Source organism: Phasianus colchicus, chromosome 1 (genome assembly GCF_987193195.1).
Source record: "Phasianus colchicus chromosome 1, bPhaCol1.hap1.1, whole genome shotgun sequence".
In the NCBI taxonomy this organism is placed as follows: Eukaryota; Metazoa; Chordata; class Aves; order Galliformes; family Phasianidae; genus Phasianus; species Phasianus colchicus.
In genome coordinates this window covers 195,866,283-195,988,178 of record NC_143436.1, presented here as the reverse complement: position 1 = coordinate 195,988,178, position 121,896 = coordinate 195,866,283, and the positions used below count along the sequence as shown (strand labels likewise).

The 121,896-nt window shown below is 54.7% G+C and overlaps 4 protein-coding genes, 1 long non-coding RNA gene and 2 pseudogenes across 12 annotated transcripts in view; 4 read left to right on the top strand and 3 right to left on the bottom strand.

Annotated features, from left to right (window-relative positions):
* Positions 1-1,115: 1,115 nt before the first annotated feature.
* On the top strand, positions 1,116-4,411 carry LOC149920363 (uncharacterized). The gene is made up of 3 exons (XR_016472011.1): positions 1,116-1,270; positions 2,699-2,886; positions 3,620-4,411. It is a non-coding gene; the product is annotated as an uncharacterized LOC149920363 (long non-coding RNA).
* Positions 4,412-7,895: 3,484 nt separating this feature from the next.
* On the top strand, positions 7,896-28,002 carry LOC116236476 (disintegrin and metalloproteinase domain-containing protein 9-like). 6 transcript variants are annotated; one of them, XM_090134205.1, is made up of 22 exons: positions 7,896-7,929; positions 8,968-9,065; positions 9,406-9,488; positions 9,652-9,716; positions 9,801-9,879; positions 10,005-10,081; positions 10,935-11,121; positions 12,344-12,418; positions 13,209-13,280; positions 14,021-14,190; positions 14,893-14,968; positions 15,662-15,816; positions 16,517-16,685; positions 18,226-18,315; positions 18,721-18,913; positions 20,575-20,680; positions 21,691-21,874; positions 22,891-22,968; positions 24,134-24,245; positions 25,709-25,811; positions 26,433-26,490; positions 27,799-28,002. In XM_090134205.1, exons 2-22 carry the CDS (start codon positions 8,996-8,998, stop codon positions 27,817-27,819), a joined length of 2,223 nt encoding a protein of 740 aa, XP_089990331.1. In that variant the 5' UTR covers positions 7,896-7,929; positions 8,968-8,995; the 3' UTR covers positions 27,820-28,002. The 6 variants fall into 6 exon arrangements, with proteins under 6 accessions (XP_089990331.1, XP_089990332.1, XP_031460983.2 ...); XM_090134206.1 differs by having other exon boundaries at positions 7,908-7,935; XM_031605123.2 differs by having other exon boundaries at positions 7,920-7,968.
* Positions 28,003-30,280: 2,278 nt separating this feature from the next.
* Positions 30,281-39,264, top strand: WDR73 (WD repeat domain 73). 2 transcript variants are annotated; one of them, XM_090134203.1, is made up of 8 exons: positions 30,281-30,425; positions 30,503-30,570; positions 31,462-31,550; positions 31,885-31,973; positions 34,023-34,090; positions 34,401-34,565; positions 35,238-35,693; positions 37,083-39,264. In XM_090134203.1, exons 1-8 carry the CDS (start codon positions 30,331-30,333, stop codon positions 37,295-37,297), a joined length of 1,245 nt encoding a protein of 414 aa, XP_089990329.1. In that variant the 5' UTR covers positions 30,281-30,330; the 3' UTR covers positions 37,298-39,264. The 2 variants fall into 2 exon arrangements, with proteins under 2 accessions (XP_089990329.1, XP_031460984.2); XM_031605124.2 differs by having other exon boundaries at positions 30,287-30,425; positions 35,322-35,693.
* A 110-nt stretch (positions 39,265-39,374) lies between these two features.
* LOC149920362 (uncharacterized) lies at positions 39,375-40,369 on the bottom strand (annotated as a pseudogene).
* On the bottom strand, positions 39,375-64,768 carry ARRB1 (arrestin beta 1). The gene is made up of 16 exons (XM_090134202.1): positions 64,666-64,768; positions 50,298-50,328; positions 50,147-50,207; positions 48,641-48,685; positions 47,699-47,895; positions 46,223-46,282; positions 46,013-46,080; positions 44,928-45,063; positions 44,415-44,499; positions 44,255-44,327; positions 44,029-44,166; positions 43,847-43,930; positions 43,117-43,140; positions 42,611-42,681; positions 42,439-42,490; positions 39,375-41,266 (listed from the first exon to the last, which is right to left on the bottom strand). Exons 1-16 carry the CDS (start codon positions 64,683-64,685, stop codon positions 41,155-41,157), a joined length of 1,257 nt encoding a protein of 418 aa, XP_089990328.1. The 5' UTR covers positions 64,686-64,768; the 3' UTR covers positions 39,375-41,154.
* A 4,390-nt stretch (positions 64,769-69,158) lies between these two features.
* On the top strand, positions 69,159-70,280 carry LOC149920361 (uncharacterized; annotated as a pseudogene).
* A 2,164-nt stretch (positions 70,281-72,444) lies between these two features.
* Positions 72,445-121,896, bottom strand: part of PDE2A (phosphodiesterase 2A) — a 73,010-nt gene continuing 23,558 nt past the window's right edge. For both annotated transcript variants that reach the window (XM_090134200.1, XM_090134201.1), the window contains exons 3-31: positions 104,458-104,547; positions 103,597-103,685; positions 103,285-103,394; positions 100,619-100,674; positions 100,457-100,516; positions 100,197-100,365; positions 98,485-98,537; positions 96,534-96,608; positions 96,410-96,451; positions 96,228-96,296; positions 93,587-93,717; positions 91,286-91,397; positions 91,106-91,145; positions 90,394-90,457; positions 88,330-88,408; positions 88,052-88,229; positions 85,477-85,589; positions 83,516-83,593; positions 81,175-81,297; positions 81,001-81,071; positions 79,204-79,326; positions 79,013-79,100; positions 77,563-77,610; positions 77,361-77,435; positions 77,164-77,263; positions 76,022-76,134; positions 75,777-75,815; positions 75,563-75,669; positions 72,445-74,118 (exon numbers count right to left, since the gene is read on the bottom strand). In XM_090134200.1, the coding sequence (XP_089990326.1) occupies positions 73,899-74,118; positions 75,563-75,669; positions 75,777-75,815; positions 76,022-76,134; positions 77,164-77,263; positions 77,361-77,435; positions 77,563-77,610; positions 79,013-79,100; positions 79,204-79,326; positions 81,001-81,071; positions 81,175-81,297; positions 83,516-83,593; positions 85,477-85,589; positions 88,052-88,229; positions 88,330-88,408; positions 90,394-90,457; positions 91,106-91,145; positions 91,286-91,397; positions 93,587-93,717; positions 96,228-96,296; positions 96,410-96,451; positions 96,534-96,608; positions 98,485-98,537; positions 100,197-100,365; positions 100,457-100,516; positions 100,619-100,674; positions 103,285-103,394; positions 103,597-103,685; positions 104,458-104,547 (2,715 nt within the window). In that variant the 3' untranslated portion in view covers positions 72,445-73,898. The remainder of the gene's footprint in view (positions 74,119-75,562; positions 75,670-75,776; positions 75,816-76,021; positions 76,135-77,163; positions 77,264-77,360; positions 77,436-77,562; positions 77,611-79,012; positions 79,101-79,203; positions 79,327-81,000; positions 81,072-81,174; positions 81,298-83,515; positions 83,594-85,476; positions 85,590-88,051; positions 88,230-88,329; positions 88,409-90,393; positions 90,458-91,105; positions 91,146-91,285; positions 91,398-93,586; positions 93,718-96,227; positions 96,297-96,409; positions 96,452-96,533; positions 96,609-98,484; positions 98,538-100,196; positions 100,366-100,456; positions 100,517-100,618; positions 100,675-103,284; positions 103,395-103,596; positions 103,686-104,457; positions 104,548-121,896) is intronic.

Sequence of the window (121,896 nt, the reverse complement as noted above, 5' to 3'; positions counted from 1 at the left end):
TCGGGGTTCAGCCATAGGATGCTATAGGCCCCAACTATACTCTAGTTCGAGTTACTCTTCCCAGAGCAGAATGCCTTTGGGAACAACCTGCAGGGGCACCACCAGAACCTGAATGGCCAACGCAGGGCAGAAGGACGTTTGTCACTGGGAAGACTTCAATTCAGGAATTGCCCCTCTGTGTGAATTTCCCCCTCCGTTGCTACAGAGCCAGTGGGAAGGTCTTCTCCTGCCCCACGCCTGCATTTCCCAGCCCACATGGCTCCCAACAACACTTGGCCTCGGTTGGTTCCCAACTCTTTAAGAGATGCAAAGGATTTTTCTGCAGTGCCCTCAACCAACATCTCCTTCCCGCTGTACCTTTCAGCACTGCAGACCTTGCTTTTGCTATAACAGTGATTTGTGTCTCGGGGCACATTTTGAAAGAAATCCAGAAAGACTTGAGGATTCCCTGCTGGTGTTGCTGGGAGGATCTGGATCTCAGGATCCGTGCTCAAAAAAGGTTTGCCACAGCTTAACCTGGTGAGAAATGCGAGCTTCAGGCTCTGACAGAGCCTGAGACAGAAGATGCTGTGAGATGCAGAGGTGCTCATCCATGCAGAGCATGGCATGCTGGCCAATGCACCTGGACATCCCTGCACACACAGCACTGTCCTGTGCTCCCGTCCAATGAAGAAGCAGAGGCTGCCCTATAGGGACGGCACCCATGGGCTCGGAGATGCATGCACCATCCTTCCTTTGTCCTTCAAATGCTGGAGAGCAGAACTGGAGCCAGAAGAGATGCAGGTTGGGATGCTGTGTGGTTGCGCCTTGCATCGGGTCGTGCAGCTGCTGGCTGCTCCTATGCACATCCCTGGCCATGCCCTGCATCCTCACTTGGGTCGTGCATCACAGAACTGTAGACCCATTCAGGTTGGAAAAGACCTCAAAGACCCCCAGGTCCAACCGTCAGCCCACCCCCACCATGCACACTTAATCACACAGCCACGCAGGTTGAGGTTGGAGAGGACCTCCAAGGTCCCCAGACCCAACCCCAAGAGCAGCGTTTCCCTGTGCAGCCATGGAGGAGCCCCAGAATCTGGCAGAACGTGGCCCGGTGCCGTGGAAACACAAATTCCACGCAGCAAGAAGGGGTCAATCAGAAGGGGTCCATCAGGAGGATCACCGCGTGGGAGCTCCACATCCTTCCACTGAGATTTCCTGCAGGTTTTCACTGATCCCTGGGGAGGACATGAAGAAGAAGGGAAGACCGTGTTCCAACTCCAAAGCCCCGGTGAGTTATTGTGGGCATTATTCTGTTAACGCAATCATAATATATATATATATTTTTTTCAGCCTAATTAAGTGCTTCACCTTGATTTACTTTTTTTCCTCGCGGAGTCCGGGATGGAAAAAATACGACTGTGATTTATGTCCACGGTCTCAGAAAGATGAGAATTTGATATACGGCGTCTGAACAACAGCTTCAAATCAATGCTAATTTTAAGGACGTTACCCGCGGGCGACTTTAATTCAATACAATACATTATAGGGTTTGGTCGTTGTTGTTTTGTTTTTTTTTTAATGGCACAGCGCTGCTTGACCAAATTACATCCTCAAAGGTTGCCAGTTTGGAACAACAAAAACCAACAAAAAAAATAATAATAATAATGAGGAAGAGAAATGGGAAAAAAAAAGCAGATCAGGTGGGGGGAGAGAGGGCGCAAATATCAATTGTATTTAAATCTCAGCGGGGCAGAACGTCTATTTGTTTGTGATATTAAATGGATCTCCTCTATACGGCTATGGAGATGGCTTTCTGGGTGAAAGGTAAAACGATCTGAAAATTAGGAGAGATTTAATAACGTTAGGAAATTGCAGGAGGCCAACCATCATTCAGCTCCTTGAGGTAAAGCACAGCGCGCTTCCAACAGAGCTTCATTCCTGTCCTCTTAAATTGGGATGAAGAAACCAAGAAAAGGCACAGAAACCAAATTAACCTTCGCTGCTCCTCTCTTTAGTACCAGACTAATGAAAACAAGGGCGGCTGTTGGCTTCTTTTTTTTTCTTTTTCTTCTGAGCAGAATTTTGGTTTTGATTTTCCTGCTATTAGAGAACAGATAAATTCTAAAGGAATGCTGTGCCTCTGAAGGAGAAATCTGTGGCTCAAATGGGAGGCGATGGAAGCTCCCAAAATGTTTGGTTTTGCTGTAGAAATAAAGCATATTGAGTAGGGATTGGGCAAAGCAGTGCTTCCTATTCTGCATCTTCACGAGCCACCGAGGAGCATTTATATGGAGAGGAAAAGAAGCCCTTCCATCTCAGAAATCCTAAGAGCCGGTGATGGAGATGTGAAATGAATGGCAAACCGTGGCACACACCTTCTTATCCTCCTTGGAAAATACAAAAGGCATTGCGAGTCAATGTGGGTGATGTAAGCACAGAGCTGCGTTGCGTGGAACAGCAACGTCAGGGCTGAAAGCTGTCACCTAGAGGAGATCCATTTAATATCACAAACAAATAGACGTTCTGCCCCGCTGAGATTTAAATACAATTGATATTTGCGCCCTCTCTGCCCCCACCTGATCTGCTTTTTTTTTCCATTTCTCTTCCTCATTATGTGGGCCAATGCAGATGGAGTGAAGTCAGTGATGGACCCTTGGTCCTGGTTGGGTTTCTTCTTTTTGAACTTCTTCAATCTCTAAAACATTTCTTGCTGCAGTATGAGACGCCGTGCTGACCTAGATCAGCCAAAAACAAAGGCTTGAAAACTGCTTTGTGTTTACGTCCCAAGAAACAACCTGGAAGCTGGGAGGAATTTGATCTTTTCGTCTGAATTTCAGCAACAGCACCAGGAACCCAGCACTGCTGTGGTGAGGAATGCAATGAGCTGCAAGGAGACGACCAGAGGTAACAAAGGCGTGGAGAGCAGAGAGGAGGATGGCTTTTGGCAGCAAAGCTGGCAATATCCCAGCAAAGGAGAGCCCGGTGCTTTCCTGTTTTATAGCAAAGTCCTCGAAACGTTGGTTTTTCCCTGAGAAAAATGGGCATTTCCATAGCACAGTTCATCTCCCACTGGACAAGGAGGTTCTCATGGGTCCCTTCCAACTTGGGGTCGCCTGTGATTCAATGAATGGGGCTGAGGAGTGGTGACCCAGCACATCCCTTTTTCCCCATGGACCAGAAAGGGACCCTAAAAGATTCAGGCTTTGCGTGGAGAGGTGTTCAAGGCCAGGTTGGATGGGGCCCTGGGCAGCCTGGGCTGCTATGAAATGTGGAGGTTGGTGGCCCTGCCTGTTCTGGGGGGGTTGGAGCTTCATCATCCTTGAGTTCTCCTCCAACCCAAGCCATTCTGTGATTCTGTGATCCTATGGAGAGCACCCAGAGCTGGGTGAGACGTCTCCTGCCCTTTGTGTCCAAACCTGGAGACTGCACTGTCTATAGATTCAGGCACAATAATCATCATCACCGTCATCATCCCGTAATTCAAATCACCTTAATTGCAGGCTGGAAGCGATCAGGGCTGAGCTGTGTGCTGCAAAGAGCTCAGCTTTTCCCCTGCATGCATTTTCCATGCAAAGCTCCTCAGCGAAACGCAGAGTGTTGCCCACCTCTTCCCCTTTCATCCTCTTTATCCTCGCAGATGTTTTGACCGTGGAGAGATGCAGGAACAGTGCATCCACTAAAGACTTTTTCCCGGTGGGAATTCCAGCCTGGGGATCCTGGAGATCTTCTCTAACCTTGCTGAGTCAATGATCCTATGATTTCAATGCCTCCCATCTGCTCCTGGTGTGCAGCTCCTACTCCATCACCGTGCTGTGCATCTCCTGCAGGACAGACATTCCCTTCCATGCCCTCAACACTGTCATCCCTATTTCGACCCCCTTGTTAAGCATAACATTTGCATAAAATTTACAGCACTGCGGACACCTGATGCTGGTCACTATGTCATTGCTCTGGTTAATTAAGGAATCGTTGCCTTTACAGCCCCGTTTGGGTCCCATGAACTGTGGCATATCTTATGTTGATATATTGCAGCCTATTTCTGTCAAGTTTCCAGAAGAGTTGCATGCAATATTTATAATTTCCTGCTTTGGTTTGTATCGCCCAGCAACTAAACCACTGGTGCACTAAATAAAGTGGAACCTCCTCCCTCACCCCCCCCCCAAAAAAAAAGTTGGACATTGCCTCTGGGCAGAATCACCGAATCATGGAATGGTTTGGGTTGGAAGAGACCCCAAGGGGCTGAGACAGGGGAGGTTTAGGCTGGATGTGAGGAGGAAGTTCTTGAGCCAGAGGGTGGTGAGGCAGTGGAACAGGTTGCCCAAGGAGGCTGTGGATGCCCCATCCCTGCAGGCATTCAAGGCCAGGCTGGATGTGGCTCTGGGCAGCCTGGGCTGCTGGTTGGCGACCTGCACACAGCAGGGGGTTGGAACAAGCTGATCATTGTGCTCCTCTGCAACCCAGGCCATTCTATCATTCTATGATATGATTCTACGATCCTCAAGCTCCAACCCCCCCGCCACAGGCAGGGCCACCAACCTCCAGACCTGCTATCAGACCAGGTTGCCAGAAGACCCTTCACAGCACCCAACCAGTTGACCTTTCTGTGGCTGTCACTGCAGAGAACCAATGCCCAACTTCCTCTCTGCTGTCACTCATTTCCCAGTCATAAGATCACGTTTCCCATTTTTTTTTGGTCTGGCACCAAACCCCTTTTGCCCACATAAACTCACATACCAGAGATCAGACTGATTAGAGGATGCTCAGGGGCTCTCACTGCAATACATATTCTCCAGATCTTTAACTGCTCTCATGATTCTTCACAGAATCACAGAATCACTACGGTCAGAAAAGACCTCTCAGATCCCCAGGTCCAACCCCAACCCATCCCACCACGTCCCCAAGTGCCACCAATCTCTATGGTTTTCACACACCTCCAGGGACGGGCACTCCCTGGGTAGTTGGTGCCAATACTCTTCTCCCAGCTCTCTTTGCATTTTAATATTCTTCAAGGATGATCATAAAAACAAAACAACCGTGGTATAATCGCCCTCTGCTCCATCACCACACTGGATATTACCGTGGCCTAACGCACCAGCTCTTCTCTCTTCTCTGCTATCTACAAGGTTGCTCTGCTCCCCTGAAGTCATTTTTGCAGATCCCAACACTGTGGGGATGCTCAGCCCAGAGGGAATCCTCACCTCATCTTGGCTGGAAAGCTTCTTCTTCTCCCCAATGGCTCAGAGCCCTCCTGGCAGCCACTGAGCACCGCATGCACTCCAGGGATAAATGAGGGCAGGCAGCAGAGAGAGGCGAGCATTCAGAAGAACATTATGGAAAATAACTGCGCAGATAGGATGCTAAAGCCTTCCCCGCTTCCCTCATTCATCACACTTGACAATATAATCATTTTGCCTAACAGCTAGAAACCACTTCCAGCTAATATTGTTTGTTCTCTGCAGCGATGGCATTATAGCAGCATCCAGAGGGTCGTGCAGCGGCGTTTTTACAAGATGTTGTATTCACATCCTACATTTTCTGCTCCAAACCTTTCTCTCAGCTCCGTGTGAAAAAAAAAACAAAGCAAAGCCAAGCAAAAAGAATAAGTAGGAATTACATCGAGCACAAGGGCGTAAAGCCTCGAGGTGCAGCAAAGCATTTCTGAGCCACGGGGTTTCAAAAATTACCCCCAGATCCTTCCACGCCCATTTGTGTGGCAGTGCAAAGTCACAATGCTTTCCCAAAAGGGACGCCCAAAATCCTCCTTTCCCCATGCGCACGGAAGAGGAAAGCGGTTACGGTGCGAACCCTAAATAATGCAGCTTCTAAATAATGCTTCCCAAATGGATGTAGAACTGAGGCTGCCACGAGGAGCTGCAGGACCACGAGGGAGATGTAGGGCCATGAGGAGATGTAGGGTTATGAGGGGCTGTAGGGTTATGAGGGGCTGTAGGGTCGTGTGGAGCTGTAAGAACACGAAGGGCCATAAGGCCATGAGGAGATGTAGGGCCATGAGGAGCTGTAGGGCCATGAGCAGATGTAGGGCCACGAGGAGCTATAGGGCCATGAGGAGATGTAGGGTCGTGAGGAGATGTAGGGACATGAGGAGATGTAGGGTCATGAGGAGCTATAGGGCCATGAGGAGATGTAGGGCCATGAGGAGATGTAGGGTCATAAGGAGCTACAGGGCCATGAGAAGATGTAGGGCCATGATGAGATGTAGTGCCATGAGGAGCTATAGGGTCATGAGTAGCTTTAGGACCATAAGGAGCTATAGGGCCATGAGGAGATGTAGGGCCATGAGGAGCTATAGGGCCATGAGGAGATGTAGGGTCATAAGGAGCTATAGGGCCATGAGGAGCTATAGGGCCATGAGGAGCTATAGGGCCATGAGGAGATGTAGGGTCATAAGGAGCTATAGGGCCATGAGGAGCTATAGGGCCATGAGGAGCTATAGGGCCATGAGGAGATGTAGGGTCATAAGGAGTTATAGGGCCATGAGCAGTTGTAGGGCCATGAGGAGATGTAGGGCCGTGAGGAGATGTAGGGCCACGAGGAGCTATAGGGCCATGAGCAGATGTAGGGCCATGAGCAGATGTAGGGCCGTGAGGAGATGTAGGGTCATAAGGAGCTATAGGGCCATGAGCAGATGTAGGGCCATGAGGAGATGTAGGGTCATAAGGAGCTATAGGGCCATGAGGAGCTATAGGGCCATGAGGAGATGTAGGGTCATAAGGAGCTATAGGGTCATGAGCAGATGTAGGGCCATGAGCAGATGTAGGGCCACGAGGAGCTGTAGGGCCATGAGGAGCTATAGGGCCATGAGGAGATGTAGGATCATGAGGAGATGTAGGGTCATAAGGAGCTATAGGGCCATGAGGAGCTGTAGGGTCATGAGGAGATGTAGGGTCATAAGGAGCTATAGGGCCATGAGGAGCTGTAGGGTCATGAGGAGATGTAGGATCATGAGGAGCAATAGGGCCATGATGGGGTGTAGAACCATGAGGAGCTTTAGGGCCATGAGGAACTGTAGGGTTGTGAGGGGCTGCAGGGACACGAGGAGATGTAGTGTCATGAGGAGCTATAGGGTCACAAGGGGACATAGGGCCATGAGGAGCTGTAGGGCCACAGGGGGCCATAGGGTCATGAGGGGCTGTTGGGCCACAAGGAGCTGCAGGACATGAGAGGCTGTAGGGCCATGAGGGGCTGTAGGGCCATGAGGGGCTGTAGGGCCATGAGGTCTCCCTGCTGCCTCCTCTTGCTCCTGTTGAGCTTCCCGCAGCCTCCTATTGCTCAGCCCTGTGGTGTGTTGAGATCTCCCTGCACAGCCCTGATGAGGTCAATCACTTCTCCCACTTCAGTGTCCCCCACAAATTTGTTGAATATGACCTCAGACCCCACATCCAGGTCGTGGATGAAAACATTAAGGAACTGGCCCTGAAATGGATCCTGCAGAACCTCGCTCGTGAGTGGCCCCCAGCATGATGGAACCCATTGGCCATCACCCTCCGAGCCCAATCCATCAGCCAACCACCCACCCATCACCTCCTGGTTTTGCCAACCTTTTAACCCAAAGAACAATGAGAGGAACGGTACTGAAAGCTTCATGAAACCCCAGAAGGATCACATCATCCATCTTCCCATTTGTGCTGTAATCCATCCTCCCCATGGGCAGCAGAGGGGCTGCACCCCATCCAGCAGTGCCCCCCCCCCCCCCGGTCCCCTCTCTGGGAGGACAGAGGGATGGGAGATGAGGATGAACGCATAAAATGCATCATTTCCTGCATCAGCAGTCACAATTTGGGCATTAACAGCCCCAGGAATTCAGGAGGTTGTGGGCTGCAGGGAGAAGGAAAGAGCTGTGTGGGGCAGAGGTGGGTGGGACAGGGTGAGGAGGGAGGGAGGGTGGCAGTTGGAGGTGGGAACGGACAGCGGGGGGTGGCAGAAGGGGTACAGGTGGCAGTTGGAGGAGGGGTGAAATGGGGAGAGGTGTGGGGAGGGGATGGGGTGGTGTGGGGTGGGGTGAGATGGAGTGGGATGGGGTGGGGTGGGATGGCGGGTGGAAGAGGGATGGTGACAGTTGGAGGTAAGAAGGGAGAAGGGGGAGGCGCTGGAACGGGACAAGGTGACAGTTGGAAGAGTGACAGGGATGGGATGGAGGTGGGATGGAGGTGGGATGGGATGGGATGGGATGGGATGGGATGGGATGGGATGGGATGGGATGGGATGGGGTGGGGTGGGGTGGGATGGGATGGGATGGGATGGGATGGGATGGGGTGGGATGGGATGGGGTGGGATGGGGTGGGGTGGGATGGGATGGGATGGGATGGGATGGGATGGGATGGGATGGGATGGGATGGGATGGGATGGGGTGGGGTGGGGTGGGGTGGGATGGGATGGGATGGGATGGGATGGGATGGGATGGGATGGGATGGGGTGGGATGGGATGGGATGGGATGGGGTGGGATGGGATGGGGTGGGATGGGGTGGGGTGGGATGGGATGGGATGGGATGGGATGGGATGGGATGGGATGGGATGGGATGGGATGGGGTGGGGTGGGGTGGGATGGGGTGGGGTGGGATGGGGTGGGATGGGATGGGATGGGATGGGATGGGGTGGGGTGGGATGGGGTGGGGTGGGGTGGGATGGGGTGGGATGGGGTGGAGGTGGGATGGGATGGGGTGGAGGTGGGATGGGATGGAATGGAATGGAGATGGGGATGGGATCAGGAGGCAGGTGGAGGGGCTCCAGGTCATTGGAAGGTGATGGATGGAGCCCAGATGGCAGTTGGAGGGTGGTAGGGAAAGGCTGTGAGGCAATGGGGTAAGAGTGGAACAGGTCCAGATGGGCAGGAAGTAGAGATACCTCACTGGGCTGCTGGTGGGGTGTGGGGCTGGATGTGGGTGATGGCGACAGTGGGGGCTTGGAGCCAGCAGGGAGCTGGGGGCACTGGGGAGAGCGTCTGGCTGACACTGCATCCCCAACAGGGCTCACCAGGCTGCCAGGGTCACAGAGATGGGGATGAGGCAATGCCCAACCCTGGGGGGCACAGGGGTCATGGCACTGACCCTGATCCTCTGCTCAGGTAGGACAGGGGTGTGGGAGGGGGATGTGGCAGGGGGATACAAGCAGGAGTTGTGCACACAGGGCTCAGCATCTTGAAATTCTGTCAATTGCCCCAGTTTAAAAAAGGAGATACCTATGTGGGGATTCTCCTATCTTACACTTCATTAGAAGTCGGTTTCAGCAGCGAAGAGAGATGCTGAACCCATCTCCTCCACACCTCTCACAGAAAAATCTGTAAATTTTAATATGACATTGATACATATCTTGAAATCCCCTCAAAATCCTTCTCCTGCATGGAAAGAGAGGGGGGAGTAGCGGGATGCTTCCCACCCTGGTCCCCAATGCAGAACCTCTTCCAGGCTTTAGTGGAGCATCGAGGGTCATGTACTCCGAAGTGATGGTGCCAAGGCAGCTGGAGCTGAGGCACGGGGCAGCAGCGCAGGTCAGGAGCTTTGGGGAATGATGTTGGGAAGCCTATTTCAGAGCTGGGATGCCCCCAGCTCCAAAGAGAGGGGCAGCTCCAAACCGACCTCCAGATGGGGTTTCCCCAAGGGGAGATGGTTGGAATGAAGTGATTTGATCACGCCACGCTTTGGGTGTTTCAGGATGATGTGGCCTATTTAATCACGGCAGAGGGAAGCTACCATGTCGTCCATCTGACTCGGGCAAAGTAAGGCTCTGCCTCAGTTCCTCCCCTGCCACCTCCAAGTCGGTCCCTTATGGGGTCAGCCTGAATTTCTGCTTTGCTTTACAGAAATCTGGTAGCCAAGGACCTCCCTGTTTACACGTACGGTGCCAAGGGAGAGCTGATCACCGAATTCCCCTACATCCAGGTGCAGGAAAATTGAGGAACCCCACAAATATCCTCCCCCCAGTTCATCGTTATCCAAAGACTCCGCACTGTGATTTTCACCTCTCCCTTTATGGATGCGTTTCTCAGCTGGCTTGTACCTTGCAGGATGACTGCTTCTATGAGGGCTTTGTGGAAGGGTCGCCAGGCTCCATCGTGGCCCTCAGCACCTGCTATGGGATCAGGTAGGGCCATGCACTGAGCAACGCATCGTGGATTTTTAGGATGCAGATGTATCTGCAGAAAGATCCTGCTTAGCCACATCACGGTATTGGTGTGGAAATTAGCAGCCTAAAGATGGATCCTCCCTAGGAGATGTGCAGCACGGAGCTTCTATTGCCTTCTCCCTATCATTTAATATTTAGGATTTGGATTTGATGATCCTTATGGGCCCCTTCCAAGTCAGGAGATTCCACGATTCTGTGATTCTCTGAGCAATGTATAGCATTCATCTGCAATTTTTTAACTCTTCTTCTTTCTTTGATTGCTCTTTCAAGGGCATCTCATATCCCCCAAACGCTGGGCATGACACTCCTCGTATCTTCTCACTGCATCCCTGCCTACAGGTTCATAGAACCATTGAATCACGGAATCTTTCAGGTTGGAGAAGACCTCCAAGATCCCCAACCCCAACCCATCACCACCAATGACCACATCCCTCAATTCCACATCCCCATGGTGCTGAACACCCCCAGGGATGGTGACCCCCCGACTCCCTGTGCAGCTGTGTCAATGCATCACCACCCTTTGGAGAAGAAATTATCCCTCATACCCAACCTGACCATCACCTCTCACCCTATTGCTGTCACCTGGGAGCAGAGCCTGACCTCCCCCTCACTACAGCCTCCTTTCAGTGCTGCAGAAGGACATTTTTCTCATCCCACCCTTCCCAAACATATAGAGGATGGACTGCTGGGATTTCCGTTTGATGGCCCAAGCCCTTGGGTCAGCCCACCCTTCCACCACTTGGTTTCTTCTTCCCTTTACTAACCGATTTCAGAAGCCAAACTTCTCACCTCTCTCTGTCTGAACACCCAGAGGAATTCTGCAGATGGGGGACCTGCAGTACGAGGTGCAGCCGGTGCAGAACTCCTCCACGTTCCAGCACCTCATCTATCGCACAGAGCCAGCAGAGGGCTGGGTCCCACCGTGCCAACTGCCTGTGGGACACCCAGCCAAGGATGGAGACCACACCAACGGGAGCAGGGAAATCCTCAGCATAGAGGTACGGCCGCTCTGTCTGCTTGGCTCAGCATCGCACCGTGTTCAGTGCACGTGGGTTACGTTCAAGGTTGGGTTTTATGAGCATCAGGGAGTGCTGCACTGCCATGCTTCGCTCACATTACAGCTCCAGTGCTGTTAGCATAAATGCATCTGCCACTCCTCTGCCGGTCAGAAACATCCACCCCAGGTTTCTCAGAGCAAATCAGTTCGTTCTACATCTTCTGATATGGGATATTGCTCAAGTGCTCGTTTTCAGAAGAAGAAAGAGCAATGATTTGCTTTGTCAGCGCTTCTGGGGCTGGTGAGGACGTTTGTTATCTCTGCCCCTTGTGTCAGGAGAGCTGAGTCTCATTCCTGTGCCCGTGAGCAGGGACTGTTGACAGCTCCAGCCTGGCCAATGCCAGCACGTTGTGATTGCATTTGTGGCAAGAAATCAGGAGTGAAACTGTCCAGTGCTTTGATTGCATTCGAGCCCTGCAGACCACACTGCAGCATTCCGGAACACCTACAAGGACTTTCCATCTCCCAAAAGCAAAGCTTTGAACCCAAAGATGCCATCCTGGGCTTAGGACGTCCCCGTGGTGAGGTGACACTTTGCGGAGGTGAGATGCTGCTGCCATCAAGGCTGATGTTTGGACTGGATGGCATTGAAGGTCTTTTGCAGCATGGATGATGCGTGGAAGATCATGCATTAACCAATTGCTGACAGCAATCAATGTACAAAGTGCAGAAGCCCAAGGCTGAGCACCTGCCATCGGTGGGCTCCCACTGCTGTGATATGTTGATGCTCTGAGGACATCAAAGCCAAACAGAACGAAGCAAGAGCCATTCCAGTGCCTTCCCAGTGGCTGGAGCTTCAGTCCAGGAGCACTTGGAGTCTCACAGCAAGGAGCTGCTGGCCTCCTGCTGTTTGATGGGCAGAGCAGAGCTCGGGTGCAGAACAGCTTTTTGGTGCTGCATTTCATGGTCTGAGCAATAGGAAAATCATGCGAAAGTTGAAGATGGGCAATGATACCCAATCTATAACCATATTCTGTCTCTGAATCTCTCTGTTCTGTCCCTGATGGCTCATTGCACTCATTAACGTTTCTCCTTCTCTATCACGTAGTCCCTGTGTTCTTGTGCTCTGATCACCAGGGAAATCCTGCACCTCGTGTCTGCGAAGCTCCAGAGCCCTGTGCAGCCCCTGGTATCTGATTTGTGTCATTTGTTCCCTCTTGCAGGAGGTGTTCGATCTCGAGATCCTGTCCATGTCCACCAGATACCTGGAATTAGCTCTGATCACCAACAAGGAGCTGGTGAGCGCCAGCTGCCATCGCCGTGGTACTTTGCTACGGCCGTTGTGTTGTGTTGGAGGCACCGAACGCCTCCTCTGCAAACAGGGCACAGCAATGCCCCACTGTCTTTAGAGAAGAACCCACCATTCACGTGCAGCAAATCCAAGCACTTCTTTAGGCAGCGTGCAATGCAGGCACTGCTGTAATCAGAGGCTGAGAAAGAAGAAACGGTTTTAAAAGGAGTGTTGGGGACTGACTGCTGTGCTCAGGGACTGATCTGAGCATTTGAGAATGACACTCATATTCATTTGAACAGAATGATGTGTCAAACAGTCCTATGGGAATGCAGGTCCTGGAAAGGGCTTTGTACAACAGAGGCTGTTGCAAGCAAGCACACCTTTCCCTGCATCATTTCATTGAATGAGCAGGCTCCTGTCCACGCCAAAAGCCATCTTCCCAAAACAACAGAGCCTCAGTGGGGTGGCAAACCCCACCCTGAGGGTCATAGGATCACAAAGACTGGAAAAGACCTCCAAGATCCCCAAGCCCAACCCATCCCATCACATCCCTCAGTGGCACATCCCCATGGTTCTGGAACTCCCCCAGTGACCTCCACCTCCCTGGGCAGCTGTGCAGTGTGCCATCAGCTCACATCCTTCCCGTGTGGTTACTTTCTGATCCAGGTCTGCGTCCCTTCGTGCCGTATTTAATGCATCTTTGCACATCTGCACAGCTGGGAAGCAGCTGAGGGGATCTGTGGGGCTTCCTGTTTGCACCCTGAGGTCGTAATTCGTCCCTTCTCCCTTTCCAGTTCAAAGCCAACAGACACAATGAGACCCTGATGCTGCACCTCTTCGTTTCCATCAGCAACATCCTGAACACGGTGAGCTCCCATGGGACGATGCCAGCAGCGCTCGGTGCCAAGCCGGGAGCCTGGGGAGGGGATGGCTGCTGTGTCTGCAAACCCTGCCAGGCAGCAACGAGCTCCTGAATGATGTAAAACCCAATTCCACGGCTAAAAAAAAAATTGCTTCAAGTGTGAGTGAAGCCAATTGAGAAATAATTTTGAAATTATCCCCTTCAAGCTGCTTGATGGAATACGCATTATCAGTGCTAAATGCTTCCTGGTAGCTCATTATATTCTCCCTCTCTCTTCATTATCTTGCTTTGAACCTTTGGAAAGAACATTGATGGGGCACTGGGGCGGCAGCCACAAGCTCAGTCACTCCCAGCTCGGCAGAAAGCCCTCTTGCATTACCATAATGCAGGAAAACAAACACGGCGCTCGGCCACCAGCACTTGGCTCTGGAGCTTGGCTCCTGAGTGAGTCCCAGAGAGAGGCAGGACGACGGGATCGCAGAGGCACTGAGGTTGGAATAGGAAGCACAGAGCTGTCTAGGTTGGCCAAGACCTCCCACATCAAATGCCAGCACCAAACCACGTCCCTTGGTGCCACATCCCAAACACCTCCAGAGGTGGGGATGCCCCCACCTCCCCGAGCAGCCCATTCCAGTGCTCAGTGGCCCTCACTACGGCGAACTTCTTCCAAACCTCCACCCTCCCCTGGTGCAACTCCAGGCCATTTCCTACCAGCATACCAACCCAAGCCCTTGCCACCCGCAGGTCTACAGGAGCATGAAGCTGCAGGTCGTCCTCAGCGCGGTGGAGATGTGGACCACAAAGGACCAGGTTGTGGCCAGGCAGAGCCTGTCCCAGACACTGCAGTTCTTCAGCAGCTGGTGCCAGCAGGATGCTGCAGATCGCCTCGGCTACGACCACGTGGAGCTGCTGCTGTAAGGATGGCTTCCTCCCCAGCCTTCCTAATTCCTGCCTCTTCATGCTCATCGGCCTTTTGTCCTGGTGGTATCTTACAGGAGAAGATTTTCCAGCTTAGCCCGTGTTATTAATCAGCACGCATTTGTCACGTAAATTGGTACACAGAGGATTTTAATTACGTTGCCCCTCCTTTTCCTTGTCCTCTTTTATGGCTTCCCACAGATACGTACACATAGCGTACATCTTTCTTCCAATTTCAATACAGTTGCCCGTAACTGAATTATTATAATCTCATAGGTGGACCGGCCATTCATTTCTTAGACTCACTAACCCATTCTCAGGTGGTTTACAACCCAATATTTGAATTAAAGCTTTGGATGGGGGAGTCAGAGCTCAGCCTGCAAGCTGTTTAAACACTTACTTTGTTTGCTTTCTTTAAGACCTTTTACTTTGCTCCTGTTCTGACTTCTTTTTGCAAGGAAAGAAATCATATTAAGACACGTGTTGTGCATGTGTCCGTGCTCATTCAGCAGGGAAGGGAAGCCACACAGCCAGCCCAAGGGGTTGGCATGAAGCTGAAAGGATGCCCACGGATTTTGCTTTCAGAAAGAAGATCCTTGCTACCTGCAGCTGTTATTTTCCAGCTGTAGCCCCAGCAATGCGTCCTGTCGCTGTGATGAATTTATAGTTTCTCTAATGCCCAAACCTCTCTGCTGCAGTGGTGAGCACTACAAGGAGTGGGGCTTTACCTGGAAGGGGACGATGTGCCAGCCCAACTCCGTTGGCGTCGTCTCGGTAAGGAGAGACCTCACAGACCATAATATTCCCCCCGTAAACCATACTCCTATGTAGTACTTACAATTTCACAGAATGATCAAATCGTGGAATCATTCAGGTTGGAAAAGACCTCCAAGATCCCCATCCTCAACCCCAACCCATCACTGCCACTAAATCATGTTCATCAGTGCCACATCTCCGCGATCCACAGTCCCTCAGTGCCACATCTCCATGGTGCACAGTCCCTCAGTGCCACATCTCCGTGATCCACAGTCCCTCAGTGCCACATCTCCATGGTGCACAGTCCCTCAGTGCCACATCTCCGTGATCCACAGTCCCTCAGTGCCACATCTCCGTGATCCACAGTCCCTCAGTGCCACATCTCTGTGATCCACAGTCCCTCAGTGCCCCATCATCTCCATGGTCCACAGTCCCTCAGTGCCACATCTCCGTGGTGCACAGTCCCTCAGTGCCACATCTTTGTGGTCCACAGTCCCTCAGTGCCACATCTCCATGGTCCACAGCCCCTCAGTGCCACATCTCCAGGGAAGATGCCCCCACCACCTCCTGGGCCGTCTGTGCCAATGCCCAACCCCTCATTTGGAGAAGAGCTCCCAGTTGGCACAAATTTCACATTGCTGGAAGCCTGGCTCTGAGCATCTCCGCACCCCCTGCTCAAGAAGGCACGGACTTGTGTTTGTTCTCCTGCAGTTCTCTGGCCAAGACACTGTCCAAAATGCGATGACCCTGGCGCACATGATCGGCCACAGCTTGGGCTTCAACCACGACGACAGGAAACAATTTCAGTACAAATCCTGTGACTGCAACTGCACCCAGAGGGGATGCATCATGGGATCATACCCAGGGTGAGTGAAGCCTGGCTTTCCCTCCCTCGCTTTGGGTGGGATCTGGGTGCTTGCCTTCTGCTGCCCACCTTCGAGTGCCTGCTGGGGTTCTGCAGGCGCGTGTGGCTGCTGTAGATAAGACAGGAGATCCCAGCTCTCCCTGGGACACACAGCCACAGCAAACTCCTCTTCTTGGCTCCCGTTGGTGGTGCATTAACTGTCTGTTCATTTTCCACCTGCTTTCTCCAAGTGCCGCTTGCTGCTGGCTCGCAGTTGGGTGAGTATCTTAGAACCACAGAATCACCAAGGGTGGAAAACATCTCCAAGATCATCCAGTCCAACCATCCAGCCACCACCAATATAACCCCCCCAAGCCACGGCCCTTAGTACTACATCTACACGTTTACACCTTCCAGAAAGTCACCTTGCACGTGGCAGGAGATGCTGCTCCCACCCTCTCTCTTGTTCCAGGACCATAATGAAGAAAAATCATTCCACTAATTAACTAAAATTACCTGAAATGCATTTCAGAGGGAGTCATCAGCAGTCCTGCTTCTGCTTATGATGGGCTAAAGACCTCAGCAAGCTGGGGAACTGCATTTCATGGCCCTCTGCTCCTTCAGCTTTCGCCATCATCCATTGGAACAGCAACCTCTTTGAGTCCACCAAGTATATGTATGTGGTATGGTTATACAGACATAATCATTTTTTTTTCTTGCAGATCTTGCTTGGCATTCAGTAACTGCACTCTGAAGGAATATTACGAGGAAGTAATAAGAAAAAACAAACCTTGCCTGCTCAACATACCGCCTTTAAAACCATCCCTTTTCGAACTCTGTGGCAACGGCGTCCTGGAAAGAGGAGAAGAATGTGACTGTGGCAGTGACAAGGTGAGCAATTCAGTGTTCCACCACAGTCTGCATGGCAGAATGGCGCTGGTGAAACTGCAGTGCCCTCGCAATGGTAAAAGCTGCACCAATGATCATCAAAGTGAGGGTTTTCAGACAGGCTTTCTGGGGGGCTCTGCGGAAAGGACACGTCCTTGCATCCAAGCTGCTCTGTGTACAGGCAGATTATTACCACTCGCCATCTTCCTGCCTACAAAATAAGAGCTTTTCTGTTCCTGTTCTATTTTTTCTATTGTATTTATGCACGTTGGTGTATCTCCACTGCTATAACCCGTGCAGTTGCAACACTCCAGCAAGGCTGAATTTTCCAGCAAAAAACTCACATACAATCCGTGAAACTGTCATTCCTGCCACTTAATCAAAATGCAGCCTTCACCCTGACGTGTCCCCATAGAGTGGTTTACATGTGCACTAGATACAGGCATAGGCAGAACACCCTGCACTTCACTGCTAAGGGGTCCACTTCAGGAAAAGCCAACTCCTACCCCCAGAGCCCTGATAGCTGCTCCCAGAGCTCCTCTCCTCCATCAGACATGGGGTCAAGCATACCAACCCGGAGCTTTCTTCCATTACAGTTCCTTTTACCACTCTCTTTTCCACCTCTCACGTTTATTCCACCTTAATTCACCTTCACTTCTCTCCTCCTTTGGTCTTTTCCCTGAGCCACCCCTTCAGAATCCCCCTAAAACAACCCAGAAAAAGTTTTAACAGCATCTTACCTTCCCTCTAAAATAACACATTACACGTCTGGTCTCTCCAGGTGACCCAAAGTCTTGCTCTCTGCCAGCAATGTGGGAGCTGTGGTCTTTGCAAAAGCCCCATTGTTCCATCCTCCTCTTGGTTTGTGTACCTGTGTAATAACCCATCACAGTTTCTGAATCCCCTCCTTAAGCTCAAAAGCCATTGCTATGTAAGGAGAGCTTAAGAGAAGATCTCTCTTTTTTAAGGATACACCAGGTATCTTTAAAATCAACTCATTAACTTTGTTTATGGGACAAAGTTCAGGGCACAGAATCATAGAGCCATGAAGGTTGGAAAAGGCCACTAAGATAACGGAGTCCATCAGCTCTGACATCAAGAAGGATTTGGAGAGTTTGGAATTTTGAGGTGAATTATAGCTGAAAGAGTTGAAAAAGGGAAGGAAGGAAAGGGCAAAAGAAGGGAAAAGTGACAGAAAGGGAAAATGAGCTCTCCTGTCTGCTCAGAGGGGTTTCCAAGCACCCTGGAAGCACCAACAAACCTATTCTTAGAGCATCCCTGTGCAGTGTGCAGGTTGGCTGATGAGCAGAGATGAGATGGAAGTGTTCATCTCGAGAGAAAAATGGGAATTGTTTCAGAAGTGTTGACATGAGGTGTCCTTCCCTGTGCCAGAGAACTCCAGAAAGCCAAGTGCTTGCAGAGCAGCAGAAAAGAGCAGGCTTCTCCTTCCCATAAATTCCTTTGATTATATGATCCTTTATGCTGGAGAAGGTGTCCTGACAAGAAACTAATGCCACAGTCTTCTGCTGTGGTTTACTTCCAGGCATGCCTCAAGGAAGGATGCTGCTTCTCCAACTGCATGCTCGCCCCAGGAGCTTCCTGCTACAGGGGAGAATGCTGCCGCAAGTGTCGGGTGAGCCACGGCGTGAGCACTGCTGCTGCACTCACAGTGCAGGGGAACCAATGTTTGCCTCTTTTCTTTTCTTTTCTTTTCTTTTCTTTTCTTTTCTTTTCTTTTCTTTTCTTTTCTTTTCTTTTCTTTTCTTTTCTTTTCTTTTCTTTTCTTTTCTTTTCTTTTCTTTTCTTTTCTTTTCTCCTCTCCTCTCCTCTCCTCTCCTCTCCTCTCCTCTCCTCTCCTCTCCTCTCCTCTCCTCTCCTCTCCTCTCCTCTCCTCTCCTCTCCTCTCCTCTCCTCTCCTCTCCTCTCCTCTCCTCTCCTCTCCTCTCCTCTCCTCTCCTCTCCTCTCCTCTCCTCTCCTCTCCTCTCCTCTCCTCTCCTCTCCTCTCCTCTCCTCTCCTCTCCTCTCCTCTCCTCATAGTTTCAACCAGCAGGAAAAATCTGCAGAGCGTACCAGAGCGAATGTGATCTGCCAGAGTACTGCAATGGCAAGTCAGCCAGCTGCCCTGTGGATGTTTTTAAGCAAGACGGAACTCCATGTGGCAACAACGACCGCTGCTACGAAGGGCAGTGCCACAGCCACGAGGCGCAGTGCAAGGCTTTATTTGGCAAAGGCAAGATCACTCACATAAGGAATCAGCGAATCATCCCACGTGGAATTAGCTCTCGCCTTAGAAATGCTTAATCATCTAGGCATCAGTATGGGCTTGGGCTGATCTGCTAGAAAGGAGCTCTGTGGAGAGGGACCTGGGGGTCCTGGTGATCAGCAGGGTGATCATGAGCCAGTTGGCCAATGGTTGGCCAACAGTTGACCATAAGGCAGCAGTGTGCTCTGGTGGCCAAAAAGGCCAGTGGTTGATCAACAGTTGGCTGCAGGCTGATCACAGACTTTCAGTGTGCCCTAGTGGCCAAGAAGACCAGCTGAGATGCACAGAGTGTGGGCAGCAGGACGGGGAGGTGCTCCTTCCCTCTGCTCTGTCCTGGGGGAGCCACATCAGAAGCACTGCACCCAGTGCTGGGCTCCCCAGCTCCAGGCAGGAAGGGAACTGCTGTGGAGAGTTCAGTGAGGGTGCAGAGATGGTGGGGGCCTGGAGCAGATCCTGGTGGGGTCAGGCTGAGCGCCCTGGGGGCTGAGCACCTGGGGGAGAGGAGGATAAGAGGGAATTATTACAGAATACTTTTGAAATGCCCCAGGATTTTATAGTAGTAGCTACACAACTATATAGGTGAAGCAACATGTATTTAAAGGCAGTAGAAAATATTTATTTACAATAGTTAGGGCAGCAGAAATGTGGTTTCCTCAGGCATTACCTGTTGCAGGTGCATCTCACACTCAGTGGGACAAGGGAATGGCACTTCTCAGTAGAGAAGAACCAGAAATAAATGTGTGACGAAAACAGCCATTGAAACCCCTCTTATGCAGCGTTGAAAACAGCAGCACTCTCAATTTGTGCATCTACATTTCCCCCAGTTCTAACTTGAAGTGTAACGCATGCCCACATCCTCTTTGAGGCTATCTCAGTTCTGTAGGAAGTACCAAATTTCCCCAAACCACGTCCCAAGGCTGTGGCACAGCAGATGTACTCTGCACTTCCTCCTCACTGACAGCAGCAGTGACCACCAGGACTCGAGCTGTAGGTTTCATTATGAGCACACGCAAGTCTTCTGCAAATAAAACCACATTCCTCCGTGCTCGACCACATCTATAAGAAGCTTGGAGTCTGCAGAGCTGTAACCCTTGCAAATGAAGGCAGTAGTGTTTGTCACGCTGTAGGCAACACTTGGTGAATATGAGGATGTTCTGAAAAAAACAAGGGGTCCCTGGGTTGGAAGTCGTTCTGTCTTGCTGAAACCCAACTCTAGGAGTTGTTTCTGACGTCTGACAAGAATCCTTACTGTTAATACAGAGCATAACGGTAGGGATTCTGGTTTCAGGGTAAATCTAAGATACACTGGCACATTTGTTATAATGAAAAAAAAAAAAAAAAAGGAAGGAAAAAAGAAAAGAAGTAGGCTTTGGAGAGATTTACAGTCTTTATTCCAATCTTCTACTCTGGATTATTCCAGACAAATGAGCATGGTCCATTCTCTGACCACTGATTGTTCTCTTGCAGCAAATCTCTCCACGTAGCCACTTCATTACAGTCAAAACAAGGAGGAAAACAAGACAAAGAAAAAAAAAATCCATAAAATACATCAGGCCATTTAGTACACCCACAAAAACCATCAGGAGTTGCCTCACCACAACAATCTCCTCCTTTCTCCCACTCTGCAGCCGCCCACCGTGCCCCACTGAGCTGCTTCAGGGATGTGAACCTCCGAGGGGACCGCAGTGGGAACTGTGGCTGGAACGGCACGCACTACACCAAGTGCCTGGAGGGGTGAGCAGTGTGGTAACAGAGCATGGGCACCACCCCAGTGTGTGCCACCAGAGGCACTCAGACCCTCTTTCTGAGAGATATTCAGCCTGATTTGTTGTTGGGATTTGGGCACAACAGGTTCCCAGCTTTCCTTCTCCAAGGGGTCATCCCGTCAATTGGCCGTGTTTTCCTTTTCTGTTTGAGAAGTTGTTCTCCAACTCCCTTTTTCTTTCTTCCACCTTTAGTGCTATTTCCTTTCAGCACTGCTACCATTTGCAGCTGTCATCAGTCGGTATGTCCTGAAAGCACATCTGGAAGGACACCTCTAGAGAGGACACTGTCGTACACAGCGCTGTCCTCCGCCTTTCAGCATATCACTCTCCAGACTTTCCTTCCCATCCCTGTCCTGTAGGATTTGATCAGGATAATGGTTTGAGACAAAGGAGATTTGTTTACCTTGGGGATTTTCCCTATGCACAGTTACTGGGTGGTACCTCTGTCCACAGCAGGGGGTTGGAACTAGATGATCTTCAAGGTCCTTCCAACTCAAGCCATTTGATGATTCTCTGCCTACCCTGCCTTTCTTCATGCTTGCACTTTGGTGTTTCACCAGCAATTGGCACACTGCTGCCCTTGGAGCAGACACCAGAATGAAAATTCATAATTCAGCTTACCTCCACTTTTCACGCTGAGCACTGCACAAGCAGAACTTGAGCTTCACTCTTGCCACCTTTGGCCACAGAGATGAGCTTTGGAAGAACGATACCTAAATCCTCCCAGCATAAATATCATTATTTCTCTTGCTTTATGAAAAATAGGCGAAAGGTATGAAAAGCAAAGCTCAAAACAACAAGTGGAAGCATCTCTGCAACTTCTTTAAAGGTCCCAAAAGGCTGTGCCTGTCTGTCCCAAGGCACCAGCACCAGCTGGAAGGAGGGTCCGTGTCAATACGGACAGCAGCATGGATCACTGCGCCTTCTCACATCCCTGCAGACCTTGCAGCAGTCTGTCTGTCTGTCTGTCCATCTCAGGAACATTCTGTGTGGCAGAGTGCAGTGCACTAACATCAAAAGAGTTCCAGTCCGGCAAGATGGCGAGACCGTTGTCCAGACCTTCCTGAGCAACCAGCTCTGCTGGGGGCTCGAGTTCCACCTGCCTTTCGACACGCCTGACGATGGCTCGGTGAAGGACGGCACGTCGTGTGGTACAAACAAGGTACACACAGATAGCTAGAATAGAACACAACAGGGATAAAAGGGAAGGATTTTCTTCCTAAAGAAAACACTCATGACCTCTGATGTCAGCCCCTTTCTGTTGAAGCCTCCCTTAGCAGCTGAAAAACAGCACTATATCGTCGTAGCTTTTGTTGTTGGCAGCACACAGCTGTCTTTCCATTAGAAGAGGGAAGTAAAAGATTCTCCGCTTCTTTGGAAGCAACCAATCAAAGTCAACCTTTATTTGTTGTGCACACAAAAGCATTTCAAATGTTCTTCCAAGAATAGGACTCATTTCTTCCCTGTGAGGCACTCAGAATGCCAAAGTCCTGTCAAGGCTGTGACGTACTGAAGGAGCATTTCTTGCTACCATATGGCAGAGAAGGTTTCTGAGAAAAACACACATGCTGAGTTCCACCGAAGGGAAGGAGCTCTTGGTAGAGTTCCCCTTTTAGAAGAGCTGGGTCCCATACCTCTCACCACAGTCATTGCAAAACCAATTAATTTGCAAGGCCAAAGGCTGAAAATAAATCTCCTCCTGCCCAGAGGAGACATCTGTGTGCCTCATAAAGGCACGAGGATGCTCCACGTTATTCACTGAGCGCACATCTATGAAGACCAGGGTGGTTGTGAGGGGTCCATCCAAAACCCATCCATCCTCCCTGGCCTTGGGCAGGTATTGAAGGAGAGGTGTGAGCAGAGCAGAGGCACATGGGGTACTTCGTACAGGTTTTTGCAGCAAATGAATGACTCCTGAAGTAGAACTGGTTTCTGTGCACGTTGTGATGCTCAGTTGGATTTCTTCAGCCTCCCCTTTGGTTTGTCTCGGACTTGAAACACAAGATCTTCCTTTTTTTGCTCCTATTCCTTCCCCTGTTGCTTCTTTAGAGAGAGGGAATGGAAAGCCCTGAACAAAAGGAACTGACTCCATGATTTCATCCCACTTCACCAGTCAGTGCCCTCCCCAATACCTGTCGTTTTACCTTGTCACTAACAACAATCTGCCTCTTCCTGCAGATATGCATCAACAGGACGTGTGTCAGCGCAGCTTTTCTCAGCAGCATTTGTACAGCGAAAAAATGTCATGGCAGAGGGGTAGGTAGAAAACCTCTAACTGTCCTTTGAAGGGTAGAGTATGTGAAATGTAAATTTGCCTTTCAAAGCAATGTAGAGGTCCAGAATGGTTCCTGGCTCAGCAGCACAAACATTATTTTGGTTTCCACACATGACTTCCCTCCGGATCCTGCTCTGACAGCTTGCAGCCCTCCATCGCAGTGTTCATTGCCTTCCTCTGCCATTTTTCTTCTTCGTTCCCACAAAGATTGCAAAAAGTGACTTCTACATTGTAATGTTTCATCCTTCAGTGCAGCTGTCAGTGCTGCTGAATCTAAATCAGCCAGAGTTGGAGAGATCTTCTGAAAAATGCATGCTCGATTCGGTAACACTGTTCTCCTTGCAAATGCCACAGAAATGGCAGATTTTGTACAACGTTTCGATGTAGTAGGGTTTTATCCATGTTTCAGGCAGTAACACTGGCAGAATTTCTTCACACAGGGGTTTATTTATGATGCCACCCGTACCTGTCCCTCTTTTCAGACAGATATCCCTGCAGAGGAGCAGATCTGTCTGGATGTCAGCGTGGATGTTAAAGGAGAGTTCTGCCATCACCTCTGTCTGTCTTTATCTTCATTTTGAATCACACGAAGGTGACAAATTCATTTGGGACACATTTGTGAAATGCTGCGTTGTCATGGCAGAAACAGTTACAGCATCACAAAAGGAGGGCAGGTCTGCAAGCAGCAACGGCTGCAAAAGTGCTTTCTGACGTCGAGATGAAAACAGACACAGACACACAGAAAGCACTCCTGCTAAGCTGGAGAAAGGCGAACGCAGCCATCTCTCACCCTCTGTGCGCTGTCAGCTCTTCCTGCTGTGTTTGCAGCCTCTCTCTGCAGGACCATCATCACAGCGAGAGGGTGCAGGGATGGATGGGGAGCTCCTGCTGCTTTCACGTCACCAACAGAGCAAACACACAGCTTGTGACAGCTGTGTCCGGGGCACCCGTCTGCCACCTGCACACAACAGAGGTTAAACATTTCCACGGTGGCTGCCAAAGGAGAGTGACAAATTTGCCTCAGGGTGTGGATTCCATCTTGCCTTCTTCTGCTGGTCCTGAGATGAAATGCTGGAGGCCAATCCCCTGGGGTCACCAAATGACTGCTGCATTTTTCATGCTGTAAAAACATTCATTTTCTTTCAGGTCTGCAACAACAAGAACAACTGTCACTGTGATTCGGGATGGGCCCCTCCAGACTGCAGGGCAGAAGGGTTTGGAGGCAGCGTTGACAGCGGACCACCTCCTTCTTACTATGGTGAGCAAAGTGCAGGGTGTGGTGCAACCACTCTGCACATCACACCGCCTCTCAGCATGGTTTTCTCTTGAGCAAGCCTGGTACCTTTCCACCTGTGCTTTCAGATCATTCGAGCCTCGGTTCAGGCATCTCTTTTCCCTTTGCTATTTAGCCACATCAGATTTGGATTTGATTGAACTTGAGCTTCGTAGGCCCCTTCCACCTTCTATAATCTGCTCAACTCTACCCTATTCTACTCCATTATTTTAATTCTACTCCAATCTTATTCCATTTTATTCTCTTCTTTTCCTCTTATCTTGCCTCCTTTTTATCAGTGCAGCGGTGCTTGCCCTGCCTGCCCTCTCTCTGGCTACTCCCAGGGCACCCACAGGAACTGCAGATCGATTCCATTAAGCACCAGGGCCAAGCAGCCAGCACACAGTTCATTAAGACAGCTGATGAGGAGTGTCTGTTGAGCTCATCAGAACCCTCTTAGGAGAATTTTCCTCTCCTCTTAATAGACATCTCCAGCAGAGCTCCAATCCTGGGATGACAGGGCATAAATAAATATTTTCCGGGCACGTACCCCTGAGAGATGCTCTTCTGCCTTCCCATCTATTAGGCGTAACGACTTGCTGATGAACAAAACCACACAGTCACTCAGCAGAGCTGCACAGCCCCCAGCTCCTGACCACAGACGGCCTTCAAGCCCTTCCCTGGCCCTCTCTGCCCATCGGTCCTGATGATGATGAAGAGCTCTGAGCTCTTTCTGCTGATTGCTTTGCCGGGCAAATGGCAAATGAAGCAGCAATGGGCCCACTGGCACTGCAGAAATCGAACTCGTCGGAGCAGTTAGCACTCTATACCTCCCATCAGCTGTTCCTCCAATATCACTGTGATATTTCACCTACTTTGCATGGAGACGAAGGGACCCAAGGGGCCGTGCTGTGCTCCCCAGTCCACGGAGAATGGCTGATGCTGATGCTTAGGCTCCAGCTGGTGTCCCCGTGTTGGCTCTTCAGGCATGCTGGAAGGAGCGAACGCTTTCACACCTTCCCTACAAACAACCTCCCACCTTTCTTTATCCACACTCTACCCACACACTGAAGCCTCAACCGTCAGCGTCGTTCAGCTCAAACCACTTACCTTTCTGGCTATATTTGGGTCTTTCTTCACCTCCGTGCCCTTCTTTGTGTGTCCTGGGAAGCTGCCTTGCTTGTGTGTGATGTCCTCAACCTCCTCACAATGCAGTCCCAGGCCTGTTTAGCATCACTTTACTCTCTTTGATGAAACACCTCACGGCTTCTGCTTGCTCCTGAGAGAGAACACTGGTAGCTCCCACTTAGGTTATCAAGGAGGTTTCCTAGGGCAGGCACATGAGCTCCTGATCCTTTGTGCAACTGGGGAATACCTGACGAGCTGCCATTCCTTACCAGCATGTTTTGTGTGCGCAGAATGCAATGTTTTTCGTTTTCCTTTCCAAGTGTACGGAGCTACGGTCAAAGCTGTTGGAACACTGCTTCTTTTCACCCTGATTTTGGGCATCCTGCTGTACAAGAGGGCTGATATTGCCAAGTATATCCAAAGGTAGGAGTGCTCCAGCAATCAGCAATCCCTACCCCAGGCTCTCAGGGTGCCCAGGGTTGGGGTCACCGTCCCCGGGGTTGTCCCAGCACCACAGGGATGTGGCACTGAGGGATGTGGTGGGTGGGCACGATGGGCTGAGGTTGGACGTGGGGACCTGAGAGATGTTCTCCAGTCTCACTGATCCTGTGATTCTATGGTTTCTTCCCATGTGGAGTAATGCAACCAACCATGTCCTGAGCTGGGAACAGATTTCTCTCACTGCTGTTTCTTACCTGGAAATGGCTGCTAGAGCTTCATTGTTCTTAACCCATTCTGGCTTTTTTTTTTTTTTTTTCCCATAGAAATTCTGAACTGAAAATTGTTGCCTAACTTCTAACTTTTTCAAAAACTTTTACTTCTTCCAATCAGCTCTTCCTTTTTTTCTCTTAGTTGCTTTACCTTTTTCTTTGATTTTCACTTCTTTCCATGAAGAAAAGAGTTGAGAAAAGAAAGATTTTTGCACTGCGTACAGAAGATAAGCGCTCCCTTATCCTCTTACTGCTTTGCTTTTGTCCTTAAACAGCAGCACCTCATCCTGCACAAAACCCCACTCCAACGGTCACTGAGCACTTTATTTTATAGGTGGCGACGTCAAAGATGGGACAAAAGAAACAACCCCACTCCTCCTCCTCCAGAACTGGTAAGCAGTGCTCCCATCTCCATTAAAACTAACACTCTTGAAGCGGGGGTGGGGGTTGGGAAACAGCAGCTTCTGGCTGCTTTCCTCCCATCTACGTCCTTTCCCAGCCATTCTTGCTCCTCCGGTTCTGCTGGTGCAAGCTGAGAGGTGAGGACGCACCCAAAGGATACAAATACTTCTCAGTATCCCTGCAGAAAACTGTTTTGATTTGTGCCAAAAGAGAGTTTAATGTAAAAATACCAGGTTCCTATAAATAGCAGTGCATTCGGGCTGACTGCTCCAAGAGCTGACGTTAGTGTGACAGCACAGCTGCACAAAGCCCAAACAAAGCATTCGTTCTTGTCAGAAATTAGAATGCTGTCTATGTTTGAAGAAAGACAAGATTTCTCCCTCCGCTCCCCCCCCCCCAAAAAAAAAAAAATGATGAGAGTCAGACATAGCAGAGGCCAGCAGGGGCTGCCAGGCAGCAGGGTCAGCTCCAGTCTCAGGCCATGGGGTTTTCCTGCAGTGTCCATTGCTGCTGAGTGAGCCGTGCTGTGCTGCAGGAATGCAGCTCACCCAAACTACACCAAAGCTGCTGCAGTTGCATCAGACCAGCTTTCCCACGGATAAACTGGCTGGAAAAAAGATATAAATCCTCTCTCTTCTAGTTACAAAAAGAAAACAGGCACGGAACTGGAAAACATAACAAAAAGAAGAGCAGCAATGGTCTCAGCTTGACGCATAACCTCTGAAGAAGTCCTCTGTGGATCACAGAGAAGTGAACTTAGAGGCACAGGCAGGGAATCGTACCATAGAACCACAGGATGGCCTGGGTTGCAGAGGAGCACAATGATTCAGCTTGTTCCAACCCCCTGCTGTGTGCAGGTCACCAACCAGCAGACCAGGCTGCCCAGAGCCACATCCAGCCTGGCCTCGAATGCCTGCAGGGATGGGGCATCCACAACCTCCTTGGGCAACCTGTTCCAGTGCCTCACCACCCTGTGGCTGAAAAACTTCCTCCTCATATCCAACCCAAACCTCCCCTGTCTCGGGATGCTGATGAAATCGAGCGGTGATGCTGAGGGTACACACTTAACAACTGCACTACATCTCTGCAAACGTGATGAATGCAAAAAGCTGTTAAAGACAGGAGAGCAGCAGGGAAGCCTTGAGGCAGCAGGGCTGGAGGGAAACCTCAGCTCAGGGAGAAGAAGCGAAGGCAGGAGGGGCTGTGGTACAGCGCATCCTTTGAGACGTAGCATCCCCAGAAACGTCATGTCATACAAGGTGTGATAAACCACAGCGATACCACATTTTGTCTTTCAGGAGAGCCCAGAAAATGCATAGAAGTCCTCCTGAGCTGTGCAGGGTGCAGGAACCCAAGGTTTGTCTGCATCCCAGAGGGCTCTGCAGGACCCAGCCCTGCTTCCCAGGCCTGTCCCATCCATTTCGCTTTCGTTTTGTTTTAAATAACGACGTTAGATTGACTGGAATAAACAGCTTTTCCTCCTATTTCTGATGGTGGTAAATATCCTCCTGTGGGCTCCCCATGTTTCTGCTCACACTGACCTGCAGCACGGTCCCAACACACATCCTGCCATCTCTCAGAGCCCTGAAATGGTGTAAAGGACGGAGGTTGGGCTGGTGGTGGTGATATGGGACAATCTGGGGGATCTCTGAATGCAAGCCCACACCTGCATGTAGGAATTCAGGAAGAGAGGACACACAAATGGGGGAATTTGGGTCTTATTTATGAGGAGAGGACACACAAATGGGGGAATTTGGGTCTTATGAAGAGAGGATACACAGATGTGGATATTTAGGTGGGAATTTGAGTCTTGTTTAGGAAGAAGACACAAATGTAGGAATGTGGGTCTTATTTATGAGGAGAGGGTACAAAAATGTGGGAATTTGGGTCTTATGAAGAGAGGATACACAGATATGAATATTTAAGTGGGAACTTGAGTCCTGTTTAGGAAGAAGACACAAATGTAGGAATGTGGGTCTTATTTACAAGGAGAGGGTACAAAAATGTGGGAATTTGGGTCTTATGAAGAGAGGATACACAGATATGAATATTTAAGTGGGAACTTGAGTCTTGTTTAGGAAGAGAGGACACAAATGTGGGAATTTGGGTCTTTTTGTGAGGAAAAGGTATAAAAATGTGGGTATTTGGGTCTTAGTTAGGAAGAGAACACACAAATGTGGGAATTTGGGTTTTCTTTATGAAGAGAACACATAAATACGGGAATCTGGGTCTTACATAGGAAGAAACAACACACAAATGTGGGACTGAGTCGTATTTATGAAGAGAGGATACACAGATGTGGATATATAGGTGGGAATTTGGGTCTTATTTAGGAAGAGGACACACAAACGTGGATATTTAGATGGGAATTTGTATCTTATTTAGGAAGAGACAACACATAAATATGGGAATTTGGGTCTAACTTACGAAGAAACAACACACAAATGAGGGAATTTGAGCCTTGTTTGTGAAGAGAGGAAACACAAATGTGGGAATCTGGGTGGTATTCACAAAGAGATGACACAAATTTGGATATTTAGGTGGGAATTTGGGTCTTATTTAGGAAGAAGACACAAATGTAGGAATGTGGGTCTTATTTATGAGGAGGGGGGACAAAAATGTGGGAATGTGGGTCTTATTTACGAAGAGAAGACACACAGATGTGGATATTTAGGTGGGAATTTGGGTCTTATTCATGAAGAGACAACACACAAATGTGGGAATTTGGGTCTTATGAAGAGAGGATACACAGATGTGAAAATATTTAAGTGGGAACCTGAGTCTTGTTTAGGAAGAGAGGACACACAAATGTGGGCATTTGGGTCATTTTGTGAGGAAAGGGTACAAAAATGTGGGAATTTGGGTCTTATTTATGAAGAGACGACATACAAATGTGGGAATTTGGGTCTTTTTAGGAGAAGAGGGTACAAAAATGTGGGAATTTGGGTCTTATTTAGGAAGAGAGCACACAAATGTGGGAATTTGGGTCTTTTATGAGAAGAGGGAAGAAAAATATGGGTACTTGAGTCTTATTCACGAAGAGATTATACACAAAAGTAGGAAGTTAGGTGGGAATTTGGGTCTTATTAATGAAGGTAGGGTACAGAAATATGGGAATCTGGGTCATATTTACAAAAAGATGATCCACAAATGTGGGAATTGTGGTTTTTTGTTTGTTTGTTTGTTTGTTTGTTTGTTTGTTTGTTTTGTGAAGAGATGACAGAGATGTGGGAATTGGGGTCTTTTTATGAGGAAAGGATAGAAAAATGTGGGAATTTGGGTCTTATTCATGAAGAGAGCAGACATAAACATGGGAATTCGGGTCTTATGAGCAGAAGATACAAATATGTGGGTATTTAGGTGGGAATTTGGGTCTTATTTAGGAACAGGATGCACAAATGTGGGAATCTGGGTCTTATGAGGAGATGGTACAAAGAAGGGGGAATTGGGGCCTCATTCGTGAAAGATACACAAACGTGGGTATTTATGTGGGAATTTGGGTGCGTTTATGAAGAGACAATGCACAAATGTGGGAATTACAAAAAAGAGATGATCCACAGATGTGGGAATTGGGGTCTTTTGGTGAAGAGAGGACACACAGATGTGGGAACGTCGGTTTTTTTTTTATGAGAGGGTTGAAAAACGTGGGAATTTGGGGCCGACTCACAAACGGACGTCGCGCCCATCTTCCCTCAGGGAAACAACCTGGCGCCAAAACGCCGCAGGTCAGCGCGCGCCGCCGAGTGACGTCACTGCTGTGCGCCGCCGCGTGACGTCACTGTTCTGCGCCGCCACGTGACGTCACTGCTACGCGCCGGGCAGCGGTTGCCATGGAGGCGGAGGGGAAACGTGGAGAGGAGGAGGAGGAGGAGGAGGAGGAGGAGGATGAGGAAGAAGAGGAATGGTTGCTGCAATCCCTGCACCTGTGAGCGAGTCCCCCGACTTCGGCCCTTCGGCCTTCCCCCTCCGATTGCTCACCGCCGCCCCTCTGTCCCTCTGCAGGTACGAGGTTCTGCACGCCTTCGAGCTCCAGGCTCCCACCCGCGTTATCGAATGGGCCCTGGGGAAACGTGAGTGGGGAGGGGGAGGGGGAGAGATGGGGGCTGAGGTCCTTTGGAGGTGGGGGAGGGGATGGGTTGGGGCCTGGGGGGGAGGTGCCAACGGGATTGGTTGGGGCCTATGGGGGAGGAGAGCTGCCATGGGGCTGGGTTGGGTCTCAGAGTGGAGGAAAGGCACCATGGGCCTAGGCTGAGACTTATGGGGGAGGAGTGGTGCCATGGGGCTGGGTTGGGGTTCAATGGGGAGGAGGAGTGCCATGGGGCTGGGTTGGGGCCTATGAGGAAGGAGAGGTGCCATGGGGTTGGGTTGGGTCTCAGGGTGGAGGAAAGGCACCATGGGGCTGAACTGGGACTTATGGGGGAAAAGAGGTGCCATGGGGCTAGGTTGAGGCCTCTGGGAGAGGAGCAGTGCCATGGGGCTGAGCTGGGCCTGTGGGGGAGGAGAGGCACCATGGGGCTGGGTTGGGGCTTAATGGGATGGAGATGTGCCATGGGGTTGGGCTGGGACTTATGGAGGATAAAAGGTGCCATGGGGCTGGGGTTGGGGCCTATGGGAGAGGAGCAGTGCCATGGGGCTGGGTTGGGCCTGTGGAGGAGGAATGGTGCCATGGGGCTGGGTTGGGGCCTATAGAGGAGGAGAAATGCCATGGGGCTGAACTGGGACTTATGGGGGAGAAGAGGTGCCATAGGGTTGGGTTGGGGTGCAGTGGGCTGGAGAGGCAGCATGGGGATGGGCTGGGGCTTATGGGTGGAAGGGGAGGGTGCCTGGGCTGGGGACACATTGAGTTTCGGCCTGGGCTGGGGCTCTGGGTGGGCCAGGGTTCAAGGTAGGCAGTACTGTAGCTCAGGGGTGCCTTTTAGGGAGGGGGGGAATCTCTCACTGCGTCTCTGGGTCACCCCAAGGTGTCTGCGTGGCCGGGTATGGGTGCTCTGGAAAGAATGAGATCCTGCAGCTGCTGCCACCACCAACACTGCAAGCAAAGGAGAGTCAGGTGGGTGCTGCAGCCTGGCAGATGCAGAAGGGGCTCGCTGAGATGCTTGAGCTGAGGAACCACAGTGCTGAGCGTTATCCCTGGAGTGGGTGATGTCTAAGCTGAAGTAAGAAGTGGTGTTTTGCCAGGTTGGTACAGGCAGCAAAAAACTTCAACAGAGCTTTTGGCAGGAGTTTTATCTATAGCTTTTCCCCTGAAGTATATCAGGATCTTTCAATTCTATGGTTGAAATCAGCATTAGTGGACAGGCAGAGGCTTCTTTTTGTGTATTAACTGACCACGCCGCATTCTGTGCCATTAAATGGGAAGAAATGACTTTGCCTTTGATTTCCAGGGTCTGTGCCCCCAGAGAGATTTCAAGGTGGAATGTGGAGGGTTCTCAAACCGCCCTGTTTACAACCTGAAACACGTGCCAGACACCAGGTATGGCCAACAAAGTCCTTCTGGGGCACGGGGGGGTGGAGGAGAGGCTCTTTGTCCTCACCTGCTTCCCAACACAGCTCTGTGAGTCTGGGCAGGGAGCACTGGCCTTCCCAGAACCACATCTTAATGGTTGGGGTGCACTGTGTTGGGATGCTGCTGCTGTGCTTAGAGCTGTCATGGTGTGTCGTGCGTCATCCTTGAGGCTGCAGGCAGTGATCTTTGACTAGTAACCAGCTCTCTTGGCTCACTTTTCCTTCCAGGACCTGTTTCCATTCAGTTCTTCCAAGGAGGTCCTGGGAGAGGCTCAGTTTAATGCTCCTGGAGACCAGGGTTGTGACCTCACTACCCTGCTTTCCCCTGGCAGGATGCAGAGCTTCACAGTCCCATGGTCTCTGCCTCCAGGGCTGCTCCCAGCCTCCACCTCTCCAAGCAGTCCCTCCTTGTTTGTTGGTACAAGGTTCAGCCACACACCTCTCCCCTCTGGCTCCTCCACCACCTGAGTCAGGAGGTTTCCATCAGTGCTTGCCAGGAGCTTCCTGGTTTGTTTGTGCCCCACTGTGCTGTTCCTCCAGCAGATGTCAGGATGGTTGTAGTCCCCCTGTGACCACAAGCCTGCTTACCACTGTCTATAAAAGAACACCTTATCAACTTCCTGATCAGGCAGCCTGCGGCAAACACCCCCTCCTTAGTCTGTCCTTTAATTCTTTCACACCAGCTCTCAACCCACGTATTGTCCATCCCAAGGCTGAGCTCTGTTTGTTCCAGGTGTCCTTTCACGTAAAGGGCAGCTCCACCACCTCACCTTCCTGTCTGACTTCCTTAAGGATCACGTGGCTGTTTGTGGCAGTGTTTCAATCACGTGAGTGGTTCCACCACATCTCTGCAATGGCAGTGAGAGCTGAGCCCCATGACTGCGCCCAGAGCTCTGCTTCTTCCCGTTTTCTTCCTGCTCTTCCTGTTCAGTGAGATGAAAACCATCTCTCAGTTGTCAGCCCTCAAATGGAGTCCTGTGGGTATAGAAGCCATGGAAACAGCCCATTCCTTACTTGTAAAATCTGCCTTCTCCTCTCCTCCTTTACATTAGCTTGTAGGGTTGAGGAAGCAACCTGGACCTGCAGACCCTTAACCACCAACCCAGAGCTCTGAAATCCTATTAGCTAGGGCCCAAATTGCCCTTGGTATCATTGATGCTCATGTGGGAGAGGAGCAGGGCTAACAGTGGGATGTGTGGACAGGATTCTGCAGGACACAGGGTCCATCAGCTCAGGTGCTTCACCTGAAGCCATGGCCATGAAGCCCATGAAGCCATGCCCAGCTCCTCCTCCACTTGAAGGGCACCAAATCTGTTTGTCACATCTTCAGGAGGAGCAACAGCCTTTCCATCCTCCGTCTCCACGTGGCACAGAGCCCACCTACATCTCCCCCACCACGTGGGGTTGAGGCTCCTGAAGCTGCAGGGTGTGTAGGAACAGCCTCTCCATCTCTTGCTCATCTTCACAAAAGCCACACAGCCTCCTTCCTCCTCACCCCAGTGGCATTACTCAACACCACCACCACAGCTCCTGCAGAAGAGATGCCCCACGTTGGCTCACCAAAAAGCCCTTCTCACCACCATTTCTGATGGCTGTGCAGCTCCTTTTCCAATGCTTTCCTTCTGCATCTGGAGTTTTCTGGAGCTGCCCAGACCAGGATTTATGTGGCTGCTGCCTCTGCTCCCTGCAGGTTCAGAAGGTTCTCTCTGCTGATGGTTGCAGGCAGAGCAAACACACTTCCTTCTGGCTGATTCAGCTCTCACCTCCTACACAAGCCCTCTTGGGGGCTCTTTGCACCATTCTTAGTCTAGCACTTTTGGAAAACGTGCTAATTAAATGCCTGGGCTGTGTGGATGACTTCCCTCATGGCTGCATACCTCCCTCACCCTCTGTAGGAGCTCCTGGAAGGGAGTGGGAAAGCACAGCCATGCTCTTCCCAACCAGCATGCCTCAGCTCATGGGTTGAGGCTGCTCCCTGCTCCTGTTGAGCTCTGTGGGGTTCTGTTTGTTTCCTCAGCTTGCTGGTGACGAGCGGCCCGCCCGACAGCTCCCTCCAGGTTTGGCAGATGTCAGCAGAGGATTCCGGTAAGGGAACGTGGTTTGCCCACCAACAGGCACTCCTGATTGCTCTTTTGAGAAGGAATTGTTCCCAATATCTGACCTGATCCTGCAGCTTTCCGTGGGGTTTGCTAGATTCGTAAAGGTTTGCTGTCAGTCCTTGCTGGATGCCTTGGAAAGAGTGATTTTTGTGCTGGAGGCAAAGCTACAATTGGATTTCTCATTCAGTTCAGTGGGTTGCTTTTAGCTTTGCAGAGCATCTTTGCCAAACAACGTAATCTTGTGGATTACTCTCTACCCGACACATTTTACAGCTGCTTCTCTCTCTTCCCAACAGATGTTATTAAATCTGTAAGTGCCATCTCGACAGAAAATAGCACTGGGGAGAGCTGGGCAAAAATTGCAACCATTTCAGCGAGAGCCCCGTGGGTCCTCCATGGCTCAAGGCTCAGCAGCACCCAGATCACAGAGGTGGAGTCACAGAAGAAGGTGTACATAGCAGGTATTCACAGCACATCTTAGGGCTGGGAGGTTTGGGGGCTGTGTGAAGGAGAGCACACGAGTGGCACACGTTCATTGTGCTGCCCTCGATGGTCATAGAATCATGAAATGGCCTGAGTTGAAAAGGACCACAGTGATGAGCTTGTTTCAACCCCCTGCTATGTGCAGGGTCACCAACCAGCAGCCCAGGCTGCCCAGAGCCACATCCAGCCTGGCCTTGAATGCCTGCAGGGATGGGGCATCCACAGCCTCCTTGGGCAACCTGTTCCTCTGCCTCACCACCCTCTGGCTGAAAAACTTCCTCCTCAAATCCAACCTGAACCTCTCCTGCCTCACTTTAAAACCATTCCCCCTTGTCATATCACCATCCAACCTCACAAACAGCCGTTCCCCCTCCTGTTTATCCGCTCCCTTCAAGGACTGGAAGGCCACAATGAGATCTCCCTGCAGCCTTCTCCAAGCTCAACAAGCCCAGTTCCTTCAACCTTTCCTCATAGGAGAGCTGCTCCAGCCCTCTGACCATCTCAGTGGCCTCCTCTGGACTCATTCTCAGGGTTCTGCCTCAGATCCGTGCCCTGCAGGAACTCTGCTGATGGTTTTGGTGCAAAGAATCGGGCTGCAGTTCATGTTGTCCCCAATCAAAGGACGTTTGGTTCCTTTGTGGTTTGTGCAGACAAGAGGACAAAGCTTAGAAATGTGCCAAGACCGCAGCAGAACCCAACCATTCAAACACCTGAGATCTGCTCATCTCTTCCAGCCTCCAGCAGCAGCGAGGAGCTCAGCAGCCTGGCTTTCCTGGATGCCAACACAGCAGCGCTGTGCTGCACAGCAGGGCAGCTGTGCTTGGCTGATATTCGGCAGCACAGCCCCTTGCAGGCTCTGCCCATCCCCTCTGCACAGCGTGGGCAGTGCTGGTGCATGGCAGTTGGGTGCAGAGCTCCGTGCTCTGAGCTGAGCTCCCAGCCCATTGCGTGCCTCTCAAGTGCAGGGCAGCTCATCCTGATGGATGTAAGGAAAGCTTCACAGTGTTTGGCCTCAGCCAAGTGCAGAGTTCCCTCTTCCAGCTCCAGCTCTGAGTTCCTGAGTGTCACCTGGGCTCCTGCTCTGGAGGGCTGCCTTGCTGTTTCAGGTGGGTGCTCTGGGCAGAAATTTCCTTTTCTGGATGTTGTTTTGATTGTGTTTTGCATCAGCTCACCCTGTTTTAAATGCCCCAGTTAGAGGCTGTTCAGAGCTGCCCCAGAGCTGAGCTGATTGTCCTCACAGCCACCTCCCTCCACGAGCCACAGCAGCGTGAAGCCCAGCTCCAATCTGGTGCTCTCACAGCTTCTTTTCTCCCAGCAGAGACCACAACCCTTAGCAAACCCAGCTCCTGAGGGGGGTTGTGCTCACAGCACCACCAGTTCAGGGAATTGGCAAGCTTTATGAGCTGATATGGGTCAGCTTCAGACATCTTCGGGCACACACTCAGCCTGGACTGAGATCCTGACCCCAAACCTAACCCCAACCATAACCCTGTGACCCCAACCCTGACCCCAAACCTAACTGTAAACCTAACCACAACCCTGATCCCAAAACCCTAACCATAACCCTGTGGCCCTAATCTTAAAACTAATCCAACCTTAACCCTGTGACCCCAACTCTGACCCCAAAGCCCTAACCTTAACCCTGTGACCCTGACTCTGACCCTAACCCTAAGGCTAATCCCAACCTTAACCCTAACTGTGACCTCAACCCTGACCCCAATCCCAACTCTAACCCTAATCATAACCCTGTGACCCTAACTCTGACCCTTACCCCAATCCTAAACCTAATCCCAACCTTAACCCTGTGACCCCAACCCTGACCCCAGACCTAACTGTAAACCTAACCCCAACCCTGACCCCAAAACTCTAACCCTAGCCTTAACCCTGTGACCCTGACTCTGACCCTTACCCCAATCCTAAACCTAATCCCAACCTTAACCCTGTGACTCCAACCCTGACCCCAAACCTAACTGTAAACCTAACCTCAACCCTGACCCCAAAATCCTAACCGTAACCCTGTGGCCCTAACCTTAAGCCTAATCCAGCCTTAACCCTGTGACCCTAACCTTGACCCCAAAGCCCTAACCTTAACCATGTGACCCTGACTCTGACCCTAACCCTAAGGCTAATCCCAACCTTAACCCTAACTGTGACCCCAACCCTGACCCCAATCCCAACTCTAACCCTAATCATAACCCTGTGACCCTAACTCTGACCCTCAGCCTAATCCCAACCTTAACCCTGTGACCCCAACCCTGACCCCAAACCAAACTGTCCCTGCAGCCATGAGATGGGGATGGGTTGCTTCCATCTGCTCCAGCAGCACGCATTTGTTTTGCTGCCCTTGGTGGTCACTTCTCAGATTTGCAGCACTGAAAGCCGTGGCTCAGTGGGAAATACTGACGACAGGTGTGCAGTTGGACCTTGGAGGTCTGTTCCAAGCGTGGAGATTTTTGTGATTCCGTGATTCTAAACCCCTGTGCTCCTTTTCTAAGGCTTCGATGGGACCGTGCACATCTACGACTCACAGAGCTGGGATGGCAGCGGGTGTGAAGCACAGCCACTCTTTGTGCACAAAGGCCACTCGTTTGGAGAGCATCCCTTGGTGACGGCGCACACGTGGCACCCCCAGAAACCAAGAACTGTGCTGTCAGCAGCCACTGATGGCTCCTTGCACATCTGGGATTGGGTTCAGCCTCGTGGGAGCTGAGGGCAGGTGCTGCTTTGAGGCTTTCCTGCCTGTGCTGCGAGTGAGCTGTTTGCTTGGAGGTGTTGAGAAGAGCTGGGCCCAGCTGTTGTAACACAGCAGCAAGAATTCCAGCGGCGAATTTCTTGGGAATCCCTTTTGCTCTGCACTCCCATGTTGGGATGTGTGTTTTCACTGCGTTGTTTGCTCTGTCCTCGTGTTCTCCCCCCCCCCAGCCGTCGTTCCGTTGTGTTCTGTTGGCCTTGTGAGGCTCAGAAGGAAAAAATAATTAAAAAAAAATGCAGCAAAGCTTTGAGTACAATGTGAGGAAATAGGCTGTCCTGTGGCATGCTGAACCTTCTGCCTTCCTGGCCCTGTTGCTGTTCCATCACGTGTGTGTGTGTGTGTGTGTGTGTGTGTCCGGAGCAGGAAGCCGCAATGGGAGGCAGCGTGCAGGAGGAGCAGCCCTTCCTGCTGTCAGTTTCACCCTCCCTCCCCCTCCCGAGCAGCAGCAGCACCCAGCTGGGAGGAGGCCTGGCTGCATTTTGTGGGGCTGCTGGCTACCAGTTCAACTCGAAATGCAATTTCCTGGGGCTGAGGAGGAGGAGCAGCTTGGATCTTGCGGTGCAAAGAGGTTCAATCATTCCGTGCTGCTTGTGACAAGCGACCCTTGTGCCGTTGTTCATCTGCCTCCTGCTGCTCTGTTTGCTCAGAGGGTGCCGTGGGGACAGGTGGGGACAGAGGGTGAGCTGTGGCCAAGGCCGTAAGGCAGCTGTGTGCTGGGAATGGGATGTACCGACCTGTGCTGTGTCATGGCAACAGCTGCTGGGCTGCGGGGGCTGAGCCGTGCTCCTGGGGAGGTGATCAGATGGAGGAGTGCAAGCTGCAGCTCAAGGTCTGAGCAGCAGCACTCCTGCTTGTCTCTCTCACATCCCAGCAAAACCAGAGCAGCTCAGCTGTGGGGTGAGCACCCCGCTTTGCTCCCATCTCTCCCTTTGCTCTTCTTATCTGCTGGGTTGAGAGGTCTGGCTTCAGAAATGGGGCAGGCTGGCAGCTTGGGAGTGGCTGTTCTTACAGCTGCAGGGGTGTTCCTTGAGCAGGATGGGGATCTGCAGGGTGATGGCTGCAGCCTTCCTCCTCCGCGCTGCACAAAAGCAGCAGAGGCAAAGCGTGACCCCATTTCACGTCACAGCTGTGCTGGGAGTGCAGAGGGAAGCAAACCTGCTGCTCTTTGTAGGGAAATGGTGCTTAAGTAACAACGTGATTTCATCATCTAGGACTTCCCTTTTCGTGCTGGCTTTTTTTTTTCTCCCCCTCCAAATAATTCCAGCTTGGAGAAGGCTGAAGGCACCCAGAACACGAAGTGCTCACAGCTGGGTGCATGCAGAGGGATCTCCTTTGGGCCACACAGAGCACACACAGGGGTGCCCTGAGAGCAGCCTTGCCATAGGGCAGCAGTGGGGCTGCTGCTCCCCACGTGTCTCTGCTCTGCTCACCCCATGCAGGGACGCTGCTGCAGAGGCCATAGAGCTGATGCGTGCAGTTCTGCACTCAGAAGGTTGGTTTGCTGCTGGCTGTGCTGTTCCCTGCTGTTCCTCCACGGGGAGAAGACGGATGCAGGCACTGCCATCCCAGCAACGCAGCCGGCCCTCAGCTCTGCTGCAGCATCTTCAGCTCCCAGCCATCCTGCAGAGCTTTTTGTGCACTGAGAGCAGTGCACATGGCTTTGGCTGCCAGAGAGCAGCAAGCAGAATGTTAGCACTGCCTGGCCTTGCACTTTGTTCCCAACCTCCTGCCTGGAGCACTCAGCTTTGGAGCAGATCCCACGGGAGCATCCATGTGCCCGAGGGAAGGTCAGCACTGCGGGCTGCAACGAGGGGACCTTTGGTGCTGCAGCATCGATTTGGGACTGTTTTCCTGCAATCAATGTTTGGGGACGTGGAACCATGGCAGCACTGCAAGCTGGAGAGCAAAGCAAATGTCAACACGGCCTCCCAAAATGGGGCCTGGGGAGGGGAAAGGGGGGAGGAGAGGGGGAGGGTAAGAGAAGCATGGGCACGCTGCGGGTTTGGTTTTGTGTGTGTGTGTTTGTGTTCAGAGATTAATAAACTAGAATAATTTATTTGACAGGACACAGAAACGTCACAGAGATGGTGGAGGAACCAAAGAAGCAGGTGTCAATGAACAGTACAAAGAAACCACTTTACAAAAGAGAAGTACCACGCCGCCCACCGGCCTGACCCCGAAATGGGGAGGGGAGGCAGCTCGGAACCTCCCCCCAAAACCCCCCTTTAGGTTGGGGCACAGGGCTGTCCCCAGGCTCTGCTCTCAGGGCGACACAATAAATAGTGGCAGTGGCCCCAGTGAGGGGCTGGGGGGACCCGGCTGTCCCTGCAACAGGGGGGATATGGGGTGGGTGGACCCTGATCCAGGAGGGAGGGGTATGGGGTGAAACATGGGGTAGGGTCCCCAGTGCTGGCAGCTGGGGGGGTTCCAGGGGTGTGGAAATGGATGCAGAGCAATGATAAACCCTGGGGGGTGGGGAGGGGGTGCTGCAAAAAGGGCTTGGGGTGGGAGCTTTGGGATTTGGAATCCAGCTCTAGGTCCCTTCTGAACCCTACAGTTCTGTGATTTGGGGGTGGGAGGTTTGGGATTTGGGGGTGGGAGGTTGGGGATTTGGGGGTGGGAGATTGGGATTTAAAATGGGATGTTTGGGACAGGAGAATTGGGATTTGGGGGAGGATGTTTTGGGATTGGGGTGGGAGCTTTGGGATTTGGGGGTAGGAGGTTTGGGGTGGGAGATCTGGAATTTAGGGTAGAAGGTTTGGCATTAGGGTGAGATGTTTGGAATTTGGGGGTAGGAGGTTTGGGATTTAGGGTAGGAGGTTGGCATTTGTATGGGAAGTTTTGGATTTGAGGGTAGGAGGTATGGGGTGGAAAATGTGGGATTTGGGGTGGGAGCTTTGGAATTTGGGGGTACGAGGCTTGGAGTGAGAGGTTGGGATTTGGAGGTTGGAATTTGGATGGGAGCTTTGGGATGGGAACTTTGAGATTTGGGGGTGGGAGATTTGGGATTTGGAGGTTGGAATTTGGGTGGGAGGTTTAGGATTTGGGGGTAGGAAATTTGAGATGGGAGCTTTGGGATTTGGAGTAGGAGGTTTTGGGGTGGGAGGTTTGGGATTTGGAGTAGGAGGTTTTGGGGTGGGAGGTTTGGGATTTGGGGTAGGAGGTTCTGGGTGGAAGCTTTGGGATTTGGGGTAGGAGGTTTGGGATTTGGGGGTGGGAACTTTGGAATCTGGGGTGGGAGCTTTGGGATTTGGGGCAGAAGGCGTGGGATTTGGGGTAGGAGTTTTGGGATCTTGGGTCTGGACAGGATTAGGGTTAGGATCCCAGCCCCAGGCAGCATCTGTGGGTCCAAGGTTGGTGCATCCCAAGGTGAGGGGGGACTCATGCAGTGAGGTGGTGAGCAGGAGGGGGGGATGGATGGGGGCCCTTTCCCATGAGCAGGCTGCCTAAAAAAAGTCCCCCCCCCAAGTTCTGCTGCATCCCCTCCCCCCTCCCCAGCATCGAGAGTGGACAATACAAAATGCATAAAAGAGCAGCTCCCAAGAAAGGGCCCGGAGCTTTAGGAAGGGAAAAGGGATGGAGGGGTGAAGGCTGATGGGGGTTGGGCTGAGCCTTGGGTCCCCCACCCCACCCCAAAAGGGATGAATGGGGACAACAGGGCACAGCTGGCAGGGTCTGATTGCTGCTGTGGTGATCGGGTGATCCGTAGGGTAGAAAACAAAACGAATCATCATCATACAAAAAAAAAAAATAATAATAAGAGAAGAAGCCTCTAACGCATGGATGTGAGCAGGGTGGGCAGCTCCAGGGTCTGCTTATCTGTCGTTGAGTTGTGGGGAGTTGGTCCTTTCCTCCTCATCCTCCTTGTCGTCCTTCATCCCCTTAAGCCGCTGCCGGGCGAAGTCCTCGAACACGATGTCGTCGTCACTGGGGGAGAGGGGACAAAAACACACACAGACACACACAGGGAGAGGTTTTGTGGGGGGTTGGGGTGCTCAGGGGGTGAGTTTGGGGAGGGAGGGGGTCCTAAAGGTCTGTTGTCAGCAATGGGTTGCAAAGCGTTACTGCTGTGCACACCAAGAAGGGCCCCATTGGGTGAAGGGGTGTGAGTGGGAAAGACCCCAAAGCAGCAGAGGCAGCAGCAAAGCCACCCCAAAATCTATTCCTGCTCCAAGAGATCCCTGAAAAGCTCCCACTGCAGCTCCAAAGCTCCCCAAAGCAAAACCAAACAGCTCTGATCCTCCTCGTGCAGCACCAAAGCCACCCTATAATCTCATATTGCTGCACCGGGATCTCCAACAGCAGCCCCAAATCCTCCCCAAAACCTCCCCTTGCAGCCCCAAAATCTACTCCAGCCCCAAAATATCCCCCAAACCTCCCCCTGCAGCCCCAAAGCCACCCCAAAACTTCCAACTGCAGCCCCAAAATCTACTCCAGCCCCAAAACAACCCCCAAAACTCCTCCTGCAGCCCCAAAGCCACCCCATAACCTCGTATTGCTGCACTGAGATCTCCTACAGCAGCCCCAAATCCTCCCCCAAACCAAACTGCTGCACCAAAGCCACCCCATAACCTCATACTGCTGCACTGAGATCTACAGCAGCCCCAAGTCTTCCCCCAAACCTCTCCCTGCAGCCCCAAATCCTCCCCCAAACCACAGCTGCACCAAAGCTCCCCAAAATCTCCTCCTTTTTCCCCCCCTTCCCCCTCCCGAAGGATCTCCCATTGCAGCCCAGGTGCAGAGATGGGGCTTCACCCCAATGGTACAACACAGACACCCAAAGGACACTATGGGACAGCATGGGGACACTATGGGGACAGCATGGGGACATCCCAGGGACGCACCACGACATGGGGACGGGTGCTTCCTTACTGTGCTTCTCCTGTTATGCAAAAGCCATGCAGGGGGGGTGGGAATTGGGGTGGGGGGAAGAGAACAGAGAAAGGAGCAGCGTGCATTAGGGTCAGCATGCGGGGTGGGCACTGCTCCCCCTGCTTGTGTTAGTGGGTCGGGGCAGCGTGCAGCCATGCCAAGCTGTGTGGGATGGATGTGCACCCCCACGAGGACCCCAGGGAGATTGGGGGGGGGGGGGCTCTTACTTTGTGTCAAGCTCTATCAGGTTTGTATCTATGGGAGCTTCGTTCTCTGGAACTGAATGGAAGGAATGAAGGCACAAGGTTAGCTTTACACCCCCTGGACTGCAAATTAGAGGGGGGGGAGAGGGTGGGGTTGTGCTGTGAGGTCCACATTGCAGCCAGGGGGAACGCTCACCGTCCCGATGCGCCGGCTCCTCTCGGGGTTTGGGGTGCATCAGGGTGAAGGGCAGCTCCACTGCCACGTCACTGCAAAGAGAGAGCCATGGTTACTAGAGCTTCAGCCCGGCCCAGTGGGGTGGGCTCAGAGCTATGGGACCCTCCCCCCCATCCCTCAGTCCATGTGCTGCATGAGCACGAGGAAGGGGATCAGCGTGGCAAAGCTGCTTACAAGAAGCTGGGGCTGAAATCCTTGGGGTTGGGGTGGGGGTATGGGGCACACTGCAGTCCCCAGTGTGTGGGACAGCAGTGGTTGTGGAGCACGGTGTGCACTCCATGCATGCCACCCCCCCAAAAAAAAAACCACCTCAAAACCCATCATACTTGGGTAAATGTGTGACCTGCAGCATCACCTGCAGCAAAATCAAGGGATTGGTGCCCAGAACTGGGGGGCAGATCCAAATGTTGGGGGGCAAAGGGGAATGAGGGGACAGGGCAGCACAGCATGGGGACAGCAGGAGTTACCTGGAGGCGAGGTCTCCCAGCAGGCTGCAGAAGGTCAAAGGAGGTGAGAATTAATTAATTAGTCATTGATCTCCATATCTGCCCACCCTCCCAGCAAGCATGGGGCAGATGGGGACAAGGGGACCATGGGTGACACTGGGAGAGCTGTCCCCAACCCCAACTCCTTCTCAATCCCATTCCCAACCCCATTCCCACCCCAATGCCATTCTTATTCCATCCAAATGCCATCCCCACCCCCATCCCAATGCCAACCCCATTCTCATCCCAATGCCAACCCCATTCCACCCCAATGCCGTTCGCTTCCCACCCTAATCCCATCTCTATCCCATCCCCGCCCCAGTGTCAACCCCATTCCCATCCCAACATCATCTCCATCCCAGTGCCAACTCCATTCCATTCAAATGCCATCCCTATCCCATACCAATGCCATGCCCATCCCAATGCCAACCCATTCCCATCCCAATGCCACTGCCAATCTCATTCCATCCCAATTCCACCACCATCCCACCCCAATGCCATCCCCATTCCATCCAAACCATCATCATTCCAATGCTATCCCTATCCCAATTCAACCCCCATCCCCATCCCAATGCCACCCCCAATCCATCTCCAGTGCTGTTGGAGTCCCAAAGGAATGTCCCATCCCATGGGGACAAACCAAGGCTGATTTCAAGCTCAATGCAAAGCAAAAAGGGGCTGCAGCCCCCACTGAGAGGTGCCCACCACTCACCCTCCTCGTGACACCACCAGCTTCACCTTCACCTTGTAGGACACGATGATGCCCAGGATCTCCTTGTTGGCTCCATCCCTCAGCCTGCGGGATGGGGCACAGGACAGGGATGAGCGTGGACCCCAACAGTCATCACCCAGGGGTGACACTAGGGTGGGAGGGGGACACAACAGGTGGCTCACAGCGTGCTGGAGGCCAGGTTGGTGTCCTCATGCTTCAGCTTGCCATCCAGTGCCAGCCCACGCTTCTCCCGGTTGTTGGCAAGGAAGGGGGTCAGGGTGTAGACTTTGCAAAACGTTGAGCTCGGAGCCACCATGTCACTGGGGACAAGAGTGGGTGTCATCCACTGGGGACCCCAAACACTGGATCCCTGGACCCCAAGCAGGGATCCCAAGCCTGGTCACTCACTCGGCGTCCTCCACTGCCACGGGACACTTGTACTGGGCGGTGTTGAAGAGGCAGATGTCGGCGTACTGGCGGACTGGGGGAAAGATGGAGAGTGGGGGGATCAGGGAGGGGACCCCAAGGGGACAGGGATTGGCTGTGGGGGGGTGGTCCCCATCCTCACCTGAGATTTTGATCTTCTTCACTGTCTTGTTGGTGTTGTTGGTGACGTGGACGTTGACGCTGATGGGCTCCCCGTGGTAGTAGATCTGTGGGGAGAAGGTGTACAGAGCTGCAGGGTTGGAAGGGACCTCTGGAGGTGATCCAGGCCAACCCCCCCGAAGCAGGTTCCTTCAAGAAGGCTGCAAAATCCCCTGTGGTCAATCACTGGTCAACTGTTGGCCCACCAGGACACCATCAGCTTTCTTGGCCACCAGGACACACTGCTGGTTCATGGTCAACTGTTGGCCAACCGTTGACCAATCAGAACACCACTGGCCTTCTTGGCCACAAGAACACATTGCTGGCTCATGGTCAGCCTGTGGTCAACTGCTGACCAACCAGGACACCCTAGGCCTTCTTGGCCACCAGGACACACTGCTGCCTCACGGTCACCCTACTGGCCAACTGTTGGCCACCAGGACCCCAGGTTCTTCTCTGCATAGTTCCTCTCCAGCAGTTCAGCCCCCATTCCCACCTCCTTGTCCAAGGACGCCTCCAGGTGCAGCGGTTTGTCTGACATGAGGAACTGCCTGGTGGTCTCTGCCATGGGTTGGGGGCCGGGGCGCTCCGGGGCGTACTGCACTTTGCGGATGACCAAGCGAACAGAGTTCCTGTGGGGACAACGAGGGGAATGCCTGCAGCTCTGCCCCACAGCTCTGCCCCACAGCTCTGCCCTCTTTTTTGACGTGTTTTCAGTCAAATACTTCTTTTCTCTTCGTCTCAGCTTGGTGAGTCCCCAGGGAAGGGCTGGCCCTGCTCCATCCCAGAAGACATTTCCACCCCTACATCACTCTAAAGAACATCTTGATCCCTTTCCAACTTGGAAGAGGATATCTCCATCCCAGTTCACCCAAAAGGCCATCTCCATCCCAACCCTACCCTAAAGGACATCACCAATCCTGTTTCCTCTGAGAGGAGTTCTCCGTCTCAGTCCCATTCTGGAGGACATCTCCATTTTCCACCTCCATCCTAAAAGAAAATCTTCATCCCTCCCCATCCCACAGGATGCCTCCATCCCAGTCCCACCCTAAGGAACATATCAGTCTTCTCCCATCCAGGAGAACATCTCCTTTCCTTTCCTGTCCTAAAGAATATCTCCACCTCTTCCCATTCTGGAGAGCGTTTGCTTCCCTATCCCATCCTGGAGGACTTCACCATCCCAATCCCATCCTAAAGAACACCTTTATCCTGTCCCACCCCATAGGACACCTCTGTTCCATTCCCATCCTAAGAGATATTTCCATCTCTGTTCCACCCTAAAGGACATCACCAACCATCCAGGAGGATACCACCATCCCAGCCCCGCTCCAAAGGACATCTCCAACCCTGTCCCATTTAGGAGGACATTCCCATTCCATTCCAAATCTGGAGGACATCTCCATCCCAGTCCCACCCCAAAGGACACCTCAATCCCAACCCTACCCTACAGCACATCACCAACCCCATCCCATCCCACAGAACATCTTCATCCTAATTCCACCCCAAAGGACATCTCCACCCCTTTCCCACCCCAAAGGACACCTCCACCCTCACTCCATCCCAGGCCACCTCTCCCTTTACCTCTTATGGATTTTCTCCTCCAGGTTCTCCGCACAGAAAGCTTTGACCTCATAGTCCACACCGCAGGCCTGGACAGTGGTGTGGGGTGTGGAAGAGGGGGCAGATCAACCCCTCCACACCCCAAAACCCATATGGGACCCATTGGGTTCCCCATCACATCACCAGGAGGGACACAGCAGGGTGACATGAGGATGCAGCACTGCTCCTTACCTTCCCTGTGTCTTCGGGGCCGGGTTGCAACGTGACGGAGCAGGGCAGGTTGGGGGGGATCTGCAGCACAAAATAGGGTCAGGAGTGGGGACCCCAACCCCAAACCCCTCCCCAGGTGAAGTGACACCCCCTGGGATGGGAAGCCATTGTATGCTGCCTGCTCCTTTTAGGCCATGGCTCAGCACCGTGGGCCCCAGGGGATCATGCACTGCAGTAATGCACCTTTTGGGGGGTTTTAAGTTTTTTTTGGCTTTAATCTGGAGGATTTGGAAGAATTAAGGCTGTTTTGCCTGCTAAGATCCCGCTGAGCCCGTGGGGTTTAGTGGGCAGCTCACGGCTTGAAAATGTCACCGGGTGCCCTGTGGTGCCCCTCACTGGGGGGGCTTTGCCCCTCAATTTCTGCCCAATCCCCCCCCACCCCTTTGCAGCGCTTCTGTACCGCGATGGAATTTTCCTCCCGCTCCTCCACGGCTCCCAGACTGTGCTGGAACAAATGCAGCCAATTATCACAGCAATTAAAGCGTGGAGTGGAAGGAGGAACTGCCTCCACGGTGGCACAGACACAGCAGGGTTCTGCCCAAGGCTACAGACCATCCCGTGCCTCAGTTTCCCCACTGGATTCACTGATCCTGCAGCACTGCAGCTCCACCCCACACCTCCAGCAACCCCCTGCCCCCCAGCCCCAAGAGACAGTGGGAATCCCAAAAAGCCCTGTGCCCCTTGCAGTCCCAGGGTGATGCTGCATCCCTAGACCCCAAAAAGGACAGACCCGAGGGGGATGCTGAACCCCAATGTAGTGCTGAACCCAAAGAGATGAACCCCCCGTGTGGTACTGTACCCAAAGTGATCCTGTGCCCCAAAATGGTGCTGAACCCCAAAGCAGTGTTAAACTCAAAGTGATGCTGAACCTCTAAGAGGTACTGAACCTCAGAGTGATGCTGAAGCCCAATGTGATGCTGTGTCCCAAAGCACTGCTAAACTCCAAGTGATGCTGAACCCCACAGTGATGCTGTATCCCAAAGCGATGCTGCACCCCAAAATGGAACTGCAACCTAAGTGATGCTGAACCCCAAAATGATGTTGCACCCAAGATGATGCTGAAACCCCGCGTGGTTCTGCACCCCAAGTGATGCTGCACCCCAAAGCAGTGCTAAATTCAAGGTGATGCTGAACCCCAAAGTGATTGGTACGAACCCCACAGTGATGCTGCACCCTACAGCAATGCTGCACCCAAAGTGATGCTGAACCCCAAAGTGACTGGTACTGAACCCCACAGTGATGCTGAACCCAGAGATGCTGAACCCAAAGTGATGCAGCACCCAAGCTGAAGCTGAACCCCAAAAAGTGATGGTGCACCCAAAGTCATGCTGCACCCAAGGTGATGCTGAACCCAAGGTGATGCTGAACCCCAACGTGACGCTGCGCCCCAACACGATGCTGCACCCCAAAGCAGTGCCAGCCCCCCAAGCTCCCCACCTCGAAGGTGAAGGGGTAGGCATGCTCGCCCAGCTTCTTGATGAGGCGCTCCTGCAGGCGGGTGAGGGGCTTTCTGTCCTCAGCCACGGGGGGGAAGGCCTGAGCATTGGCCACGAACAGGTCCTTGCGGAACGTCAGGCCCAGCACATCCAGGTCCTCACGGCCGTAACGGAACGCACACGTCAGCGTCACGAAGACTGCAGGCATAGGAGGGGTGAGGTGACAACATGGCACGGCGACAACATGGCACGGTGACACGGTGGTGTGGTGGTATTGTGGCATTGTGGTATCAATCTGGTGGTGTGATGGCATGGGGGCATTGTGGCATCGAGGTGAGGTGGCACTGTGGAGCACTGGCATCATGGCACTGTGGTGACGTGGTATGGTGGCATCATGGCACTGTGGTGATATCGTATGGTGGCATCATGGCACTGTGGTGACGTGGTACAGTGGCATCATGATGTAGTGGTATCACAGCACTGAGGTACAATGGTAGGATGGCACCATGCTACCAAGGGATCCTCGCACAGTGGTATGGTGGCATCATGGCACAGTGGCACAGTGGTACTATGGGACCATGGCACAGTGGAACAATAGTACGGTGGCATCGTGGCACGATGGCACAAGGGCACAGTGGCACAGTGGTATGGTGGCACCATGACACGGTGATACCACGGCATGGTGACACAGGGGCATGGTGACAGTGTGGCACAGTGGCTCCATGGTGTGGTGGCATCACGGCTCGTCCCAGCCCCACCAGGAGCAGCAGAGGGGGCACTGGGAAGAGGTGGTGGCACCCAGGATGTGCTGTGACAGTTGGGGACAGGTGGCACTGCCCCATGTGCCAGTGGGCACCCAGAAACCCTCAGCCAAGGGTCCAGCAAAGCCCCAGGTGCCACCCCCATGTCCCTAATCTCAGGGACATCGTGATGGGGCCATTACCTTTCCTCTCCTTCAGGTACTCAGGATCAACCAGCACCACTCCATCTGTAAGGGAAGAGCAGAGCCAACAGGTTGGGGACATGGCACTAGGGTTGGGGACACAGCACAGGAGTTGGGGACATGGCAACAGGACTGGGGACACAGCATAGGAGCTGGGGACATGGCACTGGGGTTGGGGACAAACCACAGGGGCTGGGGACATTGCATGGGGGTTGAGGATACAGCACGGGGTTGGGGACATGGCACTGGAGTTGGAGACACAATGTGGGGTTGGGGACACAGCACAGGAGTTGGGGACATGACATAAGGGTTTGGGACATGGCACAGAGGTTGGGGACACAGCACACGAGTTGGGGACATGACATGAGGACTGGGGACATGGCACTGGGGTTGGGACAAGCCACAGAGGCTGGGGACACTGCATGAGGGCTGAGGATGCAGCACAGAGTTGGGGACACGGCACAGGGACAGGGGACATGGCAAAGGGTTGGGGACACAGCAGTGGGGTTGGGGACAATTCACAGGGATTGGGGACATGCCACTGGGGTTGGGGACATGGCACCGAGGTTGGAGACACAACACAGGACTGGGGACACAATATGGGGTTGGGGACACAGCACAGGAGCTGGGCACATGACACTGGGGTTGGGGACATGACATAGGGCTGGGGACAGGACATGAGGGTTGGGGACATGGCATAGGGTTGAGGACACGGCACTGGGGTTGGGGACAGGACACAAGGGTTGGGGACATGGCACCGAGGTTGGGAACACAACACAGGGTTGGGGACAAGTCATAGGTTGGGGACATGGCACAGGGGTTGGGGACACAGCACAGGAGTCAGGGACATGACACTGGGATTGAGGACAGGACACGAGGGTTGGGGACATGGTACAGGGACTGGGGACACAGCACAGGGATTGGGGACATGACATGAGGGTTGGGGACACAGCACTGGGGTTGGGGACATGAGGACTGGGAACACAGCACTGGGGTTGGGGATATGGTACAGGGACTGGGGACGTGGCACTGGGGTTGGGGAAATGACATGAGGGTTGGGGACACAGCACAGGGGCTGGGGACACAATAAGGGGTTGGGCACACAGCCCTGGGGTAGGGGACTTGGCATAGGGTTGGGGACAGGACATGAGGGTTGGGGACATGGCACTGGGGTTGGGGACTTGACATGAGGGTTGGGGACATGGTACAGGGACTGGGGACATGGCATCAGGTTGGGGACATAGCACAGGGATTGGGGACATGACATGAGGGTTGGGGATACAGCACTGGGGTTGGGAATATGGCACTGGGGCTGGGGACACAATAAGGGGTTGGGTATACAGCACTGGGGTTGGGGACATGGCATGGGGTTGGGGACATGGCATGGGGGCTGGGGACACAATAGAGGGTTGGGGACACACCCTGGCCACCTTTTCTCCCCCTTGCAATGGGCACAGCCACCCAAAATGACATGCATCCCCTTCACGTCCCCTCTGCCCCACTCACCCACGGGGTCCACCACGTCGATGTGGTCCACAAAGTCCCTCTTGCCCAGGTACACCGTGAGCTATGGGGACAACACGGGGTCAACGGGACACGAATGTGTGTGTGTCCCCCCCACACCAAGCCAGCCCCCCCACCCCTCCCCTCTGCTCACCTTCCCGTTGGGACTCGCTTTCTTGAACACTCTGCAATGAAAAGCAAAAGGGGACAACAGGTTATGGGGTGGGAGGGGGCAGCACCATGCCTCAGCTTCCCTATAGGGCTGAGCACTGCCTTGCAAAGACCCTGCTGTGCAAGAAGCTGGTGCTGTGCAAAGGTCCTGCTGTGCAAGGTGCTGTGCAAGGTGCTGTGCAAAGGTCTGGCTGTGCAAAGTGCTGTGCAAGGTGCTGTGGAAATGCTCTGCTGTGCAAAGAGTTGGTGCTGTGCAAAGGCCTGGCTGTGCAAGGAGCTGTGCAAGGTGCTGTGCAAGGTGCCATGCAAAGGCCTGCCTGTGCAAGGTGCTGTGCAAGCTGCCCAGCAAATGCCCTGCTGTGCAAGCAGCTGGTGCTGTGCAAAGGTCCTGCTGTGCAAGGAGATGTGCAAAGTGCTGTGCAAAGGTCAGGTTGTGCAAGGTGCTGTGCAAGGTGCCATGCAAAGGTCTGGCTGTGCAAAGAGGTGTGCAAGGTGCTGTGCAAAGGCCTGGCTGTGCAAGGTGTGGTGCCGTGCAAGGAGCTGTGCAAGGAGCTGTGCAAGCTGCTGGTGCTGTGCAAGCTGCTGTGCAAAGGTCTGGTTGTGCAAGGTGCTGTGCAAGGAGCTAGGTGCCATGCAAAGGCCTGGTTGTGCAAGGTGCTGGTCCTGTGCAAAGACCCCGCTATGCAAGAGGTTGTGCAAGGTGCCAGAGTTGTGCAAGGTACTTTGCAAAGCACTGGGTGCTGTGCACGGAGCTGGTGCTACGCGAGGTCCTGTGCAATGTGCAAGATGCAACGGCCTGGCTGTGCAAGGTGTTATGCAAAGTGCAAGCTTGTATGCAAAGGCCCTGCAAAGGTGCAAGATGTCGGGTGAAGTGTCAGGGTTGTGCAAACTGTTCTGCAAAGTGCTAATCACCGTGCAAAGCCTTGCAGCTGTGCAAGGTGCTGTGCAAGGTGCTGTGCAAGGTGCTGTGCAAGGTGCTGTGCAAGGTGCTGTGCAAGGTGCAAGCTCTTGTGCAAAGGCTCTGCTGTGCAAGAGATTGTGTGAGGTGCCAGAGCTGTGCACGGTGCTCTGCAAAGTGCTGAGTGCTGTGCCAGGTGCTTTGCAAAGCACAAACTGTTGTGCAAAAAGCTCTGCTATGCAAGATGTGTGAGGTGCTCTGCAAAGTGCTGAGCGACGTGCAAAGGCTTGCAGCTGTGCAAGGTGCCGTGCAAAGGCCCTGCTGTGCAAGGAGCTGTGCAAGGAGCTGTGCATGGTGCAAAGCTTCCAGCACCCTCAGCACCCTGCAGGCTCTCCTCTGCCTCCAAGGGACATGGGGATATGGGGACATAAGGACATGGGGACATGGGGATACGGGGTCATGGGGTTCTGCTTGACCCACACCTCCCTGGGTGCTTTGGGAATGGGGTCCCTGTGTCCCTGCATACCTGTGTCCCTATATCTCAATGTCCCAGCGTCCCCATGTCCCTATAGCCCCATATCCCCATGTCCCTATAACCCTATAGCCCCATGACCCTACAACCCTATACTCCCATGTCCCTACAGCCTTATATCCCCATGTCCCTATAACCTCATATCCCTATGTCCCTATATCCCCATATCCTCATGTCCTTATAACCCTATATCCCCATGACCCCATGTCCCCATATCCCCATGACCCTATAACCCTATATCCCCATGTCCCTATATCCCCATGTCCCTATAGCCCTATATCCACGTCCCATGTCCCCATATCCCTATAACCCTATATCCCCATGTCCCATGTCCCCATATCCCTATAACCCTATATCCCCATGTCCCTATATCCCCAGGACCCTATAACCCCATATTCCCATGTCCCCATATCCCAATATCCCAATATCCCCTATGACCCCATATCCCTCTGCCACAGCAGTGGTGTTTGGGGGTTCCTCGGGGACTGATGGTGCTGTGGTGGTGACACCAATGGGGGAACGTGGAGCTCGTTACCAACCGACACTAACGAACTAATGCTAATGAAGCTGTGTGATGCAATGGGGCTGGGCAGGAAGAAAGCCCTGCAGGGCTGCCAAGGAATAGGGTTGGGCTGTGAGGGGGGTGCAGAAACCCACAGCCCCACCCTATGGACGCAGAACCCCATAGTCCCACCCTATAGCTACAGAACCCCATACTGTGGGTGCAGAACCCCATATTATGGGTGCAAAAACCCCATACTATGAGAGCAAAACCCCATAGCCCCACCCTATGGGTACAGAACCCCAAAAACCCTATACTATGAATGCAGAATCCCATGCTATGGGTACAGGAGTCCCACAGCCCCATGCTCTAGGTGCAGAACCCTATACTATGGGTGCAGAACCCCACAACCCCACCCCTATGGGTACAGAACCCCACCCTATGGGTGCAGAACCCCACAGCCCCACCCTATGGGTGCAGAATCCCATTCTATGGGAGCAGAATCCAACAGCCCCACCCTATGGGTACAGAATCCAACAGCCCCACCCTATGGGTGCAGAACCCCATACTATGTGTGCAGAACCCCACCCTATGGGTGCAGGAAACCCAAGAACCCCATACTATGGGTGCAGAACCCCATAGCCCCACCCTATGGGTGCAGAACCCCACTCTATGAGCGCAGAACCCCACAGCCCCACCCTATGGGTACAGAACCCCACCCCATGGGTGCAGAACCCCATACTATGGGTGCAGAACCCCACAGACCCACCCTATGGGTGCAGAACCCCACCCCATGGGAGCAGAACACCATACCCCCATACTATGGGTACAGAACCCCACCCTATGGGTGCAGAATCCAACAGCCCCACCCCTATGGGTGCAGAACCCCATACTATGGGTACAGAACCCCACAGCCCCACCCTATGGGTACAGAACCCCACCCTATGGGTGCAGAACCCCACAGCCCCACCCCATGGGTACAGAACCCCATAATATGGGTACAGAACCCAACAGCCCCAACCTATGGGTACAGAACCCCAGAGCCCCACCCTATGGGTACAGAATCCAACAGCCCCACCCTATGGGTGCAGAATCCCATACTATGGGTGCAGAACCCCACCCTATGGGCGCAGGAAACCCAAGAACCCCATACTATGGGTGCAGAACCCCACAGCCCCACCCTATGGGTACAGAACCCCACCCTATGGGTGCAGAACCCCACAGACACACCCTATGGGTGCAGAACTCCACAGACACACCCTATGGGTGCAGAACCCCATACCCCCATACTATGGGTACAGAACCCCACCCTATGGGTGCAGAACCCCATACCCCCATACTATGGGTGCAGAACCCCACCCTATGGGTGCAGAACCCCATACCCCCATACTATGGGTACAGAACCCCACCCTATGGGTGCAGAATCCAACAGCCCCACCCTATGGGTACAGAACCCCACAGCCCCACCCTATGGGTGCAGAACCCAAGAACCCCACCCTATGGGTACAGAACCCCATACTATGGGTGCAGAACCCCACCCTATGGGTGCAGGAAACCCAAGAACCCCATACTATGGGTGCAGAACCCCACAGCCCCACCCTATGGGTACAGGAACCCCAAGAACCCCACACTCTGAGTGCAGGAGCCCCACGCCACAGGTGCAGCCCCACCCCACAGAGCACACAGGGCCGCCCCACAGCCCCGATCCCACTGCAGTGGGGGATGTCCTTTATGGGGCCGCCCCACACCCCACTTCCCCACCCCCCCTCCATGCAGAGGGAGAGGAGAGGAAGCTCAGAGCCCTCCCCGCCCCCCCCCACCCTTCCTGGTGCTGACAGCTGCAGGAAGCAGCCGCGGCCCCACACATTTCCCCTATGGGGCCGCAAAGTGTCCAGCCCTAAAACATCACCACTGCATTCTGCAGGTCCTGTCCCCAACACGTCCTCACTGGGTCCCCATAGCCCTGCCCCCCTCACCCCCCAAGTCCTCAACACGTCCCTATGTCTCTGCCCCATGTCCCTGTCCCTACATTCCTACCCACAGTGCGTTCCCACGTCCCCAAGTTCCTGCCCCCAGTGCATCCACCTGTCCCCATATCCCCAAATTCCTGTCCCCATGTGTCCCCCTCCCCCTGTCCCCATATCCCTATCCCCCTGTTCCTGTCCCCATATCCTCCTGCCCCCATCCCCTATGTGTCCCTATATCCCTATCCCCCTGTCCCCAATGTGTCCCCATGACTCTCCACATCCCAATGTCCCTGTCCCCAATCCACCCCAATGTCCCTGTCCCATGTTCCTGTCCCCAGTATGTCCTCCATCCCCATGTCCCTGTCCCCAATCTACCCCAATGTCTCTGTCCCATGTTCCTGTCCCCAATATGTCCCCCATCCCTATGTCCCTGTTCCCCATATTCCCCTGTTCCCATATCCCTGTCCCCAGTGTGTCCCCATATTCCCCTGTCCCCACGTCCCTGTCCTCCACCCTGTCCCCATATCCCTATCCCCCCGGCCCTGTCCCCATGTCCCCCTGTTCCCATGAGTCCTCACATCCCCCAAATTCCTGTCCCCAATGTGTCCCCATCCCCATGACTCTCCACATCCCAATGTCCCTGTCCCATGTTCCTGTCCCCAATGTATCCCCCATCCCCATGTCCCTGTCCCCATATTCCTGTCCCCAATGCATCCCCATGTCCCCCTGTCCCTGTCTCCAATGTGTCCCCCTGTCCTCATGTCCCTGTCCCCATATCCCCATATCCCCCTGTCCACAGTGTGTCCCCACGTCCCCCTATCCCCATGTCCCTGTCCCCATATCCCCCTGTCCCCATCCCCATGCCCCCCTGTCCCCATATTCCCCTGTCCCCATCCCCAATGTGTCCCCATGTCCCCCTGTCCCTGTCCCCATTGTGTCCCCACGTCCCTGTCCCCTGGTTCTGTCCCCATGTCCCCACCCCCCTGGCCCTGTCCCCTTTGCTACGGTGCTGCTGACAGATCCGGGATGTGAGATCCGGAGTTCCTACAGTTTGTTCTGCAAACAAAGTCCAGGAAGGCGACGTCTCCCTGTGGGGTGGCTGCCAGGGCCCACTCCCTGCCCTATAACCCAATCCCCTGCCCTATAAACCAACTCCCTGCCCTATAACCCAACTCCCTGCCGTGGTTTTGGGAACCACACGGAGCATTTTGGAAGACCACAGCTGGCTGGGGGCTCATCCCAAGCCCAGAAGCTGGATCCCACTCCATTGCATCCCATCCCATCACAATCCACCCCACAGCATCCCACCCCACTGCAATCCACCCCACTGCAATCCACAACACATCCCACCCCACTGCAATCCACCCCACTGCATCCCATCCCACTGCAATCCATCACACTGGATCCCACAACACATCCCACCCCACTGCAATCCTACCCCATTGGATCCCACAACACATCCTACCCCATTGCAATCCACCCCACTGCATCCCACCCCACTGCAATCCACCCCACTGCATCCCACCCCACTGCATCCCACCCCACTGCATCCCACCCCACTGCAATCCATCACATTGGATCCCACAACACATCCCACCCCACTGCAATCCACCACACTGCAATCCCACCCTACTGCATCCCACCCCACTGCACCCCATCCCACTGCAATCCCAATGCATCCCACCCTACTGCAATCCCAACCCATTGCAATCCATCCCACTGCATCCCACCCCACTGCATCTCACCCCATTGAAATCCATCCCATTGGATCCTACAAAACATCCCACCCCATTGAATCCATCCCACAAAACATCCCACCCCATTGAATCCACCTCACTGCAATCCACCCCACTGCAATCCCATCCCACTGCAATCCCACTGCATCCCACCCCACTGCATCCAAACCCATTGCAATCCATCCCATTGGATCCTACAACACATCCCATCCCACTGCATCCCACCCCACTGGATCCCACCCCACACTGGAACACAGGAGACCCCAAGGGGTCTCCATAAAGACAAAGACCCCAATAGGACCCCAATAGGGACATGGGAGACCCCAACAGGGACATGAGGGACATTCAATAAGGGCATGAGAACCCCAACAGAAACCCTATGGGGACATGAGGATCCTAATAGGGACATGGGAGACCCCAATAGGGACAAGAAGACCCCCGTGGGGAAAATGAATTGGGACACAGGGACCCCAACAGGGACATGAGGACCCTCAGTGGGGCCATGGGAGACCCCAAGAAGGACATGGGGTTCCTCCAACAGGGACATGAAAACCCCAATAAGGACACGGGGACACTAACAGAGACATAGGGGATGCCGACCAGGGACATGGCAACCCCCAGTAGGGACACAGGAGACCCCAATAGGGACACAGGAGACCCCAAGATATGGGAACTTGAACAGGGACATGGCAACCCCCAAGAGGGACATGAAGACCCCAAAAGGGACTTGGCAGCCCCCAGTAAGGACACAGACACCCCAATAGGGACATGGGAACTTGAACAGGGACGTGGAGACCCCAATGAGAATATGGTAAACCCCAGTAGGGATGTAGGAGGTCCCAATAAGCATCCAGAGACCCCAGTAAGGACACGGTGATCCTTAATAGGGACACAGGGACACCAACAGGGGCATGGGGACCCCAGTCTGCATACAGGGACCCCAATGGGGATATGGAAACCCCTAATAGGGTCACAGGGATCTTAGTGGGGACACAGGAACCTGAACAGGGCCATGGCAACCCCCAGTAGGGACACAGATCTCAATAGGGACACAGGAGACCCCAAGACTTATACAGGGACCCCAACAGGGACATGGGGACCCCTAAAAGGGATATAGGGACACCTAAAAGGGATATAGGGACACAGGGACCCCAATAGGGATATGGCAACTCCCAAAAAGGACATGGGGACCACAATACACATAGAGAGACACCAAAAGGGACATGGGGACCCCAATACGTATACAGGAACCCCAACAGGGACATGGTAACCTAACCCTCAATAGGAACACAGGGACCCCAAAAGGGACATGGCAACCCCCAACAGGGACATGGGGATCCCAATAGGGGCATGGGGTCCACCATAAGGACACAGGGATGCCCACCAGGGTCATGACAACCCCCAATAGGAACACAAGGACCCCAATACATATACAGGGACCCCAATAGGGACATGATGACCTCCAATAGGGATATGGGGACACCCTATAGGGACATAATGACCCCAATAAGGCCATGGGGACACCCACCAAGGCCATGGCAATTCCCTATAGGGACATGGCAACCAGCCGTAGGGACGTAGGGACCGCAATGGGAACATGCAAACCCTAATAGGAACACAGGAACCCCAATGGGGACATGGCAATCCCTCACAGGGACCCCCAGTGGGACACAGGGACCCCTAATAAGGTCATAAGAACCCTAAGAGGGTCATGGGATCCCAAAAGGACCATGGCAGCCCCTTATAGGGACACGGGGACCCCTAACAGGGACATGAGGACCCCTAGAAGGGGCAAAGGAACCCCAAAAGGGACATGAAGACCCCCAAGAAAAAAACAGGGACCCCAGTGGGGACATGACAACCCCCTAATAGGGGCACAGGCACCCAGATAGGGACATGGGAACCCCAACAGGGACATAGAGACCCCAAGGGGAACACGGCAACCCCTAATAGGGACAGAGGGGCCCCAATAGGGACATGGGAACCCCTTATAGGGACACAGGCACCCCCATGGGAACAAGGGAATCCCTAATAAGAGCATAAGAACCCCAAGAGGGACATGTGGACCCAAAAAGGGCCATGGCAACCTCCAATAGGGATACAGGGATCTCTAATAGGGTCACAGGGACTGTTAACAGGGGCACAAGGACCCCAAAATGGACATGAGGGCACCCAAGAGGAACAGGGACCCCAATGGGAACATGGCAACCCCTAATAGGGACACAGGTACCCACACAGGAACAGAGATCCCTAACAGAGCCATAGGGACCCCAAAAGGGACACGGGGATGCACACCAAAGCCATGACAACCCCCAAAAAGGACAGGGGGGACACCAGCAGAGACACAGGGACACCAATGGGAATATGGCAACCCCTAATAAGGACGCAGGGACCCCAAAAGGAACATGAGGACCCCAAAAGGGCCGTGGCAACCCCCAGTAGGAACACAAGGACCTGACTTGGGACATGGCAAACCCCCATAGGAAAACAGAGACCCACGTAAGGACACAGGGACCCCTAATAGGGGAATAGGAACCCCCACAGGGATGTGAGGACCCCAAAAGGGCCATGGGGGACCCCAATAGGGACATGGCAACCCCTCATAGGGCCATGGGGACCCCCATAGGGACACAGGAACCTCTAACAGGAGCACAGAAACCCAAAAGGGACATGAGGACCCTCAATAGGAACACAGGGATCCCAGTGGTGACATGGCAAACCCTAATAGGAACACAGGGAAACCCAGAGGGGCACAGGGACCAAAACAGGGAACCCCCATAGGGGCATCGGGAGCAAAATAGGGACATGGGGACCCCTAATAGAGGCATACTGAATCCCAATGGGACATAAGGACCCCAGAAGGGCCATGGAAACCCCCAATAGGAAGACAGGGACCCCTAATAGGGACATGGCAACCCCTCATAGGGACACAAGGACCCTAATAAAGGCATAGGGACCCCCCATAGGGACACAGGGACACCCATCAGGGCCATAGCAACCCCCAATAGGAACACAGGGACCCCCAACAGGGACACAGAGACGCAAAAGGGACATGAAGACCCCAATAGGAACACAGGGATCCCAGTGGGGATATAGCAACCCCTCGTAGGGACATGAGGACCCCCAAAAAGGACACAGCTACCCCTAACAGGGGCACAGGGACCCCAATAGGGACATGGGGATGTCTAAAAGGGGCATAGTGACCCCCAATAGGAACACAAGGACCCCAAAAGGGCCATGGCAACCTCAAACAGAACACAGGGACCCCAACTGGGACACGGCAACCCCTCACAGGGACACGAGGACCCTCATAGGGACATAGGGACCCCCAATAGGGGCACAGGGATCCCAGTGCGGACCTGGCAACCCCCAATAGGAACACAGGGACCCCCATGAGGACACAAGGACCCCCAATAGGAACACAGGGACCTACATAAAGACACAGGACTCCAGTGGGGACATGGCAACCCCCAATAGGGGCACGGGGACCCACACAGGGCCACAGGGACCCCCAATAGGGGACATGGCAACCCCCAGAAGGGGCACAGGGACCCCCAATAGGGCCACAGGGAGCCCTAATAGGAAGACGGGGACCCCCATAAGGACACAAGGACCCCAGTGGGGACATGGCAACCAGCAAAAGGGACATGGGGACCCACACAAGGCCACAGGGACCTCCAATAGGGCCACAGGAACCCCCAATAGGGACATGGCAACTCCCAATAGGGGCACAGGGACCCACATAGGGACACAGGGACCCCTAATAGGGCCACAGGGACCCCAACAGGGGACGTGGCAACCCCTCATAGGGCCACAGGGACCCCCAATAGGGACACAGGGACGCTGATAGGAACACAGGGACCCCAAAAGGACCATGACAACCCCCAATAGAAACACAGGGACTCACAGAGGGACACAGGGACCCTGATAGGAACACAGGGACCCCAAAAGGGCCATGACAACCCCCAACAGAAACACAGGGACTCAGAGAGGGACACAGGGACCCCAGTGGGGACATGGCAACCCCCATAAGGGCAACAGGGACTCACATAGGGACACAGGGCCTCCTAATAGGGGCACAGGGACCCATATAGGGACACAAGGACCCCTAATAGGGATGCAGGGAACCTAATAGGGGACATGACAACCCCTCATAGGAACACAGGGACCTCCATAAGGACACAGGGACCACAGTGGGGACATGGCAACCACCCATAGGGCCACAGGGACCCCCAGTAGGACACAAGGACCCCCAATAGGAACACAGGGACCCCTAAGAGGGAAATGAGAACCCACATAGGGACACAGGGACCCTCAATAGGAACACAGGGACCCACACAGGGACATGGGAACCCCTAATAGGGGCACAGAGATCCCCCTTAGGGACATCGGGATCTCTAATAGGGGCACGGGGACCTGCACAGGGACATGGGGACCCCTAATAAGGACACAGGGGCCCCAGTGGGAACGTGACAACCCCTCAGAGGGACATGGGGATCCCTAACAGGGACAGAGGGGACCCTAATAGGGACAGAAGGACCCGTGATAGGGGCATGGGGATCCCAGTGGGGACACGGCAGCCCCTCACAGGGACATGGGGACTCACAGGGACAGAGGGACCCCCAATAGGGACACAGGAACCCCCAATAGGGACACAGGAACCTCCAATAGGAATGCAGAGACCCCTAATAAGGACATGGCAACCCCCAATAGGAGCACGGGGACCCACACAGGGACACAGGGACCCACATAGTGGACATGGCAACCCCTCATAGGGCCACAGGAACCCCCATAAGGACACAGGGACCCCAGTGGGGACATGGCAACCCCCAATAGGGGCACAAGGACCCACACAGGGACACAGGGACCCCAATAGGAACACAGGGACTCCCAATAGGGGACATGGCAACCCCCAATAGGGCCACAGGGACCCACACAGGGCCACAGGGATCCCTAATAAGAACACAGGGACCCCAGTGGGGACATGGCAACCCCCAAAAGGGACATGGGGACTCACATAGGGACACAGCAACCCCCAGAAGGGGCAGAGGGATCCCTGATAGGAACACAGGGATCCCTAATATGAACACAGGGACCCCCATAAGGACACAGGGACCCCAGTGGGGACATGGCAACCCCCAATAGGGACACAGGGACCCACATAGGGACACAGGGACTCCTAATAGGGCCACGGGGATCCACACAGGGACACAAGGACCCCTAATAGGGACACGGAGACCCACATAGGGACACAGGGACCCCCAATAGGGACACAGGGACCCCAGTGGGACATGGCAACCCCTCATAGGGCCACAGGGACCCCCAGTAGGAACAGAGGGACCCACATAGGGGACATGGCAACCCCCAACAGGGGCACAGGGACCCCATAAGGTCACAAGGACCCCCAATAGGGACACAGGGACCCCCAATAGGGACACAGGGACCCCAGTGGGACATGGCAACCCCTCATAGGGCCACAGGGACCCCCAGTAGGAACAGAGGGACCCACATAGGGGACATGGCAACCCCCAACAGGGGCACAGGGACCCCATAAGGTCACAAGGACCCCCAATAGGGACACAGGGACCCCTAATAGAGACACAGGGACCCCAATAGGGGACATGGCAACCTCTCATAGGAACACAGGGAACCCAATAGGAACACAGGGACCCCTATATGGACATGGCAATACCCAACAGGGACACAGGGACCCCATAAGGACACAAGGACCCCCAATAGGGACATAGGGACCCCAGTGGGGACACGGCAAACCCCAATAGGGACACGGAGACCCACACAGGGACACAGGGACCCCCAATAGGGGACATGGCAACCCCTCATAGGGCCACATGGATCCCCAATAGGGACACAGGGACCCACATAGGGGACATGACAACCCTCAATAGGACACAGGGACCCCCAACAGGGGCACGGGGACTCCTAATAGGAACACAGGAACCCCAGTGGGGACATGGCAAACCCCAGAAGGGGCACGGGAACCCCATAAGGACACAGGGACCCCCAATAGGGACACAGGGACCCCCAAGAGGGACATGACAACCCCCAATAGGGACACAGGGACCCCAATGGGCACAGGGACTCCCAGGAGGGACATGGCAACCCCTCATAGGAACATAGGGACCCCATAAGGACACAGGGACCCCCACTGGGAAATGGCAACCACTCATAGGAACATAGGGACCCCAGTAGGAACACAGGGACCCCAATAGGGACACAGGGACCCATAATAGGGACACAGGGACCCCCAATAGGGGACATGGCAACCTCTCATAGGAACATAGGGACCCCAATAGGAAAACAGGGACCCCAGTGGGGACATGGCAACCCCCAATAGGGACACAGGGACCCCTAATAGGGACACAGGGACCTCTAATAGGGACACAGGGACCCCCAAGAGGGACATGGCAACCCCCAATAGGGGCACAGGGACCCCTAATAGGGGCATGGCAACCCCTCATAGGAACATAGGGACCCCAATAGGAACACAGGGACCCACATAGGGACATGGCAACCCCTCATAGGGCCACAGGAACCCCCCATAAGGACACAGGGACCCCTAATAGGAACTCAGGTACCCATATAGGGACATGGCAACCGTCAATAGGGACATGGGGATCCAATAGGGACACAGGGACCCCCAATAGGGGACATGGCAACCCCTCATAGGAACATAGGGACCCTCAATAGGGGCACGGGGACCCCCAATAGGGATATGGCAACCCCTAATAGGGCCACAGGTACCCCATAAGGACACAGGGACTCCAATAGGAACACAAGGACCCCCAATAGGGACATAGGGACACCCATTGGAAAATGACAACCCACAACAGGGGCACAGGGACCACACAGGGACACAGGGACCCCCAATAGGGGACATGGCAACCCCTCATAGGGACACAGGGAACCCCGATAGGGACACAGGGAACCCAATAGGAACACAGGGACCTCTAATAGGAACATGGCAACGCCTAATAGGGGCACAGGGACCCCCTATAGGAACACAGGGACCCCAATAGGAGCACAGGGACCCCAATAGGAGCACAGGGACCCCTAATAGGAGCACAGGGACCCCTAATAGGGGCATAGGAACCTCTCATAGGACCATAGGGACTCCAATAGGAACACAGAGACCCCCAAGAGGGACATGGCAACCCCCAATAGGGCCACAGGGACCCCAACAGGACACAGGGACCCCTAATGGGGACACAGGGACCCCTAATGGGGACATGGCAACCCCCAACAGGGGCACGGGGACCCACACAGGGACACAGGGACCCCTAATAAGGCTGCAGGGACCCTAATAGTGGCACAGGGACCCCCAAGAGGGACATGGCAACCCCTCATAGGAACATAGGAACCCCAATAGGAACCCAGGGACCCCCAAGAGGGACTTGGCAACCCCCAATAGGGGCATGGGGACCCACACAGTGACACAGGGACCCCTAACAGGGACATGGCAACCCCTCATAGGAACATAGGGACCCCAATAGGAACACAGGGACCCACATAGGGACATGGCAACCCCTCATAGGGCCACAGGAACCCCCCATAAGGACACAGGGACCCCTAATAGGAACACAGGGACCCCAGTGGGGACATGGCAACCCCCAATAGGGACATGGGGACTCACATAGGGACACAGGGACCCCCCAATCGCAGACATGGCAACCCCTCATAGGAACATAGGGACCCCCATTAGGAACACAGGGACCCCCATTGGGAAATTGCAACCCCCAATAGGGGCACAGGGACCCCAATAGGACCACAGGGACCCCTAATGGGGACACAGGGACCCCTAATGGGGACATGGCAACCCCCAATAGGGGCACAGGGACCCACATAGGGACACAGGGACCCCCAATAGGAACACCGGGACCCATAATAGGGACATGGCAACCCCTCATAGGAACATAGGAACCCCAATAGGAACACAGGGACCCCCAACAGGGATATGGCAACCCTCAATAGGGGCACGGGGACCCCCAATAGGAACACAGGGACCCCAGTGGGGTCATGGCAACCCCCAATAGGGACACAGGGACCCCTAATAGGGGCACAAGGACCCCTAATAGGAACACAGGGACCCCCAATATGAACATGGCAACCCCCAATAGGGACACAGGGACCCCAATAGGGGCACAGGGACCCCCAAGAGGGACATGGCAACCCCTCATAGGAACATAGGGACCCCAATAGGAACACAGGGACCCCAAGAGGGACATGGCAACCTCTCATAGGAACACAGGGAGCCCAATAGGGACACAGGGACCCCAATAGGGACATGGCAACCCCCAATAGGGACACAGGGACCCCAATAGGGACACAGGGACCACCTGTGGGGTCATGGCAACCCCCAATAGGGACACAGGGACCCCTAATAGGGGCACAAGGACCCCCAATAGGAATACAGGGACCCCCAAGAGGGACATGACAACCCCCAATAGGGACATAGGGACCCCAATAGGGGCACAGGGACCTCCAAGAGGGACATGGCAACCCCTCATAGGAACATAGGGACCCCAACAGGGACATGGCGACCCCTCATAGGAACATAGGGACCCCAAGAGGGACATGGCAACCCCTCATAGGAACACAGGGACCCCAATAGGGCCACAGGGACCCCAACAGGACCCCATGCCCCCCATTAGGGCCACATTTCCCCCCCTCCCCCCCCCATTTCCCGCTCCCCGCTCACCGCGTGCCTTTGTCTCCCATCTCCCCGCAGATCCGAGTAGCGCTGAGGTGAAATTCAGGCCGGTACGCCGCTCCCCCCCCCCCAACCCACCCACCCGCCCCCCCCCCCAAAAAAAAAAAAAAAAAGAAAACACCTCAACGTCGATCCCCCCCCCCCCCGACCCCTCGCTATACGCACAAACGCGCACCAACCCCCCCCCCTCCCGCTCGATTCTCCTCCCTCCTGCGGCTGCCGATGCCGCTCCTTGTGGGGGGGTGTTGGGATGGGGGGGGGGGGAGGAGGGGCGGCCCCGAGCAGCGGCGCTGCGGTTGTGTGAGGAGAAAAAATGAGGGGGGGCGGGGGAGGGGCGGGAAAAGGGCGGGAACGGCGCCGCCTGGCGGAGAGCGCGGGAAAAGAGGGGAGAGCGGCAGTGCGCATGCGCGAGGCTGCGCTCTGTGCGCATGCGCGGTGCGGGGGCGTGCGGTGCTGCGCGTGTGTGCGTGTGTGTGTGTGTGTGCGTGTGTGTGTGCGTGTGTGTGTGTGCGTGTGTGTGCGTGTGTGTGTGTGCGTGTGTGTGTGCGTGTGTGTGTGCGTGTGTGTGTGCGTGTGTGTGCGTGTGTGTGTGCGTGTGTGTGTGTGCGTGTGTGTGTGTGTGTGTGTGTGCGTGTGTGTGTGTGCGTGTGTGTGCGTGTGTGTGTGTGCGTGTGTGTGTGCGTGTGTGTGTGCGTGTGTGTGTGCGTGTGTGTGCGTGTGTGTGTGCGTGTGTGTGTGTGCGTGTGTGTGTGTGTGTGTGTGTGCGTGTGTGTGTGTGCGTGTGTGTGCGTGTGTGCGCGTGTGTGTGTGTGTGTGCGTGTGTGCGCGTGTGTGCGTGTGTGTGTGTGTGTGCGCGTGTGTGTGCGTGTGTGTGTGCGTGTGTGTGCGTGTGTGTGTGCGTGTGTGTGTGTGCGTGTGTGTGTGTGTGTGTGTGTGCGTGTGTGTGTGTGCGTGTGTGTGCGTGTGTGCGCGTGTGTGTGTGTGTGTGCGTGTGTGCGCGTGTGTGCGTGTGTGTGTGTGTGTGCGCGTGTGTGCGCGTGTGTGCGTGTGTGTGTGTGTGCGTGTGTGCGCGTGTGTGTGTGCGTGTGTGTGCGTGTGTGCGTGTGTGTGTGCGTGTGTGTGCGTGTGTGCGTGTGTGTGCGTGTGTGTGCGTGTGTGCGTGTGTGCATGTAGGGGTGGGCGTGCTGCTGCTTTGCACGTGCGTGTGCGCGTTGTGCGTGCGTGTGCGTGCAGCTCTTGTGCATGCGTGTGTGCATGTGGTGAGTGTGTGCGTGCAGCTCTTTTGCAGGTCTGTGTGCGTGCATGCAGCTCCTTTGCACGCGTGTGTGTGCATATAGTGAGTGTATGCAGCTCCTTTGCACGTGTGTGTGCACATAGTGAGTGTGCATGTGCATGCAGCTCCTTTGCACGTGCATGTCTACAGCAGTGTGCATGCATGCTCCTTTGCAGCTCCTTTGCACGTGCGTGTGCACAGAGTGAGTGCATGTGCATGCAGCTCTTTTGCATGTGTGTGTGCATGCATGCAGCTCCTTTGCACGTGCGTGTCTACAGCAATGTGCATGCATGCAGCTCCTTTGCACGTGTCTGTGCAAGTAGTGAGTGCATGTGCATGTGGCTCTTGTGCATGCGTGTGTGCATATAGTGTGTGCATGCAGTTCTGTTGCATGTGTGTGTGTGCATGCAGCTCCTTTGCATGTGTGTGCCTACAGCAACGTGCATGCATGCAGATCCTTTGCATGTGTGCACACAGTGAGTGCAGATGCTTGCAGCTGCTTTGCACGTGTGTGTGCACATAGTGCATGTGCGTGCAGCTCTTTTGCATGTGTGTGTGCATGCATGCAGCTCCTTTGCACGCGTGTGTCCATGTAGTGAGCGCATGTGCATGCAGCTCCTTTGCATGTGTGTGTGCATGTAGTGAGTGCAAATGCCTGCAGCTCATTTGCAGGTCTGTTTGCACATAGTGTGTGCATGCACTGCCCTGTGTGTATGTGTGCATATAGTGAGTGTGTGCCTGCAGCTCCTTTGCATGCGTGTGTGCACATAGTGTGCGTGCATATGCGTACAGCTCCTTTGCACGTGTGTGTCTACAGCATTGTGCATGCATGCAGCTCCTTTGCACGTGCGTGTGCACGTAGTGAGTGCATGTGCATGCAGCTCTTTTGCAGGTCTGTGTGCATGCATGCAGCTCCTTTGCATGTGTGTGTGCATGCATGCGGCTCATTTGCACGTGCGTGTCTACAGCAATGTGCATGCATGCAGCTCCTTTGCATGTGTGCACATAGTGAGTGCACATGCATGCAGCTCCTTTGCATGCATGTGTGCATGTAGTGTGTGCATGCAGCTCCTTTGCACGTGTGTGTCTACAGCATTGTGCATGCATGCAGCTCCTTTGCATGTGTGTGTGCACGTAGTGAGTGTGCATGTGCATGCGGCTCCTTTGCACATATGTGTGCACATAGTGAGCGCATGTGCATGCAGTCCTTTTGCAGGTCTGTGTGCATGTAGTGAGTGCGTGCATGCAGCTCTTTTGCATGTATGTGTGTGCACGTACTGAGTGCAAGTGCATGCAGCTCCTTTGCAGGTCTATGTGCACACAGTGAGTGCACGCATGCAGCTCATTTGCACGTGTGTGTGCATATTGTGAGCGCATGCATGCACCTCTTTTGCAGGTCTCTGTGCATGCATGCAGTTCCTTTGCACGTGTGTGTTTGCACGTAGTGAGTGCAAATGCATGCAGCTCATTTGGAGGCCTGTTTGCACACAGTGTGTGCATGCACTGCCCTGTTTGTGTGTGAATGCATGCATGCAGCTCCTTTGCATGTGTGTTTGCACGTAGAGAGTGCAAACGCATGCAGCTCATTTGCAGGTCTGTGTGCACACAGTGTGTGCATGCACTGCCTTGTGCACGTGTGTGTGTGCGCGCACAGTGAGTGCATGCATGCAGCTGCTCTGCATGTGAGTGTGCACACAGTGCATATGCATGCAGCTCCTCTGCATGCATGCATGCAGTGCCCTGTGTGTGTGTGTGCACATATAGTGAGTGCATGCATGCAGCTCCTTTGCATGTCCGTACGTGCATTGCCCTGTGTGTGTTTGCAAGGGGTTTGCGAGAACCCCTCGTTGCCACCCCATGGCATTGGGGACCCCTTGGTGTCACCCTATGGAGTTGGAGACCTTTTGTTGCCACCCCATGGCATTGAGAACCCCATGTTGTCCCTCCATGGTGTTGGGGACCCCTTGTTGCCATCCAATGGCATCGGGGACCCCTTGTTAACATCCCATGGCATCAGGGACCCCTTGTTGCCACCTCATGGCTTTGGGCACCTCTTGTTAACACCCCATGGCATTGGTGACCCCTTGGTGCCATCCCAAGGCATTGGTGACCCCTTGATGGCACCCAATGGCATTGGTGACCCCTTGTTGCCACGCCATCGTGTTGAGACCCCTTGGAGACACCCCATGGTGTTGAGACCCCTTGTTGCCACCCCATGGCATTGGGCACCTTTTGTTAACACCCCATGGCATTGGTGACCCCTTGGTGTCACCCTATGGAGTTGGAGACCTTTTGTTGCCACCCCATGGCATTGAGAACCCCATGTTGCCACCCCATGGCGTTGGGGACCCCTTGGTGCCACCCCATGGTATTGGTGACCCCTTGTTGCCACCCCATGGTATTGAGGACCCCTTGTTGCCACCCCATGGCACTGGTGACCCCTTGGTGCCACCCAATGGCATTGGTGACCCTTTGGTGCCACCCCATGGCGTTGGGGACCCCTTATTGCCACCCCTAGGCATTGAGAACCCCCTGGTGCTACCCCATGGTGTTGAGAACCCATGTTGCCACCCCATGGTGTTAGGGACCCCTCATTGCCACCCCATGGCATTGGTGACCCCTTGGTGCCACCCCATGGTGTTGGGGACCCTTTGTTGCCACCCCATGGTATTGAGGACCTCTTGTTGCCACCCCATGGCCGTGGTGACCTCTTGTTAACACCCCATGGGATTGGTGACCCCTTGGTGCCACCCAATGGCATTGGTGAACCCCTTGATGCCACCCCAAGGCATTGGTGACCCCTTGATGGCACCCCATGGTATTGAGAACCCCTTGGTGCCACCCCATGGCGCTGGGGACACCTTGTTGCCATCCAATGGCATCGGGGACCCCTTGGTGCCACCCCATGGCATTGGGGATCCCTTGTTAACATCCCATGGCATTGGTGACCCCTTGGTGCCATCCCAAGGTGTTGGTGACCCCTTGATGGCACCTCATGGCATTGAGACATCCTTGGTGCCACCCCAAGTTGTTGAAACCCCTTGGTTGTCACCCCATGGTATTAGGGACCTCTTGATGCCATCCCAATACTTTGGTGACCTCTTGATGGCACCCCATGGCATTGAGAACCCCTTGGTGCCACCCCATGGCATTGGTGACCCCTTGGTGCCACTGCCACCTCATGGCATTGGGAATCCCTTGTTAACATCCCATGGCACTGGTGACCCCTTGGTGCCACCCAATGGTATTGGTGACCCTTTGGTGCCACCCCATGGTGTGGGGGACCTCTTGTTGCCACCCCATAGCATTGGGGACCCCTCGTTGCCACCTCATGGCGTTGGGGACCCTTTGGTGCCACCCCATGGTGTTGAGAACCCCTTGTTGCCACCCCATGGTATTGAGGACCTCTTGTTGACACTCCATGGCATCGGTGCCCCCTTGGTGCCACCCCATGGCATTGAGAACCCTTTGATGCCACCCCATGGTGTTGGGGACCTCTTGATGGCACCCAATGGCATTGGGGACCCCTTGTTTCCACCTCATGGCTTTGGGCACCTCTTGTTAACACCCCATGGCATTGGTAACCCCTTGGTGCCACCCAATGGCATTGGTGACCACTTGGTGCTACCGCATGGTGTTGGGGACCCCTTGGTGCCACCCCAAGGCATTGAGAACTCCCTGGTGCCACCCCGTGTTGTTAGGGACCCCTTGTTGCCACCCCATGGCATTGGGGACCCCTTGGTGCCATCTCATGGCATTGGGCACCTCTTGTTAACACCCCATGGCATTGGTGACCCCTTGGTTCCACCCAATGGCATTGGTGACTCCTTGATGCCAACCCAAGGCGTTGGTGACCCCTTGATGGCACCCTATGGCATTGGGGACCCCCTGGTGCCACCCAATGGCATTGGGAACCCCTTGGTGGCACTGCACAGCACGGTGTCCCCATTGCCTCCCCAAGACGACTCACAATGCACCTCTACCACCGCCGGGAGATCGACGTACGAAATTTATTAGGAAAACCGAAACCCACCACCAAAAAAAAAAGAAAAAAAAAAATAATAATAAAATAAAATAAAATAAAATAAACCAACCAAAAAAAAAAAGGCAATACCAAAGAAGAGGAAGAGGAGGACAGATCCGCTCCCGCTCAGCCCCGTCGGAGCCGAGCGCGGCGCAACCACGGAAGCTGCGGGGTGCACGCGAGGCACAGGGCACACAGCGGGGTTTGGGGGTCTGCCACCCACCCCATAACCGAGGGGACGCGTGGCCACGGGCTGTGGGTCACCAACCCGCGTCACACCGCTGTGGGGACGGAGCTGGAGTTGGGGAGCTCCATCCGAACCACGTCGCGTTCAAATGTGGTTTCTCGCCCCGAAAGCATCCAGTGGTGGGCACGGAGCTGACCCCATACAGCCCCCTCCCCACCATTGGGGACGCGGTGTGGATGAAGGGGACGGTGCTGGCGCTGGGGCAAGCACCGTGCTGGCTTTCTCCTGTATCCTTTTGGGGTTGATATATATATTTTTTTGCCTTTGGGGTCAGCTCCTTCCCGCCCCGTGGGAAGGTTGGGGTTGAAGCAGTGGGGCACGAAGCGGGGCCGTACAAAGCGTCTCTCTGAAGGCATCTCCAAGGAGGTAAGGCAGAACGGACGTGGCCCCACAGTGGCTTTGGGGGGGATCCCGTTGACTCTCACACCGAAGCGGACGAATCGTCGTTGCAGCATTGGGGATTTGGGGCCAACTGGGCACCTCAAGGGATGGGGACCCAACAGTCAGTGGGGTGGGAGCCATAGGAGACTTGTAGGGTCCGTGCGTGGCCACCACGGGGACCACAAAGGCCACCATGATTCATGCATGGCGGTCAGTAGGGCCAGAAGGACGTGGAGAGCTCACCAAAGTCAATGCATGGTGGTCTTTGGGATCAGAGGACCATGGGAGGGTGGAAGGGGCCATGCATGGTGGTCTGTAGGGTCAGAAGAGCATGGGGAGGTCACCAAAGTCAATGCATGGTCGTCAGTGGGATCAGAGGAACCGTGGGAGGGTGGAAGGGGCCACGTATGGTGGTTTTGGGGGCCAGAAGGATGTGAGGAGATCACCAAAGTCAATGCATGATCTTTGGGATCAGAGGACCATGGGAGGGTGGAAGGGCCATGCGTGGTGGTCAGTAGGGCCAGAAGGACGTGGGAAGGTCACCAAAGTCAATGCATGATCTTTGGGATCAGAGGGACCGTGGCAGGATGGAAGGCGCCATGCTGGTGGTCTTTAGGGCCAGAATGACTTGGGGAGCTCATCAAAGTCAATGCATGGTAGTTTATAGGACAGAAAGGTCAATGGGAGGCTGATAGTGGCCATGCATGGTGGTCAGTAGGGCCAGAAGGACATGGGGAAGTCACCAAAGTCAATGCATGGTGGTCTTTGGGATCAGAGGGACCATGGCAGGATGGAAGGGGCCATGCATGGTAGTCAGTAGGGTCAGAAGGACTTGGAGAGTTCACCAAAGTTCATGCATGGTGGTTTATAGGACAGAAAGGTCAATGGGATGCTGATAGTGGCTGTGCATGGTGGTCAGTAGGGTCAGAAGGACGTGGGAAGGTCACCAAAGTCAGTGAATGATGATTGTTAGGATCACAGCAACCATGGAAAGGGCCATGCATGGTGGTCTTTAGGGCCAGAAGGACGTGGGGAGCTCACCAAAGTCAATGCATGGTGGTCTTTGGGATCAGAGGGACCATGGCAGGATGGAAGGGGCCATGCATGGTGGTCAGTAGGGTCAGAAGGACGTGGGAATGTCACCAAAGTCAATGCATGATCTTTGGGATCAGAGGGACCATGGCAGGATGGAAGGCGCCATGCTGGTGGTCTTTAGGGCCAGAAGGACTTGGGGAGCTCATCAAAGTCAATGCATGGTGGTTTATAGGACAGAAAGGTCAATGGGATGCTGATAGTGGCTGTGCATGGTGGTCAGTAGGGTCAGAAGGACATGGGAAGGTCACCAAAGTCAGTGAATGATGATTGTTAGGATCAGAGCAACCATGGAAAGGGCCTTGCTGGTGGTCTTTAGGGCCAGAAGGACGTGGAGAGCTCACCAAAGTCAATGCATGGTGGTCTCTGGGATCAAAGGGACCATGGCAGGATGGAAGGGGCCATGCATGGTGGTTAGTAGGGCCAGAAGAACTTGGGGAGATCATCAAAGTCAATGCATGGTGGTCTTTGGGATCAGAGGGACCATGGGATGCTGATAGTGGCCATGCATGGTGGTCTTTGGGGCCAGAAGAACTTGGGGAGATCACCAAAGTCAATGCATGGTGGTCTTTGGGATCAGAGGACCATGGGAGGGTGGAAGGGCCATGCGTGGTGGTCAGTAGGGTCAGAAGGACGTGGGAAGGTCACCAAAGTCAATGCATGATCTTTGGGATCAGAGGGACCATGGCAGGATGGAAGGCGCCATGCTGGTGGTCTTTAGGGCCAAAAGGACTTGGGGAGCTCATCAAAGTCAATGCATGGTGGTTTATAGGACAGAAAGGTCAATGGGATGCTGATAGTGGCCATGCATGGTGGTCAGTAGGGCCAGAAGGATGTGGGAAGGTCACCAAAGTCAATGCATGATGGTCGTTGGGATCAGAGCAACCATGGAAAGGGCCTTGCTGGTGATCTTTAGGGCCAGAAGGACGTGGAGAGCTCACCAAAGTCAATGCATGATCTTTGGGATCAGAGGACCATGGAAGGCTGGAAGGGGCCATGCATGGTGGTCTGTAGGGCCAGAAGGACTTGGGGGGGTCACCAAAATCAATGCATGGTGGTCTTCGGGATCAGAGGGACCATGGGAGGGTGGAAGGGGCCATGCGTGGTGGCCTGTGGGGTGGTAGGGTCAAGGGGATGTTAGCAGGGGCCATGCATGGTGGTCTTTGGGGTCAGGGGGACCATAGGAAGATGGCAGCATCCACACAGAGCGTTTGATAGGGCCAAAGGGACCACAATGGGATGGCAGTGTCCATACACAGCAATCAATAGGGCGAAAGGGGTCACAATGGGATGGCAGTGTCCATACGTGGGGGTTTGTAGGAGCAGAGGGATCCCAGTGGGATGGCAGTGTCCATACGTGGGGGTCTGTAGGATTCTGGGGACCCCAATAGGATGGCAGTGTCCATGCATGGGGGTCTGTAGGAGCAGAACCCTAATGGGATGGCAGAGTCCATGCATGGGGGTCTGTAGGATTCTGGGGACCCCAATGGGATGGCAGCATCCATGCATGGGGGCCTGTAGGAGCAGAATCCCAATGGGATGGCAGTGTCCATGCATGGGGGTTTGTAGGATTCTGGGGACCCCAATGGGATGGCAATGTCCATGCATGGGGTCTGTAGGATCCTGGGGACCCCAATGGGATGGCAGTGTCCATGCATGGCAGCTGATGGGACAATGGCACACCAACAGGGTCCAAGCACGGTGAGCAGGAATCACTGCCACCCCCCACATCCAGCTCCCCTGGACCCACAGATCCTGAACCAGGAGCCCCCAGCCCCCCAGATCCCCCCATCCCTTGTGGGGTTCTGCAGGATTGGGACAGCCATGGGACACCCGACCTGCCAACCCCAAAAGGGTTCTGGGGGTCCCTCCATCGCTGCTGCCCCCAGGAGCAGAGCCACCAGCCCCCCACCCTCCAGAAGCTGTGGGTTGTCCCCAACCCATCCCATCACCCCCAAATCTCTCCCCGTCACCCCACAACGTGTCCCAGTGGCCCCATTCCATGGGACAGCAGCACTGGGGAAGCCAGGGAAAACATCCCCCATGGGGACACCGCCGACCCCAAATGCCACCAGGCTGAGGTGACACAGAGAGAGGGGACAGCATCCCACGGGTGGCACCAGGGCGTGGATCTCACCCCATCATCACCTCGTCCTGTCCCAGATCCCGGTCCCCTCCCTCTCCCCCCACCCCAAATGCCATCCTCACTCTGCCCCAGACTCGGGGTGCCCCTCAGCATCCAGGCACCCGTTCATTTGTGGGTCTGGGGCTTGTGGGTCGTAGTCCTCATCCAAAAAGTCCAGGGAGTTGTTGCTGGGCAGCCCGCGGATGGTGAATTTGTGGGACACTTTGGTCCACTGCTCCCGGTTGCTGGCGACGCGCTCATAGAGCTCCGAGGCTTTGGGGAACAGATCCTGCAGCAACCTGTAGGGGAAACGGCAGCGTGGATCCCAAAAACCCCAATGCTGGAAAAGCAATGGGGGGGCTGCAACCCGGTGTAGAGCTATGGGGTGAAGTGGGAATGGGATGCCGTCCCAACCCAGAGCCATGGGACTCAATGGGGGAATGGAAATGGGATCCCATCCCAACCCAGAGCCATGGGATGCAATGGGGTCAATGGGAACGTGACCCTATTACAACACTATGGGATGCAATGGGAATGTGACCCTATAACAACGCTATGGGATGTAAAGGGGCAATGGGAATGGGACCCCATCCCAACCCAGAGCCATGGGACTCAATGGGGGAATGGAAATGGGATCCCATCCCAACCCAGAGCCATGGGATGCAATGGGGGCAATAGGGATGATCCCCATCCCAATACCGTGGGATGCAATGGAGACAATGGGAACGTGACCCTATTACAACACCATGGGATGCAATGGGGGCAATGGGAATGGGATCCCATCCCAACCCAGAGCCATGGGATGCAATGGGGACAATGGGAACGTGACCCTATTACAACACCATGGGATGCAATGGGAATGTGACCCTATAACAACGCTATGGGATGCAATGGGGGCAATGGGAACGTGACCCTATTACAACACCATGGGATGCAATGGGGACAATGGGGACGTGACCCTATTACAACACTATGGGATGCAATGGGGCAATGGGAATGGGATCCCATCCCAACCCAGAGCCATGGGATGCAATGGGGGCAATGGGAACGTGACCCTATTACAACACTATGGGATGCAATGGGACTCAATGGGAACGTGACCCTATTACAACACTATGGGATGCAATGGGACTCAATGGGAACGTGACCCTATTACAACACCATGGGATGCAATGGGGGCAATGGGAACGTGACCCTATTACAACTCTATGGGATGCAATGGGGACAATGGGAACGTGACCCTGTTTCAACACTACGGGATGCAATGGGGACAATGGGAACATGACCCTATTACAACACCATGGCATGCAATGGGGACAATGGGAACGTGACCCTATTACAACACTATGGGATGCAATGGGACTCAATGGGAACGTGACCCTATTACAACACCATGGGATGCAATGGGGGCAATGGGAACGTGACCCTATTACAACTCTATGGGATGCAATGGGGACAATGGGAACGTGACCCTGTTTCAACACTATGGGATGCAATGGGGACAATGGGAACATGACCCTATTACAACACTATGGGATGCAATGGAGGCAATGGGAACGTGACCCTATTACAACACTATGGGATGCAATGGAGGCAATGGGGACGTGACCCTATTACAACACTATGGGATGCAATAGGGGCAATGGGATCATGTCCCCACCCTGGAGCCATGGGATGCAATGGGGGCAATGGGATCGTGTCCCCCCCTTCCCCCCGGTTGGGGTGCTGCCTTGGGGCACTCACTTGTAGATGGGCATGGCGATGTGCTCCATGAAGCTGATCTGCAGCTCAGGGATGTAGGCTTTCTCCCTGTCCATCATCTCCAGAGGGCGGTTGCCCATGGCTTTCTCCTATAGGACCACCAGCAAAATATTTGGGGTGTGAGGGGGGTCGGTGTCGGATCGCTTCACCTGTGCCCCCCCAAAAGAATGGAGAGCTCCATCCCCACAGCACCTACCAGGTCTCCTTGGGAGAAGAACTCCTTGTAGATCAGCTCCTGCAGGGGACAGGATGTCACACGGGGGGTCCCACACCCCCACAGTGCCCCCTCCCACCCGCCCACCCTATGGATCCATCACCATAGGGCACGTGGCTCGGCAGGATGCGTGCAGGAGCGTCCTATGGGGCTGCCACATGGGTTTCCCATTGGGTCACTGTGGGTGGGGAGGGGTGGGGGTGGGAGCAGACCCCCATGGCACTCACTGCGATTTTCCTGGTGGTTTTCCATCCTTTGGTTTGGTCGGAGAGGTCGCAGGACGTCATCAGCAGGCAGAGCAGCAGGCTGTGGTGCTGCTTGTTCTTGGGGTCGTAGCCGACTGGGGGGAGGATGAGGGGCAGATGTAGGGCAGGGGGCTCAGGAGGGACCCCGCAGCCCCGCTGTCCCTGTGAGTCAATCCCTGTGCCACCTCCCAGCCTTGGTGTGGGGTGTCCCCTGAGCAGCCCCAGGGGATGCAGCTCAGTGCCCCAAAGCCAACAACCCAATGAGGACAAGGGGACGTGGCACAACCCAGTGGGGACAAGGGGATGTGACACAGCCCAATGGGGACAAGGGGACGTGGCACAACCCAGTGGGGACAAGGGGACATGAAACAACCCAGTGGGGATGCAACACAACAAAATGGGGACAAGGGAACACGACACAACCCAATGGGGACGTCACACAACCCAATGGGGTCAAGGGGACACAACACAACCCAATGGGGACACGACACAACCCAATGGGGATGCGACACAACCCAATGGGGACAAGGGGACATGACACAACCCAATGGGGACAAAGGGGCACAACACAACCCATTGGGGATGTGACACAACCTACTGGGGACAAGGGAACATGACACAACCCAACAGGGACACGACACAACCCAATGGGGACAAGGGGACACAACACAACCCAATGGGGACGTCACACAACCCAAGGGGAAAAGGGGACATGACACAACTCAATAGGGATATGACACAACCCAATGGGGACAAGGGGGCACAACACAACCTAATGGGGACACAGCACAACACAACGGGGACAAGGGGACATGACACAACCCAACAGGGACACAACACAACACAACGGGGACAAGGGGACATGACACAACCCAATGGGGACATCACATAACCCAATGGGGACAAGGGGACACGACACAACCCAATGGGGACATGACACAACCCAATGGGGACAAGGGGACACAACACAACCCAACGGAGACACAACACAACCCAATGGGGACAAGGGGACACGACACAACCCAATGAGGGCATGACACAACCGAATGTGGACAAGAGGCGGTGACAAATCCCCATGGGGACAAAGGGACACGACACGAGGGGTGCCACCAGCCCAGCATCACCTTCCGCCATCTTCTGCAGGTCCTTGAAGATGCGTAGGTGGTGGGCCAGGTCGGTGGCCAGGATGATGTCCCGCATGAGGTCCAGCATGCGCTGGTAGTCCTGCAGGGACACGGAACGGGATATGGGGTGCAAGGTGGGATGTGGGGTGCTTTTTTGGGGGGGACGCGGGGTGATGAGGGTCAGATGGGGGTCTCACCTTGCGGGAGAAGTGGTCGAAGATGTTGCAGCCCTGGCTGTTGAGGATGGCGATGGCCTGGGCAAAGTGGTGCCGCTGAGGGGGAAGAGGGGACAATGGCCAACAGTGGGATGGGGATGGGGATGGGGATGGGGACAAAGCACCCTCTGCTGAGAGCCACCGTGGTGTCCCCAGAGCAGGGGGGGTGTGAGGGGTGCCTCACCTCCATCACAGAGCCCTCGGAGCTGTAGAGCGCGGCCAGGACTGATTTCTGTAAGGCAAAGTGTGGGGTCACCCCAAGCCTGAGCCTGAGCTCAACTCTAAACCCAATGCAGACCCTGCCCTGACCCTAAGCTCAACCCTGATCTAAACCCTAACCACGACCCCAACTGTGATCCTGACCCAAATCCTAACCATGACCCCAACCATGACCTTGACTCTAACGCTACTCTTGACCCTAACCCCAATCTTAACCCCAATGCTGACCTCAGCCCTAAACCATGACCCTAAACTTGATCCTAATGCTAATCCTGACCCTAACCCTAAGCCTAACCTTAAGCATGATCCTGACCCTAACCAAAATCCTGATCCTAACTCTAGTATTGACCCTAACCCTGACCTTAACCCTAATTTTGACCCCAACCCTAATCCTGACTTTAAACCTAACTCTGACCCTAAACCCAGCCCTAACCCTAGTCCTGACTGTGACTGACCATGACCCTGACCCTGACCCTGACCCTAACCCTACACCCCAAATCAATGCTAACCCAGTACCTGAAGCCAACCTTAACCCTAACCCTAACTATGATCCTAACCCCAATCCTGACCCCCAAATCAACCCAACCCAATCCTAACCATAACTTCAACCCTAACCCTGGGTGACCCTAATCCCAACCCTGACCCCAACCCTAACCCTGGGTGACCCTAATCCCAACCCTAACCCTAACTCTAAATATGATCCTAACCCCAGCCCTGACCACAACCTCAACTTTAAACCTCACTGTGACCTGATCCCGACCTCAACCCCATGACCCTAAAACTGTGACCCTAACCTCAATCCTGACTCCAAAATCCTAACTCTAACCTTAACTCTGTGACCCTAACTCTGACTCCAACCCTAACCCTAAACCTAATCCCAACCTTAACCTTAATTGTGACCCCAACCCTGACTCCAAACCTAACTGTAAACCTGACCCCAAACCTGACCCCAATCCTGGCCCTGTGACCCTAACTCTGACCCCAACTCCAACCCTAACCCCTAAAACTAGTCCCAACCCCAACCCTGACCCTAATCCTAACGCTAACCTCAACCCTCACCCTAATCTCAACCCTAATCCCAACTGTAACCCTCTTACCCCAACCCTGACCCCAAACCTAACTGTAAACCTAACCCCAACCCTGACCCCCCCAACCCCAACCCAAACCCTAATCCTAATCCCAACCTTAACCCTAACTGTGACCCCAACCCTGACCCCAAACCTAACTGTAAACCTAACCCCAACCCTGACCCCAATCCCAACCCTAACCATAACCCTGTGACCCTAACCCCAACTGTAATCCTAACCCTGACTCCAACCCTAACCCCAACCTGACCCCAACCCTACCCCACCGATGTCCCCACCCCCCACGACCCCACGACCCCACAACCCCACTCCCCATCCCCCGGCACTCACCGAGGCCACCTGGAAGGAGTTGTTGGTGCCGCGGTGATCCAGGTCGTGGCACATGCATGAGATGAAGAGCGCGAAGATCTCAATGTCCCTGGGGGGGAAGAAGGGGGGAAACTGAGGCACAGAGCACCTCGGGGGGGACATGGGGTGGGTGTGGGGTCAGGTATGGGGTCTGGTATGGGGTCGGGCCATACTCCAGGTAGTTGGAGAGCTCCAGGTTCTTGTAGAGCAGGTAGCAGAAGTGGGAGACGGAGAAGGCGTGCATCCAGTTGTGGTACGGGGGGTCCCGGTAGCCCTTCTTCACCATCAGGCAGAACCTGGGGCAAGAGTGGGGTCAGAGGGCTGGGATCGGGGTTGGGGTCGGGGTTGGGGTTGGGGTAGGATTGGAGTTGAGGTTGGAATTGGAGTTGAGTTAGGAGTTGGAGTTGGAGTTGAGGTTGGGGTTGGAGATGGAGTTGAGGTTGGAATTGGAGTTGAGTTTGGGGTTGGGAATAGGGTTGGGATTAGGTTTAGGGTTATGGTCATGGGTAGGGTCAGGGTTAGGGGTGAGTTTGCGGTTAACATTGGGATCAGGGTCAGGGTTGAGGTTGGAGTTGACACTGGGGTTGGGAAGAGGGTTGAGGTTGGGGTTTAAGGTTATGGTCATGGTTAGGGTCATGGTTAGGATTCAGTTTGCGGTTAACATTGGGATCTGGGTCAGGGTTGGGGTTGGAGATGAGGTTGGGGTTGGAGTTGACATTGGGCTTGGGAATATGGTTGGGATTAGGTTTAGGGTTACGGTCATGGTTAGGGTCAGGGTTAGGGTTGAGTTCGTGGTTAAGGTAGGGAAAGAGTCATAGGGTTGGGGCTGGGGTCAGGATTAGGGTTGAGATTGGAGTTAGAGTTGAGATTGGGGTTGGAGTTGAGTTTGGGGTTGGGAATAGGGTTGAGATTAGGTTTAGGGTTATGGTCATGGTTAGGGTCAGGGTTAGGGGTGAGTTCATGGTTAAGGTTGGGAAAAGGGTCATAGGGTTGGGGTTGGAGTTGAGGTTCGGATTGGAGTTGACATAGGGTTATGGTTAGAGTTGGGGTGAGGGATGGGGTTGGGGTCAAGCTTATGTTTAGGGTCAGGGTCATGTTTAGGATCAGGAATGGGGTTGGGGTCAAGGTTATGTTTAGGGTCAGGTCTAAGGTCAGGGTTTTGTTTAAGGTCAGAGTTGGGGTCCAGGTTATGTTTAGGGTCAGGGTTATGTTTAGGATCAAGGATAAGGTTGGGGTCAAGGTTATGTTCAGGGTCAGGGTTATGTTTAGGATCAGGAATGGGGTTGGGGTCAAGGTTACATTTAGGGTCAGGGTTATGTTTTGGGTCAGTGATGGGGTTGGGGTCAAGGTTGTGTTTAGGGTCAGGTTTAAGGTCAGGGTTATGTTTAGGATCAGGGATAAGGTTGGGGTCAAGGTTATGTGTAGGGTCAGGTTATGTTTAGGATCAGTGATAGGGTTGAGGTCAAGGTTATATTTAGGATCAGGAATGGGGTTGGGGTCAAGGTTGTGTTTAGGGTCAGGATTATGTTTAGGATCAGGAATAGGATTGGGGTCAAAGTTACGTTTAGGGTCAGGTCTAAGGTCAGGGTTTTGTTTAAGGTCAGGGTTGGGGTCAAGGTTATGTTTAGGGTCAGGGTCATGTTTAGGATCAGGAATAGGATTGGGGTCAAAGTTACGTTTAGGGTCAGGGTTGTTTCAGGTCAGGAATAAGGTTGGGGTCAAGGTTGTGTTTAGGGTCAGGGTAATGTTTAGGATCAGGAATGGGGTTGGGGTCAAGGTTGTGTTTAGGGTCAGGGTTATGTTTAGGATCAGGGATGGGGTTGGGGTCAAGGTTATGTTTAGGGTCAGGGTTATATTTAGGATGAGGGATGGGGCTGGGGTCGAGGCTATGTTTAGGGTCAGGGTTATGTTTAGGATGAGGGATGGGGTTGGGGTCGAGGCTATGTTTCGGGTCCAAGTCCCATCTCCACCTGGTGAGCGTCTGTCTGTCCATCTTGTAGGTGTTGATGAAGTTCATGTCCTGCAGCATGCTGAGGATGGCCTGCGGGGGACACGGGGCGGCCAGGGGGGGGTCACCCCCAGGGGAACCAAACCCAAACGGGGGGTTGGTGGCAATAGGGGCCCGTCCCCAACCCCGTCCTCACCATGGAGGTGTCGTCCTCGGGCAGCGAGCGCGGCGTGTAGGTGAAGTCGGCGAAGTTGGGGTCGATGGCGGCCACGGGTTGGATGCCCTCGCTCAGCAGCTTGGTGTATTCGTCGTCCGACACCTGCGCGCAGTGCCACCAGCGTGGCCCCAAAGTCGACCCCAAAGCTGACCCCAAAGTCGGCCCCAAAGTTGGTCCCAAGACCCCCGAGAGCTCGGCTTGGTGTCTGTTGTCACCGTGGCAATGTGGGGATATTGGGGTGGCAGTTGGCATGGGGAATGTTGTGGGGTATGTTATGGGGTACACTATGGGGAATGTTGTGGGGTACAGTATTGGGGTATGTTATGGGGTACACTATGGGGGTACGATATGGGGTACATTATTGGGGTATTTTATGGGGTACACTATGGGGTATGTTATGGGGTACAGTATTGGGGTATGTTATGGGGTACACTATTGGGGTATTTTATGGGTACACTATGGGGGTATGTTATGGGGTACATTATGGGGGTATGTTATGGGGTACACTATGGGGGTATGTTATGGGGTACATTATGGGGGTATTTGATGGGGTACACTATGGGGTATGTTATGGGGTACACTATGGGGGTATGTTATGGGGTACATTATTGGGGTATTTGATGGGGTACACTATGGGGTATGTTATGGGGTACACTATGGGGTATGTTATGGGGTACATTATTGGGAGGACATTATAGGGTACACTGTGGGGGCACGTCATGGGGGTATGTTATGGGGTATATTATTGGGAGGACATTATGGGGTACACTATGGGGGTACGTTATGGGGTACATTATTGGGAGGACATTATGGGGTACAGAATGGGGGTATGGTATGGGGGCACGTCACGGGGGTACACTATGGGGTAGATTATGGGGTACACTATGGGGGCACATCATGGGAGGACGCTATGGGGTACGTTATTGGGAGTACATGATGGGGTACACTATGGGGTTGTTTTATGGGGTACACTATGGGGGTACAGCATGGGGTATGTTATTGGGAGGACATTATAGGGTACACTATTGGGGATACATTATGGGGGATGTCATTGGAATTACATTATGGGGTACACTGTGGGGTCACGTTATGGGGTACACTATAGGGCTACATTATGGGGGCACATCATGGGGGTACATTATGGGGTACGTTATTGGGAGTACATTATGGGGTAGGTTATGGGGTTATGTTATGGGGTATGTCATTGGAATTACATTATGGGGTACACTGTGGGGTTATGTTATGGGGTACACTATAGGGGTACAGTATGGGGTACGTTCTTGGGAGTACGTTATGGGATACACTATGGGGTTATGTTATGGGGGCACATCATGGGGGTACATTATGGGATACATTATGGGGTACACTATGGGGGTATGTTACGGGGGCACATTATGGGGGTGCATTATGGGATACATTATGGGGTATCCCCCACTATTGGGAGTACATTATGGGGTACACTATGGGGGGACACTATGGGGGCACATTATGGGGTACATTATGGGGTACACTATGGGGTTATGTTATGGGGACACATCATGGGGGTAAATTATGGGATACATTATGGGGTACATTATGGGGATATGTTATGGGGTACATTATTGGGAGTATGTTATGGGATACGCTACAGGAGTATGTTATGGGGGCACATTATGGGTTACATTATGGGGTACCTTATGGGGTACCTTATGGGGTACACTATGGGGTTATTTTATGGGGTATGTCGTTGGAGTTACATTATGGGGTACACTGTGGGGTTATGTTATGGGGTACACTATAGGGGTACAGTATGGGGTTATGTTATGGGATACACTATAGGGTTATGTTATGTGGGCACATTATGGGGTACATTATGGGGTACGTTATGGGGTACACTATGGGGGGACCCTCTGGGGCACATTGTGGGGGTACATTATGGGGTACATTATGGGGTACATTATGGGGTACGCTATGGGGGCACATAGTGTGGGTACGTGATGGGGTTTGATATGGGGCACGCCATGGGGATATGTCATGGGGCCACCTTGTGGGGTTACATCGTGAGGAACACTATGGGGGCAATTCATGGGAATATATTGTGGGGCCACATCATTGGGTAACCGAAATACATCCTGGTTGTGCATCATGGGGGCACCCCACAAAGTTACACCACGGGGGCACAGCATAGGGATACCCCATGGGGGCACCCCATTGGGATACACCCTGCTTGTAAGCCACGGGGGCACGTTATTGGGGCACACCGTGGGAATTCAAGGGGGCACGTCGTGGGGGGACGCAATGGGGGACATTGGGGCAGGGGGCACCCCGTGGGGTCCGTCACCTTCATGTGGTACATCATCATCTCGTTGGCCAAGTGGCTGCGGTACTGCGCCTCGTTCACCTTCTTGTACAGCAGAGACTGGGGGGGTGGGAGGGGGGCACATGGAGGGGGGGCTGGGGACGACCCCACAGAGCCCACCCCATAGCCTTGGGCGCGTCGCTGGTCCCCCACGTTGTGTCTCTCTCTTCCCCACCCCATAAAGGTTGGGGGGAGACATTGGGGTGCTAGGGGTGGGAATGAGTGACCCCATGGGATTGGGTGGGATGGGAAGACCCTAAGGGATTGGGTGGCACTGGGTGACCCCATGGGACTGGGTGACACCATGGGATTGGGTGGGTGGGAAGACCCCAAGGGATTGGGTGACCCCAGGGGATTGGGTGGGACCAGGAGACCCCATGGGATTGGGTGACCCCATGGGATTGGGTGGGATGGGAAGACCCCAAGGGGATTGGGTGGGACCAGGTGACCCCATGGGATTGGGTGACCCCATGGGATTGGGTGGGTGGGAAGACCCCATGGGATTGGGTGACCCAATGGGTCCTGGTGATCCCAAGGGACCGGGTGACTCCATGGGATTGGGTGACTCCCTGGCATAGGGTGGGACTGGGTGACCCCATAGGATTGGATGATGCCATGGAACCCGGTGATCCCATGGGACCGGGTGGGAGCGGGTGACCCCAGGGACTGGGTGACCCCATGAGATTGGTTGACCCCATGGAATTGGTTGACTCCATGGGACTGGCTGATGCCATGGAATTTGGTGACCCCACAGGATTGGGTGAACCCATGGGACTGGGTGGGACTGGATGACCCCATGGGATTGGGCGACTCCACGGGACTGGAAGATGCCGTAGGATTTGGTGACCCCATGGCATTGGGTGGGACTGGGTGACCCCATGGGACTGGGCAGGACTGAATGACCCCACAGGACTGAGTGACCCAAGGGGATCTGGTGACCCCATGGGATTGGGTGACCCTATGGGATTGGGTGACCCCATGGGACTGGGTGACCCAAGGGGACCTGGTGACCCCACAGGATTGGGTGAATCCGTGGGACTGGGTGAGACTGGATGACTCCATGGGATTGGGCGACTCAAGGGGGCTGGGTGACTCCATGGGACTGGAAGATGCCATAGGATTTGGTGACCCCATGGGACTGGGTGGAACTGGATGACCCCACGGGATTGCGTGACCCAAGGGGACCTGGTGACCCTACAGGATTGGGTGAACCCATGGGACTGGGTGGGATTAGATGACCCCATGGGATTTGGCGACTCAAGGGGGCTGGGTGACTCCATGGGATTGGAAGATGCCATAGGATTTGGTGACCCCCATGGGATTGGGTGACCCCATGGGACTGGGTGACTCCATGGGATTGGAAGATGCTGTAGGATTTGGTGACCCCATGGGATTGGGTGGGACTGGATGACCCTATGGAACTGGGTGACCCAAGGGGACCTGGTGATCCCACAGGATTGGGTGACCCCATGGTACTGGGTGGAACTGGATGACCCCATGGGATTGGGTGGGACTGGGTGACCCCATGGGACCATGTGACCCCATGGGACTGGGTGACCCCATGGGATTGGGTGACCCCATGGGACTGAGTGACCCAAGGGGACGTGGTGACCCCACAGGATTTGGTGACCCCATGGGACTGGGTGGGACTGGATGACCCCATGGGACCATGTAACCCCATGGGATTGGGTGACCCCATGGGACTGGGTGACCCAAGGGGACGTGGTGACCCCACAGGATTTGGTGACCCCATGGTACTGGGCGGAACTGGGATGACCCCACAGGATTGGGTGACCCAAGGGAACCGGGTGACCCCACAGGACTGGGTGACCCCATGGCACTGGGCAGAACTGATGACCCTACGGGATTGGATGACCCAAGGGGACCGGGTGACCCCATGGGACGGTGTGACCCCATGGCAGTGTGACCCCACAGCCACTCACGTGTGCGATGCTGATCCCGCAGTAGATGGAGAAGGCGGTGGCCAGATCCTCATCGAATTTACTGAACCACGGCCCGTTGATCTTATTGACCAACTCGGCCACCCCGATGACCTCTGGGGACACGGCGGGGTCAGGGGGTAGAGGGGGGGGTGACCCTGTGTCCGTGTGTCCCTCTGTCCGTGTGTCCCTATGTCTGCGTGTCCCTGGGTCTGTATGTCCAGATGTCTGCTTTTCCTGTGAGCCCATGTATCCATGCGTCCCTTTGTCCACGTGTCCACGTGTCTGTGTGTCCTTCTGTCCTACTGTCCTTCTGTCCATATGCCTGCATGTCCTTCTGTCCGTATGTCCCGGTGCCACCACGTCCATGTGTCCCTGTGTCCCTTTGTCCCTCCATCCATGTGTCCCTATGTCTGCGGCCGTGTGTCCGTGTCTCCATGTGTCCCTCTGTCCACGTGTCCATCTGTCTGTGTGTCTGCGTCCCTCTATCCGTGAGTCCATCTGTCTGTCCTTCTGTCCACACATCCAGGTCTCTCTGTGCCCACGCGTCCCTCCGTCTGCGTGTCCCTGTATCCGTATGTCTGTGTGTCCGTGTGTCCCCGTCTCCATGTTTATTTGCCCACGTGTCCGTGTGTCCCTCTGCCCACGTGTCTGTCTGTCCATATGTCCACGTGTCCTGGTGTCCATACATCTGTGTGTCCCTATATCCGTGTCCACATGTCCCTGTGCCACAACATCCACGTGTCCCTGTGTCCGTGTGTCCTTGTGTCCCTTTGTCCCTCCATCCACGTGTCCCCATGTCCGTGCCTCCCTATTTCCACGTGTCCGTGTGTCTGTGTCCCCAGTCCACACATCCCTTTATTCCCATGTCTGTGTGTCCCCACGTCCACCTGTCCCCACGTCCCCATACCCCTATGTCCACGTGTCTGTCTGTCCACGTGTCCTTCTGTCCACGTGTCCACGTGTCTACATGTCCCTTCTCCCACTACCCACACATCCCTTCATCCCCATGTCCCCATGTCTGTGTGTCCCCACGTCCATCTGTCCCCACGTCCCCATACCCCTATGTCCATGTGTCTGTTTGTCCACGTGTCCTTCTGTCCACGTGTCCACATATCTACATGTCCCTTCACCCTTCATCCACGCATCCCTTTATCCCAGTGTCCTCACGTCCGTCCGGCCCCATGTCCATCTGTCCCCATGTCCCCATAACCCTATGTCCACGTGTCTGTCTGTCCACGTGTCCTTCTGTCCACATGTCCACGTGTCTATGTCCCTGTGCCCTCTATCCATGTGTCCCATTATCGCCGTGTCCCCATGTCCATTTGTCTCCATGTTCCCATACCCCTATGTCCACGTGTCTGTCCATGCGTCCTTCTGTCCATGTGTCTGTGTGTCCCTGCTCCCTTTATCCATGCATCCCTTTATGTCCCCATGTCCATCTGTCCCCATGCTCCTATGTCCACACATCTGTCCACGTGTCCACATGTCCCTTCTGCCACCACCCACACATCCCTTTATCCCAGTGTCCCCACGTCCATCTGTCCTCATGTCCATCTGCCCACATACCCCTATGTCCATGTGTCTGTTTGTCCACGTGTCCTTCTGTCCATGTGCCCACGTGTCCACATGTCTACATGTCCTTTCTCCCTCTACCCACACATCCCTTCATCCCAGTGTCCCCATGTCTGTGTGTCCCCACGTCCATCTGTCCCCACGTCCCCATACCCCCATGTCCACGTGTCTGTCCACGTGTCCTTCTGTCCGTGTGTCTGTGTGTCCCTGCTCCCTTTATCCATGCATCCCTTTATTCCCATGTCCCCATGTCCATCTGTCCCCATGCTCCTATGTCCACACATCTGTCCACGTGCCCACACGTCCCTTCTTCCACTACCCACACATCCCTTTATCCCAGTGTCCCCACGTCCATCTGTCCCCATGTCCATCTGCCCACATACCCCTATGTCCACGTGTCTGTTTGTCCACGTGTCTACATGTCCCTTCTCCCTCCACCCACACATCCCTTCATCCCTGTGTCCCCATGTCTGTGTGTCCCCATGTCTATCTGTCCCCATGTCCCCATACCCCTATGTCCACGTGTCTGTTTGTCCACGTGTCCTTCTGTCCACCTATCCACGTGTCTACATGTCCCTTCTCACTCTACCCACACATCCCTTTTTCCCAGTGTCCCCACGTCCATCTGTCCCCATGTCCATCTGCCCACGTACCCCTATGTCCACGTGTCTGTTTGTCCACCTGTCCACGTGTCTACATGTCCTTTCTCACTCTACCCACACATCCCTTCATCCCCGTGTCCCCATGTCTGTGTGTCCCCACATCCATCTGTCCCCATGTCCCCATACCCCTATGTCCACATGTCTGTCTGTCCACGTGTCCTCCTGTCCCCGTGTCCTCATGTCTACATGTCCCATCTCCCTCCACCCACACATCCCTTCATCCCCGTGTCCCCATGTCTGTGTGTCCCCACATCCACCCCCCCCCACCCCCCCCCCCCTCCTCCCACCCCCCCCCAATCCCCATCCCCACATTCTAAACCCCCCAGCCCCCCCCCCCTCACCCTGACTCTCATTCTTGATGGGGAAGCAGAGGATGTTCCTGGTCCTGAACCCGGTGCTGTCATCCACCCCCCTGTAGAAGAGGGGATGCGCGTAGGCATCGGGGATGTTCAGGATCTTCCCGGTTGTCGCCACGTGCCCCGCGATGCCCTGATCTGCCGGGATGCGGATCTCATAGCTCTGCAATGGGGAGGGGGGGGGGGAGCAGCCTCAATATTATTACCGGGGGGGTCGGATGTCAATCAGCCCCCCCTCACCTCCGTATGCTGCCCAGTGATACCTCGTCATCCACCACGCCGCCGTCGAACACTTTGGCCACCAACTCGTGGCTGTGGCGGTCCAGCAGGAACACGGAGCAGCTGCAAGGGGAGGGGTGACCGTTGTGACCCCCCCCCATCTTGGGATCCCCCCCCCCCCCCATGTTAGGATCCTCTCCCCACATTGGGACCCTCCCCCAATATTGGAATCCACCCATGTTGGAGCCCCCCCCCCCATTTTGGGACCCCATCCCATATTGGGACCCCTCCCCATATTGCCCCCCCACCCACCCACCATGTTGAGAACCCCCATTCCATTTTTGGACCCCCCCAATGTTGAGACCCCCCCATCTTGGGATGCCCCCCCTCCATGTTAGGAACATCTCCCCACATTGGGACCCTCCCCCAATATTGGAACCCACCCATGTTGGAGCCCCCCCCCCCACATTTTGGGACCCCCTCCATATTGGACCCCTCCCCATATTTCCACCCCACCCCCCAAGTTGAGAACCTCCCCCCATTTTGGGACCTCCCCCAATGTTGGGATCCCCCCCCTCCATATTAGGAACCTCTCCCCACATTGGGACCCTCCCCCAATATTGGAAACCACCCATGTTGGAGCCCCTCCCCATTTTGGGACCCCCTCCCATATTCGGACCCCTCCCCATATTGCTCTCCCCTCCCCCCATGTTGAGAACCCCCCCACCCATTTTGGGACCACCCCCTCTCATGTTATGACCCCCCTCCCCCATGTTGGAACCCCCCCACCCCTATTTTGGGAACCCCGCCATGTTGGAACCCCCCGTTCCATTTTGGGACCCCCTCCCAATGTTGGGACCCCCACCCATCTTGGGATCCCCCCCTCCATGTTAGGATCATCTCCCCATTTTAGGACCCTCCCCCAATGTTGGAACCCACCCATGTTGGAGCCCCCCCCCATATTGAGACCCCCCCCATATTGCCCCCACCTCAATGTTAGGACCCCCTCCAACCTTGGAACCCCCCCCATCTTCAGATGCCCCCCCCCCATATTAGGATCCTCTCCCCACATTGGGACCCTCCCCCAATCTTGGAACCCAGCCATGTTGGAGCCCCCCCCCCCCATTTTGGGACCCCCTCCCATATTGGGACCCCTCCCATATTGCTCCCCCTGCCCCCCATATTTCGATCCCTCCCTGATTGCAACCCCCCCAATGTTGGGACGCCCCCCCCCCCATCTTGGGATCCCCCCCCCCATGTTAGGATCCTCTCCCCACTTTGGGACCCTCCCCCAGTATTGGAACCCACCCATGTTGGAGCCCCCCCCATTTTGGGACCCCCTCCCAATGTTGGACCCCTCCCCATATTGCCCCCCCCCCCCCATGTTGAGAACCCCCGCCCCATTTTGGGACCCCCTCCCATATAAGGACCCCTCTCCATATTGCCCCCCCGCCCCCCAAGTAGAGAACCTCCCCACATTTTGGGACCTCCTCCAATGTTGGGATCCCCCCCCTCCATATTAGGAACCTCTCCCCACATTGGGACCCTCCCCCAATATTGGAACCCAGACATGTTGGAGCCCCCCCCCCCCATTTTGGAACCCCCTCCCATATTGGGACCCCTCCCCATATTACCCCCTCCTCCCCCCATGTTGAGAACCCCCCCACCCACCCATTTTGGGACCCCCCCAATCTTGGGATCCCCCCGCCCCCCCATATTAGGATCCTCTCCCCACATTGGGACCCTCCCCCAATATTGGAACCCACCCATGTTGGAGTCAACCCCCCCCCCCAATTTGGGACCCCCCCCCCATATTGAGACCCCTCCCCATATTGGGACCCTCCCCCAATGTTGGAACCCACCCATGTTGGAGCCCCCCCCCCATATTGAGACCCCTCCCCATATTGCCCCCCCCCCCCATATTGGGACCCCTCCCCATATTTTTCCTCCCTCCCCCCATGTTGAGAACCCCCCACCCATTTTGGTGACCCCCCCCAATGTTGTGACCCCCCCCCATCTTTGTATCCCCCCAAAACCCCCCCACAGAGGTGAATTCGTATCTCCCCCCCCCCCCCCCCCTTGCACCCCCCCCCCAGGGCCCTGCTTACATCTCGGCGTTGCTGAGGTTGCGTGCCTCCGTGATGATCTCCTGCAGCAGCACTGAGACGTCGTCTGCAAACAGGGGGGGGGGGGGTCAGAGTTGGGGGGGGGGCTCTGAGCAGAGCACGCAGCAATGCATCCGTGTGCACGCAGCAGCGCATGCAGCAGCGCAGCTGTGAGCAATGCCTGCAGTTGCAGCAGGGTTTGCACGCTTTTGCTGCATGCACGCATGCACCGCGTGCACATGCGGCAATGCATGCAGCTGCAGCAGGTTTGCACGGTTTTGCTGCATGCACGCGCCGTGTGCAGCAATGCATGCAGTTGCAGCAGGGTTTGCACGCTTTTGCTGCATGCATGCACCATGTGCAGCAATGCATGCAGTTGCAGGATATGCGCGTGCAGCAAGGCGCATGGGGCAGGTGAGGCACCTGCAAGCGGGTGCGTGCAGCAGCACTGCATGCTGTGCAGCTCGTGTAGCACGTTGCGACGCATGCAGCTGCAGCAGGGAGCGCCTGCAGCCGTGCATGCAACGTGCAACGAAGCATCGCCTGCGGTCGGCTTTGCACGGCGACTGCAGGTGCAGCTGGGGGTTGCAGCTTCCTTTGGGGCCGCTGGTGCAGCCACGCGTTTGCACGCGGAGGTGCATCAGTGTGCAGCAATGCATGCAAATGCAGCGGTGCATGCATGCATGCATGCATGCAGCTGAGTGCCCCCTCCTACCCAAGTGAGTGAAGAGGTTCTTCGCCACCTGCAGCAGAGCCTGTGGGGATGGGGGAAAGGGGGAGGGAGGGGGGGGGGGTGTCAAAAATAGGGGGCAGCATTGAAGGGGGGGGGGTTGGGGGGGTGGGGGGTGCGCAGGGGGGTGGGAGGGGGGTTGGGGGGGTGAGGGAGGGGGCTCACCTGGCACTCACACTTCAGCTTTTGCTCCTTCTGGAAGGCCAAGGTGCTGGTGAGCACGGTGGAGGTGTAGCAGAAGCAGTGCTGGATCTTGTGCTCGTCCTCCGGCGTGAAGCTATGGGGGGGGTGGGGGGGGGGCAATATGGGGGGGGGGGGTTACAGTATGGTGGGGGGGGGCACAATGTGGGGGGGGGGGGCATAATATGGTGGGGGGGTCTCAATATTGCAGTGGGTCCCAACGTTGGGGGTGGGGTAATATAGGGTGAGGTTCCAATATGGGAGGGGGGTCCCAGTATGGAGGGGGGGGGGGTCGCAACATTGGGGGGGGGTCTCAAGGCAACACTGGGAGGAGGTCCCAATATGGACCCCATACCATGGGGTAGGGTCCCAATATGGAGGGGGGTCCCTATATAAGGGGGTCCCAATATGGAGGGGGGGTTCAAATAGGGGTGGGGTCCCAATATGGAGGGGGGTCATAACATGGGGGGGTCCCAAGAGGTCCCAAAATAGGGGGGGGTCACAGTATGGGGGTGGGGGGTTGCAAATGGGGAGGTTCCAATATGGTGGGGGGGATCACAGTATGGGGGGGGCTCCCAATATGGGGAGGGGTCTCAATATTGCAGGGGTGGGGGGGTCAATATGGGGGGGGTCTTAGTATGGGGGGATTTGCAGTATGGGGATGGGGGGGGGGTCCCAACATGGCGGGGGTCTCAAGGTGAGAGGGGGTCTCAATATTGGGAGGGGGGGGTGTTCCAAAATTGTGGGGGGGTCCTAATATTTGGGGAGTCTGAACGTGGAGGGGGGAGGTCTCAATATAAGGGAGGGGGGTCCCAAATGTGGGGGGGGGGCTCAACATGGGGGGCTCCCAACATAGTGGGGGGGGGATCCCAATATGGACGGGGGGGGGTCCAACACTTGGGGGGGGTCCCAACATTGCAGGGATGTTTCACCATTCGGGGGGGCTCCCAATATGGAGGGGTCCCAATATGGGGGGGGGGGTTCAACACTGGGGGGGGTTAACATTGGGGTGATCCAAACGTTGGGGGGGGGGGCAATATGGGTAGGGGGGGTCCCAGGATGGGGTAGGGAACCAATATGGAGGGGGGGTCCCTATATAAGGGGGTCGTAATATGGAGGGGGGTTCAAATAGGGGTGGGATCCCAATATGGAGGGGGGTCATAACATGGGGGGGTCCCAAGATGGGGGGCTGGGGTTCAACATGGGGGGGGGTCTCAACATTGGGAGGAGGTCCCAAAATAGGGGGGGGTCACAGTATGGGGGTGGGGGTTCCAAATGGGGGGGTTCCAATATGGTGGGGGGGGTCACAGTATGGGGGGGGCTCCCAATATGGGGAGGGGTCTCAATATTGCAGGGGTGGGGGGGTCAATATGGGAGGGTCTTAGTATGGGGGGGGTTTGCAGTATGGGGATGGGGGGGGGTCCCAACATTGGGGGGGTATCAAGGTGAGAGGGGGTCTCAATATTGGGGAGGGGGGGGTGTTCCAAAATTGTGGGGGGGTCCTAATATTTGGGGAGTCTGAATGTGGAGGGGGGAGGTCTCAATATAAGGAAGGGGGGTCCCAAATATTGGGGGGGGGCTCAACATGGGGGGCTCCCAACATAGTGGGGGGGGGTCCCAATATGGACTGGGGGGGTTCCAACATTGAGGGGGGGGTCCCAACATTGCAGGGGTGTCTCACCATTCGGGGGGGCTCCCTATATAGGGCGGGGGTCCCAAAATGGGGAGGAGGGGGCTCCAACACAAGTGGGTTCCAATATTGGGGGAGGGTCCCAATGTGGGGAGAGGATCCTAACATGGAGGGGGGGGGAGGGCGATCCCAAGATGGGGGGGGATCCCAACATTGGGAGGGGTCCCAAAATGGGCAGGGGGTTCTCAACATGGTGGGAAGGGGGGGCAATATGGGGAGGGGTCCCAATATGGGAGGGGGTCCCAAAATGGGGGGGGGGCTCCAACATGGGTGGGTTCCAAAACTGGGGGAGGGTCCCAATGTGGGGAGAGCATCCTAATATGGGGGGGGGGGATCCGAAGATGGGGGGGGTCCCAAGGTTGGGGGAAGGTCCCAAGATTGAGGAGGGAGGGAGGGGGTCCCAAAATGGGGTGGGGGTCCCAACAGTGCCCCCCCCTCCCCACCCCATATCCCCATCAGCCCACCCTGCTGCTCCCCATCCCTCTGCAGGATGCTCTGTGCCCCGAAAGCAGGGATATGGGGTGGGGGGCTATTTGGGGGGGGGGGGGTGCAGATAGGGGGGGGTCAGGTTGTGGGGTGCCCCCCACCCTCCTCACCTGTCCCCCCCCTGCTTGTTGAAGGCGCAGGCCAAGGCCACCACCCTGGAAGTGGCCCGGCTGATGACGGGGACGCAGAGCAGGGAGGTGAGCGCCGTGCCCAGCATGGCTGAGAGCTGCTGCTGCTCCTCCTGCGGGGTGAGGGGGGGTTATGGGGGAACCCCAAAGGGAGAACCCTATAGGGATACCCTATAGGGATAGCCCGTAAGGAAATCCCATAGAGATAACACATTGGGATGCCCCATTGGGATGCTCTGTAAGGAAACCCTACAAGGATAGCACCATTGGGATGTCCTAGGAAAATATCCTATAAGGATGCCCTATAAGGCTAACCCCATTGGGATGTCCTATGAAAATATCCTACAGAGATATCCCAGTGGAATGCCTCATAGAGATACCCCATAAGGATACCCTATAAGGAGAACCCCATTGGAATGTACTATGAAAATACCCTATAAGGATACCCCACTGGGATACCCCATTGGGATACCCTGTTGGGATGTCTCATGAAAATACCCTATAAGGAAACCCCATAAAAATATCCCATAGGGATACCCCATTAGGATACACCATTGGGATGAAAATACCCTATAAGGAAACCCCATAGAGATATCCCAGTGGAATGCCTCATAGAGATACCCTATAAGGATACCCTATAAGGATAGCACCATTGGGATGTCCCATGAAAATACCCTATAAGGAAACCCCATAAAGATACCCCATAGGGATAACCCATTGGGATACACCATTGGGATGAAAATACCCTATAAGGAAACCCCATAGAGATATCCCAGTGGAATGCCCCATAGAGATACCCTATAAGGATACCCTATAAGGATAACCCCATTGGGATGTCCTATGCAAATACCCTATAAGGATACTGCATTGGGATACACATTGGGATGTCCTATTGGGATGTCTCATGAAAATACCCTGTAAGGAAACCCCATAAAGATATCCCATAGGGATAACCTATTGGGATACACCATTCGGACGAAAATACCCTATAAGGAAACCCAAAGAGATATCCCCGTGGAATGCCCCATAGAGATACCCCATAAGGATACCCTATAAGCATAACCCCATTGGGATGTCCCATGAAAATATCCTATAAGGATACCCTATAAGGATAACCCTATTGGGATACCCCATAGAGACACCCCATTGGGATACACCATTGGGATGTTCCATGAAAATACCCTACAAGGAAACCCCATAAGGATGCCCCATTGGAATGCCCCATTGAGATGTCCCATGAAAATACCCTATAAGGAAACCCCATAGAGATATCCCATAGGGTTACTCCATAGGGACACCCCATAGGGATGCCCTAGAGGGATACCCCATAGGATTACCCCATAGGGACACCCCATAGAGATGTCCTATAGGGATATCCCATAAGGATACCCCATAGGGACACCCCATAAAGATGCCCTATAGGGATATCCCAAGGATTACCGCATAGGAACACCCCATGAAGATGCCCTATAAGAATACCCTATACAGATACCCCATAGGGACACCCCATAGAGATGCCCTATAAGAATACCCTATACAGATACCCCATAGGGACACCCCATAGAGATGCCCCATAGGGACAACCCATAAAGATGCCCTATAGGGATACCCCATAAGGAAACCCCATGGGGACACCCCATAGAGATATCCTAGTGGAATATCCCATAGGATTACCCCATAGGGCCAGCCCATAGGGATGTCCTATAGGAATATCTCATGGAGTTACCCCATAAAGACACCCCATAGGGATGCCCTAGAAGAATATCCCATAGGATTACCCATAGGGACACCCCATAAAGATGCCCTATAGGGATACCCCATAAGGATACCCTATAGGGACACCCCATAAAGATGCCCTAGAAGGATATCCCATAGGATTACCCCACAGGGACACCCCATAGAGATGTCCTAATGCAATATCCCATAGAGTTACCCCATAGGGGCACCCCATAAAGATGCCCTGTAAGAATACCCCATAGAGATAACCCCATAGAGATGCCCCATAGGAACACCCATATAGAGATGCTCTATAGTGATACCCCATAAGTATACCCTATAGGGACACCCCATAGAGATGCCCTATAAGAATATCTCATGGGGTTACCCCATAACAGCACCCCATAGAGATGCCCTATAGGGATACCCCATAAGGATACCCCATAGGGACACCCCATAGAGATGCCCTATAGGGATACCCCATAAGGATACCCTATAGGGACACCCCATAGAGATGCCCTATAGGGATATCCCAAGGATTACCCCATAGGAACACCCATATAGAGATGCCCTATATGGACACCCCATAGCATTACCCTATAGGGACACCCCATAGAGATGCCCTATAGGGATACCCCATAAGGAAACCCCATAGGGACTCCGCATAAAGATGCCCCATAGGGACATCCCATAAATTTGCCCTATAGGCATATCTCACGGGGTTACCCCATAGTGACACCCCATAAGTACACCCCATAGAGACACCACATAAAGATAACCCCTAAAGACACCCTATAGGGATGCCCCATAGCGACACCCCATAAAGACTCCCCATAACCCTACAAAACCACCCCACAGCGCCACCCCATAAGGACACCCTACAGACCCCACAGCGGGGTTCACTCACCTCACTGATGTCCTTTAGGGTAATGGGATTTTTGTCCTCCACCACCCTCCCCAGGCGTCCGAAGGTGAGCTGTAGGGACGGGATATGGGGTGGCTTTTGGGGTGGGATGATGGGGTGGGGGACACGACCCCAACACCCCCCCGTTAGCACCCCATATCCCATATTTCTATGGGTTCCCTCACCGAAAAGCTGATCTCCTCCTCCAGGACGCGATCCCCTACAACCTGGGAGATATTATGGGGTGGAGTTATAGGGTGGGACAGTTATGGGGTCATTTGGGGATCCCATATTTCCAGCACCACCCACCTGGCAGAAGAGCTGATGGTTGTCCTCCGAAACCAGCAGGAGGCAGCAGCACAGCGACTGGGTTTCCTGCTTCAGCTATGGGGGATATAGGGTCAGCGCCCCCATACCCCATAAACCCCATAACACCCCATGGGTGACCCTATAAGGGCTTTGCTTTGGTCCCTCATCCTATTTCCCCGTTAGCAGATTCTCCTTATGGGGTTCTTTGGCTCGGGGGGATCAGTGTTTGCTCTGGACCCTATTGATGGCATTTATGGGATTTCTTTCCTTTTGGGGTCGCTGTTCACTCTGGTCCCTATTAATGGCAATTGATGCTTATGGGATTTCTTGGGTTTAGGGGATCTCTGCTCACTCTGCACCCTATTGATGACACTTATGGGATCTCTTGGGTTTAGGGGATCTCTGCTCACTCTGGACCCTATTGATGGCACTTATGGGATTGCTTTCCTTTCTGGGGTCCCTGTTCACTCTGGTCCCTACTGATGGCAGATGGCCCTTATGGGATTTCTTGGGTTTATGGGATCTCTGCTCACTCTGGACCCTACTGATGGCACTTATGGGATTTCTATGGTTTATGGGATCTCTGCTCACTCTGGACCCTACTGATGGCACTTATGGGATTTCTTTCCCTTGGGGGATCTCTGTTCACTCTGGAGCCTATTGATGGCAATTGATGCTTATGGGATTCGTTGCTTTTTGGGATCTCTGCTCACTCTGGACCCTATTGATGGCACTTATGGGATTGCTTTCCTTTCTGGGGTCCCTGTTCACTCTGGTCCCTACTGATGGCAGATGGCCCTTATGGGATTTCTTGGGTTTAGGGGATCTCTGTTCACTCTGGACCCTATTGATGGCACTTATGGGATTTCTCTCCTTTGGGGGATCTCTCTTCACTCTGGTCCCTATTAATGGCAATTGATGTTTATGGGATTTCTTGGGTTTAGGGGATCTCTGCTCACTCTGGACCCGACTGATGGCTGCAGAAATGATGCTTATAGGATTCCTTTGCTTTTTGGGGTCGCTGTTCACTCTGATCCCTACTGATGGCAGATGGCCCTTACGGGATTTCTTGGGTTTAGGGGATCTCTGTTCACTCTGGACCCTACTGATGGCTGCAGAGATGATGCTTATGGGATTCCTTTGCTTTTTGGGATCTCTGCTCACTCTGGACCCTATTGATGGCATTTATGGGATTGCTTTCCTTTTAGGGGATCTCTGTTCACTCTGGTCCCTATTAATGGCAATTGATACTTATGGGATTTCTTGGGTTTAGGGGATTTCTGCTCACTCTGCACCCTATTGATGACACTTACGGGATTTCTTGGGTTTAGGGGATCTCTGCTCACTCTGGACCCTATTGATGACACTTATGGGATTTCTATGGTTTATGGGATCTCTCCTCACTCTGGACCCTATTGATGGCATTTATGGGATTGCTTTCCTTTTAGGGGATCTCTGTTCACTCTGGACCCGATTGATGGCTGCAGAAATGATGCTTATAGGATTCCTTTGCTTTTTGGGGTCCCTGTTCACTCTGGTCCCTATTAATGGCAGTTGATAATTATGGGATTTCTTGTGTTGAGGGGATCTCTGCTCACGCTGGACCCTATTGATGGCATTTATGGGATTTCTTGGGTTTAGGGGATCTCTGCTCACGCTGGACCCTATTGATGGCCCTTATGGGATTTCTTGGGTTTAGGGGATCTCTGCTCACTCTGGACCCTACTGATGACACTTATGGGATTTCTTTCCTTTGGGGGATCTCTGCTCACTCTGGACCCTATTGATGATACTCATGGGATTTCTTGGGTTTAGGGGATCTCTGCTCACTCTGGTCCCTACTGATGGCTGCAGAGATGATGCTTATGGGATCCCTTTGCTTTTTGGGGTCTCTGTTCGCTCAGATCCCTACTGACGGCAAGCAGTGCTTATAGGATTTCTCTCTACTCACATAGTTGACCACCTTGAGCTGCAGTGAGGCCGCATCCAGATCGTAGAGCTCACCTGGGGGAGGAGCAGCTCAGCCCCACGACCCCCCCAGGTCCCCCCTGACCCCCTCAGTGCCCTCCCAGCCCCACCAGGTGCCCTACAAGCCATCCCAAATACCCTCCCAGCCCTCTTAGATGCCCTCCAGCCCCCCCAGGTGCCCCCCCTGATCCCCCCCCATGCCCTCCCAGCCCCCTCTGGTCTCCTCCCAGCCCTCCCTTATAGCCCCCAAATGCCCCCAGTGCCCTCTGAGCCCCCCCAGGTGCCCTCCCAGACCCACTGGTGCCCTCCCAGCCCCCCCAGTTCCTTCCCAGCCCCTTAAGGTGCCCTCCCAGCCCCCCCAGTATCCTCCCAAACCCCTCAGGTCCCCTTCCAATCCCTCCAGTGTCCTTCCATCTCCCCCCCCCCCCCAGTGCTCTCCCAGCCCCCCTCAGGTGCCCTCCCAACCCCCCAGTGCCCTCCCAGCCCTCCCAGTATCCTCCTGACCCCCTCCAGTGTCCTCCCAGCCCCCCCCCAAGGTGCCCTCCCAACCCCTCCATTGCCCTTCCAACCCCCCCAGTGCCCTCCCAGCCCCCCCAGCATCCTCCCAACCCCTCCATTGCCCTTCCAACCCCCCCAGTGCCCTCCCAGTCCCCCCAGCATCCTCCCAACCCCCCCCAGTGCCCTCTCAACCCCCCTCAGTGCCCTCCCAACCCCTCCATTGCCCTCCCAGCCCCCCCAGCATCCTCCCAGCCCCTCCATTTTTCTCCCAACCCCCCCCCCCAGTGCCCTCATAACCCCCCAGCATCCTCCCAAACCCCCAGTGCCCTTCCAACCTCCCCCAGTGCCCTCCCAGCCCCCTCAGCATCCTCCCAACCCCCCCCAGTGCCCTCCCAACCCCTCCATTCCCCTCCCAACCCCCCCCATTCCCCTCCCAACCCCTCCATTGCCCTTCCAACCCCCCCCCAGTGCCCTCATATCCCCCCAGCATCCTCCCAACCCTCCCCCCCAGTGCCCTCCCAACCCCTCCATTTTTCTTCCAACCCCCCCAGTGCCCTCCCAACCCCTCCATTCCCCTCCCAACCCCTCCATTGCCCTTCCACCCCCCCCAGTGCCCTCATATCCCCCCAGCATCCTCCCAACCCCCCCCCCCCAAGTGCCCTCCCAGCCCCCCCAGTGCCCTCCCAGTACTCCCAGTTCCCTCCCAGCCCCTTAAGGTGCCCTCCCAGTCCCCCCAGCATCCTCCCAACCCCCCCCAGTGTCCTCCCAACCCCTCCATTGCCCTTCCAACCCCCCCCCCAGTGCCCTCCCAGTACCCCCAGCATCCTCCCAACCCCTCCATTGCCCTTCCAACCCCCCCAGTGCCCTCCCAGCCCCTTAAGGTGCCCTTCCAATCCCCCCCAGTGCCCTCCCAACCCCTCCATTGCCCTTCCAACTCCCCCCCCAGTGCCCTCCCAGTCCCCCCAGTTCCCTCCCAGCCCCTTAAGGTGCCCTCCCAGCCCCCCCAGCATCCTCCCAACCCCCGCAGTGCCCTCCCAACCCCTCCATTGCCCTCCCAACCCCACCATTGCCCTCCCAGCCCCCCCAGCATCCTCCCAACCCCCCCAGTGCCGTCCCAACCCCTCCATTGCCCTCCCAGCCCCTCCATTGCCCTTCCAACCCCCCCCCAAGTGCCCTCCCAGCCCCCCCCCATCTCACCACACAGCTGCAGGATCTTGCAGTCCAGCTCACTGTAGCCACCATCGGTGGGGGGGGTGACTTTTTCAGGTTTGGGCAGCGAGGTTTGAGAAGAGCTGGTAGATAAACTGACCTGGGGCCAGGGCTGCAGCTTCTGCAGCGCGTGAACACGGCGACAAGCCACCAGGGCCTGCAAGGTAAAGGGGGGATGGTGGTGAAACGGGGGGGGGCACAAGGGTTAGGAGCATTGGGGGGGTTTGGGGGGGGTTGGGGTGTCTCACGTGTCTCTCCAAAGCCTGCAGGTTCTGCTCATCCGAATCGCTCAGCTGGCCACAATGCACCTGGGAGGGTTTTTTTTTTGGGGGGGAGGGGGGGTGTCACGCTGTGCTTTTGAGGGTGATGAGGGCCCCCCCCCTGAACCCCCCCCATCCCTCCGTGCTCACCAGGATGACGCAGAGCACGGCCCCGCTCTCCTTGTCCAGCAATGGGATGATGAGCACTGGTAGGAGAGAGCAGGGTGGGCACTATATTGGGGGGGGGAGGAGATACACAGCCATCCATCCCCCCCACCCCATCCACACTCCCCCCCCCCCCCCATGCACACAATCTTCCCACCCCCCCCACCTGCCTGCCCACCCCCCGTTCACCCATTCCTCCCTCCATTCCTCCATCTCTCTCTCCATCCCTCCTTTCCTTCACCTCTTCCATCATCCCTCCTTCTCTCCCTCCATCCATCCCCCTCTCCCTCCCTCCCTCCATCCATCCCCCTCTCCCTCCCTCTCTCCATCCATCCTCCATCACCATCTCTTCTTCTCTCCATCCAACCATCCCTCTCCCTTCAGCCCTCCCTCCTTCCCTCCATCCCTCCCTTCCTCCCTTTCTCCATCCATCCTCCATCATTATCCCTCCTTCTCTCCATCCATCCTTCTCTCCATCCATCCACTCCTCCTTCCCTCCCTCCCTTCCTCCTTCTATCCATCCATTCACCATCACAACCTCTACTTCCCTCCATCCAACCATCCCTCTCCCTACCCCCTCCCTCCTTCCCTCCATCCCTCCCTCCCTCCCTCTCTCCATCCATCCTCCATCATCATCCCTCCTTTCTCCATCCATCCTACCCTTCCTCCATCCCTTCCTCCTTCCCTCTCTCCCTCCCTCTCTCCATCCATTCTCTATCTTCATCTATCCCTCTCTCCATCCATCCACTCCTCCCTCTCCCTCCCTCCCTCTCCCTCCCTCCCTCTCTCCATTCATTCACCATCACCATCTCTCCTTCTCTCCCTCCCTCCATCTCTACAACCATCCCCCTCTCCCTCCCTCCCTCTCTCCTTCCATTCTCCATCACCATCTCTCCCTCTCCATCCAACCATCCCTCTCCCTTCCCCCCCGCCTCCATCCTTCCCTTCCTCCCTCTCTCCATCCATCCTCCATCATCATTCCTCCTTCTCTCCATCCATCCCCCTCTCCCTCCCTCCCTCTCTCCATCCATTCTCCATCACCATCTCTCCTCTCCATCCAACCATCCAACCATCCCTCCCCCTTCCCCTTCCCCCTCCCTCCTTCCCTCCCTCCCTCTCTCCATCCATTCTCCATCACCACCTCTCCTTCTCTCCATCCAACCATTCCTCTCCCTTCCCCTTCCCACCATCCCTCCCTCCCTCTCTCCATCCATCCTCCATCATCATCCTTCCTTCCCTCCATCCTACCCTTCCTCCATCCCTTCCTCTCTCCATCCATCCTCCATCACCATCTCTTCCTCTGTCCATCCAACCATCCCTCTCCCTTCCCCCCTCCCTGCCTCCATCCCTCCCTCCATCCCTCTCTCCATCCATCCTCCATCCATCCCTCCCTCCCTCCATCCATTCTCCATCACCATCTCTTCCTCTCTCCATTCAATCATCCCTCTCCCTTCCCTCCGCCTCCATCCCTCCCTTCCTCCCTCTCTCCATCACATCCTCCATCATCATTCCTTTTTCTCTCCAACCATTCATCCTCCCACTCCTCCCTCCCTCCCTCTCTCCATCCATTCTCCATCACCATCTCTCCTTCTCTCCATCCAATCATCCCTCCCCCTTCCCCCTTCCCCCTCCCTCCTTCCCTCTCTTCCTCCCTCTCTTCATCCATTCTCCATCACCATCTCTTCCTCTCTCCATCCATCCACTCCTCCCTCCCTCCCTCCTCCATCCTTCCCTCCCTCCCTCTCTCCATCCATCCTCCATCATCATTCATCCCTCCCTCCTTCCCTCCCTCCTTCCCTCTCTTCATCCACCCTCCACCATCATCCCTCGTCTCTCCATCCATCCTACCCTTCCTCCCTCCATCCCTCCCTCCCTCTCTCCATCCACCCTCCATCATCATCCCTCCTTCTCTCCATCCATCCCACCCTTCCTCCCTCCCTTCCTCCTTCCCTCCCTTCCTCCCTCTCTCCATCCATTCTCCATCACCATCTCTTCCTCTCTCCATCCATCCACTCCTCCCTGCCTCCCTTCCTCCATCCATCCCTCCCTCTCTCCATCCACCCTCCATCATCATCCCTCCTTCTCTCCAACCATCCACTCCTCCCTCCCTCCCTCTCTCCATCCATTCTCCACGACCATCTCTGCTTTTCTCCATCCAACCATCCCTCTCCTTCCCCCTTCCCCCTCCCTCCCTCCCTCCCTCTCTCCATCCACCCTCCATCATCATCCCTCCTTTCTCCATCCATCCCACCCTTCCCCCCTCCCTGCCTCCATCCCTCCCTCCCTCTCTCCATCCATCCTCCATCCTCATGCTTCCTTCTCTCCAACCATGCCATCCTTCCTCCCTCCCTTCCTCCATCCCTCCCTCCCTCCCTCTCTCCATCCATTCTCCATCACCATCTCTTCCTCTCTCCATCCATCCACTCCTCCCTGCCTCCCTTCCTCCATCCCTCCCTCCCTCTCTCCACCCACCCTCCATCATCATCCCTCCTTCTCTCCATCCATCCCACCCTTCCTCCCTCCCTCCCTCCCTCCATCCCTCCCTTCCTCCCACCATTTCTCCCCCCCTGCCCCCAATTCCTCTATTTCTCCCTCCCTCCCCCCCCCCATGCCCACCCTCTCCCCACCCCCCTCCCCCTCCCCACCCCCACCTTGTGTTCCAGGGGCCAGCGGTGCTCCCAGAGCCCCCATCTGTGGGTCAGGGATCTCCCCCTGGGGCAGCCCCCCACATTCCACCCTCTTCTGTTTCCTCACTGCATCCCTGGGGGGGGGGAGATGAGAGGTGGCAGAAAATGGCTGTGCACCACATAATCCCCCCCCCAACTCAGAGGACCCCCAGGATGCATAGGGGGATTTGGAGGGAGGTTTTGGGAGGGGGGGGGCAGCTCTGCCGCATGGCTGTTTGGGGGCAGCCCCATAAATTGGGGGGAGGGGGGTGGGTTTTGGGATTGGGGGGGGGTTACCTGAGCTTCCCCTCCATTGGCAGCTCATGGGGGGGGTCAGCACAGCTCAGCCTGGCGTCCCCATCCAGCAGGTAGATGTAGGCGTGCTCCTGGGGGGGGGGGGGCACCACATATGGGGGTCACTTTGGGGCACTGTCACCCCCCCCTGGCCTTATGCACTGCACCCCACGCGGCCTTGCACACCTGTGAGCGTGCACAGCCACGCACAACTGCTCCCGTGCACGCACACACTCATCCAGGCACAGCTGCACGCATCCACCTGCATGCACAGCCATGCACACGCATCCAGAATTGCAAACCCGTGAGGATGCACACCCATGCACAGCTGCAAAGCCGCATGCATGCACTCAGCCACGCTTGCAAGGCACCCACGCACAACTGCAAAGCCCTGTGCTTGCACGCCCATGCATGCACACCCATGCACAACTGCAAATCTATATGCATGCACACACCCATATGCATGCACACACCCATGCATGCACGCCCATGCATGCACGCCCATGCACACCCCCAGCTGCACACCCAGCATTGCATGCACGCTCCCATGCACACACGCAGAACTGCACACCTGTGAGCATGCACACCTGCAAATCCATATGTGTGCATGCACCCATGCATGCACACCCATGCATGCACGCCCATGCACACCCCCAGCAGGACACCCAGCATTGCATGCACGCTCCCATGCACACACACAGAACTGCACAGCCATGAGCATGCACACGTATGCACAACTGCAAATCTATATGCATGCACACACCCATATGCGTGCACACACCCATGCATGCACGCCCATGCATGCACGCCCATGCACACCCCCAGCTGCACACCCAGCACTGCATGCAGCAGAGCCCCACGTACCGCACGGGGCAGCAGGGCCAGCAGTGCAGCACGCAGCGCATCCTGCAGGTGAGCTGCATCGATGGCAGCCCCCAAACCCAGCAGTGCATCCTGCAGAGAGAGCAAACCGGGGGGAGGAGGGGGGGAAGCAAACTGCAATTGCAATTGGGATTGCAATAGCAGCTGCACCCGCACACGAGGATGGAAGCTGCAACTGCAACTCGGGCGTCAGTTGCAACTGCAAAGTGCAACTGCAAAGTGCAACTGCAAAGTGCAATTGCAACGGCGACGGCAGCTGCGCCTCCGTGCAGGGATTGAACCTGCAGTTGCAACTGCAATTGAACGTCAATTGCAACCATGAAGTGCGATTGCAGCTGCACTGTCCCCAAGCGATGTCACCAAGCAATGACCCCATCTGATGTCCCCACTGTCCCCACTGATGGCCCCATTAATGTCCCCAAGCAATGTCCCCATCTGATGTCCCCACTGTCCCCATTGATGTCCCCAAGCAATGTCCCCAAGCAATGTCCCCAAGCAATGTCCCCAAGCAATGATCCCATCTGATGTCCCCAATGTCCCCACTGATGTCCCCAAGCGATGTCCCCAAGCGATGACCCCGTCTGATGTCCCCAGTGTCCCCACTGGTGTCCCCATTGATGTCCCCAAGCAATATCTCCATTGATGTCCCCATTGATGTCCCCAATGTCCCCAATGATGGCCCCATTAATGTCCCCAAGCAATGTCCCCATCTGATGTCCCCAATGTCCCCATGAGATGTGCTCAATGTCCCCACTGACGTCCCCAAGCGATGTCACCAAGCAATGACCCACCAGATGTCCCCAATGTCCCCACTGACGTCCCAAAGCAATATCTTCAAACAATGTCCCCATCTGATGTCCCCAACTGACGCCCCCAAGCAATGTCCCCAAGCAACGTCCCCATCTGATGTCCCCAATGTCCCTATTGATGTCCCCAATGTCCCCATGGATGTCCCCAAGCAATATCTCCAAGCCATGACCCAATCTGACATCCCCAACTGATGTCCCCAAGCAATGTCACCAAGCAACGTCCCAATCTGATGTCCCCAATGTCCCCATGAGATGTGCTCAATGTCCCCACTGACGTCCCCAAGTGATGTCACCAAGCATTGACCCCCCCAGATGTCCCCAATGTCTCCATTGATGTCCCCAAGTGATGTCCCCAAGCGATGACCCCGTCTGATGTCCCCAGTGTCCCCACTGGTGTCCCCATTGATGTCCCCAAGCAATATCTCCATTGATGTCCCCATTGATGTCCCCAATGTCCCCAATGATGGCCCCATTAATGTCCCCAAGCAATGTCCCCATCTGATGTCCCCAATGTCCCCATGAGATGTGCTCAATGTCCCCACTGACGTCCCCAAGTGATGTCACCAAGCATTGACCCCCCCAGATGTCCCCAATGTCTCCATTGATGTCCCCAAGTGATGTCCCCAAGCAATGACCCCGTCTGATGTCCCCACTGTCCCCACTGGTGTCCCCATTGATGTCCCCAAGCAATGACCCCATCTGATGTCCCCAGTGTCCCCACTGATGGCCCCATTAATGTCCCCAAGCAATGTCCCCATCTGATGTCCCCAATGTCCCCATGAGATGTGCTCAATGTCCCCATTGATGTCCCCAAGTGATGTCCCCAAGCAATGACCCCATTTGATGTCCCCATTGATGTCCCCAGGCAATGTCCCCATCTGATGTCCCCAATGTCTCCATCTGATGTCCGCAAGCGATGTCACCAAGCAATGACTCCATCTGATGCCTCCAACGTCCCCAACTGATGTCCCCAAGCAATATCTCCAAGCCATGACCCCACCTGATGTCCCCAACTGACGTCCCCAAGCAATATCTCCAAGCCATGACCCCACCTGATGTCCCCAACTGACGTCCCCAAGCAATGTCCCCAAGCAACGTCCCCATCTGATGTCCCCAATGTCCCCATCTGATATCCCCAATGTCCCCATTGACGTCCCCAAGTGATGTCACCAAGCAATGACCCCAAGCAATGGCCCCATTTGATGTCCCCAATTGATGTCCCCAAGCAATGGGACCAGGTAATGTCCCCACTGATGTCCCCAGTTGACGTCCCCAAGCAATGATCCCGATGTCCCCAATGTCCCCATCTGATGTCCCCAATGTCCCCATAAGATGTCCCCAGTGTCCCCATTGACGTCCCCAAGCAATATCTCCAAGCCAGGACCCCATCAGACGTCCCCAACTGATGTCCCCAAGCAATGTCACCAAGCGATGACCCTGTCTGATGTCCCTAACGTCCCCACTGATGTCCCCATTGATGTCCCCAAGCAATATCTCCAAGCAATGTCCCCATCTGATGTCCCCAATGTCCCCAATGATGTCCCCAAGCAACGTCCCCAAGCAATGTCCCAATCTGTTGATCCCAATGTCCCCATGAGATGTGCTCAATGTCCCCACTGACGTCCCCAAGCAACGTCACCAAGCAACGTCCCCATCTGATGTCCCCAACTGATGTCCCTAAGCAATGTCCCCATTGATGTCCCCAAGCAATATCTCCAAGCCATGACCCCATCTGATGTCCCCAACTGACGTCCCCAAGCAATGTCCCCAAGCAACGTCCCAATCTGATGTCCCCAATCTCCCATCTGATGTCCCCAATGTCCCCATCCGATGTCCCCAAGCCCCGCAGAGGGGCAGACCCCCCTCGTGTGTGTGGGGTGGTGGCAGTGCTGGTGGCAGTGCTGGTGGCAGTGGTGACAGTGGCACAGGCTGTGATTCCAACAGGGCTGCGTCCCCAGTTGCTGAGCGACACTGGAGACACATGCACTGTAGAATACAGCCTGGCCTGAGTCCAGCTGGCTGGGCGTCCGTCTGTCCCTGTGTGTCCGTCTGTCCATCTGATGTCCCTCTGTCCCCGTGTCCCTCTGTCCCCATGTCCCTCTGTCCCTGTGTCCCCTCCCTGCGTGTCCCAGTGTCCCTATGTCCTTCTGTTCCTATGTCTGTGTGTCTCTACGTCCCGCTGTCCCTCTGTCCCTACATCCCTGTGTCCTTCTCTCCCTCTGTCCTTCTGTCTCTCTGTCTCCGTGTCTGTCTGACCCTCTGTCCCTCTGTCCCTGTGTCCCCTCCCCACGTGTCCCTGGGTCTGTCTGTCCCTCTGTCCCTATGTCCCTCTGGCCCTGGGTCTGTATGTCCCTCTGTCCTCCTGTCCCTGTGTCCCTATGTCCCTGTGTCCATCTGTCCCTGTGTCCCTATGTCCCTCTGTCCTTATGTCCAAAGGGTCCCTATGTCCCCGCGTCCGTATGTCCCTCTGTCCCTATGTCTGTGTATCCCTGTGTCCCTCTGTCCTGATGTCCAAGGGTCCCTATGTCCCTCTGTCCCCTCCCCACGTGTCCCTCTGTCCCTATGTCCATGTGTCCCTCTGTCCCTGAGTCCCAGTGTCCCTCTGTCCTTCTGTCTCTCTGTCTCTGTGTCCCCATGTCCCTCTGTCCCTGAGTCTGTATGTCCCTCTGTCCCTCTGTCCCTCTGTCCATCTGTCCCTGTGTCGCTATGTCCAAGGGTCCCTGTGTCCCCTCCCCACGCGTCCCTCTGTCCCAGTGTCCCTCTGTCCCTGTGACCGTCTGACCCTGTGTCCCAGTGTCCCTGTGTCTGTCTGTCCCTCTGTCCCTGTGTCCCTACGTCCCTCTGTCCCCTCCCCACAATTCCCTATGCCCCTATGTCCCTCTGTCCATGTGTCCGTCTGTCCCTCTGTCCCTATGTCCAAGGGTTCCTCTGTCCCTGTGTCCCCTCCCATATGTCCCTGTGTCCCTGTATCTCAGTGTCCCTATGTCCCAGTGTCCCTCTGTCCCTCTGTCCCTGTATCCCAGTGCCCCTATGTCCTTCTGTCCCTCTGTCCCTGTATTCCAGTGTCCCTCTGTCCCGCTGTCCTCTGTCCCCATGTCCCTCTGTCCCTGTATTCCAATGTCCCCATGTCCCTCTGTCCCTCTGTCCCTGTATTCCAATGTCCCCATGTCCCTCTGTCCCTCTGTCCCCATGTCCCTATGCCCCTCTGTCCCTGTATTCCAGTGTCCCTCTGTCCTTCTGTCCTCTGTCCCCATGTCCCTCTGTCCCCATGTTCCCATGTCCTCATGTCCCTCTGTCCCTCCTTCCCTGTATCCCAGTGTCCCTCTGTCCCCATGTCCCTCTGTCCTCCGTCCCCATGTCCTTCTGTCCCCCATCCCCATGTCCTTCTGTCCCTCTGTCCCCATGTCCCTCTGTCCCCTCCACCCCCCCTTTCCAAGCTCTTCCCTTCACATCCACACCCAGAATCCAAACCCCAAACCCCATCCTGGTGCTGGGGATGGAAAAAAAGCCCCCCAAAACCCCAGCACCACCCAGCTGCCCCCCTTTGCACACTGATGCTGCCATATGCTCGCACTGCATCCCGTTTTTGCAACGCATCCCATCGTATCTCTGCAATCCATCCCGTTTTTGCAACGCATCCCATCGTATCTCTGCAATCCATCCCCTTTTTGCAACGCATCCCCTTCCATCTTTGCAACGCATCCCATTTTTGCAATGCATCCTGTTGTATCTTTGCAACGCATCCTGTTTTTACAATGCATCACATTTTTGCAACGCATCCCTTTTCTGCTACGCATCCCCTTTCTTGCTACGCACCCCATTTTTGCATTGCATCCCCCTATATCTTTGCAATGCAGCCCTTTTTTGCAATGCATCCTGTTATACTTTTGCAATGCATCCCTTTTTTTGCAATGCATCCCCTTCTATCTTTGCAATGCATCCTGTTTTTGCAACGCATCCCATTTTCACAATGCAGCCCTTTTTCCCAATGCACCTCGATATATCTTTGCAATGCACCCTGGTTTTGCAACGCATCCCCTTTTTTGCTACCCACCTGTCTTTGCAATGCATCCCATTTTTGCAATGCATCCCTTTCTGCAATGCATCCCCTTCTTTTGCAATGTGCCCCATTGCATCTTTGCACTGCATCCCGTTCTTGCAATGCAGCCCCTTTTTTTTGCAATGCATCCCCTTCTATCTTCATAATGCATCCCGTTTTTGCAATGCATCCTGTTTTTGCAATGCATCACATTTTTGCAACACATCCCTTTTCTGCTATGCATCCCCTTTCTTGCTACGCACCCCATTTTTGCAGTGCATCCCCTTCTATCTTCGCAATGCATTCTGCTTTTGCAATGCATCCCCTTCTATCTTTGCAATGCATCCCTGTTTTACAACACATCCCCTCAGAGCTTTGCAATGCATCCCATTTTCCCAATGCATCCCATCATATCTTTGCAATGCATCCCTTTTTTGCAACGCATCCCATCATATCTTTGCAATGCATCCCTGTTTTTGCAATGCATCCCATTCTATCTTTGCAATGCATCCCTGTTTTACAACACATCCCCTCATAGCTTTGCAATGCATCCCATTTTCCCAATGCATCCCATCCTATCTTTGCAATCCATCCCTTTTTTGCAACGCATCCCCTCCTACCTTTGCTACGCACCCCATTTTTTGCAATGCATCCTGTCATATTTTTGCAATATAATTCTGCTTCCCCTCCTCCCCCCTTCCCAGCCCTGCTGTCCCCATGCATCAGCTGCATGCCCTGCAGCTGCCCTGCATGGACTCAGCATGGATCCCATTCCATCCCATAAATAGCACTTTGCAGGCGCCCGGGGCCCAACCTTCAGCTCTTCTTTGCAATGCAGCCCTTTGGTTTTTTTGCAACGCATCCCCTCCCGTTTTTGCTACGCATCCCATTTTTGCAATGCACCCTGCCATATTTGTGCAATGCACCTCCTTTCTCGCAATGCATCCCCTTCTATCTTTGCAAAGCATCCTGGTTTTGCAACGCATCCCGTTTTTTGCAATGCAGCCCCTTCCATCTTTGCAATGCATCCCATTTTTGCAATGCATCCTGTCATATCTTTGCAATGCAACCCTTATTTGCAATGCATCCCCTTTTTTGCTACACATCTATTTTTGCAATGCATTCCATTGTATCTTTGCAATGCAGCCCTTTTTTTGCAATGCATCCCTTTTCTGTAATGCATCCCATCTTTGCAATGCATCCTGTTATATCTTTGTAATGCAGCCCTTTTTTGCAATGCATCCCCTTTTTTGCTACACATCTATCTTTGCAATGCATCCCATCGTATCTTTGCAATGCAGCTCTTTTTTGTAATGCATCCCATTTTTGCAATGCATCCCATCTTTGCAATGCATCCCATTTTTGCAATGCATCCCATTTTTGCAACACATCCTCTTCCATCTTTGCAATGCATTCCGTTTTTGCAATGCATCCTGTTCTATCTTTGCAATGCAACCCTTTTTTGCAATGAACTGCAATGGCATCCGGGTCTGCAATTGCAACTGCAAGTGGAATTGCAATCGCAGCTTCAACTGCAACTGCAATTCCAAACTGCAACTGGAAGTGCATCCGGAACTGCAATTGCAACTGCAACTGGAATTGCAACTGCAATTGCATCTGGAACTGGAACTGCAATTCCAAATTGCAACTGGAACTGCAACTGGAATTGCAATTGCAAATGCATCTGCAACTGCAGCTGTATTCAGAACTGCAATTGCAAATGCAACTGGAAGTGGAATTGCAGCTGCAACTGCATCTGGAACTGCAGCTGCACCTGCACACAGCAACTGCCCTAATTGCAACTGCAAGTGCAGCTACAATTGGATCTGCACGCAGTGATTGCACCTGCAAACTGCAACTGGAACTGCAAAGAGAGCTGCACCTGCAAACTGCAACTGCACCTGAACACAGACACTGCGGTTGCAAACTGCAATTGCACCTGCAAACAGCAGACCCTGCAAATTGCATCTGCAACAGCCCCTGCAAACTGGAACTGCAGCTGCAAACAACAACAGCCCTTGCAAACTGGAATTGCAGCTGCAAAGTGCAACAGCCCCTGCAAGCTGCATCTGCAACAGCCCTTGCAAACTGGAATTGCAGCTGCAAACAACAGCAGGCTCTGCAAAGTGCAACAGCCCCTGCAAACTGCAATTGCAGCTGCAAACAAAAACAGCCCTTGCAAACTGGAATTGCACCTGCAAAAAACAACAGGCTCTGCAAATTGCAACAGCCCCTGCAAGCTGCAATTGCACCCACAAACAAAAAGAGCCCTTGCAAACTGCAATTGCACCTGCAAACAACAGGCCCTGCAAGCTGCATCTGCAACAGCCCTTGCAAACTGGAATTGCAGCTGCAAACAACAACAGGCTCTGCAAAGTGCAACGGCCCCTGCAAACTGCAATTGCACTGCAAACAACAACAGCCCTTGCAAACTGGAATTGCAGCTGCAAACAACAACAGGGTCTCCAAAGTGCAACAGCCCTGCAAACTGCAATTGCAGTTGCAAATAAAAACAGCCCTTGCAAGCTGCAATTGCAGCTGCAAACAACAGGATCTGCAAAGTGCAATTGCAGTTGCAAATAAAAACAGCCCTTGCAAGCTGCAATTGCAGCTGCAAACAACAGCCCCTGCAAACTGCAATTGCAGCTGCAAATAAAAACAGCCCTTGCAAACTGCAATTGCAGCTGCAAATAACAACAGGCTCTGCAAAGTGCAACAGCCCCTGCAAACTACAATTGCAGCTGCACACAGATGCAGCTGCTCCCAGCCCAAAGGCCGTGCAAAGAAGTGCAGCTTGCAGCTGGAATTGCAGCTGGTGATTGCAGACCCCCCCCTTGTGCACCCGATCCCCACCGGGGTCTGTGGCTGCAACGGCTGCACCGCGTGAAGCTGCAGCTCCAAACACAGCTGTGCTCACAGCAGCTTCCTGGAGGAGCCACGGAGCAATTAATGGTGCTTCATTAATCTCATTAGTGTAAGCAAGCCGTCTGCTCTGACACAATGCAGGGCTGGGTGCTGGGGGGGGAGGGAAAGGGGGGGTGGAGGAATGGAGGGAGGGAGGGGGGTGGAGGGATGGAGAGACGGATGGATGGAAGGAGGAAAGGATGGAGGGGTGGATGAAGGGATGGAGGGATGGATGGATGGATGGAAGGACAGAGGGATGGATGGAGGGAGGGAGGAAGGGATGGAGGGAGAAGGGATGGATGGATGTAAGGAGGGGTGAATGGAGGGATGGATGGATGGAGGGATGGAGGGAAGGATGGATGGATGGATGGATGGATGAAGGGATAGAGGGAGGGATGGACGGATGGATGGGGGATGGAGCGATGGAGGAAGGGATGTAAGGAGAGATGGGTGGAGGGATGGATGGAAGGACAGAGGGATGGATGGAGGGATGGATGGATGGATGGATGGATGGATGGATGGATGGATGGAAGGACAGAGGGATGGATGGAGGGATGGATGGATGGAAGGAGGGAGGGATGGAGGGAGGGATAGATGGAGAGAGGGAGGGAGGGAGGGAGGGAGGGAGGGATGTAAGGATGGAGGGAGGGATGGATGGATGGAGGGAGGAAGGAATGGAGGGAGGGATGGATGGATGGAGGGAGGGATGAAGGGAGGAAGGGATGGATGGATGTAAGGAGAGGTGAATGGAGGAATAGATGTAGGGAAGGACAGAGGGATGGATGGATGGATGGGGGGATGGAGCGATGGAGGGAGGGAGGGATGGATGGAAGGAAGGAGGGATGGATGGAGGGATGGAGGGAGAGAGGAGTGGATGAATGTAAGGAGGCATGGATGGATGGAGGGATGGAGGGGTGGAGGGGTGGAGGGATGGATGGATGGATGGATGGAAGGACGGATGGATGGAGGGAGGAAGGGATGGATGGAGGGATGGATGTAAGGAGAGGCGGATGAAGGGAGGGATGGAGAGATGGAGGGAGGAGGGAGGGATGGATGGATGTAAGGAGGGATGGATGGAGGGGTGGATGGAAGGACAGAGGGATGGAGGGATGAAGGGATGGATAGAGGGATGGAGGGAAGGAGGGATGTAAGGAGGGATGAATGGTGGGATGGAGGAAGGGATGGAGGGAGGGATGGATGGAAGGACAGAAAGATGGAGGGATGGATGGATGGAGGGGTGGTGGGGTGGACAGAGGGATGGATGGAGCGAGGGAGGGAGAGATGGATGGATGAAAGCAGGGAGGGATGGATGGATGTAAGGAGGGATGGAGGGATGGGTGGAGGGATGAAGGGATGGACGGATGGAGGGATGTAAGGAGGGAGGGATGGAGGGATGGAGGAAGGGAGGGATGGAGGGAGGGATGGATGGAAGGACAGAGGGATGGATGGATGGATGGATGGATGGAGGGAGGGAGGGGGGAAGGGAGAGGGATGGTTGGATAGAGAGAAGAAGAGATGGTGATGGAGGATGTAGAGAGGAAGGGAGGGAGGGAGAAGGGGATGGATGGAGGGATGGAGGGAGCAATGGAGGGAGGAATGGAGGGAGGAGGGAGGGATGGATGGAAGGATGGAGGGAGGAAGGGATGGATGGATGGAGGGAGGGATGGAGGGATGGATGGAGGGACAGAGGGATGGAAGGACAGAGGGATGGATAGAGGGAGGAATGGATGTAAGGAGGAATGGATGGAGGGATGGATGGATGGATGTAAGGAGAGGTGGATGGATGGATGGAGGGAGGGAGGGAGGGGATGGAGGGGTGGATGGAGGGATTGACGAAGGAATAGAGGGAGGGATGGATGGATGCATGGAAGGATGGATGAATGGAGGGATGGACAGATGGATGGGGGTATGGATGGATGGATGGACAGACGGATGGACGGACGGAGGGACGGCAGGATGGAGATACAGACGGCCACCCATACAGCCGGTGCTGAGGACGCAGGCCGTGGTGTCCCCTGCACACACAGCGCTGCTCTGCCCCCCCTCCCATCCCCCCCCTCCCAGCTGACAGCAGCTCCTCGCTAATTACCGCCCCTTTAATCCAATCAAGGCTCCCTCGACCCGCCGAGGCCGAGGCAGCCCTTAATTACCTCATCTTTCCTACTGGCCTAACGAGGGGCAACGGGAAGGAAACACTTCTGGGATCTCTGTCTGCTCCCAGATGTCGTTTGGCTCCGTGTTGCTGACACTTGTTGTGCACGCACGGGGCCGTTTGCACGGGGCCGTTTGCACGGGGCTGTTTGCACGGAGCACTTTGCATGGGGCCGTTTGCACGGAGCTGTTTGCATGCAGCTGTTTGCACGGAGCTGTCATTTGCATGGAGCAGTTTGCACGGATAGCATGCACACGGCTGTTGCACGGAGCAGTTTGCACAGGGCCACTTACACAGGCCTGTTGCACGGGGCTGTTGCACAGGCAGCATGCATGGGGCTGCTGCACAAGGCTGTTTGCACAAGGCTGCTGTCTGCACGGGGCTGTTGCACGGGGGTGCTGTTTGCACAGGCTCATTTGCACGAGGCTGCTGTTTGCACAAGGCCGTTTGCACAAGGCTGCTGTACAAGGCTGCTGTTTGCACGGGGCTGTTGCACGGGGGTGCTGTTTGCACAGGCTCGTTTGCACAAGGCTGTTTGCTCAGGGCCATTTGCACAAAGCTGCCCTTTGCACAAGGCTGTTTGAACAAGGCTGCACAGAGCCATTTGCACAAGGTAGCTGTTTTTGCACAGGGCTGCCGTTTGCACAAAGCCATTTGCACAAGGCTGTTTGCTCAAGGCCGTTTGCACAAAGCTGCTGTTTGCACAAGGCTGCTGTTTGCACAGGGCCGTTTGCACAAGGCTGCCGTTTGCACAAGGCTGCTGTTTTTGCACAAGGCTGTTTGCACAGGGCTGCGGTTTGCACAGGGCCATTCGCACAAGGCTGCCCTTTGCACAAGACCATTTGCACAAGGCTGCCTTTTGCATAAGGCCATTTGCACAAGGCTGCCTTTTGCATAAGGCCGTTTGCACAAGGCTGCCTTTTGCACAAGGCTGTTTGCACAGAGCCATTTGCACAGCGCTGCCATTTGCACGAGGCCGTTTGCACGAGGCTGCTGTTAGCACAGGGCTGTTTGCACGAGGCTGCGGTTTGCACGAGGCTGTTTGCACGAGGCTGCCGTTTGCACGAGGCCGTTTGCACGCCGCCCCACGTCCCCGTGCCCGGAGTGGGGCCGCAGCCAAGCTCCCTTCCTGTTGACGTCCCGCTGTCAGCGCGGCTCAAGGACTTCCCGGCACGGAACATCGCGGCCCCGCCGGCGTCCACCCCACCCCACAGCCCATACAGGGGTCATGGCCCCACGCAGCCCTATAACCACATCCTATATCCTATAGAAGGACTCACGAGCCCCACTGTCTCCCATCCCCACCCCATATCCCATAGAAGGGGTCATGAGAGCCATGCAGCCCTATATCCACACCCCAAATCCTATAGAAGGATCCCATACCCCCACCATCACCCACCCCCACCCCATATCCCATAAAAGGGGTCACGAGAGCCATGCAGCCCTATATCCACACTCCATATCCTATAGAAGGGGCCATGGACCCATACAGCCCTATAACCACACCCCATATCCTATAGAAGGACTCACAAGCCCCACTGTCTCCCATCCCCACCCCAGATCCCATAGAAGGGGTCACGAGAGCCATGCAGCCCTATATCCACAGCCCAGATCCCATAGAAGGGACCATGGGCCCCATACAGCCCTATATCCCCACCCCATATCCTATAGAAGGAGTCACGAGCCCCACTGTCTCCCATCCCCACCCCATACCCCATAAAAGGGGCCACGAGAGCCATACAGCCCTATAACCCCACCCTATATCCTATAGAAAGATCCCACACCCCCACTGTCACGCATCCCCACCCCAGATCCCATAAAAGGGGTCACAAGAGCCATGCAGCCCTATATCTCAACCCCACAGCTCATAGAAGGGTCATGGCCCCACGCAGCCCTATAACCACATCCTATATCCTATAGAAGGACTCACGAGCCCCACTGTCTCCCATCCCCACCCCAGATCCCATAGAAGGGGTCATGAGAGCCATGCAGCCCTATATCCACACCCCATATCCTATAGAAGGATCCCATACCCCCACCATCACCCATCCCCACCCCAGATCCCATAGAAGGGGCCACAAGTCCCCTGCAGCCCTATATCCACACCCCAGCATCCCATAGAAGCACCCTACACCCCACTGTCTCCCATCCCCACCCCATATCCCATATAAAGGGCCATGAGAGCCATACAGCCCTATAACCCCACCCTATATCCTATAGAAGGATCCCACACCCCCACCGTCTCCCATCCCCACCCCATATCCCATAAAGGGCCATGAGAGCCATGCAGCCCTATATCTCAACCCCATAATCCTATAGAAGGGACCATGGGCCCCATGCAGCCCTATATCCCCACCCCATATCCTATAGAAGGATTCATAAGCCCCACTGTCTCCCATCCCCACCCCATATCCAATATGAGGGGCCATGAGACCCTTGCAGCCCTATATCTCAACCCCATATCCTATAGAAGGGACCATGGACCCCATACAGCCCTATAACCACATCCTATATCCTGTAGAAGGAGTCATGAGCCCCACTGTCTCCCACCTCCACCCCATATCCCATAGAAGGGGTCATGAGAACCATACAGACCTATATCCACACCCCAGAACCCATAGAAGGGACCATGGGCCCCACATAGCCCTATATCCCCACCCTATATCCTATAGAAGGATCCCACACCCCACCGTCTCCCATCCCCACCCCATAGCCCATATAAAGGGCCATGAGAGCCATGCAGCCCTATATCTCAACCCCAGACCCTATAGAAGGGGCCATGGACCCCATACAGCCCTATATCCACACCCTATATCCTATAGAAGGAGTCACGAGCCCCACTGTCTCCCATCCCCACCCCAGATCCTATAGAAAGGGCCACGAGAGCCATGCAGCCCTATATCCACACCCAGGATCCCATAGAAGGATCCCACACCCCCACCATCTCCCATCCCCACCCCATATCCCATAAAGGGCCATGAGAGCCATGCAGCCCTATATCTCAACCCCATGATCCTATAGAAGGGACCATGGACCCCATGCAGCCCTATAGCCACACCCCATATCCTACAGAAGGATTCATAAGCCCCACTGTCTCCCATCCCCACCCCATATCCTATAGAAAGGGCCATGAGAGCCATACAGCCCTATATCCCCACCCCATATCCTATAGAAGGAGTCATGAGTCCCAATGTCTCCCATCCCCACCCCATATCCTATAGAAGAGGCCACGGGACCCTTGCAGCCCTATAACCACATCCAATATCCCATAGAAGGGACCATGGGCCCAACACAGCCCTATATCCCATAGAAGGACCCCACACCCCCACCGTCTCCCATCCCCACCCCATAGCCCATATAAAGGGCCATGAGAGCCATGCAGCCCTATATCTCAACCCCAGATCCTATAGAAGGGACCATGGACCCCATACAGCCCTATATCCCCACTCTATATCCTATAGAAAGAGTCATGAGCCCCACTGCCTCCCATCCCCACCCCATATCCCAAAGAATGGGTCAAGAGAGCCATGCAGCCCTATATCCACACCCAGGATCCCATAGAAGGACCCCACACCCCCACCATCACCCATCCCCACCCCATATTCTATATAAGGGATCATGTGCCCCGTGCAGCCCTATACCCACACCCCATATCCTACAGAAGGGGCCATGAGCCTCACTGTCACCCATCCCCACCCCATAACCTATAGTGGAGACCCTCCTCACCCCACAGCCCCCACCATCACCCCACAACCCTCCTCACCCCACAGCCCCCACCATCACCCCACAACCCTCCTCACCCCACAGCCCTCCTCACCCCACAGCCCTCACCACTCTACAACACTCATGACCCCATAGCAGCCCTCCTCACCCCATAGCCCCCACCATCACCCCACAGCCCCCACCATCACCCTACAACCCTCATGATCCCATAGCAGCCCTCCTCACCCCATAACCCCCATGATCACCCCATAACCACCACCATCACCCCTCAACCCTCAGCACCCTACAACCCTCATGACCCTATAGCAGCCCTTCTCACCCCATAGCTCCCACCATCACCCCACAACCCTCCTCACCCCACAGCCCTCCTCACCCCACAACACTCATGACCCCATAGCAGCCCTCCTCACCCCACAGCCCCCAGCATCACCCCACAACCCTCCTCACCCCACAGCCCCCACCATCACCCCACAACCCTCATGATCCCATAGCAGCCCTCCTCACCCCATAGCCCCAAAATCACCCCAAAACCCTCCTCACCCCATAACCCTCCTCACCCCATAGCTCCCATCACCACCCCACAGCCCTCCTCACCCCACAACGCTCCTCACCCCATAGCCCTCATCACCCTACAACACTCATGACCCCATAGCAGCCCTCCTCACCCCATAACCCCCATGATCACCCCATAACCACCACCATCACCCCTCAACACCCTACAACCCTCATGACCCTATAGCAGCCCTTCTCACCCCATAGCTCCCACCATCACCCCACAACCCTCCTCACCCCATAGCCCTCACCACCCTACAACACTCATGACCCCATAGCAGCCCTCCTCACCCCACAGCCCCCAGCATCACCCCACAACCCTCCTCACCCCATAGCCCCCACCATCTCCCTACAACCCTCATGACCCCATAGCAGCCCTCCTCACCCCACAGCCCCAAAATCACCCCAAAACCCTCCTCACCCCATAACCCTCCTCACCCCATGGCTCCCATCACCACCCCACAGCCCTCCTCACCCCATAACCCTCCTCACCCTTCTCACCCCATAACCCCCATCATCACCCCACAACCCTTAGCACCCCATAACCACCACCATCACCCCACAACCCTCAGCACCCTACAACCCTCATGACCCCATAGCAGCCCTTCTCACCCCATAGCCCCCACCATCACCCCACAACCCTCCTCACCCCATAGCCCCCACCATCACCCTACAACCCTCATGACCCCATAGCAGCCCTCCTCACCCCACAGCCCCAAAATCACCCCAAAACCCTCCTCACCCCATAACCCTCCTCACCCCACAGCCCCCCACCATCACCCCATAACCCTCCTCACCCCATAACCCTCCTCACCCCATAGCCCCCACCACCACCCCACAACCCTCATGACCCCATAGCAGCCCTCCTTACCCCATAGACTTTATAGGGTGACAACCCCCTTTATGGGGTCTGGGACACGGCCCTATACGGTTATAGGGTGCAATTCCCACATAGGGCACACAGCACCCTCACCCCCCCCACCTCGGCGCTAATGGGATCAGCGGTAATTAGGGAGCTCGTTAAGCAGCCATTAATTGAGCTGGGAAATGGAATTGGGGCCATGTGGGATTGGAGGGGAATTTGATTTGGGGTCGGGGGGGAGCGGTGCTGGCGTGCCAAGCCCCAATCTTATAGGGTGGGGGGGTAGGTGATGGCCCTATTAGAGGGATTTGGCCCTATAGGTGGCTCTGGCCCCATAGGGAACCCTGACCCCATAGAAGGCTCTGATCCCACAGAGAACCCTGACCCCATAGGAAGCTCCGGTCCCATAGGAAGCTCTGACCCCATAGAGGGCTCTGGCCCCATAGAGGGCTCTGGTCCCATAGGGAACCCTGACCCCATAGAGGGCTCCGGCCCCATATAGAGCTCTGATCCCATAGAGAACCCTGACCCCATAGGAAGCTCCGGTCCCATAGAAAGCTCTGAACCCATAGAGGGCTCCGGCCCCATAGGGAACCCTGAACCCATAGGGAGCTCTGATCCCATAGGGAACCCTGACCCCATAGAGCGCTCCGGCCCCATAGAGGACCCTGACCCCATAGAACACTCCGGTCCTATAGAGAGCTCTGGTCCCATAGAGGACTCTGGCCCCATAGGGAACCCTGACCCCATAGAAACCTCTGGCCCCATAGAGGGCTCTGATCCCATAGAAAGATCTGGCCTATTAGGGAACCATGACCCCATAGGGAGTTCTGAGTCCCATAGAGGGCTCTGACCCCATAGGGAACCCTGACCCCATAGAGAGCTCCGGCCCCATAGAGCACTCCGGCCCCATAGGGAACCCTGACCCCATAGAAGGCTCTGGCCCCATAGAGAACTCAGGTCCCATAGAGAACCCTGACCCTATAGGGAGCTCTGAGTCCCATAGGGTACCCCGACCCCATAGAAAGCTCTGGCCCCATAAGGAACCCTGATCCCATAGAGAGCTCAGGTCCCATAGAAAGCTCTGGCCCCATAAGGAACCCTGATCCCATAGAGAGCTCAGGTCCCATAGAGGGCTCTGGCCCCATAGAGAACCCTGACCCCATAGGAAGCTCCAATCCCATAGAAAGCTCTGGCCCCATAGAAGGCTCTGATCCCATAGAGGGTTCTGGCCCCATAGGGAACCCTGAGTCCCATAGGGAACCGTGACCCCATAGAGGACTCTGGCCCCATAGGGAACCCTGACCCCATAGGGAACCCTGAGTCCCATAGGGAACCTGGACCCCATAGAGTGCTCCAGCCCCATAGAGCGCTCTGGCCCCATAGGGACCCCTGACCCCATAGAAAACTCTGACCCCATAAGCAGCTCCTTTCCCCCAGCACCACGGGGTCACCCCACAGATTTCCATCCCCCCACCCTATAACACACCACACCCCATAGATCCGCCTCAATCCTAAAAACATCCCCCGATGCCAACGGGAGCCACGGATGCCCCCACCCCTTATATTTTAGGGTCAGGCTATGGGGTGGGGACCCTTTATAGGGCAGGGCAGAGGAAACCGGCACGGAAAGAAGCGTCCGTGAATTGTAGGGCCGTTTTCCTTCCCCCCCCCTTCCTCCTCCCCACCTCTTTTATGGCCCCACTGATGCCGCAGGGAGGAAACAGCCTCTGACCCTATAACCTTCCCCCCCCCCTACATCCCATCTCCGGCCCTATAACGGCGGGATGTGGGAGCTATAGGGGCTCCCTGTGCTGTTCCATATCCACCGAAACAAATCCCAAAGCAAAGCGACCCCAAAAAGATCCCAAAAAGACTCCAAGGAAGGAAAGCAACCCCAAAGCGATCCCTAAGGAACCCCAAAGCAAAGAAACCCCAAAGCAAAGTGACCCCAAAGAAACACCAAAGCAAAGAAACCCCAAAGCAAAGAAACCCCAAAAGGACTCCAAAGCAAAGAAACCCCAAAGCGATCCCAAAGAAACCCCAAAGCAAAGCGACCCCAAAGCAAAGCAACCCCAAAGCAATCCCAAAACAAAGCAATCCCAAAGAAACCCCAAAGCAAAGCGACCCCAAAAGGACCCCAAAAAGACCCTAAGGAAGGAAAGCAACCCCAAAGCAATCCCAAAGGAACCCCAAAGCAAAGCGACCCCAAAGAAACCCCAAAGTAATCCCACAGCAAAGCAATCCCACAGAAACCCCAAAACAAAGCGACCCCAAAAGGACCCCAAAGGGACCCCAAGGAAGGAAAGCAACCCCAAAGCAATCCCAAAGAAACCCCAAAGCAAAGCGACCCCAAAGCAATCCCAAAGAAACCCCAAAG

Bases quoted from the DNA above. Each gene is read 5' to 3' on its own strand.
- LOC116236476 (XM_090134205.1), top strand. From the start codon at position 8,996: ATGGGGATGAGGCAATGCCCAACCCTGGGGGGCACAGGGGTCATGGCA. The intron at 16,686-18,225 runs GTGAGCAATTCA...GTTTACTTCCAG, and splicing joins GTGACTGTGGCAGTGACAAG to GCATGCCTCAAGGAAGGATG. The intron at 18,914-20,574 runs GCAAGATCACTC...CCCACTCTGCAG, and splicing joins CAAGGCTTTATTTGGCAAAG to CCGCCCACCGTGCCCCACTG.
- WDR73 (XM_090134203.1), top strand. From the start codon at position 30,331: ATGGAGGCGGAGGGGAAACGTGGAGAGGAGGAGGAGGAGGAGGAGGAG. The intron at 30,426-30,502 runs GTGAGCGAGTCC...GTCCCTCTGCAG, and splicing joins TTGCTGCAATCCCTGCACCT to GTACGAGGTTCTGCACGCCT. The intron at 30,571-31,461 runs GTGAGTGGGGAG...GGTCACCCCAAG, and splicing joins CGAATGGGCCCTGGGGAAAC to GTGTCTGCGTGGCCGGGTAT.
- ARRB1 (XM_090134202.1), bottom strand. From the start codon at position 64,685: ATGGGAGACAAAGGCACGCG. The intron at 45,064-46,012 runs GTAAAGGGAGAG...TTGTCCCCACAG, and splicing joins GAGGAGAAAATCCATAAGAG to GAACTCTGTTCGCTTGGTCA. The intron at 41,267-42,438 runs GTAAGAGCCCCC...CCTCTCCCCCAG, and splicing joins CTGATAGAGCTTGACACAAA to TGACGACGACATCGTGTTCG.